The sequence below is a fragment of the Aulostomus chinensis genome, chromosome 5, assembly GCF_037954235.1.
Source record: "Aulostomus chinensis isolate RoL2024-O1b breed Wild chromosome 5, RoL_Achi_v1.0, whole genome shotgun sequence".
Classification (NCBI taxonomy): Eukaryota; Metazoa; Chordata; class Actinopteri; order Syngnathiformes; family Aulostomidae; genus Aulostomus; species Aulostomus chinensis.
In genome coordinates this window covers 25258853-25399655 of record NC_141324.1, presented here as the reverse complement: position 1 = coordinate 25399655, position 140803 = coordinate 25258853, and the positions used below count along the sequence as shown (strand labels likewise).

The 140803-nt window shown below is 41.8% G+C and overlaps 8 protein-coding genes, 2 long non-coding RNA genes, 1 other non-coding gene and 1 pseudogene across 24 annotated transcripts; 6 read left to right on the top strand and 6 right to left on the bottom strand.

The window, feature by feature from the left end:
* The first annotated feature begins 36004 nt into the window (after positions 1-36004).
* Positions 36005-38515, top strand: klf2b (Kruppel like factor 2b). The gene is made up of 3 exons (XM_086205040.1): positions 36005-36372; positions 36661-37567; positions 37698-38515. Exons 1-3 carry the CDS (start codon positions 36301-36303, stop codon positions 37871-37873), a joined length of 1155 nt encoding a protein of 384 aa, XP_086061166.1. The 5' UTR covers positions 36005-36300; the 3' UTR covers positions 37874-38515.
* Positions 38516-39868: 1353 nt separating this feature from the next.
* On the bottom strand, positions 39869-56241 carry LOC147261904 (epidermal growth factor receptor substrate 15-like 1). 5 transcript variants are annotated; one of them, XM_086204181.1, is made up of 25 exons: positions 56181-56241; positions 55639-55680; positions 55440-55529; positions 55314-55361; positions 55125-55220; positions 54940-55005; positions 54714-54839; positions 54538-54597; positions 53744-54010; positions 51682-51839; positions 50547-50712; positions 50239-50301; positions 49047-49132; positions 48369-48441; positions 47993-48154; positions 47611-47808; positions 47146-47310; positions 46735-46843; positions 46390-46529; positions 46072-46132; positions 44310-44392; positions 44021-44081; positions 42401-42525; positions 41701-41717; positions 39869-41202 (listed from the first exon to the last, which is right to left on the bottom strand). In XM_086204181.1, the coding sequence occupies exons 1-25, from the start codon at positions 56205-56207 to the stop codon at positions 41133-41135; spliced, it is 2559 nt and encodes an 852-aa protein (XP_086060307.1). In that variant the 5' UTR covers positions 56208-56241; the 3' UTR covers positions 39869-41132. The 5 variants fall into 5 exon arrangements, with proteins under 5 accessions (XP_086060307.1, XP_086060306.1, XP_086060309.1 ...); XM_086204180.1 differs by lacking the exon at positions 41701-41717; XM_086204183.1 differs by lacking the exon at positions 42401-42525.
* Positions 56242-56410: 169 nt separating this feature from the next.
* trnae-cuc (transfer RNA glutamic acid (anticodon CUC)) lies at positions 56411-56482 on the bottom strand. The gene has a single exon. It is a non-coding gene; the product is annotated as a tRNA-Glu (tRNA).
* Positions 56483-56644: 162 nt separating this feature from the next.
* Positions 56645-60030, bottom strand: calr3b (calreticulin 3b). Its single transcript, XM_086204190.1, has 9 exons — positions 59847-60030; positions 59265-59366; positions 58862-59065; positions 58675-58769; positions 58378-58587; positions 58132-58245; positions 57892-58035; positions 57712-57804; positions 56645-57630 (listed from the first exon to the last, which is right to left on the bottom strand). Exons 1-9 carry the CDS (start codon positions 59932-59934, stop codon positions 57433-57435), a joined length of 1248 nt encoding a protein of 415 aa, XP_086060316.1. The 5' UTR covers positions 59935-60030; the 3' UTR covers positions 56645-57432.
* On the top strand, positions 59690-87770 carry LOC147261900 (excitatory amino acid transporter 1-like). 3 transcript variants are annotated; one of them, XM_086204189.1, is made up of 14 exons: positions 59690-60031; positions 61085-61150; positions 61276-61373; positions 82460-82643; positions 82752-82889; positions 83256-83463; positions 83572-83614; positions 83694-83769; positions 83873-84047; positions 84360-84590; positions 84676-84870; positions 85274-85408; positions 85499-86998; positions 87634-87770. In XM_086204189.1, exons 4-13 carry the CDS (start codon positions 82484-82486, stop codon positions 85614-85616), a joined length of 1479 nt encoding a protein of 492 aa, XP_086060315.1. In that variant the 5' UTR covers positions 59690-60031; positions 61085-61150; positions 61276-61373; positions 82460-82483; the 3' UTR covers positions 85617-86998; positions 87634-87770. The 3 variants fall into 3 exon arrangements, with proteins under 3 accessions (XP_086060315.1, XP_086060313.1, XP_086060314.1); XM_086204187.1 differs by lacking the exons at positions 59690-60031; positions 87634-87770 and adding exons at positions 60757-60839; positions 87238-87336; XM_086204188.1 differs by lacking the exons at positions 59690-60031; positions 61085-61150; positions 61276-61373; positions 87634-87770 and adding an exon at positions 87238-87336 and having other exon boundaries at positions 81844-82643.
* Positions 63595-72013, bottom strand: LOC147261901 (retinal homeobox protein Rx2-like). 2 transcript variants are annotated; one of them, XM_086204179.1, is made up of 4 exons: positions 71880-72013; positions 69987-70503; positions 66612-66868; positions 63595-65916 (listed from the first exon to the last, which is right to left on the bottom strand). In XM_086204179.1, exons 2-4 carry the CDS (start codon positions 70267-70269, stop codon positions 65479-65481), a joined length of 978 nt encoding a protein of 325 aa, XP_086060305.1. In that variant the 5' UTR covers positions 70270-70503; positions 71880-72013; the 3' UTR covers positions 63595-65478. The 2 variants fall into 2 exon arrangements, with proteins under 2 accessions (XP_086060305.1, XP_086060304.1); XM_086204178.1 differs by lacking the exon at positions 71880-72013 and adding an exon at positions 71070-71301.
* LOC147261899 (caytaxin-like) lies at positions 87659-98777 on the top strand. Of its 3 annotated transcripts, none has more exons than XR_015115892.1 (13): positions 87659-87801; positions 89536-89642; positions 92819-92877; positions 92958-93185; positions 93817-93975; positions 95038-95140; positions 95295-95426; positions 95507-95593; positions 96090-96188; positions 96609-96644; positions 96728-96846; positions 97114-97160; positions 98151-98777. XR_015115892.1 is itself a non-coding variant. In XM_086204191.1 (13 exons), exons 2-12 carry the CDS (start codon positions 89566-89568, stop codon positions 97151-97153), a joined length of 1068 nt encoding a protein of 355 aa, XP_086060317.1. In that variant the 5' UTR covers positions 87659-87801; positions 89536-89565; the 3' UTR covers positions 97154-97160; positions 98151-98777. The 3 variants fall into 3 exon arrangements, 2 of the variants coding, with proteins under 2 accessions (XP_086060317.1, XP_086060318.1); XM_086204191.1 differs by having other exon boundaries at positions 96728-96775; XM_086204192.1 differs by lacking the exon at positions 87659-87801 and adding an exon at positions 89324-89422 and having other exon boundaries at positions 96728-96775.
* LOC147261897 (uncharacterized) lies at positions 91646-111031 on the bottom strand. 2 transcript variants are annotated; one of them, XR_015115894.1, is made up of 9 exons: positions 108635-111031; positions 106378-108531; positions 105947-106134; positions 104973-105007; positions 95544-95653; positions 95350-95405; positions 93806-93953; positions 93503-93610; positions 91646-93291 (listed from the first exon to the last, which is right to left on the bottom strand). It is a non-coding gene; the product is annotated as an uncharacterized LOC147261897 (long non-coding RNA). The 2 variants fall into 2 exon arrangements; XR_015115893.1 differs by having other exon boundaries at positions 106378-111031.
* Positions 100485-102940, top strand: LOC147261898 (nicotinamide riboside kinase 2-like). 2 transcript variants are annotated; one of them, XM_086204194.1, is made up of 8 exons: positions 100485-100663; positions 100750-100840; positions 101571-101619; positions 101853-102024; positions 102136-102207; positions 102288-102394; positions 102476-102561; positions 102647-102940. In XM_086204194.1, the coding sequence occupies exons 1-7, from the start codon at positions 100638-100640 to the stop codon at positions 102559-102561; spliced, it is 603 nt and encodes a 200-aa protein (XP_086060320.1). In that variant the 5' UTR covers positions 100485-100637; the 3' UTR covers positions 102647-102940. The 2 variants fall into 2 exon arrangements, with proteins under 2 accessions (XP_086060320.1, XP_086060319.1); XM_086204193.1 differs by having other exon boundaries at positions 102644-102940.
* On the top strand, positions 107799-113798 carry LOC147261896 (protein-lysine 6-oxidase-like). 2 transcript variants are annotated; one of them, XM_086204185.1, is made up of 7 exons: positions 107799-108972; positions 109317-109500; positions 109819-109956; positions 110127-110283; positions 111719-111814; positions 111900-112015; positions 112162-113798. In XM_086204185.1, exons 1-7 carry the CDS (start codon positions 108096-108098, stop codon positions 112166-112168), a joined length of 1575 nt encoding a protein of 524 aa, XP_086060311.1. In that variant the 5' UTR covers positions 107799-108095; the 3' UTR covers positions 112169-113798. The 2 variants fall into 2 exon arrangements, with proteins under 2 accessions (XP_086060311.1, XP_086060312.1); XM_086204186.1 differs by having other exon boundaries at positions 107802-108972; positions 109317-109425.
* Positions 113799-121991: 8193 nt separating this feature from the next.
* On the bottom strand, positions 121992-130800 carry LOC147261895 (uncharacterized; annotated as a pseudogene). The gene is made up of 3 exons (XR_015115888.1): positions 129488-130800; positions 126971-127611; positions 121992-123646 (listed from the first exon to the last, which is right to left on the bottom strand). The product of XR_015115888.1 is annotated as an uncharacterized LOC147261895 (transcript).
* Positions 124943-138827, top strand: LOC147261894 (uncharacterized). Its single transcript, XR_015115889.1, has 3 exons — positions 124943-125312; positions 128362-128463; positions 138585-138827. It is a non-coding gene; the product is annotated as an uncharacterized LOC147261894 (long non-coding RNA).
* Positions 138828-140803: the final 1976 nt, after the last annotated feature.

The window sequence follows — 140803 nt, the reverse complement described above, 5'->3', positions numbered from 1 at the left end:
TTATGATGTGACATTAAAGGTCTAGTTTGGTCATAAAAGCTTGGATATGAAAATATTGTGGTTCAATAGCGGCCACTCGATAAAGAGTTTGGTATTTACTCATATAGAGAGGAAGATGATCTCATGTTTTGCTCTTGTTAGACATGTTGATATGAAATGTAATTTGGTTCAGAGATGACTGGGCCGTTTTCATCACTGTCAAATCCAAATGAAAACAAAGACGCATTGCTGTGTCGTCAAATCAAGTACCTTGAAACTCCAACGCTATATTCTTTGTCAACTTTGAGCGAACTTCAAGTGGTTATTGCAGCCTGTCTTCCACTGTCAACAACTCTCTTGAAAACACCGAAACCAAAAATGTTTTAGTGCAACTCTAATTGAGCCGTAAATATGCAGTGACATTTTCAAAAATGAACTAACCCTCCAAAACACCTGGGCACAGCAAACATGACTCACTCATGAGTAAATGGTGCGTTTGTTGAGGACTATTTTCAGCTGTGGAATTAAAATGCATTTGGTGCGCTAGACGAAGGTGCGTGTGTGTGTGTGTATGCATTTCTGATGGAAGAGCAAAATTAAAGTTATGCATGTTTGTTCATCTTCAATGTCCTTTGGATGAAGCGTGTTTAGTCACATCTGGTCGGGCTGCACGGTTTGAATAAGAGGGGCACTAAGAGGAGACTGGCTTAGAACACAAGCTCTCCTGGAACCCTACCTCTGACCCACTGACTCATGATTCAGACCCAGATGGCATCGTATCTGGTTCCTTATCTATAACCAATAAATTATTGTAAATTATTACATTTTCATGGAATGTTTTTATTACAAGTGCTGCAGCTTTGCCAGCCTTTAGCTTGGAGCATTTCAAACACAAAGACTAATGTCAAACTTGGTGAATCTTCTCAGGTGATGCTACCCGGCAAATCAAATTTATGCAGATTGCAACACTGCAAATCGCAGGGCTACTACGGGACAAAACACAAACTTTTGAGCCATTGTGCTGAAAGCATTCAAACTAAAATCACTGACAATAACCACACTGATACACACGTCCATGTGCGATTGCATATGACAGTAGCTGTGCCCATCAGAAAATAGGGCTCCTCCCAAAGGTCACTCCCAAACCTGCTGGTGAATCAAACTCTGGTGGATTTTCCTTCTTGGTGTGGTTCCTTTGGGCTGGTGTGAAACTACCAGTTGTGTGCTGACAATATAAACGGGCCCAAGACCTTGGTGAAGACGTTGCAAACACACTCTGGTGTTTGTTCGTTGCGTGACCACTGGGTGACCATGGAATTTGCATGAAATTACACACACACACAGAATATTTCTGCAGGAGTAGAAACATGCACTGGTCCAGAGCACAGGTCCCTCTTCCTACCTTTTAGGTCTTTTAGATCAGACCAATATGCAGAGTGAACATTCTCTCGTGTTTCTAATGACTCACTTTGTTTCACTTGGATTTTCTTTGTGTGTAAACAAGTGAAACCAAGGAGAAATGGATAAATCATTTTTGGGGCTACACGCACCTTCTTAAGATCCTATTTCTGCTTGTTGAATGTGACTCAAAATACTGTAACAGTATTTCTTTTTATCACTGGAGTTTATTTTCTGTACTGTACCTGCTACATATTGCTCTGCTCATCACTGCAAGCAAAACAACAAGACTGCACATGCTTGTCTCATTATGTATTACTCATCGTAACATTCATCATAAAGGTATTTAAATGGAAACCGTACAAAGAGTACAAAAAGGTTATTTCTGATACGGATGATCTGCTGGGACTTGTCGGGCTAACAACTAGCTGTCCATTATGTCTGATGAGAGCAGGACTGAGTCTTCCCGACTCATTGTTTGCAATTAGGTCTGATGACCACGATGTTAGTGTACAGCTATTAGCAGGTTCTTACCTGTAAAGGTCACGTGTAGACTGAGGAAGAAAGTGAATGTAGAGGAGATATTTGGGCTGTTGCCACCTTGGTTTATCTGACTACAGCTGCAGAACAGGATGGAGGGGTAGAATAATTTCAGATTCAGCGCCACTGGGGTGATGATTTATCAGTCTTTAAATAGCCACACCCTGAGTAGAACACCTTGTTTTAACATAGATTTTACTGTAAACTGGCCATTATTTGGTAATGAACTCCATGCTGCAAGAAAAGACTTGAAACTAACAACTGAGACCATTCAGTCATTATTTTAAAGGTAGTAGGAGGGTTGTTTTGTCTTTAAAATTTCTTTGCAGTCATAGGTAGCCACCCCATGCTGGCAATTAGCCATTAACATTCAAACAAATCTGCACGCCATGTTTGTTCCAAGTCTCAGAATCACCCAAAGCTGATTATTTGTGACGGTCCGGGCCTTATCTTAGAGTTTAGAATAAATAGAACATTTTCTGTAGAATATAGATAGTTACTGAAGTTTGTAATGTGCTGGAGTTTAATCTAATCTGCAGAAGGAGGAGATCTGAACTCATGCCAAAGAATTGTACAACACAGCCGGGAAAGGCCTCCATGTGCAGTTTATCTTATCAAACATTATCGACAAGTATCAAAAAGAGTGAAGTCATGTTTTTATCCTGTTCCTTCACATGTTTACTGATTATGTAATAACCCATTCTCTAAAGATTTATTTTATATCTATTTTTTTTTAGAAAAGCACATTACAGTGTGTGAAAAGTATCATTTCATCAACCAGTAACTTAAAAAATAACATACAGCGAAAACCAGACTTATTCATCTCGCCTTTCACATGAATCCAAAATCCTATCTTTACCAAATCTGCTCTTTGCTCTCCGCTGAATGGAGTTTGATGGGGGACAATTCATGGCACACCCACGGTTGCAGTTACAGTGACTCACGCTCAAAAATCAAGCTGCTGGCACCTCAGCACGGCATATGCACACTCACTTCTTCTCACGACGTTGAATTGCACGCAACAGAGTTTTATTTGCTTCTCTGCGTCTTGTGTACTCTGGTTCAAAAATCTCAAATCAGAACATGATTTGCAAGTTTGGTGATGTCATTGCTGGTTCGCTTGTTGATTCTGGGAGGGAGCATCAGATTTTGAAGCGACTTCCTTGTTTATCCTCTTCGAAGGGGAAAGACCAAAGGTGACCTGCCTCTGGAGACCTCCTTACACCCACTCGCAAACTATCATAAAGCTGTACCTCTTTATCTGAACTTGTTTTATTGTTTTTCATGGCAGGCTGAGGACGATGAAGCCGTTTTGAATCTACAGAGTGAATCAATACTTGGAAATACCTCTGAAATCACAGATATTTTTTTTGGGGGAGTAAACACAGTTCCATCTCTGTTGTAATCCGGAAGCCAAGCAACAACATTTCGTTGCCAAAATCTCACTGCTATGTTTTTCCGTGCAATGACAGTAAAGAAAGTCTAAGTCTAAGTCTGAGTCCAAGTCTAAATGTGTTTTGGTTAAATGGATATGTCTGTATATATATATATATATATATATCTGTATAAGCTGATCACCGGTGAATCAAAGCTCCTGCTTTAATTACCTCTCTGTTTCATATTGCAAGTTTTTTTTTTTTTCCAACAATGCAAATGAGCTGCCATTGTCATTCTTGATTAGTTTGCAGGCCGAGGGACCTCAGGGCTGCAACTTCGTTACCTACACTTAATGTTTGGTGTTGACAGGAGGAGAAGAAGAAGAGGGGGGGGGGTACTTTACCAGAGATGCTATCAGATGACGGAGTATTTACCTCCATTGGTGTTTTCTGTAATTAAAGAGCTTGTCTTTACCAAAAGCTGCGACCACTAATCACTTCAACATCTATTGTCCCTCATGGTCCCGTGGATCCACGTCTCCTCTGGCTGAGAATAACAGGTTTAAATGCTCATTAAACATGATGCAGTTTCAATGAAACTGTCATTTGAATATTCATTTCTCTTCAGCTATTTATGAGCTGAATCAGTCGCCTGTCTCTAATGTGTTTTTGAGGCCCGTCTCATCTTTGAAATATGACTCCGCCGACACAAAATCATTAGCCTATGGGAACTCCATGCCTGAAGGAAACCGCTGAGAAGCCTTGACTGACTGTGTTAAGCTGGACAGATTATCTACAACACATCTCCAGGGCTGCTTAAAAAGTCTGCAATTATAGGTTGTCATGAAGAGAGAGATGAGGAGTTAAGCTGCGAGAGGACGGGTGCATTGTAAAGGTTACAATTTAAATCAAACATCACTGAATGAGAGTTTATTTTTCTATATGCAGAACAATGTGTTCTATGTTTGTAGAGTGCAACAATGATGAAGCTCTCCAGCTTCTTATGTTGTAAACAGAGAGTAATCAGAACTGCAACTATTGGAGAGCCAGTCTGTTATATGATTTTATCTGTTTGCTGTTTTGTGGCTGCTGACTCTATATTTTCATGCAAATACACAGAGGAGTGACAGCTTAAAGACCATCCACAGGGCTACCATGAGCTGCCAGAACAGCTTCAAAGCACCTTGGCTTTGATTCTACAAGTTTCTTGAGCTCTGAGAGGCTGGAACATCATCCTTCGAAAGATATTCCCTCCATCATTTAGTGTTCTGGGGAAGAAATCTGTCTAACGGCTGGTTTGAACTTGTGTTTCTGAGCAAGAAGCAGGCTACATCACGGAGCATTTATACTTGTGTACTGTTGTGGCGGCAGGGCTTGTTGAGGTGCTTTATAGTGCTGGTAACTGAGATAATTTTTTTGCAAATCTTTTTGCAGTTCGAGCACAATGGTTATTGAAATAAAAATAACTCAGAAAAGAGCTCAGGCCACAGGAGGAGATGGCGTGGAATTTGTAGAAGAAAATGTGATATTACGGATAAATGGATTTCCATTTCTTGAGAAGTGCACACGTAGTCACATTCTGTACGTTGTAGCCAACAGTACAATACCCCTCCAGTGCAGAAAACTCTAGTCCACACTCATTTTGTTGCGTGTAACCAGACGTCTGTACTGGCACAGGAGAAACACCTGCCTCAACCTGTGATCATTCCATGAGCCAATCATCGTGGGCGGCGCATGATTCATCTATGGTGCCCTTGCAAAATAATGTCCATGCAGAAAATGTGTTTATATATTCATACGCGTTGTACAGTTTTACAACTATTCACAGAAAGAACCGAGAAGGCCCGCTTTATGTTGCACGATCCAAATCTTTGTCAAAACTTGGCATTTTCAGAGTGGAGGTTGCTGCCTTCTAGCTTGGAGTTTGTTGACGTAGTCAGGGAGACTTTGAAAAGGTGGCGCACCAAAAACGACAACAAAAAAAAACCAGAGAGGGTAGAGAATGCCAACAGAAATAAACGACGGTGCACTCAGACACACAACGTTGCTCTGGTATACTTGACAAGTTTTCATACAAATCATTCATTGAACCTTCCGCTTTTGGAGTCACACACAGTAACTGAATGGAAATAATATTTTCAGGTTCAATAAAATTTTCCCTCCGGGCCTAAATACTAAAATTAAAGTTTGATTATCATTTTGAAAACTGTGATCATCATGCAGAAACACTTTTTATGTGTTTGACAACATTATATTCAACGTAATTTGATAGTGGACCACTTCTTCTCCATTATCAGCTCAGATTAGCAACATAATACCGCCGAGAAGCTGATCGGTGAGAAGGTCCAAACATCAAGAAACAAGACCTCTGTCATGCGGGGGACAACAATATTTGGGGCAGCTATGAATTTATATTATGCAATGTGATACAGCTGGATGTGATGTCATTACCCGGGAGTGTTGCGGGGAGCAGAAGTTCTTCCTCTCTGTCAGCAAAGCGCCGAGTTCTTCTAATCTGACATTTTCTGTGTGTAGAGACTGAAGCCTTTGAAGTGAAGCCTTGAAGCTCTCCTGCAAAATGATGTGTGTTTTCCGGTAAACGTTGCAGTTTTGGTGTGATAGTTCAAAAATAAGAGTTCAACAAAGGGTAGGTTTCCTGCTGTCCTCATTCCCATGTAACACAATGCAGGTGGACAATAGGAGCAGGCTCAGTCACCGTCATTGTCCACCGAGATTCAGTGTGAGCTTCAGTTACACGAGCCCAGCACACATCCCTGCAGGAGCGCTAACCTTGGGTTTATCTGCATGACCGTCAGTGTACGGTTTCATATGATAGCTTGTGTTTCCGATGCTACTATATATGTTTTTCCTACATTTGGAAGAAAAATGTCCCATTAAGGCTTTTCTCATTCACTACTTACACCTATGAAACTACGACAGTAATTTGTATGTAGCTGATGTAATACAACATATTCTCTTGAGGCGTTCTTGTGAAAGACAAAATAGTTGATCATAAAAATCCTACAAATGTCTTTTTTTCTCCTTAATTGTCCATTGACAATTTGCCCTGGTCATTGCTCCGCCCCCTCTGCCCTTCCGGTGAGCAGCGCAGACTACATATCACATTAGTGTCATCAGCCATGGTGTGTGGGAGACTCCAAACAGTTCCCCTCCACCCGAACAGGCATCACGACCAACCAGAGGAAGTGTTATTGCAGTGACTAGGACATCCAACCAAGCCACCTGATGTGGTTGTTAGGCAGCAAATGTCCTCAAATTTCGCTAATAATGCCTGGTTTGTAGCTAAACAACACGGCATCATACAAAGTGTTCATGTGTTTTACAACCATTATATATGTAACATAATACAAAGTTATTCGTAGTATTTCAAAAACCTCACATGATATTGAGTTTACTGGGTTTAGGCATTTTTAAAACTAAAAAATAATTCCAAACTGTTTGTTTCCCAACAGACCTGAGATGTTCAAGATTGACAGCAAGATCTGATAAAAACTGACTCATTTATGATTGTTTTATATTAGTACAAAGATCAACTTTGGAGATTGAATTATTTGTCTGAACAAACCTTGAGGTTACTACATATTTGGCACAACAAGAAACGCGTTTTCTAAGGATACCGTTTCCTCTCTGTTGCATCAGATTCGCTCCGTCAGGATTATCTTATGTGCTGAGAGAGATTCTGCTAGCCCATTTGCCAGTTTGCTGATTGACGTTAAAACATTCCCTCTGAAAGCCGCCCAGTCTTTGATTAAGTAAGAGAAACATTGGCCTTCCAACAAGTGCAAGAGAATTCCAGAGAAAGAGCCACAAAGAGGGAGAGAGAGTGTTGAGTCAGATATGGATTTGAGGGTTTAATTACAGCATCCTGCAGAGACAACATATGATTCCAAACACAAATATTCCTTTATCCAGAATGAGCTGAAAGCCTATAGACCAGCTATGTGTGTACATTTCAGAATTCTGTCTTTCTGTGTGCAGATTTATTTTGAGAGACATGAAGCTTAAGATTTGTTTTTGTTATTACAGTAACGGTAGATCGGATGACAGAATGAATTCACTCCACCTTCAGTACTAGACGTTTGACTATTGTAGCATGGTAGGAGTTGCTCCCATCCAATTCATTTAAATACTGGCAGTTTGTTGGTGTGGTGCTAACATGAGGGTATGGTGGTCATCACCCATGCAGAACCATGTTAATGCTGCATTTCTCATGTTCATTGCAGCTGGCACAAGTTTCCAGAATCAAATTCGGTCTTGTTTTCATTAAAAACGCATTCATTTGTTGCTCCAGTTGGATCTTCGGGATCAAATTTCATTGTGTTTCTTGGATTGTATATCATTTTCATTATGTAATTTAATTGCCCAGTGTTGTTTTCCACAACTGGTGACATTACAGTATAACCTTATCACGGGTATAGAGGGGTGTAGGAATGAGTCCTGGTAAGTGTGGTAGACACAAACTAAAGATATTTGTAGGGTTTTGATGGCATAAAATATGTAAGTTCTGTACAAGTAGCTACACAAGACATAGGTCAAAGGTCATCATCACCAAAAACAAGAAGAAGCACAAAGGCGGTGATGTTGAAATCACGCAGGCGTGGTGGAGTTTGTTCGCAGCATTACATTAGTTTTGTTATTGTAACAAATATATTTACACTTGGGGCACAACCGAAGGGTCGCTGGTTCAATCCTCACTTCCCCCGGTGACCATGTCCAAGTGTCCTTGAGCAAGATACTGAGCCCCTAATTGCTCCTGATGGCGACCTGTCCAGGGTGAACCCCACCTCTCGGCCAATGTCAGCTCGCCCAAAGGCTCCAGCCCCCCCGTCCCTGTGAACCCTTACGGATAAGCAATGAAGAAAATGGATGGCTATTCATGCTTCAAAAGTCATAAAACTGGTGTTTATTTGTAAATGATAAGATAAAAATAAGATAAGGTCAAGACCAAAGACTAGACTTCCCCCTCAATATGGAAATTCACATACAACAGCAGCTCAGAACGTTAAGTTGGTAAAGGAAGTGAACGTAAGGAAGCGTAGTGTGAGTGTTTGATGTGAACTGCTGGTGTAAAGAAGGCACATAACTACAGAATATTTCAGTTTTGACATTTTATGCGGAAAAGCCACATAGGAGACTTGTGCACCATATTTTGTACATCGTTCTGCTTTCATATCAGGAGGTCAGCACTGCCGTTCACCTGTACTCTCAGGGTTTCTGTTACCTCTGTCACGTCTCCATGCAACTGTGTGCTAATACTTGGTGACTGTTGAAATTCCATTAACTCTTGTCCCATTGCATCGAGCCTCCCTGTTCATCAAGGCGGCAGCAGTTCTCCCACATTCTTCCGTCCTATTGGGGCTTTCTGGTGCCCTGATGGACTCTCAGGTGGCTCCATTCAACGTGTCAACAGGACCTCACAGGGGCGGCTGGCAGCTCGGTGCCCACACAGCCGATTCTTCTGCACTCCGAGAGAGACAATAATACAAGAAACCCCTCACAATGCAGGGCCCCAATTAACAATGAGGGGGACTAAAGCAGCAATCAATGCAGGACTCCCGATGGGGGAGACCTGCAGACGTCTGGGCTGGGGATTTAACCAGAGGCCTCACGCGATAATACCTGACTGTGGGCAACCTGAGACGCCTGCTGGAGGGAAGGGGGGTTGGGGACACTCAGAGGAAGGAATGACTGGTGGGTAAATCTGAATAGTTGTTTCAAAGAGGTATTAGTGATTTACCATGCATGATTTCAAGCTTGCTACATGTCTGAAACAACTATCATATCCAGACATGACTACAGTGGAGTTTCACAGCCGAATATGAATGAATGTCGGGGGTGCGGGGGTGTGGGGGTGGGGCAGTATAACCTGATTTCCTCCTTGGAACTTTGGAGCAACTTTTTTGAAAGCACCAGTGTTTTCTCCCGTTTCGCAATGATTTGCATTTTTTTTCTCATTGGAAGATCTTCAGTCAGAGCTAATCATGTTTAAGCTTGTGATTGAAATTATTTCATTCAATGTTTTTTTTTTTCTTTCAGTCAGTTATATGGTAGAACTGGACGGTGTGGTTTGATATCAAACTGCAAAAAAAAAAAGAGAAAAAGAGTTAAAACAAAATGAAATAAATCCAGTCTTTATAGAAATATTTGTATCAGTGTAAGAGCTGTACAGACTACAAGGAAACGCATGCAATAAAAATAACTGAACGGAGTGAAAACATGTTTCAATAAAGAAACTAGTGTTCATAATGTTCATCTAATCTGGTTCAATTTCAACAATATGAAATAATATTGAATGACTGGCACTTTTCAGCGTGCATGAATTTGTGCAAATGCAATAGCTGTCATTTTAAATCAAGTGATATCGTTGTCTCCAAAAAAGTTCTCTGACAGCAAAGCACACGTACACAGCACTGAGAAGAGCTCGTCATCCTTCTGTACAGTCATGAGTCAATCCAGAATCACTGCGTGTGAAAACAAAGAACCAGGTAACTAAAAGATGTTGTCAGGCAAAACAAAAGAACACTTTTCTAGCTGTCAGAAGACGTATAAAAACTCATGAATCCTGCAAACACAACCAATGAAATCATTCCAGCTTGAACAGAAGAAAATGTGAACAAATGGAGAGAAGAGAATGCGCCTGAACGTGTGTACGTGTGTGTGTGTGTGTGTGTGCGCGCGTGTGTTTTTTTTGTGACATGCTGCATAAATATTTACCATCTCTAACCAAATGAGTGTGCTGATGTGGATTTAAGAGCTAACATTACGAAGGATGAAATAATGAGCTTGTGGTTTCTGGGAGCTGGAGGGAAACACTCTTGGACAAATAAGGATGGCGGGTAAATGGGGCCTTTGTTGAGCGCTGTGATACTTCTCGCTCTGCACAAACAGAGAGGAGGTGTTGGAGGTGATTAGGAAAACAAATGTCAAGTTCTTTCACTCTGCTATCAGTTCTTTTCAGTGTAGTCCTGCACAGGTGCATGGTGTGTGTGTGTGTGTGTGTGTGTGTGTGTGTGTGTGTGTGTGTGTGTGTGTGTGTGTTTAAGGGAGTGTGTGTGGAAGCACGCCCAATTTCCTGCTGCTGGATGTCGGGGTTTGACTTGATGATACCTTTTTTTTCATGGAAAGCTACACTCTTCTCACCTCTAAAGAACATTTGCCGGAATTGCTCTTTCTGAACAATCCTTTTTGAAGATGCTACAAGGTGTGCAGGCTGATGTGAGACACAGAAAGCTCCCAAGAAGAGTCCCTTACTGGAAAAAAGCACGAGATGAAAGAGCGTTCAGCTGCAGACTGTTTGCCTTTTTTTGCAGCGAACAAACATCTTAAGGATCAGTTTACTCCACAAACATCTTGAGCCAGGACTCACATAAACCCGAACATAGGAATCACATGAAGCGCTAGAGGATTGTTAGGAATTTCAAATGTTTGCCTTTGAGATTGCCAAACTTATAACAAACCTTTCCTACGTTGATGATGCTCCTCTTAAATGGTAAATTACAAAGTACATCCCATTTTACTGTACAAAAAGAAAGAGCCTTATTTTTCTTGCATATTTTGTTTATGATGTCCTCATTAAAGTACGTGCGGAGTCTCAGGTAACATTTTTCTGGGAAGCTGCACTGAATGAGCTGCTCTGTCGATCCTTTTACAACAGTTTCACTGGGTATTTACAAAGCAGGAAAAGGAACATGCTAGAATTGTTAGCAGGAGTTGTCTCTTGTTGTTTTCATCTGCTGGGTTTACCTCCAGGGTGGAATTCAGATGCTGATTCCACAATTCAGATTTGCTGAAATATCAATAAAAGTGATATGAAACTGACAGTTTGATTTCCAGCATTCAAACTTTTCTCGAATTTGAGGTGCTGTCGTGTTGCCATTGATAATTAGAAGTCTAAAGCAAGAAACAAAATACAAAATGATATCAAAATGCAGATATGAACTTAAATTGGTTGCAAAACTGAGATGTCACCCAAAAGGTGTTTTGTGTCTATTAAGTATTCAGTAATAGATTCATTGAGCTCACAAAGATGTTTTTCATCTCTTGTATACTTCTTTATGACTCCAGAGTACAGAAAAAGCCAACCATGTATATTTAGCATGAAGCTAATAGCGCCGTACGGATAACAACAGCTACAGCAAAATACAAAAACAAAAAAAAACAACAACAGCAAAACTTTCCAAAAGTATCTGTCTACAAACTCTCGGTCGCATCGTCTGGTATAATCCATGTCTTCTTGATCCAGCTGTGTGCTCAGTAAAGTTTATAGATTACTTTTTGGGGCAGTATTGTTACTAAAGCTGTGGTTAGGTATCAGTTGCTGTTAGCTTAAAGCTAAATACATCTGGCTGGCTTCCCTATGCACTCTGGAGTCACTTAGTAGTGATGCAGGGGGAAAAAAAAACATCTTATGAACTCAGGACTTCTATTTGAGTACTTGAAACACACACAAAAAAAATTGGGGGGTGAGATATTGCTTTAAATCTTATTTTAGTAAAAGCTTCTCAGTTCTATGGTTAACAAACCAGGGTGTAATCCACACATCAGACTGGAGAGACTTAAATCTCTTCAGGACCCATTGGCTGTAAAAACAAAAACAGATTTAGGGTGTGTTCGAAGATGAGACCTGAATGGACAGGTAAACACACACGTGGAATGCAGTAATAGTTTTATAAGCCTGTTCAACACCAAACACACCTACACACAGTTACATGACAACATGCCCGATGTTGATTTATGGGCATTAACTAAACATAAATCTGAGATAGAAACCTCACAATCATCCGGGCCCTGCATGTACAATGTATAGTTTTGGCATTAGTCACTTTAAATTATTCAAACTGATCTGATCGGGCTGCAGGTTAAAGCACCCTTGACACTGATGAATCAGCTTCGCCTTATCAATAGAAATAAAGATAAGCAAGAAATGAAAAAGCAAATGGCTGCAAAGCCAATGTTAACGCCCTATGCTTTGCAAACAGTTTTGACATCTTGAACCCTTGAATGATAGCAGGGACATTTTTAGTTGCAAAATTGATTTTCCTACGAACAGCCATTTGATAGTGACCTTAAAGGGATCACAAAGCAATTATAGATGGAATTTACGTCAGATTCTCTCTCAGTTTCTTTCTCCTTTGCTATTTCTTTCTTCCTTAACTTCTTCTGCTCCGTGGCGCACAAACAAGAAGTAGTAAAATCAACGAAAATAGAATGAAATTTTTCAGATGTACAAAGCGGGCACTGCCATTTTCACCCCACTTCTAACAAACCAACTCGGGACATACAACAGACCCAGAAAATTTTCCAGTTACATTGCGATCCAAAGGACAATATTTAAATCCTGTGTTTTGAAACTGGAGATCAATTTTGAAGCCGTGTTTAAAAGAGGCTTTCATTTCTTCCCTGCATCTTTCTTGCTTATTTCCACATCTCTCCGTCTCGGTGGTATCCATTGATTCTGTCATCACCCTCTGGGGTCAGGCCCGGGGCGCTGCCTTGACTCCAGGTGAGACACTCATGTTTATCACTCCAGCACTGAGGAGCTGCTGAGTGAGGTCAATGTAAACCGGGATTAACCCTTTCCACTTCTTGGTTGACCAGAGGGTCAGGGGACCTCTCCTGCCTCTCAATCAGCTCCCTTGTTTTGACTTCTTTTGTCTGCAGGAGCATCTGAAATATTTCAATAATTTAAAGAGCTTTTCTTCTTGGAGAGACTGCCACGTGTTGGTGGAGATGAGAGCTCATTGGTTCGCTGGTTCTTGAGCAGGGGATTCATTCCTGAAGTGCCAGAGGATTGTATGATTGTATGAGGCTTCCTTTATTTATTTATTTTTTTACTCTCATGTTTTGCAAACACAAATTTCAATGAAACAATCTAAGATTGCCAAAATTAATAAGAGAATTAGCTGGATTTGATATTTTTACATTCAACAAATAAGCTTCATTCTCAAATGGCGGATTAGTCATACAAAAACAACATTGCTTTAGCTATTATCATCATTTACACTACATTCTTTTGGATTTTTTCATATAAATGTTGTGACAGGAGCTGAGTTAATAGCCGCCCCGTGCCATTTGGATATAGCTGGAGACTATCCTATTCTATCCTAGAATCCTATAACATTGTTGAGTGAACCATTTTCCTTTGGCCAACACTTCGCTAACACTCTCTCACATCTGTTTTTTGTCTGCAATGGCAACAGGTCAAGTTATCCTACAGTAGAAAATGGACATTTATCGGCTGTAGATGTGATAGCGGTAATTTCTGGCCCACTTCCAGTGCGATACTCTGTCATGTGTCTGCAACAAATTCAAGCCGTCAAGCAACGTCGCTCGGCTGTTGTCAAGTTAAATAAAAGAAATAAAGAATATCTCCAAAAAAAAAAATTTTAAAAAAGAAAGGGTACAATTCTTCTACGCTGATGCATCTCCAGCAGGGTATAGACAGGGGACAGGCGCTTCTACCAATAAACAAAACTGATTTTAACATCAAGATTGGGTAAATGTTGAGATGCTGGCCTTGCTTTCTTCATGGTTTTCCTGCTGCTTTAATTCTCAGTGGGTTTTTAGATCAATTTATTCAGTTTTATGTCTTCCCCCAAGAACTAGTCCCAGCACCAGTGGTAACATTTCTGTTGCTGCGATTCCAGCCGCAGGTGAAATCGACTCCTAAAGGAGGTGTGGGTGGAGGATTTAGGTCGGCCATTCATGACAGAAGCATGCAGCGTGCAATCCAGTAAACAACGCGGCCACTGAATAATAATTTTGCTTTAAATAGTCCCTTCGTTAAAGTCATTATTTGGTTCTCATGCCTCTAATAGGCTCCTGGTGTACTTTGATGTGATGTGTCTGATTTGCATGTTCACTCTGCATCATCATCAGTATGTTCTGTTGTAACCTTTGTTCTTGGTATTGTGCCGCATTTTAATCACTATTTGTACTGTTTTGTTTCCTTGTTTTTGTTTTTAATTGCTTCATGACTGAAATTGATTGGATCGTTCATATATGATTTGCAGCAAGACAAACACTACGGATGAAAACGACATCAACCTGAGAACGCAGCGTAGTGTTGGGCATGCGGGTTTTGTCCAGTGGTTGGTTATAACTACTTCAAACTGGAGTTTTTGAAAAAGTAAAACTAACTACGTACTCAAAGCAGCAGATGGAATGAACCGCATATTATCTTTGTTTTGCCATTCAATTTTGAAACTGTCTTATGACTGTACTTCATGAAACTTCCAATAAAGTGCCCTGAACCCGGTCTGAGGACAGTCCAGTGCTCACTGCAGCCGCCGTGACCTCCCAGGCAGCGTCTGCTCTCCAGCACAGCACGAGTGTGTTTTCACTGTGGATCCTGGGCTCATAAAACACACTAATTAGAGGGCATCCTTCAGCCAAGTGCAGCTATCAGTCACTCATTTTATGTTTATGGCCATTTTTTTCTGTCGCTATAAAACTTGCAGAAGCGGTGTATAGCTGACTTGAGGAGCCCTGAGCAAAGATAAGACCTATAATTTTTCAGTATCAGCAGTGAGGTTAACACTGTCTCCATCGAGCTGTAACCCTTGGTCAGGCACCAATACACGGCTTTCATGGTCGCCCACGTATGTTTCCAGACTCAAGGACTGTGTGTGCGCTCGTGAGGAAGTGCGCTGTGTTGAAAGTCTTCTTGCAGTCTTTAAAGATGAAGAAAGGGCATCGCCACCTCGCATGTGTTTTGACAATAAAGAGCCAAAAAGCAGTCTTGAGTGACGGGCAAGTTGCAGACGTGAAGAGAAGAAATAAGCAGACATAGATGCTCTTTTGTTCTCGAGGTGGATTTTAGCAGATTAGCATGCTAAAAATGCAGATGGGAATACCTCACAAAAGCTCAGTTCAAACAGTCAAAGCATGAGAAAAGATCGACAGTGCGGGTCCCATCCAGCAGGCATGCGATGAGTCATGGCAGCTTGTCTGGTGTGACTCATACGCACTGGTGCATGGGTATCCAGAGCACGTGGATAGGTGCACACCAGGCAAGTTCAGGCAAACGGCCGCATCCAAGCTGACAGCCATTCACACCTGGTTGATTCCTCAGTACACTCTAGCTTTATGAGCGAGCATGTACATCTCTCATATTTTTTTCTCTCTCTCTCTCTCTTGTGAGATTGTGGAAATGTCCCGGTACCTGCAGCAGGATCCAACTCCTCCACCCGCTCACATGGCCGTTCACTCTTGTGAGTAACAACCCTGTGCAAACAGTAACAACCCTGCCGTGAGTCACTGAGTCAACATGCTCGCTGTCTTCTGATCGATGGCTCTTAACACCATTCCCATCACATTGTCCAACTCTGTCTCCAGTACATAAGACAAAGGGGGGCAGTTATTGGTGCATGCATAAGATAACATACGTCTACATATAATAATATTGTTTTGGAACCCTTCAGTGGAAAACACCCAAAGTCTTGCCAAGCAGACAGACAGAATCACTCAACATGTAGAATCTCAGAAAGATGGAGGAGCTTGTTTTGAAGACAATATAATTTTATTTCATGAAATCACGAGCCGGTTTTCATTTCGGTCATATAAACCACTCAGTTGAGACTTTTTGGCGACATTTTCCCGGTGTAACCACTATGTCTCTTTGATAACTGTGCCTTTATCTTTTCATATGTGCTAAATATATGTTTCAGAAATCCCTGTCGTTTCTCGACATGTGAGAAACATTCAAGTGTTTGATCTTACACTCAGGGGGTGTGTACCAATTTTGCACCCATTTTGGATTTTTATGACACTCACTCATCTGTCATGTGATGCACTGTGGCACCAAAAGAATTTTTCCCACAGCGACGTTTGAAACGAGCGTCAGTGAAACAGTTGAAACTTTGTTTTTAGCATCACACATCCTCCAAAAAATGATTCATTTCACCATCAGAATTTGATTCATGTTGTCTGATAACATTTTGAAAGTCTAGAAATGTCACATAATCTACACGAGTTAGCAGAGAGCTAACCGAGAGTTGCCAGTTTGGCTGACGTAAGTCACTTATTTGCATGCTCTTGTGCTTATTCTTGTCTTTGGTGTTTTCCGGCGTGTTTGTTTGTTTGTTTGTTTGACCTCTCCAGGTTCTGCACAATTTAGCGAGCACACACACCTGTCAACCTGGCAGTTGTGGCTTTGCATATCCTGCAGTCCTTTTTTTCAAACAGGATTTAGAGATTCATCATTCAGGGAACGAGGCAAACGCTGCTGCTAACAAGGTTCTCTGAGTTCATATAACCTGGTGCAACTCGCATGTTTTATTCGCCCATTTCCAAAACCAAGAAGTGAAGACATGAATGCAGCCGTGACACAGTTCCCACCAATTATTTGTACGTTTCCAGTTAGGTTGGGCTGGTTGATTGGACATCGTGTCAAACCATGAATTATTCAAGAACATTCAGTACACCTGGCTGAAACTTGCTTACAAAAGCTGGTGAATTCATCTGGTGGAATGTGACAATTCCTGCTGATGCTCTGAAGGAAATAAAGAGGAAACACCTGACTGGTTCACAATGGCAGCGTAGTTCAAACGTGCCAAGTGTACCTGTCTCATATCTCGTTACAACTACAATAACACGCAACTAACTAATAGCAAGTACAGCCTCATCCCACTGAGTTTAAGAGGCCTGCTTTTGTAGATGGTACAATCTGATATTGACAAATTGAAATTTGCTTGTCGAAGCCACAGATCATCACTTATTACAAGCAAAAAAAATCCTAATAAGGTCTTTTTACTCTTAATAAGTAAGCAATCTGCTGGTACTATAATTTAGATAGTGATAGAGTTTAACTACGTGCCTCTGCACCACAAGCACTGATTTCACTTTCAATATCAAGCAATTGTTACCCAGCAGAGGTACTGTTAGCCAACAATTTGCTCTCTCTCTCTCTCTTTCTCTTTCTCTCTCCTGTTCAGTGCTTCATCCGACATTCAGCCAGGTCATTCTACTTCTTTTATGAATTCGATATTCTTTCTTTATCTCTGAATACCTTTTCTCAGTCCCTGCATGGCTGAATTCCTTTTTTTCTTGAAAGCAGAATAATGTGACTTACTTGTTTTAGGAGCTTTTGCTGGCTGCTGCATGTGCATCGTTTTAGATTAACGTGCTAAAAATGTGTCTGGCGTGAGAAAGTGGCAACAGGAGTTGAACTGGTATCCCTAAAACCAGCGGCACTCATGGAAAGATACGTCACTCAGTGTGAATGGAAGATTTATGACCTTCTTCGGGGTGTAATATGTCCGATACAATGCTTTAATGATTGTATCCCACTGAATTAAAGGCCTTTTAGATTTTTATTTTCTACTAAGGAACCTGGATCTGGATTATTTATGACCTTTTTTGATCCTACTTATTGTTCATGTTCTCTTTAGGATCTTCTCTTCTAGAATCCCAGCTAGAATTGAAAATAAAATGTCTGTTTACTTTTTTCCTGCATTTTTTTTTAAGGCAAAAGTATCTTTAGTGTATCCCAGTCAGAGGGGTCAGTCACATTCGTCATGCCTGACCCTTCTTAGGTGTATCCTTAACAAAGTTAAACCGATAATTAACAGAAGTCAAAATTGTGCTTTTACAGCTAAACCTGTGTGTCTCCACTCCAATCTCCACTGCAGATTTTTCCATTTTGAGAAAAACACATTGCGAGACTGAATAAGTGGAGTCTCAAACTTAGGAAATATGTGAAGTATAAAGTTTCAAGACGGAAAAGAACTTGTCGAGTTGTCAATTTTATGCAGGTTACAGTGAAGGCACACAAATGCAGCAAGTTACAAAACTCAACACAGCTGGTCCATGTCAAAGCCACACTGGAAATTAAATATCTGGTGCGTAGCGCCAAAAAGCTGTTGCAGTTTAGTTATGAATTTATGGCACTGATAAAGGGAAATCCTAATAGAGAACACATGTTATACTACAGATGAACTCTAGGAAACCATCTGCCACTGACATCTGCATGGTGAACTGGTAATCCAAAGGAATCTAACACACTGAATGGAAATGTTTCCCTCGTAACCTTCTGCTAGTCAACAGCTGACATTCAGCTATTGTACTTTCCAAAGAAAACCCACCCTGCCGTGACTCCAATGTCCGGCCGTGACCTCCCTGCGGTCGCTCGGGGTCTGAGGAGAAGACGAGGTCACCGGGGTCCTGATGTGGCCCCAGTCCACAACTCAGAGGTCTTTTCAGAGAATGGGATATGCTTTTTCCTTTTTTTCTTCTCCCCGGGGTTGCGTAAACAGCAACGCCAGACCTGAGTGGGATCAAAGTGCTCATTAAAGAAGCCCACAACCCTGAGAAATGGCAGACCAAATAGCAGCCCATGGTGGCAGGCAAAAACTAAATTTAGAACAAGGGCACGCATTCATTTCCAAGGAACGGGGTGTCTTAGGCAATTGCCATTGAGCAACGACAGTGATTTAACAGTAGTTTTTTTAAAAGCAACAATAACAAACAGCAGAGTTTTGATGCTGCAAACAAAGGGGCGGGTTTTTCTTGATAGACAGCTGAACACTTCAACGTCTCTTTGGTAGCGATGATCCTGAGCTTCGATTCTGCGGCAAAAAAAGTGCTTCTCCCATGTCAAATTTTATTTTAACATATTCAGAAAAATTACAAGAACATCTGGCTTTTACAATTGTTTTTGGTTGTGTGTGTTTGTGCGCTTCGGAACAGGATTATGCAAAAATTCACGGGGCCGATCTTCACCACACATGGTGGAGGGACGTAGTACAGGTCAAGGAAAAAGCCATGAACTTATGGGGAAATCGGTCACAGCACCACCTTCATGCAAAATACAAACATCACAATTCTCTCTCTAAAAAAAAACAAAAACAGAAGTTGTATTGTGTCATTAAAAATGTAAATGGACAAAATGAAGAAAGTACCCTGCCAGCCAATGCAGGTCAGCGCAGCTCGCGCACGGCCAACAACTCTATAAACTGGTGAACAAACCTCCAGTTGAAATAACATACAATTATCCTGGGGGAAAAAAAATGCACTACATCTTATTTTCATACCACAGAGGTGTCATAGTTTCTGCTCATTTAACGGTTTCCGCCAGCTGGTCTGAAATTGTAGAAATGCAGTGTTTGTGTGTCTAACAGTAACACACTGAGGCGTGTGTTGTGAGCGGCTGAATACAAGTAATTCATAGGTTGCCACTGTTATGATCAGAATGAAACAGCCTTTTCTACTGGCCAGAGAGACGCAAACAACTTTGATGTGGCTACTGAATGCGAGCGAAAACGCAAAAACACAATCACAGCTCACCGCTTAGACTTTTCTTAAAGGGTCAAATCAAAGAGATGTTAACATTTGTTGGAGAGACAATAGGTAAATGAAAACAGCCTTGTGTAAACAGACGGAGCGGAACAATCTGGAATCATCTGTTGATTCAGAATTCTATTTGAGTCTCTTTGTGATTATGGCTCTCTCCCGCCATCGCTCTGTAATTATAGGCCCGCTCCTCTCTGCAGTAAGGTTCACATTACAAGTGTGGTTATCAACATGTGTGTGAGAGCGAGTGAGAATGTGTGAGCGTACGTGACGGATGGCGGATGATTCTCAGCGCAGGCATGTGGTTGACATGACGCTCATAACGTCCCTGGCGGAGGCTGGGTTATCAGAGACGAGGCCTCGCGGGAGATGGTGATGCACGGCTGATAGAACAGTCGTGCTGTTTGTTATTGCTGGAAGGAACTCAATACATGTTACTTAATCTTGCACGAACACTTTGTTTGAGCATTTCTTTTCTCCATGCCTATTTAGATCATCTCATATGATGTATTTCTACCGATTAATACCAGAAAGTGTATAAACCAGGTAGTACTTGAGTAAGTATGTGAAAGTTTGTTCATGTAACACCTGTAACTGCCTAGGTAGCAGCTATACAACATAAAAGTAACCATATAACGGACTGAAAAAACTCCTTATTTGAAGAAAAAAAATTACCAGAGTACAAGTAGAGAAACAAAATAGTCCTAGTAATAATCTTCAAGTAAAAGTATTCAGTATGCAGAATAACTCTGCTTTTCTTATAGAATGTTATATGATTGCATTTTTATCAGTTAAATCTGAGTTCTAATGTTTAAATTCTTTTTTTTTTTGGGACGATAGCGCGGTGCTGTAACCCAATACAACATCAGTATCACATGAACACGGCAGAGCGGCGCTAACCACCATTAACATGCATCTTAAACGCGTAAATGTGTCAACGATTTGATTGACTGATTCTACACGAGTCACAATGACGTGAGTCTGCATAGCACGTATTGAATTGCAGGTAAAAAAATATACAAGGTAGGTATTTCTACTTTATCCGAAAGGTACTTGTGTTTTCAGGTCTGGTCAGTTTGGAGATGTGTGTTTGGTTATTGGTGGAGGCAGCGAGCGCATTTCAATCATGTAAACATTTAAATATTCCATTTGAAATGACACGTGAATGCAGTAAACGCAAAGCTACTCTGTCAACGGGATCTTATGTTTAGCAGCTGTATACGTTTACGGTGATTTTATTTGAACCCCGCTAGAGAAAGATGGATGGACTCTTCCAGTAACAGTGAAAACTTAGAAGCAGTTACAGCATTGAAAAAGGCCATAAACTACATCACAAATTAGGTTTTACATTAAAAGCATATAGAAGACTTTCGGCTGAGGTTACTGACTGACTTTATACCTTTAATGCAGGACAGATGTTCTTCCTCTCAGGCAAGTGACAACCCGCGCAGGAGGGGACGTTCTTGGGGCCCAGTGTTCTCTATCGGTTCTTTTGAAGGCGACAAATATGTCACAAACCTTTTCAGAATATTGGGAAATATGTTGAAAACATCTTCTGATGAAGTTCAAAGTTCTCTATATGATCTAAGGAAAATGTTCCATCTTGGCAGATGACGCTCCCATTGCAACATCACCAAGAGGACTTTTGGGATGTTAAGAAAACGTTCCCCATGTTGTGTTCTACAGGTCATGTGATAATTCAGACACTTTTAAGAGGAATTCTCATTCCCAGGGTGCTCTGAGAACGTCCGCGCTGGTGTAAAGGCATCTCCTCGTCATGTTCCCACCGTTCTTTCAAGAGTTGGGAGACATTAGTTGGTGAAATAAGGGCGGAACATCAGAACATTCTGAAAATGTTTAGGGGACCATTATTATGGGACACTCCCTCAAGGGGATCCTTAAAGTGTTGTTATTTCGAGGACGTTCAGAAACTTTCTGGGAACATGAAGGAGGTAATTGAGGAGAACGTACATAGGAGGGTCCCTCTGGGTCTTTACACTACGTTCCCACAATTTGCATTCTTTGGACAGTTATTCAATGGACATTTAGGAAGTTCTGGGATCATATAGTTGTTGATCATATAGATGTCCTAACCCTAACCCTAACCCTGAGGTTTCAACCCTACGTTCTCAGAATATTTAGCAGAACCAATAGAGAAGTTCTCAGGATGTTCTATGATGGAAACCACATGACTGCAGAATGAAACAGAGAAACATGTCCTCTAAAATACTGGCGTCCAACATTAGAACTCAGTTCTCCTTTTTGGTGTCACCTTGGAGTGTCTCACACTTGTAATTAAGTATTCTGAGCATTTTTTTTCTAAATAAAGGATATGAATTCTTTCGCACCACTGAAAATCAGTTGGTTTACTTTTTATGAATGTCACACAAGAAATGACAGGATTAGGAAAAATGCTGCTTCCTCTGTCAAAGCTTTGAGTAGAAACACAGCCTTACTACACCTTTTAGGCAAAACCACATTTCAACTGGAATTCTGACTCTCCAGAGAAGTCATCAGTCAAGCAGAGGACAAGACTGAGTTGTAGTTACTTTAAGCTCAAGAGACAGCGCCAACAGTCCCACTTTTCAAGTGTAGATAGCAATATTCCCAGATGAGGCTCAGACAGGCCAAACCCCGAATGATGAATTAGGCTATTCACCTCGCCTGAATCCATACAGACCTCTGTGTGTTTTGTCACATGAAAACACAAGGTTGCCTCTTTACCCCGGGCCCAAGTATGTAAAAACAGAGGAAATAGCTGAAAGAAAAGGTGTAATTTTTCTTCATCTGAAAGAGTGTGTGTGCATGTAGAGCTGAGAGAGGTGGAGAACGCGCCAGCGTGCGTGACAAGCGCATGGAGAGAAAGTGTGAAAGTAGAAAAAGTAACCGGCCTCCAATTCGCTGATCTCAGCTGATTACATTTTCCCGTCCAGACGGTAGACATTCCTCCAACCTGTGGCCGCAACCATCGGGCCTCAACAGAAACAGGTGGGCGTACGGGGGTAGACTGGTCACTGATAGAGGTCAAGAAGAAAAATACAAAACTTAGAAGAGATATTTAAGGATTTTTAACCGTTTTTTTTTAACAGATTTTCTCGTGGGAAAAAAAACACGTTCCCTTGTGGTTTCTCTCTGTTTAGATGGTAGTGAAAACACAACATCTGAAGAGTTAAACGTCATCTGTTTGCTGCTCTAAGTACAGCCTTGGATGTGATTTGATCAGAGTGAATCTGTCATTCCCACAGGAAGCGAATCCTTTGCATCTCTATATTGGCACCGGCATGTGAAGCAGCAGCCAGCCGGTGACATGGAGAAGCCAGCAGAACTGAGTCAGATTCACACCACATCCATGTTTGGTGTACACGCTTCTACGGCCAGGCCTGTGGGTCACCCTCAAACACATACACACACACCTCACTCCAGCGACAGCGTCAGTTTTTCCGCCACGAAGGTCACATAGGTCAGGGAAACACTGGCAGCGTTTCAACAAACTCTCCCCCCTTTGCTCCTGAGCAGGCCACACGTTTACTATCAACAGGAAACATCTTTCTCAGTAAAGGAAGTGTTACTCTCTAATTGGCCTGACGTGATTCAATGTCCAGACTATTCCCAGCCAATGGGAGGGGGCTTATTTTAAGAGGAGGTATAAAAGGGAACAGAGGCCCATCAAGAAGGCTTAGACAGCACAAAGTTCTCACACTGACTACATGGTGTGCTCTCAGCTCAACTTCTGTACATAGTCGCATTACTAAGCACATCTGGTTTCATTGTTGTTTCATGGATCCTATAACACATCACGAAACCACAGTCTAAGCAAAAGAAGATGGGGGAAACCCAGAGTGCAGAAAAAAAAAAAGAACTGACCTCATTATAATTCTCCGGTCTTGGCAAATGCATTCCTCTTCACACATTTATGAACAGAGAGAAATGCTCTGTATATCCAGTAGCGTGGAATATATCAAATCATAAATCACAATGGAGCTGAAATGCACACGACAATGAGAGGAAGACCCCATTGAGAAGGATTATTTTAGAGGTATGACGCTGCCACTTTTTAATCTGCACATTCCTAAATGTGACTGCCAACTTTTTCATTTTTTACAAGGTTTTTTTTTCTTTTTTTCTTGCTTCATTGGATTTCATGAGCGCACAAGCCAAAAATATCATAATAGAGAGGGTGACATTAGGGGGAGCACGGCCTAGCGACGGGGAGCTATGACGGAGTTCCCTGATTAGTGAGTTACCACGCAGAGACAAAGGGCCTCTGAAATCACAGGAAGCAGAACAATCAAAGAGCCAGCGCACATTCCAAGAAAAGCAGCATGCCACAGAAACACAACATGATCCAGGACGTTGCTCTGTCTGAACATCTGATGAAAGCTTGAGCTGAGTAAGTGCACTGAATTATTGAGAAAGAAGGATAGCAAGGACGAACCAAATAACTCGGAGTTTTTGTATAACTTAAACACCGAATTTAGTTGCTGTTCTTCACATTTTCCTGCCGAGAGAAGGAAAATCAAAATGTATCTGAGCCATGTTTGGATAAGAACTGACCAGTTTCAGTTTGTTTTCCAACCTCAATGACAGGTATTTTCTCACACTTTCAAATACAAAAAGTGTGAGGTCCCCCTCCCCAACACCACATAGCTTCCCCAGTAGATCTCAACAGGAAATAACCAGCTCTCTTTCTCCAAAATGGCAGTTCTGTTTCCACAGCACTGGTTTGCTGGATTAGAACAATTCCCCACCAGCCCATAATTTGTGGGATTCTCATAACACGCCACACCCAGCCATACATCTCTATTATAACCCCTGTTTTGTCCTCATGATGAGGATATTTCAGGATGAAGGACAACATCCCATCCAGTATTTGCTGAAGGACCCTTTGGGGGCTGCTTTGGGTTCAGGCTTTCACGGATGAGCATCTAGCCGCTAAATGTCTCAGATTTCTCCTCAATTGTTCAGCAGCAGGTAACAACAGGGTTGGGTGAAAAGCCCTCAATGTGGTCGTGCAAATTCTTGGTCAAGCAGAGAGGAAGGAGATCTATTTTGAGCCAAATGTGCTGTTTATCTCAGTGTGTAAAACCAAGTGGGAACCTCTTCCCCCACAAGTCAGACCCACTTCTCTAACTTGTGGTGTATGTGGCGACCTTTGTGATGCAGTTGCCAGATGATCTGTTTTCTCTTTCTTTTTTTGTTAAATGGTGAGCAGATTAATACAGAGTTAAATCTAGACACGATGAAGAGGCTCTCTGGTATTTCCACATTTTCAGATCCCTCATCAGAGTATCAAATGCAGAGACCAGAACAAGCTGGGAATCTTTCCCTGTGTTTCCAGGCCAACAGTGTATCAGTCAGGCTTGTGCAACACAATGGAGCCACGGTGAAAAATGCCAAATGAGTATAAATCTTCAAGTCGAGTTCAGAGTCTGCAAAAACAAATTACGGTTTCTTGGCTCACTCACTCACACACACACACACACACACACACACACACTACATACATACACAAAACTGCCGTACATGTGTTCCCGTTAATCCTTGATTTGAGAGACAACATTCAACATGGACCTCGGCACCAACAAGAATGTGGCATATCTGTGCTGAGCCTGTGTGAGGTCCACGTCGTCGAGCTAATCGCAGACAGAAGAGATGTAGCGATCAAGAGACAATGTGAATGCACATGTTTCTGTTTAGAATGGTTATAACGCCAAAACGGTGAATGATGCATCAGTTTCCTGATAAAGAACATCTCACACGCGTCACTCTGATTTTATTCCATCGCTCACAAATAAAACACACATGAAGCTGCGCACATTTGCATAGCCGCTCATCCACACACTCACAATATTAAAAAAAAAAAAAAACTTAAATGAGAATGCATTTGCAGCCCAAACAGGTGCACCATATTGAGTAGAGAGGATCTGTGATTGTTCATAGCAAACCTGCATACTATCTTCATTTGCGTTAACCCGCAACACACAAGTGAACACGTACAGGCACACACTTCAGGAAATTCTGGCCAAACTGTGAGAAGATTCACTGTTCGAAAAACAGGAAGTGGTTACCAGCTGCAGAAAACCAGAGTACACCTCTGTAGTACTATTACTCAAAATACAATGACAGCCGACAATATCTGAACGTTTTAAACTCATTTTTAAACCGTTCTTCTTCAAAGGAAGTTTTTAATCTAACAGAAGACACAGATGCATGATCAAACAAGCATATTATGCAAGGACTTTCTTCTGTGCTCAACTGAGTAAAGAAGCAGTCTCTTGTCATTGGAAAGTTGCACTTCGCATGTATGCAAGCCTTTGTCAAAGAGCATCTTTATCCTTTTAACAAAAGAATGTCTGAATTGCATAAAATGCTAAGCAGGCAGATTAGCAATGGCTTATTCTCCTGCACCGTGTCTGTGCTGTTGATTGCTGAGCCTCAGGTTAAACAGAGCAGCTGCATTTGAGAATGTCACCCAGAGCTGCAGGGCTCTGCTTCCAAATGAGTGCACATCCATTTATGGATCAAGTGTGTTTATCCCCTCGGCCTGACACAGGTTGAAGTACATGGCCTGTCCTGCTGCGGAGAAGTGCCCAGGCATGCTGACAATTGCAGCAGCTTAGATGGGAATGAAAACAAGAAGGGAATAAATCGAGCCAAGAGTCATTATCCGAGCAGTTATTGTCAGTGGCTCAGAGGACGACGCGGGCCGGTGTGAGAACAGGTTCTGACAATTGAGCTGAGCTGCAAAGAAGACGGGTCTAAGAAGTGCTTAAGGGAGAGCTCAGGTGAGTTTAAAGTGGTCAGTCAAGGTTGAAAGGGCAGAAGACCTCACGCTCTTAAGAGGTCAAGGATTCAGAGACACCTCAGCGGAGCAGGCACTTTGACCTTTGACTCTCAAAGTCACCAGAGACGTGGTCACAGGGTCAGAAATGTTGCGGCTGTGTTGTCTTTTCCCCGCTGTTGCTAAGCACCAGATTTGTGTATGTGTGACAGCGTGTGTGTCACTGTGACAGAGGGATCAGTTAAGTGATGAATAAGGCTCAGTCATAAAACACCATGATGAAATTGCGTCAAGAGCCCTTCCTTGTAATCGCATTGACATATTAGAAAAATATGCACTGATCCCTGATTTTGCCTTTCACGTCAATCACACTACTTTCACCGTCATTCTGATGCCCGATAATGTCACCTTCTTAAATTTCCACTTCGCTTTTGACTTAGTCTTCAGTCAACCTCTCTGCTATGACAAGAACCAGACCCGTCTCTATACACTCCACATAAAGCCCATAAATTACAGCCTGATCAATGGAGGGCCCCATTCAGGAAGTGAGTGAAGAGACACAGATGATACAAGAGATACAGGTTATTAAAGAGCAGCGGGGAGAGAGGGAGTTTGAAGTAAACCAGTCGGGTGAGGCCCCTGAGTCATTACAGTAGGTTAATTATACCTTAGTTGAAGTGTTAAATAGACCAGTAACCTGTGCTTTGGAGTCCTTTATTGAAGCCAGGTGTAGTAAATAAATCAATTAGGTATGCAGCTTCAGGAGTAATTTGACTCATTTTACTCCTTGAGGGAGTTTTAAAGGCTTTCCTTAACTTTAGATTAGTGTGGACACTCAGGTTTTCTACAGGAGTAAAACCGTATTGAAATAGCTGAATCGTCATGAACGTGTATGACTTTTCAACAATTTTTAAATCAGGTTACATCTGTGGATTGCACATAGCCACAAAAGAAACTGCTGAAAGTTGAAGAGGAAACCGACATGCGGCTCAGCAAACCACTCTCTCTGTTGAGGTGGAACACTTCACAAAATGAACTGACAATTTTGCATGAGTCCAGATTAACTTTGAGCATTACGGACCCACCTGGTTACTTCGCAAAACCACATTAAAAACTGTAATTCCTGTCAGACGGCTAAGAATGAAAGAAAGACACATCAAAATCTGAACTCTGCGCGTGGCAAACTGACAGCACGCACCGGATCTCGTTTACTTATCAACCGCAAGTTGTTATATACTCTGCCTTTTTGTAACCGAACCCAAAATTCTAAATTACTCAGTAACAGATACACCCTCCGCACCTGAACACTCCCTTTAACTGTTTTAACTGTCCAAAGTAGACGCTAGAGAAGCGCTTACTGCACCATTAGTCAGCTCTGGTTCTCTCAGACATTAATACAGTCTCTGCTTCTGAAGCCAACAATGATACTGCACTGGATACCACCCGTCAGCATCCCCCTCACCCCTCACCCGCTCCAAAAACAGGGGTGTTTTATAGCTATTTGACTCTGAGTTAATGCGCCCGTGCTCCTTTGAGATAGCATCTGTAATGTGTTGAGGAACCTGTCTGACCCTCCAATGCCACAGCCCGATGAGTTATTGGCTGGCTGAGAGCAGGACAGCCTGAAGGCAAACTCATGATGCTTCCTGGCCTTGAGATATGGGAGAGAACAGATTTCACCTGTGTGGATTTGATTTTAATTACTCGCAACAAAGTCTGACACATTTGGAAGATATATACTTGAAACGGCGCATAAAGAAGCGCATATGCATCACATATGTCCTCGCTATCGGCTTCATGAAACTCTCAGCAATTAGAGGCCTGCTGCAAACTTCAATTTGTCATGATGATATATTTCACGCCTGCAGTGACCCTGAGAGCTCAACACACTGCAGCTTACGCGTCTAAATAGACAAAACACACGCTAATGAAGAAAGCGTCTTCATCAGTTTGACGGCGCAGAAGAGCTTAGGAAAAAAACAAAAAAACAAAACTTAACACCTAAGAGAACTGTCGTAAACTGTCAAAGTTACAGACAAGCACTTTAAACTCACCCACCATATGACGATAATGCTCAGGACACATCATCGATAGCAAGCGCCATTTAACAACAGGAGAAGACATTTTCCTTGGAGATCTCAGTGTTACAATAAAGAAAACACTTTGTTTTAGTTTGTTTATCCAAGCGGATGTCTGAGGGTCAACTAGACTGATGAGACAAGCTCTGGTACTAACTGGAGCAAAAATGTATCAAGAAAACAAACAAAAAATGTATATCAAGATGTGTCTATCCAGTTCAAGTATCCTCTGGACACACTTCCAGTGATTTTTACTGGAATTTGCAGCTTTTCTGTAAGGTATTTTGTGATATTGATGAGGTTTTCTTACATTACGCAAATGTAATGTCGGAAATATCAACACATCTTTTGAGCAATCTGATCCTGAGATTCAGAAACATTCTTACTTAGTCATACTATTACTGTAAAGTTCTCATGAAAAATAGCCTTTACTCACTGTCACACACACACACACACATATCATGACCGTCTGACTCCTGTCATGACAATTCAGCTGAAAACCTGCTGCTGCTTCCCACTTGATATTTTTAACTTTGTCCAACATTCTTTTTTTTTTTCCTGCGATTTCACCATCAGATTGTAACTTGTACTCTCAAGCAACTCTCCAGTAAGCTCCTGACAGTTCCAGGTGAAATGGCGTCAAACTTTGGCCTTTTAAGGGTCCTGTGTTTTCAATGTCATCCATTTAGTAAAACACAACACCATTCAGGGGTACAGGATCAGTATCCCCTCACTGACAGAGCGCGGTTCTGTGAAAACAGACGAGTGCACTCAAGGAATCGTAACCAGGTGTAGGAGAGGAAATACCTGGAGCATTCCTTGCTGCAGGAATGTTTTTATTAGCGTTTTTACAAATGTCACCATTTCGAGGTGTGTACACTATAAAGTGCACTGCAGGCTGGATCACTCAATCAAGCGGAGCGTGGCTTCAATGGAGAACCTGTGTTGAGGCCGGGGTTATGCTATTTGAACAGCTGGCACAGTTTAGTTCGGCATGTTCAAATGTGCACACGTCTGAGGCTGTTGTACCACACGGAGGGAAAAAAACACAGGCCTTCCCGGGCTTTCACCGAGATACTTTCTACCGTGTCATCATGTGGAACGTGTTGACTGAACTGTAGGCTGAAGATGGGCCATAGATCAGTGCCTAGAGAGTGAATGGAGACACTGTTTCACTGTACATCAGTGTGTTACAAGTGCCCAGCTTTCTATTTTTCTTGGTGTAGAAAACTTCTGGGACGCAGACTCGTCATAAATGAAACCTTTATGTGCTAAAGTTGCATATGAGATACAGATAAAGGGTTCGAGTACCAAAGTTTTGACTAAACTAAAGTTAAATCTAGACAGTCAGACAGGCGAAGGCAGAAAACAAGGACAAATGCAAGGACTTTTTTGACAGCAATTCTGTAATGGAGCCATTTAAATCGCCCCGCTACTATTACCCTTTGCTCTTTACGATTAACCAACCAAAACCAGTGTAATGCCACTTTAGATGAATTTACATAGCATTTTAGCATTCCCCAGAGGGGCCCTCTGTGTTTTGAATGAGCTGCTCCATCGTTTTGGCAATACAGTTGAAGCATTTAGCGCTTTGTGGACCTCGGCCGCTGGCTCAGAGGCGGAATGCATCTGTTCTCCTGTTCCATCTCCGTGTACTTTTATAAGTACAGTGAGACATAGCAGCGGTGCAAAATTCCCACAGTGAAAAGGCTGCTTTGACATTTCCCAAATGGAAATTACTTATTTTACTGTTCTACAATAGAAAAAAAACTTCTATGTCATAATGTCCAAAAATGCTCCAGTGGCTTAAGAGTGGCCCAGTTTGAGCCCCTGAGAGTCTGCCCATTCTCGTTTATCAAATAAAAAGCACCTTTCTTCGCACTCCAGAGAGAAAAAAACAACATTTTCACAGCCAGAGAAGCCGTGTGTGTGTGTGTGTGTGTGTGTGTGTGTGTGTGTGTGTGTGTGTGTGTGTGTGTGTGTGTGTGTGTGTGTGGTGTGACGAGTGGGGCCGGTAAGATTCCTGGTGTTAACAGCTAATAAATTGGGACCCATCCCCCTCTTGTACTCTCCTGGCTCAATTATATCCACATGTAGCCATTATTCCTGCGATGTTAGCCAGAGTGAGCTGCATATTTTTAAAAGGTGGGTTTCCATAACACTTGCTGAAAACGGTGTTGGTTGTCGAGACACATGTTTGGGTTCTGTGGAAGCCAGACGCTGGCTGCTTTAATGCCGAGGTGCTGTGGAGCACAGCGGGGGCCAGTATGCGCCCGTTGTTTTCAAACGTCTCACCTCAGTAATGCGTGTAGAGACGATAAAAGGTTTATTGCCTGGAAAGGGTAGCAAAAAAAAAATTCGGAACATTTGAACTTTCTTCAATTGATGCAAAACACGAGTCCTTTCTCAGGTATTTTATCACCCCCCCCCCCCCCCCCAAATTTTCCAACAATACACACCTAAAAATGGAGGTATGAGACTTTGAAGAATGCCCCTTCATTTGTTACCTTAAAAGTACAACATCAATCTTCAGGAGGCTGCACCTCCTGACCCATGGACGTGGTACAACGTGCACCGCAGCAGGACGGGCAGAACCCACTGGTACCTTCATGGTTTAGGGTGCATAACTGACGGTTTAGTGATGAGCACTAAAATCATTGCAGTATGATACAACAACCGTGCATTAATCCTACAGTAGTGAGGGTTACGATGTTCAATTTTGGTTGAAAACAATCCACAGCAACACCTCTGAGTAGTTTATCCAGCTGTATTCAAGAACCCCATCATTACCATGAAACTATAAATGGATTGGAAGACATCAAATATCATTTTTAAGTTTCCTATCAAAAGATTTTTTTTCCATAAAAAGATATCCCAATCGCAAAATTGTTGAACTGTTGCAGTTATGTTGGTCTGAGGTGTAAAGACTTCACCCCAAACGTCTGCTGTTAGCATCTTTCATCTTAACTTTGTGAACAACTGCAGCACATTATTCAAACGAGAGTGATGTCATCACCTCTGGTCACTGGCTGCTCTGTTTGGTGACAGTTAATCTCTAACAGTGAAACTCAACTGTCCCTTAGTTATGCTAATTGAGCCAAAGAAACCACGTTGAAAGCTCCCCAGCAGGTACAAATGTGTGTTCGAGGCCGTCCTTAACCGTGTCGGAGGAATTGTGAAATTGGAGCAGAGCTGGAATGTCACACCGTTGGCACGTGCCAATCTTTTCTGCTGAACATTTCTCTCTACCGCTTTCCCACCCTTTTTTTTTTCCAATGGGATGGGGGGAGGGGGGGTTGGAGGGCCTCAATGCTATCATTCTTTGATTCTTGTTTGAATCTGGCCGCGTGTGAGCAGGAAAAGGAGCCAAACGTGCTTCCTGAGTGGTCCGAGGGGGAAACGCTGTAATGAGCGAGGGGTGGGTGGTTAAAAATAACTGGGCTATATAAGCGCAGTGCAGGATCCCACTCACTCTCAAACTCTCACTGACTCTCGCTCAGTCAGGACGTCCCGTGTGTGCAGGCCACCTCTCACACTTACACTCCGTTTTTCCATGGAAGTTAGTGCCGTGTGCCACATGATGCAGCGCTGATGTGTCCAAATCCTCACCGCGGTGACGGAACACTTACAGACCTGACACAGACATGATGAATGCCTGTATCCATGTCACTTGACCGTCCAATAGCCAGTGACAAGGTGGGGTTTTATCATGGAGAATGTGACGATGAGCCCAACGTTTGGAGCATAAAAGCCTCTTGACTAAGAACTGACGTGAATGCCTGAGATTCCCGACACTCAAAGTTATTCAGGGGAACCTTTTCATGAGAACCAAGTGTGTTAAGAAAACAGACCGTCTTAAAGAATTCCTCTCTGTGTCGCTGCTGTGAGGACATGTCAGCAACTGCAGGACTTGATAACAACCTGACAACCTCTTGGTTGCTCAGCGGTGTAAATATACCTGCACATATCAGGGACTGTGAAATTAAACAGCTATTGTGCAAATCTCAATGTGAGAAATTGTTGGTTTTTTTCGGCCTCTGTGGAAATGATTCTCCCCCACACTTAATTTTATTAATAGTTCTGATTTCCATGCAGCTGATAGGGAGCTGCACAGCCAGACTTTTGCTTTAAGTGAAAGGTGTGATGACACTCACTCCCTACCAGCTCCAGGGTGTCCTATTTTTGACCTCTGACCTCACCGTGAAGGGGAAAATTCCCCTACAGGGAACAATTAAACACCACTTCATAAACTTCGAACCAGTCTCTTTAACTGAAAGCTCCACTGAGATGTGTTTTTATGAGCTGCAGACCGTCCCACCCAACGTATCTGAGGTACTTTTGCCCAACTGAAATTCTCTCTTTAGGTACGTACAGTTCTCCACAGGAAGTGACGGCTAAGAGTGAAATACAAACCTGTCTCTGAAACGTCATTAGTGCACGCACTCTCTTCAGGAAAACACCAGACTTGCCAACTACAGGCTTTCTCATCTCTTTGCTGCACTACGCAGTGCAGAGCAGAGCAGAGCAGAGCAGTTTCACATGGCAAAACTTTCAATACCATCTGTCTTGCCGTTTTGCTTTGACAGGTGCAAAGGCTTTTTACAGTTCTTGCGTTAATCTCCTGTTAACCAGGTTTGGTTACATCAGAACAATGTGCTGCAGGAGGAGAGTATGCAAGCTAAAAAAAACAAAACAAAACGTGACATTAGAGTTTGAGTAAAAGCCAGCGATGTTTGTTTAGTTTTTTTTTCTCTTGTGAGTATGAATGAATGAATGAACGAATGAGCGTGACACGATGAGTGACACGATAATTGGTCTGACAAAGTAGCTTCGCTCAGGCGAAACTAAACTTTCTGAAGTGTTTAGAATTTTGTCCTGATCTTCACAAACCTCAAGAGATTGTCTGAATATGAAATAATAATACTGATCTAATCCAAGCGTTGTTCATGGAAGTGTTCTAAATCTGGTGAATTTTGTCAACTGCAGCTTAGTGACTGATCCGTCCAAGAATCAGTCAGCTCATACGGTTTTGCATATTTAATAAACTGTTATATTTCATAGTGTAGGGTGAACATTCCTCCTTTAGCGCCGCCAAAAAAAATGTCGCCTCTCCACTTTTCTGCTGCTTTGTGCAGATTGAACGCACAATACACGAGTTGCTTTGTCACATTTGGAGTCTTTCCTGCTGCCTCTTATCGTTCTTCTTTTTGAGCAAAGCTAACGATCTCCTGGCTCCCTCACACCAAACAGGTATCAACGATACATCGATACATCAGTCAGAAAGCAAATAGGTGTTTACCCCCCCCCCCCCACACACACACACACACACACACACAACACAGAAAGAAGAAGGTTGTAAAATGCTCAGTGGCAGAGCTGCAATATCCTGTTGGGATAATAAACACGCGCAATTAGATGTTGTCCGGTAGGCGCAATGACTGCTGAACAGTTTTCCCAATTCATTTTTTTTCATTTTCTTTATTAGTCAAAAACAAACAAACAAACAAAAAAGTTTAGCATGACAAAGCGTTAAAGGTGCCTGAGTAACAACGGAAGCGGTAGCTGAGGTCAGAATCGGCAGCCAAGGGTTCAAACATCAGGGCAGCCGCTTTGCTGCTGGCTGCTGCTTCACTTCCTCTCTGGCCTTCTCTGGATCCATGCAGTGTGACGCACTTTCCAGTGAAGACGGAACGCCGATCAGGGGGTGAGGATGTGGAAACCTCACAGCTGAAACGACATGACAGCTTAATGAGCAGCGATATGTCTGTCAGTTGATCTGTGTTTGCTCAGATACCTGGCTGCTGCAGGAGAGGGAGGGTTCCCTCTGGGGTTCTTGAATAAATGATACGATAAGTTCCGCTGCTGAAACACATAATGCGTCACGTGCTGCAGTGGAGAAACAAGTTTTAGCACATTGAAGTACTGAAGTTTTTTACTTCAAAATCGGCGTTATTGGCTGAGTACTTGCACACATATAAGGAGGGGTTTTCTCAGTGCTTCTGCAGAGATTTATATGCATATCTACTTTTATAAGTAATAAAAAAACAGAGTATGTGACAAGGACAATAGTGGGATGAGTGCAAAAATAAGGATCAGTGTGTTATTATTGCAGATATTCATTATTCAGACTTCATGAAGGTGGTCCATATTGCAAAATTCTTGAATAAATATGGTATTTTTTAACGATAAAATATGCAGCTGTCACTTCATTACATTTCTGTCAGAAATGTCCAGATTAAGAGGAATAAAACAGATTATGCAGTATTATTTTTCAAAAACTCCACAACTAGAAGACAGGTGAATAATCCAGTCATCTGATGTACTGAAGCACTGTAGTATGAGTACTGCAGATACTTGAACTACACCTATCTGACCGGCTCGTTGTACTTTCACATAAATGAATATATAATGAATTTTGAATATAACAATTTGACTTGTGTTTACATGTTTTTTTACACTTTCCCTTTTTCTGTTGGATTCATTTTTACTTTTGTTTTATGCACTCTTCTCCATAGAAACATGACATTGTGTTTTCCGAGAGAAAAAAACTGTGAAATTCAACAAATGGCAATAAAATGCAAAGGCCAATTTGATGTACTTATGTGTCTCTTTACATAAATATGAAAAAACATGAAAAAAAGAGATGCTGTGGTTCAAAAATCTCACAATCCGTGCGAAGGTGCAGGGTTCAGTTGGCCTGATGACCTCTGGAACCTGCTGAGAAACCGTCTGGGCGTCTTCATGTCAGAAACCAGATCTCAGGCAGGGAGTTGTGATGTAAATTTGACCCCAATCGACACCGTCGTTTACACCTGAATGGGATGTTACCTTAAATCGTGTTTACATCAGGGGTGGTTAGAGCGTTAAACCTCCGTGAAAGCTAGTTGGAGACGAGCCTGGCGCCTGTTTGGACAAGCCTGCTGTGAAAGAACAAAAAAGAAAAAGAAAAAAAAAAACCCATCCTCCATTAATGATAATGAGCCGAAAGCGGGGGGACGCGCCGAGCAGGTGGAGGCAGCTGGGCGCACGCAGGTAAGAAGGCTCCTGACGTCACTGGCATCCCTGGCTGACCTGAACACGCGAGTTTTTCCACAAAACAACCTTTTTTTGGATGTTTTTTTTCTTCATAAATGACTTCATAACAGGCCGCTTTTTTTTTTGTTTTTTGTTCTAATGATGTTCCTGGCGTGTTTCTTAGGAGTTTTAATTACCGTTTGAATATATATGCTAATCGTAAAGTCGTGTAGCTTCCGTGTTGTGATTGGCTGGAGTCGTGACAGACTTTATGAAGCTCCGGAGCCTCCAGCAGTTTCTGTCATTAAACTTGTTCGTTGAACTGTTTTTTTTTTCTCTCCAGCTCATTACGTAAGTATCTATGGTTGCTATATTGCTCGTATGTTTGTAATTTGACTGCTACTTTTTTCCAAGCTCAGGTGGGCCGGTCCTGTCGTGCGTTTGCGTCACCCAGAAAGGAGAGGAGGGGGGGAGGTCCTGCGCTTTATAGGCTCCGTTGAGCTTCCCTGCCTGTCATAGAGCGCACTGAGTCCCGCTGCCTGCAGGAGGTGCTTTATAAAGAGCTAAATTTACCAAATTTTACGTTGTTTCCTGAGCTCTCACAATTGGCCAGGCGCGCTCGGGTTAGAGGGTTATAAGGTTTCGAGGACCTCCTACCACTTCAACTGGTTCATGTCTCTGGAGCGCGGCGTTGGAGAGGCGACAGTGACACAGACGCACGGACTGTAGTGCGGCTGCCGCTCGACTCAACAACGCTACTTTGACAAGAGATTATTATTTCTAATTATTGTTGTTATTATTATCATCATTATTTCACCAAACGATGGCCTTATCCGGAGTGATGCTACCGTCATTTGCGACATTCACAAACCAAAGAGAGAAAACCTGGGAAAACGTGAGTTGAACAGAAATCAGATTATGTTTTTTGTTGTTGTTTTGTTTTGGTTTTTTTGGTTTTTTTTAAAAAGTGAGTTGCAATGGAGATGCGACCGATCTTTGATTAAGATGATTCAATACAGCACCGACAATGAATGTATTCGCTTTTGGAAAGCAAGAAAAGCAATGAAAAAGCATTTAACTTGGTTGAAGAAAATTAAAAACAATGTCAACTTCCATGTAGCAGCTTCGTGATGCATCTTACCGCTTTTATTTATCGTATAATCATGTGTGTTTCTTCTTCCAGAGGTGGAAGGGAGAGATGGACAAGATCCCCACCAGCTGCTCCATGCTTGAAATGGTACACAGCCTGGACAATCACAGCAAAAAGGACGACGAGGATCTGAGTGATTATCTGGATCTGGATTTTATTCTCGCCAACACAACTTGTTCAGACGGCGCAGCGGTGTTCGTGGGTCCAGCTGATAACAACATGTACACCACGGACAACTCTGTGCCACCCTTCCCAGGCGATGACCACCGCTCCCCGCCTCCCCCGTATGGCGCCAGCCTCATGACAGAGCTGCTGCGCTCCGAGGGAACCAACAACTATGGCGTTACGCGCAACTCCGGCGTTCAGGGGAGGTTTTATGTCAACACGACTCATTTCCCCCGCCAGGACATCAAAGTGGAGTCACCCATTGACAGTTACGGCCCTGTTTTGGGCATGGTGCCCCAGAGCTGCAGTAAAATCAAGCAAGAAGGGAACGTTTCGTGCATGATGTCCTTCGAACAGCCGCGAGTGGCCATTTCCCCCCGGGCAGCAAGCAGCATGACCCCGCCTCTCAGCCCCGATGACCAGGGGGCTTCGGACTGCCAGGCACCGATGTGCCAGCCCATGAACTTCCCACATAAGTATCACTCCACAGCGGCTTTCCCCCACCACCCCCAGGCTCCTCAGATGCAGATGCCATACCACGCACCGCACGGTGCTTTTGGCATGTACGATGAAGGTCTCAACATGCAGCCAGGCGCGCAGAGGGTGATGCTCACACCGCCTTCATCCCCCCTGGAGCTGCTCGAATCCAAACCCAAGAGAGGGCGACGCACCTGGCCGCGGAAGCGCACAGCGACGCACACTTGCACCTTCGCTGGCTGCGGGAAGACCTACACCAAGAGCTCACACTTGAAGGCACATCTCAGAACTCACACCGGTAAGTGTAAGCTACTACTATCACAAAGAATTAAGCCCTTTTATGACCACAGCAGCGCGCAGAGCTGCACAACTCAAAACTTTCCCTTTTCAGCAAAAGCTCATCATGTTCCATTCCTCTGTCCACGTAGGTGAGAAGCCGTACCACTGCAGCTGGGAAGGTTGTGGATGGAAATTCGCCCGCTCGGATGAGCTGACCCGTCATTTCCGCAAACACACCGGACACAGACCTTTCCAGTGCCACCTGTGCGAGCGTGCCTTTTCCAGGTCTGACCATCTGGCCCTTCACATGAAGAGACACATGTGAAAGAACCCAGAAATGGACTTTGGGGAGGGATCATGGGTCGGTTGTGTTGTTTATGTTCTGATTTAGCTGATGTGTTTTTATTTAAATTGTTCTCCACATGACCAAAGTCTTTTTTTTATATATATATATATATAATATTGAATTAAAAAAAAGTTTGTGTTATTATTTTCTAATAACGTAGCTGGTACTACTTTGGTTATATAAAAGCTTTAGAAAAGCTTTGTTTGCTTTGCAGCAGGCAGACCAAGAAGGGGCTGGCCCTGTATATACTACTCTTCATTGACAAAACTGGAATGCTGTGTTTGACACAAAAGTGCCTTTCTATGACTCTGCTACTGTAAAACTCTTGGTGACAGACCTACATGGCCGCCACATAGTACATGTTCTTGTTGACAGGAGTGAAGTGCACATACAGTTGCCTAACATGTGCAAAGACAATGTTTTTACTTTGAACTGCGTCAATGTTTGAATGGTGAGCTGTTTATTCGAATGCCGTCTCCTTTTTTTGGGTGATATCGTCTCCTCCTGGATCCAGCCCCTCTGTACACTATCAGGGCTTGATGTCCTGTGCATTATTTTCTACTTAAATTTATATAAATATGTACATGGATTTTATACTGTAAAATGTGTATTTATTGTAAATATTAAAAAAAAGAAAAGAAATTGAACATTTTGCTTCTTGCTTCAGTGAACCACATCCATCCACACAGTGCAGCCTTAAGTTACTTTCAGATGACCTGCAAAGCCTCACACCAGCCAGACTAAATCGCTCATACATGTTGCCATTGTGTAACCACTTGAATTTTAAAATATGGGCACCTGATTTCCACTGTGATGCATTGCAGCTGCAAGATAGAAGGGCAGCCACTTGTGGGCTTAGCCTATAAATACAAACACTCCATTTCCATAATTACAGAGTGAGCTGGGAGCTGTCTGGACAGAGGGGCCACAGCAAACCCTCATCAGGGAGCCCTTAGACTCCCTTTCTGATGGGTAGAAATTATAGAAGGACATCAAAGGCCCTTAATACTACAATTACACAGAGTCATTCTACACTAGTTTCAAAGTATCGGAGTCTATGCGTATTATGTCTATGGTGTCAGCGCGTATTCGTTTCACCCGGATCAAAAGCAGCATCGAGCAGATGTATCGTTTTCTGAAAAGAAGACATATTAAAACATTTATCTTCAAATACATCGTTGGTTATTAATAAATCTTCCTGTTGGTTAATGACAGGTTTACGACATAAAACGCAGCGAAGTAAAACCACATCTGACATCCAAAGTTGAGCCACTCAATTCCTGTTCCTTGCATGTAAGATTCTTCAGATGCACCAAAACATTTTTCCTATTTAAAAAATTAGGAACTAGACACCAGGTCAAAAATATCTATAGTGCTAGATGCAAATGTATCACTCTCATTTCACTTTTTTTGCTCCAATATTAATGCAGAACTCTCAGCGAAATGTCTTAAAAGTCATTCCAGCATAACATCACCGCGGGCGACTTACAAGACGCAGTTTAAGTTTTGAAGCACATTCAGATTTTTTGGGGGGGGATTTGTAAGAAAACAAAGATTTCTTGTTACCTTCTGGTCCTCGAGGACATGAATGTAACCTCCAAACGTACGACAGGTAGTTCGCAAACAATCAAAAGTGTGGTTTCACTTGACATATTACAGCTTCAATATTTTATAACACAACTTTTTATTTAAAATACAAGACTATCCTTCTGCCAGAATTATTAAAAATCATTTTTATTCAGTTAAACGTACAGTTTTAAGCGATTATTTTAATAATCACAAACATACTGTGCAATATTACATGTTATAATGATGATATGTTGATAAATAAGGCGCCGTCACTCTATAAATGTCCAGTAGATGCTCTGGAATATACAGTGAATACATTATGTGCCGAATACACCTGATTAGTGTTAAAAATATAACAGGAACGCAATATTTTTAAGGCATTTAAACAAATTTTCTCCAGTTGAGTAGAAAAATGTAATCTGCATTAAAAAAAAAAAAAAAACAACAACAAAAAAATCTGAACAAAGCCAAAACGATCCTCATGGTTGATCTGAGTGTTGAGAGAAGCAAAAATGGAAAGTGGAAGAAGAGCTCCCTTTGTGTCAGTGGTTGTGTAAAGGCATCCAGAAGTGAGAATGGCTAAGCTTACTGTAACAGCACCAGTATGAATCAGCAATGCAGCGTCAGGCCACCTGCAGCGTCACGGCGCAACAGCGCTCCGGGTGGACTGCATGTTCTTCATCAGAACGGAAGACCTCAGTGATTATCGTTAGCATCTTCATCTTTCTCACGACGTACTTGCCGACGAATGACGGTATGAGCCTCAGTCTCATTTCATCAGCAAGTTTAGGGGTTGAACGCCAAAGGTGTAGAGAAGATCGCATCTTGCCAGTACATACGTGTTGAGACAATTCATGTACTTTAAGGCCAGCAATAACAGATGTGCATGCATAAATAGCATCTTGTGTAACGCCTGAAATAAAAATGCAATGATCTGATAATTAAATTTCAGTTTTTTTAAGACAGATTTGTTTTAAAGAGACCGAGCTGCTTTAAAAACATCTAATAGTATTTACAGTACATGAAGAAGTTTCTCTAAAAAAAAAAACATTAGAAGTCGGACAAAGTGAAGGACAAAGTTAACATGCAATGTTTGACTTTCAGTATGAATCTTTCTGGGTAATTAAGGGTTATATAAAAGAGTTTAGTGCATCTTACAAGTACTTCATAGACCACAGATTCATTGCTTTTGTATATAAATAAATCATGAATATATTCTTAAAAGGTTATTTGTTTAACAACAAACCGACTTTCAGATGAAGCAGGATGATAAAGGTTAGAGAGGAGTACCCAGTTGGTTCAGGTTGTGTGACATCGCTGTGTTCTGGCTAGAGGAGGCCACGCTGAAGTCAAGCGGCTCCATACTGTCCCTCATTATAGTCGTCATGTAGTTTGGGAGCAACGAACCTTAACTAGTTGCTAAATGCAGAGTCATTTGACATGGGCCCAGTTGTGGCTGGCGACACGCCGGTCCCACAGACTGCTAACAGAGGCTGCTAGTGTCGGACCAGTGAAGGTGCTGCTGTCAGGAGTCTGAGGAGAGCTGGAAGGTAGAAGGAGGAGGACTGAAAGCTGCAGCAGGGCATGCCTGGTCACGCACTGGGAATGTCAGCCCTGCTGAGAGCAATGGCCAACTCCAGGTCTTGCTGTTCTTGGAGCTGCAGCCTCCTCAGCCTCTCCTGTTCCTCACGCTCACTCTCCCGCTTGGCCCACTCCAGCTGCTGGCTTTCACTTCCAAACTAGGGCAGAGAAACAAACATGAGACATAGAAGAAAAAAACGCACACACACACACACACACACAGAGGAACACTGTCAACACAAAGAGGGCGGGTCACAAGACAAAAGGAAGATTTTAGAACAGTGGTGGATGCAAATTCAAAAATTTCAATTAGAAAAGAGATGTCGCCGAACTGAAATTATTTTAGGTGTAACTAGACGTTGAGAGGCATTTAGATTCCACTTGGACAGAGATCAAAGAAAGATGAAGATAAAAGCATCATTAAGATGCCAATGCAACACAGAATGATGCACTTGTCATCAACGTCTGCCCAGATATGTCCCGATGGTATAGAAGTGCTTGGATCAGGGTGACTGATGGATATTTTATTGAACTAATCGTGCTGATAAATCCCCATAAATCAGATTATTCAGTGCAGACAGGTGTTTGGGTTGGGTTTTTTTTTTTTCTCGCATGCAGAGGATTGAAGTTCACCACCACACCTCGCACGGTCTTACCTTGACTTGATCAGATCCTGGCAGAAAAACAAAAATTACAATGCAGAGCTCTATATATTATATATAAAAACACCACTGTCATGCTAGCATGAGGGGAAAATTACGAACGTAAAATGATACAAACCAGACATACAAAGCTGCCATGCATCATCTAACAGTCGCGAGAACACTCAGTTACACACAATGGCAAAGCAGCGGAGGACAGAGGACGGTAACGGCAGACTCAAGTCTGTTGTGCGGTGCTTCCAGGCATATTATGACAGACAAATAAGCTGATGCTTCTCGAGTGCCACCTGACTTGCAAGTTCACCAACCTGCTAACTGTTCCTAAAATCCTGACTTCCTGTCAGAGGCTGAAGCCAAAGAAAACCGCAAGCATGCAAACCCCTTTACCACAAAGGTGACAATCGACTAGATAGCAGCGACAGGACTGCAAAAGTCAGTCATGCAAACGTTTTGTCCTTCAACAAGAAGCCCTTAAAAGCCCTCACATATTCTGTCAGTAGTTAGTCAACAGCCAGTAGACACGGCGGTCCTGTGATCAAGTGCTAAAGTCACTGCGTGAGGGAGAGTTAAGTATGAGTCCCAGTGACAGAGAGCTGACATCTCTGAGCCTTCAAGTTGTAAAATTTGACATCAGATCAGTGACTCATGCAGGCGAAGACACTTGAGGAGAAAACTGTAAGTAGACTGCACTTACAGCAGCAAAATCTGCAAAACCCACAGGGCAGTCTTGGGTTGCTTTACCCGAGTGTGTCGTAACAAAAGAATCTTTTCTGTCAGCGCTCTGGAGCGGCTCAGAAGCACTCAAACCGAGCGCACCTACTGGAGAAGGAAGACATGTTCAGACGCTCACAAGTGCTGGTAGCTTTCTGGGAAAATAAAATCTCACTTTGAAGCCTAATGTGTGATATTTGTGTGGCTACATTTGGACAAGAAGCTGCAGCAGCTATGAACTTATTGCACAGATAGTAGCGACATGGTTGAAAGCAATACTAGGCCAAAAAGAGTGTTAACCACATTTTTGAGTAAAGCTCACTCGAGCTCAACAAACGCAGTGATGTGTGGTTTTTTTTGTTTTTTTTTTAAACACACTTCTAAAAGACAGCCCCACCCTTGCTCACACCAGGAGTTAATGTCAGTTTCAGTTCATATATCGATTAACATGAACTGAGGTCAAAAGGTTTTGACTGTTAATGCAAATGTATGATTTGCATAAATATTAGAAAACCTGACTCAATTGTTTTACTTGCTGCAACACACTTGTAAGCAATTATCTAAATTTCCACTTCAAACTGGACCAAACTCAACACTGTTGTGCAATATTCCTGTGATGCAGTCCTTCAGTACAGTCATGGCTTTCGACAGCGGGCTTCTCACTTCCCCTCGTGTATGAGGCACGTCTCTGGCGCTATCAAGCTGGCTAACTGGATACACATCTCAACCCTGCTGTGTGGTAAAACAAAGGGGAACACCAACTTTCACACGCTGCAGCTTCCGCTGAAAGAACCAGAAGTGTACTCGAAGAGGGCAAACCTCCCTGGTACTACCTCAAGCAACATGTTTTTCCTTCTTGATGATTTCTTTCATAAACATCTCTGTAAATTTTCTGGAGAAGTTAATGAAGTTCTAAAAAAGAAGACCCCAAATCCACAACTAAAACCATGATAAAAGTGCCGGGTTCTTCCTGGGTCTGTGCTGAAGCCCTCCACCTAGTTTCATTTTAAATCAGCCAGATAATTTTAGCATGGTCCTGCTAACAGACGGACAATCAAACCGACAATCAGATCACCTTTTGGCCGAAGCAGTAGATGCAAGGTCACATCAGAAGGGCACATGCAGGGCACGGCCTGTGCCCTTCATTTCACAATCTCTCACACACACACACACACACACACACGCAAGATGAATGTAATGCAAAATAGTATTCAAATAGCAGAGGAGACTGTTTCTGAATCTTATCAACAAACACAAACCCCGGGTACTACAGTAGCACAACCAACAGGTTTCCTGTTGACAACTTCAAAAGAAGAAATTAGGTTCATTGCACCCTGACAGCTCAATGGGGAAGTAAATTTCCATCACAACAAAAAGAAAAAAAATATTGTTTATAAGGACGCTGATCAATCTTGATGAAAAGCCTGCAGGTTCCTGCCGTTTTTGTGACTGGTTGCGAAATAAAAATAGCTTTGCATGACAAATGGTATCGATTTGTCCGCACTAGTGTCACATGCTAATGAAGGACTCCTTTGAACCGCTCATATCAAGTTAAGCAGCAAACCCTGCCATGTTGAAGCACACACATGAACTCATAACTTACCGTATGGAGGCGCAGGCCGGTTAGGCACACTTTTCTTTGAAGGGAGAACAGTCTCTGACTTCTGTTAACGCACAAGTCACAAAAGACCAAATAAAACCCTTAACTGTCTCTCAACTTGATGACTCCAACAGAAATGTCAACCACAATAAAAAAGCCTCTGGCCTCATAGCGTGGGGATTGTTTTCATACATGTGATAAATGGGCAGAGTAAAGCCTGCAACAAGTTAAGTGGAAAATGATGTTTTATGGTGCATTAAATTCATATCTCTAAAGAGTCTGTGAGGTTTACCTTTGACATCTGACTAAAATCAGCGAATCCAGCCTGGCCTCCGAAAGAGTGGCTTCCAAAGGGGTCCGCTGTCCCAAACAAATCTGGAACAGTAGCACATTGAAACACATTTGGAACATTTGAATATGTTTATGGAAAATGCCACGACTATAATGAAGTTCAGTCCCAAACCACACATTCAGAATCATTTCAGCATATTGCTTATTCTGAAAGGGCCTCCCTGCTATTTTAAGTAGAGGGAATGTGGCATGACTGTTAAATTTTCCATGACATTTGGTAAAATCCTGAAAAGCAGGGGTTTTGTTTAACCTGACGTATGCATCTGATCAGCTAATTAGAGGCGTCAGTTGGAGCACTGTTAACCAGAACTGTGCTGGGGTTGTTTTGAAGCTCAGTGGTATGCCGCTTAATGAAAAAAAAACGGGGGCAAACTGCAGATGGTTACAGTGAAAAAACAAAACATTGTAATAGAATATGTTTGTTGTGAGTGTGCGACCACAAGAGACCCCATTCACGTGGTGGACGCAGTATTTTCTTTTACCCAGCTCAGGTCTACAGTTGCCTCTGTGTTCTTTTGATGGTGCGCAGCGCGGCAGAGCATTGGTCAACAGCAGCCACTAACTTAAAACAACTTCCGTACCGAATGAAGCGGAGCAGTTCAATGGCAGCAAATATAAAAGCAGGACAGAAGCAGCAGGAGTGAACTGGTTAAAGGAGTGGCAGTGTATTCTAGTTGAGCAGGACCAACAGTCACAGAGTTTCTGTTATGTTTGGCTCCAGCAGGCCTCCTGTTTTTCCAGGGTAGGGGGGAGTATTTTTAGTTTGCCAACAGTTAAATGCGTAGGTACTGGTCTAAAAATAGCCATTAACCACAGGAAACTTTGAAGCCACAGTGAGTAAAAATTGTTTGCCCCTGATACCCCCCAAAATAAAAGCTAAATCCAACACGTCACCCAGAGTGGCAAAGAACGACTCTTTGTATTGACCGTTCTCTCATATGCAAGTTAATAAAAATCACATTCATGGAAATTTGCTTGTATTTGGACAGGGATGACTCTGCATCTTTATTTTTAATGACAAAGTACATTATGTCCTCCTGCAGCGACATCACACTGCCTTCCTGTTTAAAGGAATCAGAATTTGATTGACAGAAATCTAAAATATTTATAATATCCATAAAGAATCCTACTCAATTTCTGAGCCTGTATGTGCAATAAAACAAATAGTAAAAGAATTAAAGATCGACCAAGTATCAGTCCAGTGATTTTCAAACTTTGTCACACACCCCCACTTCCTGCAAATTTTTTGGCCCACTGAAAGAATAATAAATTCCACTTTGGCTTTAAGTGTTTCAGATTTTGTTGAATAAGTGAACAGTCAAAGTCAACATGCGTACATCAGGCCTAAAAAAAAAAAACGGATAAAAAAAATATACATTCTCATATTATATTATTATATTATCATTTTTTCCCCCCATACTTTTCTGTTTTCAAGTGCACCTTCAATAAAATCTGTGACCTTTATATCAGTCTCATGGCATAGAACAGTTTCCAGACTGAACCTTTTATTTGCTTTTACACAAAACATTTTTGCGACCCCCCCTCACCCAGGTTGAGAACATCTGCGTTGAAGAATATGAAAGAAAGTCCATAATGAAGGACAAAAACCAACATGACTGCCAGTTGATCTTGACGCAAAACTAAAAACTCTCTCTTTCTTTCCACTTTTTGACATCCTGTGACAGTTGTGATGAGTAAAGTACCTGAATCTTTTGGTTTGGGGTTGTTTGATGAGAAGGGGTCACCACTGTTGAAGGCATTTGGCTGAGACAAACAAAGAGACACAAGTTCAGTAAGAGACGTGTTCAAAAGGCCCACAATGACCACCAGAAATCCCTCTTTGGAACTCCGGTTTACTTTTCCAGATATCTACAATGGAGACTGAGATCAGACCCTGTTTTATCAGCGCTACAGAACATGACCAACGTGTTTAACTCTGAATAAAAGAGCATCAGCGTTCTCATTTCTATTGAGTACAAAAGAACCACAATCAAAGCATCCAGCAAAAATCATCCGAGTACCTTAGCAGGCGGTGTGGGTTTTCTGTGGAACGGGTCTGAGGATCCAAACAGGTCTGACTTGTCTGTCCTCTTAAAAAAGTCTTCAGATGAGGTGCCTTTGAAGGGATCGCTCTCTTTAAAAGGATCTCCCCCAAATGGATCTATGAGAAGAATTAAAACAGTAGTGAGTGGATAACAACTGGTTCGACTAGCTGGAAACATCAGGAATCGGAGTGTCCTTTGATTTTTCCACTGCATGAATAAAGATTTCCACTGCGTCAAAACAACTGCACAAAGTTGGGATACATGCAGTCGGTGTATTGTAGGAATTTTGCAGTAATGCTCCTTCACAAAAGGTGTTCAGACCTTTCAAGAGGTTGGATTTGAAGGGGTCCTCTGTCTGGAAGGGGTCTGGCGGGCGCTCCTTGGCTGCACTGTTGTTGAACATGGCTATCCTGGACTTAATAGATTCATCCTGATGGGATAACACGCACAACAAAAACATCATCAACAACATTAGTAAACTACCACTGCCACAGTCCAGTATAATTCAGATATCATATCGTGTAAGTCAGGCTCTTTTACACCAAAAACTCTTTGAAAACTACAAAACTGTCAAGAGCACTTTTCTGTTTGGCATGTGAATAGAAGTAAGAGGAGAGGGCATAAAAATAGTTTTCCATTCTCCCTTTTAATTTCTAGGGATTAAGAACCAAAATGTGACCCAGGATCTTCAGGTGGAATGGCGACTAAAATCTGGACTCTTCATCTTCTCACCACACTTCTAAAACCTCCGTTCTCCTTCTCAGCAAATGATTCACTCAGGTCTGGCAGGTTGCTGAAGTTTCCTCCATTGATGTCGTTGAGGGCGCTGTTGTACTGCTCAATGGTTTTGGTCACTTCCTTTTGGTTGTCCTGGATCAGCGACAGCTTACTGCGAGCCTAAAAACATGAAAAAATACTCTGAATCCATGAGACTCCCTAAATCTAAGGACTGGATTTTCTTCTCTCAGTCTAATGGGTTCAACAGTGCAGCAGACATCTTCATCAAGTGGGAAATATTAGATTATCAAGACATACTGAAAATGCTAACACATTTCTTAAACAAGCGGTCAGATTAGGAATTCACTTGGTTTTTGGAAAAGCACATGAGTGCTCTTGAAAGCACCACAAGTACTTTGGCAGAGCCATCAGAACAGATAAAGGAGAACTTCTGGGATGGACTCCCTTGTCCATACTGACCTGGTTGATCTCTTCCTGTGTGGTTTTGAGTGACTTGATGATGCTGTCCAGCTGGACGCGACCAGAGAGCAGGCTCTGCTCCAGCTGGGCCTCCTCATCCTGCAGCCGGCTCAGGTCTGCCTTGGTGCGGCTGAGTTCATCCTCCTGGCTGCAGAGGTCAGTCTCCTTAGAGTGGATCTGGCCCTGCAGGGATGAAATCTGGAAGGTGGAGGGACAGTGAAAGATACCACATACATGGATTAATTCCTCTCACAGTTGAGGTGCTGTAGATTTATTAATAATGACTTTTGTCAACTTGTTAAGACTGAGCAGGGCATCCATGTTTTATAATTTATTCTCAGGGAGATGCATAAAAAGTGCATAATGGTGTGACATCTCGAACCATCTGGGACTCCTCCTGACACTTCTGCTTGACGTCATTGAGCATCCCCTCCAACTTGGAGCGCTGCTGGTCCATCTCCTCCAGACGCTCCTGGGCATCCTGCTTCTGAGACTCCAGGTCCTGCAAGCTACTGCTCTCCCTGTCCAAATCATTCTGCATGTCCTGATTCCAACACACACACACAGACACACACACACACACACACACACAGGTATCATCTTCATTCAGCAATTTGCTCCTTCAGTTCACCTCCAAATTGTGGTCCTTCATTATGAGTCAGCAGGAAATGAGTGTATGCACTATATATTTTCAAGCTGTCAGTCAGTCAAGTAAATGATACAAGAATGATATGTACAATGTTTCGGTTTAAACTTACTTGAACTTCTCTATTTTGTTTTCTGATGGTTTCCTCCTTCTCCCTAATCTCCTGTTCCAGGATAAACTTCTCTCTGGAGGAGAACGACATGGAAGCGGAGAAGATTATTATTTGTTATTAAGCTCCAAAAAAACAAATGGAGACAAAACAAAGAGCCTACAAGAATGACATGTGGAAAGAATTTGTTTTACTAAGATGCTTAAAAAAAAAGTGATGGGTTTCTCTGATTAAAAAAAAATATGATAAATTATATCTTATTTTGTGACAAATTAAATCAACCTTAAAGAAAAAAGGAGGTGTTTGTTAGTTTATGATGATCTGAAAAAGATTTGGAAAGCACCATTTGATAATCATAATCATAAAATAAATGTATAATTTAAATGTCATGCCAATAAAATCTGAAGAATTGTGACAGTTAAAACAGTTCAATCTGATATCAGAGGTAATGTACGATAACCAGATCATTAGTGTGCATCTTACATAAAAACTTCCTAAAGAATGGTGAGTGAAAATCTCTGGGGGGAGAAAGAATCCAATATCAGCACTGTGTTAAATTAACATAATAAAATTCAAATAAATGTTTGGAGTTTTACTTAGATCCCAGAGCAACTTCCCCTCTTTTTCTGAGAGGAAGAGAAACAAAGCTATCGTCCTGCTACTCGGGGTGCTGGGGGTCACCTCTGCAGCTGAGCTATTTCCTGGCTGAGGTCATCCAGCTCTTTGATGCCTGTCAGTTCTGCTGACGCTGTGGAGCTGGCGCTGTCCTGAGGCCGGAGAAGAGTGAGAAAGAAATGAACATCGGCGGGTAATCGACGGGTGCGAGCGGAGACCAGAAGAGATAACGGCAGGTAGGAGAGATAAATGGATGGAAAAAGATGTGAGGGGATGTAAGGAATGAGGAAACCAAAAAAATTAAAAAAAAAAAGGATGGAGACAGCTGAAGAGTGATGGGAGAGTATGCAGGGAGAGAGAGGAGCTCCCTGCTGATATGTCTAGCAAAACAAAAGACACAGGAAGGAAACACAAACACCTCACACTGCGAGCAAGTGAGCAAGAGTACCAGACAATACATGAATGAGGAGGAATACACACGGGCGAGACAATTTAACAGAATGCAACACTTTAAAAAGAATATCAGGCACATTACAGCTCCCTGAAGCTAAGTTATAAAGCTGGCTGTCCCAGAATCCTCTGCTCCTGGGAGCAAGCACTGGTCTGACTTTAGCTACACTTGTCAGACTTCAAATAGGCAAATTTGTGACAGCTGAATAGTATTTGTTGTTACATCTATTTTTACTGCATTTCTCGTAATTTTATCTTTAATTTTACTTCATTTGTAACCTCAATTATATATAATGCTCATACATGACTGAAGCGGGTTTGATGTGGCTTACAGAGGCTCAGAGAGAAGCTACTGGTTTGTTCTGTTGGTCAGAACCGAGACTGAATCATTTAATGCTAGGGACATGTCCAAGTAGGAAAAACTGATCCCGGAGCAACCTCTCCAAACAAACCCCTTGACTTCTGGTGCTTGCTGGTGATGAAAAGCTTGAAAGTGAATATCCTATATTACAAAAAATAAAACCCTTTTAAATGAAGTAGCACTACAAGTTTAAGAATATACACAGTACTAAGTAAATAAGTGAAAGGCTATTATTGCCCTTAGAACAACGGAAGTTCAGAATAGACAAATCTGGGGAAAAAAATGAAAACTGTAACACTGAAGAATTTATGCGGTTCCTTTTAACAACAACAACAAAAACTGGTATAAAACAAGGAGCAGGCTCATGTATACACCTTGCGCTCTACCAGGATAGAAGATTTGATGGAACAAAAGCGCCACCTTGTGACAGAAAGCTCAATTACTCACTCTGCGAATATTAGCAAACGCAGCATATTCAGGCTTCACAGCAGACATAAGCCCCGCATAGCTCTGTTAGACAGGACAGAGAAGAAGCAAAAACAAACAACAAAAAAGCAAAAGCATAACATAGTAAGTTTGCAAGAAAGGATTAGACAGCCAGAAAGCAGAGCTCACCGCTGAAAATGCATGGAGCAGCAGGAAAACATTGACTGTTGCGAATGGTAAAACCCTCACTTTGTATCATTCAGGACAGAGATCTTAATTATGATTGAAAGATCAAGTGGTGGCTGCTTTTGGCCAAAGTCAAGACTCACAGAGCCCACTGCTGAGGTTGCAGTCCTCTCTGAGGGGGGAATCATGTCTGGAGTGAGAGAGGATGGGGGGTCCATGCCCTTAGTGACCTTCTGCTGGATCAGATACATGGCCAGATAGAACTGCTCCCGCGTCAGCTTTCCCGTCTGTTTAGTGTCAGCCAGTCCCCTGCAGAGAGAAGAGACTTCCCTCTAAACATGACAAATATTCTTGGAAGCGATTACATAACAATCAGAGATAATGAGGCCTGTTTCCACAGCTGCAGTACAGAAAGCAGTCAGTTTCAAATGTCAGTTTAGCTTCAGAATTATTTAAACTTCCCACAAAATGATATTAATTTTCAGATGGTGGAACTTGGTATGATGATTCAGCCACATTCATTCACCCAGATGAAAAAGTCTAATGAGATTAGTTAGAAGACCTTTTTCTTTCTTTATTAAAAATAATTAATAAAAAAAAACCCCACTTAACATTGTAGAAGTTTTCCCACGTTTGAAAACAGCTCAAGAATGTAGCATTTTAACTTAGTTTCCCTCAGAATGTGGTTGAAAATTTTACACATGGTTAAAAAAAGCAAAATCCTTAGAACCAGAAGGAACACACAGGATGCTACTTTCATCAGGACACCACATCTCCATCTAAAATCTATCTATAAAAGCCAGCCACTCTTTTGCTGCCTCTTTAAATCATTTGTATCTTTTAGTGTGAAAGTCAACCTGGTAACAAGGCCGCGCCGTATCATAGCACCCATGACATATTGTTACAAACCCTCCTCATGATGAGGTTTTTTTTCATGCCATCAGTGTCCTGCTACTTTGAGTAAATTTGCACCATTTAAATATCATTAGCACTTTTAAAAGAAGAATCATATTTTTACAATATGTCCATGTGTTTTTCGGGGGAATACATTATGAATCTTGCGAATGTAACTCCTATTCTAAATTTTAGCGTGAGTGTTCTTTATTTGTGATGGTCTGGGTGGCTTTCCAATGTTAGCTTGCATGGCTCTCGAGTGTATGCTGACGCAACTTCTGACTAAAAATAATTGGGTGTTTTATGGTAATAAAATTTTTAAAAAAGGAACAGAATGAAAGATCATAAATAATAAATGTGATCTGAACTGAGCTGTTGCCTCACCATATTTGTGCCAACATGGTCTGGGACAGACTGGACTGCATGAAGATCTCTATGACCTCAGTTCCTGTGACGAGGCCATCGTTGTCAGTGTCCATTTTCTTGAAGATGTCGTCATATCTCTCCCTGTCAGCCACCGGTACAACCCAGGTCTCCACAGGCTGCAATGAACAAAAAAACAAAAACAAAAAAACCCTGATGTGTTGACAGATGAGAGAAACAATATCTCCTCCAACGTTACATTATACGGAGAAGGTACAGGTGGGATTTATACCTGTGCTAAGGGGGAAGTGTTTTTCGTGGTGTGCACTTGTCTGCTGGCAAACACTAGGAGTGTGAACAGGTGAACCATGAGCCAAGGAAGAAGCCACAAGAAACGTTGGAGGTAGATGCATTTAACATGGTGAAAATAGGAGTTTTAATTAGGTTTTGCTAGGTTTAAGTTGACTGAGGTGTAATCTCCCCAGGGCCTTCCAGGTAACTATTTATTTACTTTTTGTCCAAGTCAAAATCAAAAAGGGGACCAGATTGTTACCAGGCAGGAAAACACTTGGAAAAAAACAAAAAAAACAAACAAAAAACAGTAACTCTTGCCCAGCTTTTTCCATAAACGTCACCGAAAATGCAATAGTTTCCTTCATCAGTCAAACACAATAAATAGCTAATCGTGATGGTTTATCACTGAGCCAACTACCTCATGAGAAAACTATGCGAAATTGTACAATTCATGTTGAAATTCAACTTCACAAATCATAAATGACGAGCAAGGATAGTCTTTAGGGGGAAAAAAAACCCAGTAAATTAAAATGCAACTGACCAAACAAAAACGGAGATTAAAAAATAAAATTAAGAGGACACCACAGCCAGTGTCATGACAACTACACCAGGTGATCATGGATCAGGCCAAAGACTCACTTCTTTTCCCTTTCAAGGAAGGAAACCTGTTTGTCCAAAAGTCACAAGTCATCTCTCAAGCAGCAACAGAGTGAGGAGAAACTGGACTGTTTACAAAGCCTGGAACAATGTGGTCTAACAAGTTTACCTATTAACACCAGAATAGGATTAATGCGTGAAATGTAGATTTATTCCAGTAAGACTAGATGGTTTTTTTTTTTGTTTTTTACCTGAATGTGGTTCAATTACACCTACCAAAGATAGCACGCAAACAATCCTGTTTTTTCACCCCCATGAAAAACACCAACTTGTAAATAAAGGAAAAACCACTAGATGGATGTGGGCCACAGAGCTGTGGCCTGCAGGTCCTCACACAGCGCTGCAGTAAAACTGGCTTTCTAAAGAGAGTTTGGACTTGACCATAAACATGCAAGTTGGGTCAGAGATTCTAAATTGCCTGTAGGTGTGAATGGTTGTCAGTCTTTATGTGACGAGACCTGAGGAGGGTGGACCCTGCCTCTCAACTGTGATTGGCTCCGGCTCCCTGCAACTCCATAAAGGATAAGCTATTTAGATAATGAATATAGATAATGAATAAATATGGGCTTGACTAATGTCATAAAATGTTTGTGTCTGGAATTGTCAGAGGAGATTGAGGGAGTGACGATATTCTGGAATAAAGAACCTTGAGAATTGAGACGTTTCATTTTGAACTCAAGCTCAGGAGCGGAAGACAATAACTTGTCTCTGTAGTGAAAAAAAATGAGCCATGCTAGTCATGTATCAGCAAGTTTAAATAAATGGTTAAGATTATATGATGATGTTGTTGCTATTCCTATTTTACGTGTGAGTAAACACAACTGATGTAGTGCAGAAAAGCGTCTCAATCGCAGAGACAACAAACATTTATTTAATCTTTTTGTTTTTGGTGTGATCTTCCATGCCCTCCCAATTGCGCAGTTGATCTATGGAGGAAATATTTAGAGACAATGATATGATATTAATTCTAAGCATACGGGGAACAGAACTTCACATCTCAGTCTTTATGGACTCATCAACCCAATAATGCAGTCACTACCCAGGGAGCAATGAATGTTCAGCTCAAACGGGCCAGCTATCTGGGAATGCACGCATCAACACTTCCAAGAATCACGCAGGTGAAGCAACATACCTGTACAGTGGATTTAAAGGAGTGTTTAGGAGAGAGGTTGACTGTAGGGGTGTTGAGAGGAGAAGCGCTGGCCAGAGGAGGAGTGCTTCGTAGAGTGTCTTTAAGCAGAGCCGCACCAGCTGTGAGCCCGGAGAGATTAGGCAGGACAGCCACGGCACCTGGCAGGCCACTGGCAGACTTTTTCCTTTTGGAGGGGGGGATGAGGGAAGCTGGTAAAGAAGTAGGAACAGGCTCTTTCTCCATGGCTCGATACACGAGATGCATGGCCTAAAACAGGAGAAATCAATTAAAACAAGTTTTTGTTCTATAAGCATCCCAGAACTTAACTACAGAGAGGTGCAGAAATGAGAAATAAAAGCAGGAAGTGAGTTGGCATTGTTGAATGCTGGGTTGCCTCGTGTGAAAGTGAATGGGATTTTCTGAATGGGTATTGAGTTAGAAGCTTGAAATGAGGTCGGTGGTTAAAATTTAATACAATTCAACATTTTGTTTGATGGGAAAAAAAGTGAGAAAACACCGCACGAATTCTTTTCAAAGCATCTATGCGTCTTGAAAATGGCGCTTACTGAAAAATTGGTTATATAAGACCACAAACCTCATCACACCCAAGAAGAAGATGTGCCAATGTGGCTTTGGTGACAGGCCTCCGCTGCATAATTTACCAACTGCGTAACCTTGGCTTTGTACTTGTAAGGATTTCATTTGAGCTTTAAAAATTATAAAAGTTATGCTTTTAAAATGTTTCAGTCTCATAAACTTTTTTTTTTTTTTACCCACATCTGGCACAGGCTTACCACAGTGAATTCATCTTTGTCCAAGTATCCATCTTTGTCTACATCGGCCAAGTCCCAAATCTACCAAAACATGAAATGAACACCAAAGTGAAGAAGATTCATTTGCTGTAAACTGTAGTTTTTTTTTGCAAATTAAGACAAGATTGTGCATTACTGTTACGACATTACAATATCACCTTTCCTAACACATCCAGAGGTAGTTTGGAGTTTATCAAGATAGGCTTGACTTTATCGCCGGAGAGGAGACCTTTTAAAGGGGACAGACTCTCAAAAATGCCTTCAAATTTCCCTTTTTCATCCGGCTAGGAAAAAGAAGAGAGCAGAACAGTTTAAGGGAGAAAAAAAACAAAAGCTTGGTATTTTCATACTCTGATGTTTCCTGAACAAATGGTATCAGCTCACCCTAATTGCCCAGTGTGAGTCAGCTGATGTTGTTGAAACACTTAATAGAGGGCTGCTTGTATCATTCTGTAAAAAAAAAACAAAATAAACAACAAAAAATCAAATGTACATAAGATACTGGCACTACAGTACGACAAAGATTATCTTGATATCGCAACTGTCAGTATATTGACTTTAACACTCACAAATTTAGGAGCAGATAAATTTTGGTTGAGGTTGTTGAGGCTGATATCATTTCCACACTGTGCTGAGGCCACCAGTCTCAAAGCTATGAAGAAACCCTGCAAAAGAGGAAGAACGCAAGGCGAATCCGCTGTTTTGTGCACACATCAGCATCAACTATCACAGAACTTTTTCCAAAGAAATTCTGTTACCCGCTTGTCCAAATAGCCTTTTCGCTCAGAGTCTGCCAAATCCCAAATCTAAAAAAATAAAAATGTAAAAGTCAGGATGAAAGCAAACTATATGAATAAGCTTTTACGTTACTGGTGCACTCCCACCTTTCCCAGTGTACTGTCTGACAGCCCCGATTTCTTAAGAAACTGAGCTGCATCCCCTGCTGATATTTTGCCATTGTTCCCTGGATCCAGCTACGAAAAAAATGAGAAACATGAAGCAGGTGAAGCAGGGAAAGCTTAGCATGAACTGATTTGATATGACAGGTGACCAAACAGCAGAGGAAATTTAACATCGTAGCACCTGCTTGTAGTAGCTCTCGTAGGCTGGATTTCCGCTGGACAACTGGAGAGACAAACAGGAAAGACACATAACGTAAGCTACCGAGTCGGCGAATAAGTGTAAATAACTTTGTTAGATAGCTAGCAATAACTGTAACTTCAGCAGTGACGAATCCCTGAACTAGCCCGTGAGAGCGTCAATTAGCTGTCAGATGGTCCAAGTTAGCTAAATTTAGGTTCGTTATTCAGTTTATTCGTGCTCTTATTTTTATTGATGAAATCATAGCAGCTGACGTTACTAAGTTTACTCTCAAGAATGAGATGGCTTCTTTCTTCATCAAGTCGCACAGCCCCTTAGCTATCCAGACTTTTAACTAGCTAACCATGTTAACTTAACCTGGTTTAGAACGAAACATTTCTCGAACAGCCCGCAAGCTCACATTCATCACTGCTAACAAACTAGTCCGTACGTTATGTTGCGAGAGTGTAACATGGCTCTAACTGTCACTTGAAGATGTTCGGCATTAAAATATCGACTTTTCCTTTGGTACTGGAAGTTATTACCTGACTGAGAGTCATGAGCGCCGCCATATTTCCTGGTGTCTCGGGAGCGTGCACACGCCCCTTAAGCAAGCGGGCACGAGCGGCGACTGAGCGGACCCGCCTGCTTGCGAAATTCGAGGGCGCGCAAAAACAATGTTTAAGCCCAATAACTATTATTAAAAATAAATTAAATGTGCAAATAATATTTCGTCATACCTCCTTTATGGGTTTTCTCCGGTGTTAAAACAGTGTTCCCTGACCGGGAATCGAACCCGGGCCGCGGCGGTGAGAGCGCCGAATCCTAACCACTAGACCACCAGGGACGGTATAGAGGGGGTAATAATTTAAATATTTAAAGGAACAACTCCAATATTGCACTACTTTTTCAACTCTTAAAAGAGGAGGGATTTGTTATTGAGAAAATCTGGCACACCACCACCGCATCTCTCCATGTGTATGAAAAGTACAAAAACCTCAACACCAACTTGGTTATAATCTTTTAATAAAAACTTTGGCATCAATAACATTCTGTCCAATAAAAATAATGGTGTGTCCTTGGATGCTGGCAGGACTCACATCAGCTCCTGTTTCTCCAGATGTATGCAGGTTTTATCACATTACCAATGAATTCATACCATTTCAATGTAGTAAAATAATAGTGTACACACAGATGGTCTATTATTTATGCTTGAGGATTTGATTCATATGCTGAAAATAGAAATGTAATTCATACAACCAAAATAATTTACATTTCAGTCTGTATTTCGGTCGGTATGCTGTTTAGTCTTGCATTTTTATTTCATTTATAGGTTCAGTTTTATGTGCATGTACTTCATCCGCAACACAACTGTGATGTCAATGTATATTGCATTTATCAATGTTATTTACCACAGCCCCTATCAAATATTAAAAGTATTCTAGTGCGCGTGCCAAGATACTCTACTGTTGATGTAAATAAATCAGGGAAATCAAGACAACAATGGATACCAGTTCCTCTATTTTGGTTTTTGGAAAATGCTGAAAGAGCATATGAGGTATGAATGTGATGGCACTACATGGGGATTCTTAGCATCTATCCAGCAGTTCAGAGACAACAGGGATACGTCGTGACAAAATGAGAGACCCACTCCCTCTACCACTTCACTATATTTGTCCCCAAGGTGGGTTGTGTCCAAATTTCAGGGAAAGGATGCACAGCAGCCACAATACCCCTGGAATATACAGGACAGAGTTTCTCCCGAGGGACAGAAAAAAATTCTGTGACAAGAGCCCCTCAAAGCTCATCTTTAGGCTTTCCATCCACATCTTTTGAAAGTTCTTCCTCTACATCATCTTTTGTTTCTTCATCTTCGTCTTCCTCAATGTCTTCATCTTCGTCATCCTCACCTTCAGTGTCTTGGTCTTTGTTCTTCTCTTCCTCTTCTTTTTGTTTAAGATCATCCTGCTCTTGCTTCATTTTCCTCTCTGGTTCCTGGGGGAGAATCCAGATCAGTCAGACATGTCTTCTACTCTTATGTTTCGTGAGTACACAAGTGACACGACACCCTCATACCTTAGTGACACCCCATGTCTCATTTCCAACATCCTCTGCTTCCTTCACATCGTCAGTAATCAGGAAATTGTCAAAGATTGTACCAGACTTCACCTGAGATGAGTAAAAAAAAACAACAACAAGAGTCAGTGATGGCATCGAAACAATGTCATTTTCAAAAGGTGTCTGTTTCTTTCGTACCTGCCAAAGGTCGAGACCAATGACACCAATGTTGTCAAACTTGTAGATGTTTGAATCAGGGCTGTACTCAGGATTGTCAATCTCAGGGTGCACCCACTGTCCTTTGTAGTTGGGATTGTCAATCTGTTTGGGTTTCCACTCTCCCTGTAATAGGGCAAAGATTTATCAAGCCAGAGTGAATGCTGAGCGCTGGTAGTTACAGCAGGTCAAACAAAGCAAAGTGCCTATCCATAATCTTACCTTGTACTCGGGGTTGGGGATCATTGGAGGCTCCCACTCTCCATCCATATCTTCATCCCAGTCATCAGGCTTTTTGGCATCAGGGTCTGGAATGTTTTCAGGTTTGTCCCAGTCCTAAAATAAGACAACAACAACAACAAAAAAAACATGATTTCCAAATTCCAGAACAAGAAGAATGTTGGAAAATGTGGTGAGGTTGGTTACCTACAAGCTCGCAACAGGAGAATTATAGTGAGACTTATTCACCTCAGGCTTGGTGTCGTCAGCGTCGTCAATCTTGGCACGGTCATCCCAGTCCTCTGGCTTCTTTGCCTCGGGGTCTTTGATTTTCTTAGGGGGAAGGAAGTCCCAGTCTTCCTCAAGACTGCCAGATTCTACCTTCTGATTGTCAATCTTCACCTCATAGGTCTGATCCGGATTCAGGATCAGTGTGTACAAGTGGGTTAGCTCATCATCCTAGAAGGAACAAAAGGTGTTTGTGTTTTATAAAGGGAAACATTTGTGTGTTCATATAAGTTCTCACATCTAAAATACCAAAACTACCTTGCACTTAATCTCTTTCTTGATGAGGTGATTCTTGCCCTTGTAACTGAAAATGACGTGAACTTTTTTGGTGCTGTAGCCGCAAATATCTGGACCTGTGTGAAACCAACAACACCAATCATATTACTTGCGATTCCAATAATTGAAAAAAAAAAAAAAAAACTCTTCACCACATATTATCACTTACCAAACATGATGTAGTACGAGGATTCTCCATGCATTTTAGTCTGATCCAAGTCTGCAGGGAAGACCTTCACATAGCCTCCGCCGCAGTCAATCTTTTGCTCATGTTTGACTGTAAACTGGATGACCAATGGCTTGCCCTCGTTGCTGAAAGGTTTGAAACTGGCGGAGGTGGCATAGAAACGAGCATCCTGGCTGGTTTGCAGGCCTAAAAGAAAAAAAAAAGTCAGTGCAAAAGCCATTTCTAGCCAGACAATATCTAGCTTGCATGAGCATGTTTAAACAATTGATTTACCTCTTTATACATACAACTTATACACTATTGAGCAGGTAGTTCCAATATCAGAGCAGGGTTTAGTAAGCTTTATACCATATTCATCACCGTCACGTGATTAATCCATGTTCACCTTTGTCTTTCTCGGGATCTCCGTAGAACTGGCCAGCGGTTAGTTTCCACTCTCCGTAGTCAGACTTGTGTTTCGAGTCCACCCAGCGACTTCTCCATTCATCTGGGCACAAGAGGATCAAAGTTCAACGACATATCACATTTAGGTCACATAGATTATCTCCAAAATGACGCTAGTTAGCTCGCGACGATTCGAAAACTCTCCCATCTTTGAATTTGCCTCTTCTGTCACGAAACAAACCACAAAAGTACTTATAAAATAATAATTGCGAATTTATTTGATTTGATAGCAGCACGTTTAATGGAAGGTTTACTGCAGCCGCGGTCACGAGCGGACGTTATTCATTGAGTTGACAGCAGGGTTAGCATTGCTAGCTTTCAGGGCCTCGCCGGAGTTAGCCAGCTATGAGCCTAAAGGAAATTTCACTGACACAAATGATTATATATCAACAGTATTTGCTCGATGAGAACATCATTTCAAGAAGTCTTCAAGATGATTCATAGAGCAAAGTAGTGATTCGCATAAAAGAATTAAACTCCAGCTAATTCACCCTCTTGGAAAATCTCTGCCAAACTTACTTACCCCCGTCCAAGAACTCCTCCCGAAAGTAAACCGATGCATGTGCGCAGTATACGGCTAAAATGACACCAACTACGCCCAAGACCTGCATTTTCCCTATAATAGCGCACAACCGACTGATGCCAATTGCCCTTCTAGTGGGGTAAGAAGCCCGTGGAGATGGAGAACGAAGGCAGGAAGAAGGCAAGGTTAGTTTTTTAGAGTTGCTCCAGCGAACAGATGTCCGCATGTCATTGGACGACAAGTCGGCACGTCTGGACCAATGGGAGGACACCACGAAACATGTGGGCCTCTCCTCGGCTGATCCTGGATCAGACGACAGCTTCTTTTAAATGCATCCTCATCATATACGCGTCAATCCAGTGGAGGGTGCCATTTGTCAACTGAAAGCCCTACAGGGCGACAGCCAGCAAATTTGTGTAGGATGAAGATATCAGTAGTTTTTTTTATAAATAAAATACATATTCTTCTATTGCACGTCAATTTTTTTTCCCAATACCTTCCATGTAAAGAAATACAGGAGGATGTAAAATTTGGAGCTAGCAGGACGCAACTGAAAACATCACCAACATAACCCAATGCAATTTGTATCATAATGAATAAATGAAATATAAGAAGCAGTTAAATGCAGTAAAAACAGATATTTTGTCTAGTCCTGTATTTATTTTGGCTCAATGGGTCTCATGATATGGAAGGTATTGACCAAAAACAAAGTTATTTCCTTTTAAAAACAAATAGTTAAGTAAAATAAAACCCTACGCATATTCTTAATCAAAATAATCAAAATTAATGTGACAAAGTCAGTTGTTGTTTTTTTACAATGAACATTTACATTGACAAGGGCAAGTCAGCACGAAGGTCATGAAAAAACTGTTGTTGTTTTTAATAGTAAGTTATTGACGGTCCCTAAATGAAGTGTTCAAATGAAAGAAAGAAAAAAAGTAAGACGGTGTGGACAGCAAGCAGTTACAATATTTTTTGTATATTAACGTATTGGTAAGTTACCATTGAGTTTACCTTTAGCTTGACGTGACCGCTAAATTATATTCTTTTGTTTGACTGACTGGGATATTAGCGAAGTTAATTTAACCAAAACTACGCAGTTTCAAACGCAGTAGCATCGCAACACGCGCACAACCTCAGCCTACACGGAAGTTGCAGTAAACGCCAGTCAACGGTAGGGCAGGGAATATCGCCTTACAACAATTATGTCATAAAATATATGTTTTCTTCATTTTTAGAAAAATGAAGATTGGACCCGAGTTTTTCTGCCTTCATTGATGACGAATGCACAAAGGCCATTTCAGGTTGGTTTACAGATATTACAAAAAAAAGCTACTCTGTTTAATTGACTCAATGTGGGACACTGTATATTCAACAGGTAGTTTCCTCTAATGCTAACACCGTTAATTATTCATGTGTCACATAAAAGTCAGGCAAGAAGAGCCAAAGTATCCCCCTCACCCCTGCACACGAGTACATGGACCAATCCTTGGACCTGAAAGCACTAGAGGACTCTCCTCTTCACCTGTGAGTTCATCCTTTGGGTTTTGTTGAGGAGGTCTGGGTTTGTTTTGTTGGATCAACTCTTTAATCAAAATAAATGTGAGGGCCGCAGACATACCTGCTTTGTTAAATGCACGCTTTGAACAATTCCAAACAATACACAGGATTTTTTCCATGTTGGCAGAAATAGGAGAAGAATATCCTGTCCCCCTTCCCAACTGAATCGCTGCCTGCTTTTGATAATCTCATTGGCAAGAAAGGTTTTAAAGCTATTTCAATTTTTGTATCAAGAGTCTGAAGTCCCTGGAAAAGATGGAGGTAAATGTAGAAAGTTTGGTGTATGCGCCCACAGCCCTCATGACACTGTTGCAGCAACGTAACAGCAGGGGGCGTTCTCACTTCGGTGTCTTCTCCACTGCCTTCTTCCCTTACCCATAATGCAGCTACATAGTGATTAGAGTTACAGAATACGCTATGAGAGTCATTACCTCGCCACCTTGGTATAGAATTATCTCAGCAGCTGGGGCAGAACTCCTTGCATGTGTAATGTTTCTCTTCAAGATCATGATAATGACAAACTTTTGTCAGTCGGAGTGTAAAGTTCAGGCCTCCTTCTCTGAAGAATAGACAGTTAGTAGAATCATGATGGGTTGCATCATGCCAAAATGCATATCTTCCCACCACCGTTAGCGAGAGAGAGCTGAGGCAATGCAGCCGTGCCTTGACAAGTGTCTCAGTTTAAGGGCAGAGCTGGTGATTGTTCACTCAATGCATTGTTGATTTCAAATATAAACAGTCTTTTTTCCCCCACAAAACAGAAACCATCTTTGGAGCCATTAACATTCGTGCAGTGAATTTATAGACATTTGTGTCAGTAAGATAGCTGTTTGATTGACATGTCATTTTCCTAAAAGTGAGCACTGGAGCTAGGACAAGCAACTGGCGCCAGCCATCAAATCCTCCCACCCCCTGAGTGATCCCCAATTATGTCAAGAGAGGAAAATGGTGTCCCTTTGAAAGTGTTCTTAATCAAACCCAATTAATTCCGCTCCTTTCCCTTATTATTTCCACCGTGGACCATGTCTCACTACTCAGCCTGTTAACTAGAACCCAGGCCCCAGCTAAGATCACGCTTGACCAAGCAAATAACATAATAATGTGTGTAATTAATTTATATTCCTGAGTGCATCCCTACCAAACTCTGGGTGTTGCTACATTAAGTCTTTCTGACAAAGGTGTGGTGAGACTGAGGGATAGATATCTCTACATTTAGCATTGTCTATTTATCACATTTCCACTCCGAGGGATTCCAGATCAGGGTTTATACTAGTTAACCGTGAAGAATATTGGTTGTGCATGTCTCATCTAAGGGATAAAATGTGGACACATTTAATGTTCTAACTAACAGCACAAGGTAAGAAATAAACAAAGTTGTGCGACCATTTCATCCAGATAGGCAACAAAATCACATGTAAATTGTGTGGCGTTCTCTTCTGTCACACGCTGAACATGGATGGCTTGTAGCTAACGATCACATTGCTGATCGATATGCTGCCAATTAGTGGGGTAGAGAATGAGGGCTTTCAAAAAGCCCACACGTTATAACATCGAGAGCTAATGTGATTATTGCAAAACGCTACTAGGAGCTGAAGGATGAGTTAAGACGAGAGAGCTCTGACCGCCTGGGGGATGCCGTCCAGTTTGCTCGTCGCTTAGAGCCTCGATGTCCAAGGAGCATTTGGGGGGTGGCCCGGTTGTTAAATGCTTTTCACATTTGACAAAAGCGTTGCCAAATGATTGAATGGCAACTTAAAATAGATTGGTTTGGAATGTAGGGTGGTGAGTAAATAGAGTTGTCAAACCCACAAACGGCTCAGATTAAAGAAAAAAATATATATATACTGCTCTGCAAAACTTCATCTTAAGAAAAGTGGGGCAGCTGAGCCACAGAGGCTACTGAAGGGTAATTAGAGCTTGAGCCCTTATGGCCTCTGCATCCTAGCAGGCGGGGCCTCCTGACACCCCCTTGTTGCGCCTGATGGAGTGGAGTTTCATCTGCCTAACGGCCTGGCAAATATCCACAGGCCTGGATGAACACAACAGGCCTCCATCAGGCTGGCTCGCTCTGTCACAGTTTACATGGCCTATTGTACACCGGCGCTCATTAACGGCACTAAGTCAAGTCGGTGGCGCATGTGTGGGAAGAAAAACAAGATCCACAGTCAGACGTGTTCTACAGTGGTGCTAATGTAACTTTATTTTGTCTTTTGTACATGGAAAATGAAAGTCACAATTAGTATAGTCAAGCCTAAAACTGATGAAAAAATATTTTAAGAACCTTGCATATTTATATAATGTGTCATTCCGTTAATAAATGTTCCTTTTTTTTCTTTCTTTGGCTTTATTCTTCATTGTTGTCAATAGGGATTATATCTAAATATAGAACAAAATCTATACATCTGACAGTGAAGATCCTGCAGTGTCTAAAGGTCATAATATACAGGTGATGGTTGATAGTAATGTAGATGGTCACCATTGGCCAGTGACTGACAGTTTTGCCTCAGAGCTTCCCCAGTGTAACATTTATTTAGCTATCGCCTGCACCAGATTAATTGATATGGAATTGTTCTTCACAAAGGGTGTAAAGTATGGGCGGGTTGATTTGGATGTCACTGTTGATTCCCTTGATTCTCTGAGTTATTTTCTTTCAAGAGTCACTACCTGGCACCATTCTGCATCAGTTCTAAACAAACCTAGTAAATACAAAAGAAAAACACATGCACGTTATCTCACTAGCATCAGTGGATCATCTCCCTCTATTTAAGGACCAGCAGTTACATCAAACTGGGCCACTTCGAGAGACACAAGATGCTGCCAGGACCCATTAACTCTCACTCTTAATCCACCTGATTTAAGTGAATATTTTGTCAACAATGCAATGTGGAGCATTCTTTAACAGAGATGATGGTTAAAACTGATATGTTATGTTGATTCTGTAATTTATAGATAAGCTGGCAAATTTTAGGGGAGGGGCAAAGTTAACGAGGTCTTGAAAAGTGTTTTTCAGGGGCATCTCAGGGCATTCTGTCTATGCCTGAGAATCAGGGGTTAATCGCTTTAAAAGCAGTAATTAGGTGTTACGAGGTATGCTTGTCTGTTTAAATTAGCCTCCAATCCAGATTATGCTCTTTAACTCCCAACAACCTATCCCATCAGGCCTCAATGCAAAGGCAATTTTAATTATTTAAGTTAAAAAAAAAACAACACAAATATTACATTTAAATCCAAATCAAACATAAATATCCGTGGGAGAGATGGTTTTAAAACGCACATTTTTGCACACTTTCAAAGCAACTGACTATTGAAGGAATTGTCAACCATTGGTGCACATTTATATGCTCCACAAAAATGGACCAAGGGGGACAGAACTAAAACGGAAAAATTCTCAAGAAACACAACATGTACACCAAAACAATCTAGTTCTAAGAATTATGGTACCATCAAACAATATCAGAGGGAAGCAGTGGTCCTTGTTTCTAATGAAGATATTCAAGTGAGCAGCAAAAATGTGTGTGCAGTTAAGGTCAGTAATACTTTTTTTTTTTTTATAAAATACCGTACATTCACCAAAAAATGGTCAAAACATACCACATAAAGACAGAAAACTTGTAAATTGTGAAATCTGATCTTACATAAAACTCCATATAAAAGTCCTGCTACAACAAGTCAATCAAAATGTTCGTGTGGTGGAATCATCTTTGTAATCAAAGTGTTTCCACAGTGTAGAAGTTTGGGCTCATCCAAAATTCTTGAATATTTCTGGTAAAAGTCTTAGAGAAGTCACATGTAAGGCAGGAAAGTCTTTCCTGTCTACTTCTATTGAAAATGTCCTCAGATTGTTAGATCATTTCCCCAGAGTTTTTTTTTTTTTAATTTTATTATTCACAATTCAGTTATCAAATTATTATACATTTTCATTGTCATTTGGAAATAAATTGCAGAGACTTTCCTTCTCATAGGTATTTGTTTGTTTCAGGGAATTTTGACTCCTTGTTTTCAAGAGTTGTCTCCATAGTTGGAAAGCGGTATGTAAACATTCACTGGAGCAGGTCAAAAGTGCCTAATGAGATCACATGTGTTGCCAGGTTTTATCCATTGACTGAATGTGCTCTTTGGCCTTCATCCTGAGTGCTGCAATGCTGGAACTCCTGTCATCCTCCATGGGGTATTTGTCATTGAAGCTGGGTGGGCACTGGTAAGGGGGTGGGCCCATGGGCTGCATACCCTGGACCAAGCCAGGCGGGGTGTTGAGGAAGCTGTGACTTGGATAGGCTGGCTGCAGGCCTTGAGGTGAGCCCATGAACCCTGGGATGGTGTGCATGGGTGTGGCACTGGAGATTGGTGAGGTTAACCAGGGGTCGAGGGGCATTGGATTGGCCACTGGGCCCACACTGGGAGGGATTGGGGGACGGTTGAAAGTAAGCATCGGGGAATCATGCAGCTTCATGGTGCTGGTGTCCATCTTCTCTTGACGTCTCCATTTTGCTCTCCGGTTCTGGAACCACACCTGGACATACATAAATGTACCAGGATTAGATGGTGCAGCGTCATGGAGATGCTGAGCCTCAATGGCAAAAATCATGACAAAGATACAAAATCATGGAGTTGTTACAGATTTGATTATGGTTCTATGGTGTCTTCAACAGTGTCTTTTGTGACAGGAACAATTGAGGTGGACAAAAAAGAAAAACACCAATGCAGATAAATATTGAAATTTTTAGTATCTACAGTTATTAACTTTTTTTTTGTAGGGGCCAAAACTCAAATCAACTCTTATCCACTCTTATTCTGTGACAGACAGATGACCTGCTATTTTTACAAATGTTAATGATCTCCTCAGATTGGACGGGTCGCCAGTCCGTCGCAGGGCCATCAGGAGCAAGTAGGGGCTCAGTATTTTCGTATGGAGAGCTGTGAGGTTGTTTTTGTGGTTGCTACTTAATGTTTGTTGCCTGTTTTGCAGACTCAGCGCTCAGGTCAGAGTGCTGCTTGAACATAGCCGAATTCATGGCAGAAATCATTTTTTTAAAAAAAAGGAAAGATGGTTTGAGGCAATAAACTCTCATGGCCTCCGTGGCATATTTTTTTGATAGTTGAGTCTTGATGTGGGTTGTGGGGATTTAGTGCATTCACCTGGGAGGGTCATGATATAAATTACGAGATAACTAAATGTGGTAAACTGGAACTGAGTTCAGTTTTTACCTGAACGCGAACCTCAGGCAAGTTGACCTTCATTGCCAGCTCCTCTCGGCTGTAGACATCTGGATAGTGGGATTTCTCAAATGCGCGCTCCAGCTCATGGAGCTGATAGGTTGTGAAGGTGGTACGGTTCCTTCTGTGTTTCTTCTTAGTGTGCTCCTCCTCTTTGATGGACTTGGGGGAACCCTCAGAAGCATCTAGCTCCTTTTGCATGTTGCTCATTTCTCCCTCACACTTGTCACTGGAGAAAAGGTCAGATTCTGAAATGATGGAGACAGCAGATGTAGTCAGACTTGTTAAACGTCCTGAACTACTTCTTGTTAATTTTCTCACCAAAGCAAAGACCTTTACAGAGACCAAGGAGGTCATGTTTAGCTGTTATTGTGTCAAAAGGATAACTTCAAAAGTTGGGAGTAGTATTTTGAAGAGATTTTTAAGGATGGTAGAATTTGCTGTTTTCAGTATTATGTGTTTACCACTTCATTAGAATACTTATCAGTACATGTGTTCATATGTTGGGAATCCACACTGTTAGAAAGGAATTGTATGTTCATTACTGAAGTTGGAGCTTGGTGTGGTGTTAAACTGGATTCATGTATTATTATACTATATTGAGGGGCCTCTTCATTTACATACAGAATGGGGAAGAATAATAGAAATACCTTCAAATTAGGGCTTGTCAATCTATAATTAAGTTCTGTCATCCAATTCATGACTTGTTGGAAACGAATTACCCTAAATTAATTGCATATGTCAATTTTGCCTCATTTCAATTTAAAATAATTAATAAATGGGTGAATTGGGGGAAGTGATTGTTTGTAGAGGCTGAAATCTTGTAAATTGTGGCAGAAAAGATGCAACCAAAGCATATTGCTGCCCTCCACTGGTTACTCGCAGCTTTCTATTTACAAACAACTTAATACATGTGGTCCGGGGGAAAGGGTGTGATAAATCCCTTTCATTTGTTTTAAAGTGATATTTTTCTATAATCAATTAATCAAAGTTAATCAGTTATTTTGCCAGCACTACCTATAATACACTTTAAAACAACAACCCCACTATCTATCACATCTCCAGGTATTCAAACATATTGGAACAACAGTCCTTCTGACATTGTCACCAAAAATTGAAAAATTAAATGCTTGCAAAGTTCATGGCAAAGTTCTACTAGATTGAATTGCATCGTACAGGTCTAAGTGGCCAGTGTCTGTGGAACTATTTCTGCTTCATAAGATACAGTACATTCAAAAATATACGTATCATGGCCTTCTTAAAATAATCGCTTCGGTGATTTTTCAAGTTTTTTTAGAAAACACAAAGAACTGGAGACAAAATATCATAAGGTTGATTTAAGCGAGAAAAATGTCAAAAAATGACTTAGGGCAATTATTTTAAGAAGGTGACGATATTAAACTTTGATTTGTAGTCAGTGCGATCACATTTATATTCATTTCCAAGAACTGGGTTGCTTCTCTCTAAATAGCTCTTAAATTCAGAACACTATCATAACATTGGAACATTAAACTGTGTATTCACAAGCATATGATTTTACTGCCCTTTTTTCTTTCTCTATTAAAATTAGATTGATCACAAATACTTAATCTACTATACTACAACTCTTTAAACCAGACAACCTTTTTTTTTTTGGCAAATGACTTTCAGAGTTTTTCCGGGATGATTGTAGATTTTACAGTGCAGAGAACAGAGTTTGACTGTGAGTGGAATCTCTGAGATCTCATCCTCAAAATAAAACAGATTAATGACCGATGCCCTTTATATCAAGGTTAGTGAACACCGGGGGCTTGGCAAGCCCAAATAACATCACATCTTTCACTGAATTCTTCCCTTGCATTAATCCCACAGCAGCAGATGCTACCAGTTAAACCTACAAGTCCCCGCCTCTTCTAAGCTAACAAGGGACTTTAGTTGGCCTCTGCACATGCCGAGTAAACAATCACTGTCCAGATTTTGTCTTCCAAGAAATGGATGTAGAGCAAGTGAGCCATGTGTGTGATGTACCAAAGCTCGTTAATCATACCAAATCGTTTTACGTGGATGGTCAACAGATCATTAGTTTGGAATAATGAAGCCAAGCCTCTCAAGCATGATCAGTTAAAAGGTACCATTTACAGCATGAAAGAGGACCGAGTTGCTATACAGAGATGGAAAGAAGGCAGCTTGGTTTGTTTACATCAGAAAAAAGCATGAAAAATGCCATTAAAACACAAATCATTTTCATTATATAGTACACCTCCCCACTGTCGAGCCTTCCTGCTCCTCCAGTGGTCAGGATAGCTTTCGGTCTTTTACCTTGAAAGCATGAATAAATGTAGAGTTTGCATTTCTAAAGTCTGCAAACCCCTGCAACTCCCTCACCAGTAACTTAGAACTGGTGAACCCTCTTGGATGAGAGGCGAAACATCTTCAAGAAACTGAAAGAGTACAGTTGACTTTGACACAACATTTGAGGGATTTACAAAGTTGTGCATTATTACTCCTAAATATTGTGTATTCTATAAAGGGCGCCCCGTGTTACCTCTGGCATCTCTCAACTGATGAACAGATGTTTAAATTGAGACAGTCAGCAAAAATCTGCTTTAAGTTTCTGTGGTCTGGTGATACATTTTTGTATTTACCCAAAGGTAGCGACAATTCTGTGACTAATTCCTCCTAACAGCTGGACACCAGTGGCTCCATTCCCATAAGGCTGTGTTGACAAACAGCTCTAATGTGCATAATGTGAATTTTGTTTTTGCTCAACATTCCCAAGTTACCTTGGAAAACAAGTAAATCGAACCTGAATTGGTTTGTCTTGCAGTGAACGTTGTAGAGCACAAATTAACTAATAACTGGGCTCTGGTCCATTTAGCTGTGCTAGTGGGCCAGGAAAGCCAATACCAGGACCCTGGGTGATAAAAAGTCCAAATCTTCTCTGAAATACAGACATGGGACATTTACAGTATGGTTTAGTAATTTATACTTGAAATGAAAACCACAGTTTTGACAATTATTCTTATTTCAAACCTCGTATGGTTTCAGTGAACTCAGGATTAAATCCATATTCAGACTGATCACTTACTTTTTTCACCTATAATATTAAGACTACCATCATAAAGTCTTGTTTTAGTGGCTTTTTTATTTTGCCCTTCTATCAATAACAACATTGAAGTACATAATGGAGGAGCACATTGTGGGCATTTTGTGTTACTGGCCTAACACTAAGAGACACTAAATTTAAATTTATTAAACTTAAAAAAAAACATGTCACATTTTGCACAAAAAACAAAAAAATCCCTGAACTTCACATCATGAAGTGGTAATTAAGTGTGTCGGAGGGTGTTTGTGCCAAACAACAGCTTATTTTCTGCAAAGACTCACCATTGTAGGAAGAATGTTGGGAGCTGTCTCCCAGCTCTGCAAGATGCCCGTAAGGATCCAGTGGAACCTGCTTCTCAGTGTGCTGGGAGTTTGCTCTGTTGGCTTTTTGGCTCTCATCTTCTCCCACCGTGTGGAGTAAAGGGTCCTGGTCCTTAGTGAATCCCAGTATGACATCAATGCTGTGGACCCTGCCTCCAGAGCTCGACCCAGCACCTTTTGCCATGTCATAGTTGTCCAGGCAACTATCGTCCACAATCCCAAGAGTATCCATTGACAAATGCATGAGAGCCTTTGGAGAAACTGTCTCTTTTCCTTGTCAGAAAAAAAATCTACTTCTGCCAAGTGAGACAAGGCTGAGCAGTTGTACTGCACAGAGGTGTTGCTGCGCTTTACATGCAACGTGCAGCCTTACGTGAAGCGTTGGAGCTGAATCCTTCAAGGATGACTTCAGAAAGGTTTTTTTGTTTTGTTTTTTGTTTTGGTTTTTCACAAAAGTAGAACCATCTCACGTCTTTGCCTTCAAAGGAGTAAATGAGAGAAAATGAAAAAAAATTAGAGGACACATTCTTGAAACTATTCCCTTGAAAAATCATTGAATAGCTTGGCTGCTTTTATGGGATGTTTGTGTTGTAGAAATGAAATCTGATCAGGGAGTGAGTTCTTTTGTTTTGTATTAAGATTAAGTACTTAGCATCTAGTATGTTTGAAGTCTGTCTTCGGATTTTATGCTCAAAACAGTTAGGAACAATTATAGAATGCTCTGTCCACCGTGTGTGTGTGTGTGTGTGTGTGTGTGTGTGTGTGTGTGTGTGTGTGTGGCACACGATTACAGACAGAGATCCAAGGAAAAAGAATCTTATTGTGATCTGAATCTGAAGTCTATTTTCCTCAATACATTTTCAGTGTCAGCACATTTTCGTACAAGTACATATATAATTTGGTTTAGCATCTATAGACGTTTGACGGCACCAAAAGCGAACATAAACAATGTACATTACATTACACGAATACAAATTAACCCGCATCAGTGTCTGCTGTAAACAAAAGAATGAACAACAAATGATGCACATAAAACAACCTTACCGACATGCAGGGTCCTATCAGAGCCTACAGTATACACATGGTGTATTTGTGTTTCCTAAGTACACAACTGACACACTGTCTTCAGCCGGCACTTGTTACTCCCAGTTAAGTCCCTGAAATCCCCTGCACACAAGTGAGCAAAGGATGTACCGTTGCAGTTTTGTGTTGCAAGCACATGTAATGTCTTTTTCTCCTGACAAAACTCTCCTTAACCTCTCTGGACACCAGAGCTTGTGGGGGAATGGTAGTAAAACCAAAGGGATTAGGAGGTTTATTAATTGGGATCCTTCCCCTTTAAGAATGACTGACAGTTGTTTTCTGGTCAAGTAATTGCTCCAAATGTGTCCTGCATTCAGACCGCAGAGGGAGGCCATTGCTAATGAAGCCTCGACAAAACTTTCTTTCAAAAAATCTATTGTTTGAAAGATAAAGGCTTGTACTGAGAGTTTCCACTAATCCCTTCATTATAGACAGCGCAAAGGAGTAGAGACACAGAGATGGACTTTTAACTTGAATGGCTACACACTGTAAAAACTTGTGTTCGTATTATTTCTTCAAAGATGGCACTGTTGAATTGGGAATAGTAGACCTAAATATTAACACAGAAAGAAACAAAAGAAAGGAATCATTGTGATTCAAAGCTAAATTGTAAGGGTTTTATTTCGTTGGTTTTTCTACTTTTACTGAATTACTATTGTTAATACACAGCTAATAAGATGCATTGTGCAATAATAATCATAACATAGGTCTGATATGCTTTCTGTTTCATAAAAGCAGGTCTGGAAATGAAAGGAATGACGTTCTACTTACCTGAAAGACTAACAGGTGGCATACGGTATAGGTTTAATGGTGAACAGTGCTTTTATTTCAGTGACATGCAAACATGGTTACTTATGCTGAATAATCTTCTTGCTGTAAGGTTTCACAGTGGAACTGGGTTGGGGGCATCTGGGGTGTTTTATCCTGCAGCCTGTAAGATTCTCTTCTGCTAGCTGGCAAACCCAAAGCTGTAGCAGCTACAGTAGGTGTTGCAGAGATCAATCCCATCCTTAATGAGCCTAAAGACTTCTCCAGAGATTTCCTCTGACCTCACTCCTCCCACCTGAAGATATAAATAGGAATTCTGTGGACAACATGGAAGAGTTGCACTCAAAGTACGTTTTCCTATGAAATGCTACTATGCAGTTTTATTGAAAAATAAATTAAATGAATACTGATTTTTCTCAGCGATATCGTTATAAACAGAGGGAGTAACAGCCAGGCCAAAATACTCACCACCTACTAAATCTTTTACGAATATGTTTTACCCTTTTTTTAAATTCCCTTCAAATACTATTTTTGATATTTAGAAACTTATTACATGCTATATTTCATTTCCACCACTGTTTTACTGTTTTCCACTGTTCTCTCTGTTTACTGTCAGCAAACTTTCAAATCAGGGTATATATTTTGGGTTGTGTCCAACAGGCAGCATTGGCTTAAACATATGAATGAGGTATAAATACATTGTGGTACTTAACGAATACCACAAAAGAGGGCTTTTCATTGATGGATATGACAGAGTAATCCACTCACTGCAAAGTAGTGATGCATTCCTAAACAGATAAGGAATTTTGAATGCTAACACGTTTAAAACCATCTGTCAACAGGCTGATTTGCCAATGCTCCTATTTATTTCAGTGGCTATGGCTTAAGTGGCTTTGGCTAAACACCTTTTAAGTGTTAAGGTTGTTTTCCAAGAAAACACAGACTGCAAAGCCCATTACTTGTGGCTGTCAGAGAAAGACAGAACATGGAGGTGCAGCTGTTGTAAGAATTGGCCATGAAATAAGTTTCATATAATAAAATAGCTTATGATACAATGACTGTAGAGAGTAACAGATATAGGGGGGGGGTTTCTGTCTGTATCGTAAGCTGTTTTATTTATATGAAACTTATTTCATGGCCAATTTCTAGGCCCAAGAAAATTCACTATTTCAGAAGGGTTAAACTAAATTAATTTAGGTTTTCTGATGTTTTCTGTCATATGAGACATTCTGTTTGTGGTTTTCCAAATATCTACTTTGTAAAAATATTGAAAACAAGCATTAATTGCCTTAGTAAGGTGATATCATTTGACAGTCTGTTGAGTTAGAGGATGATATTTAGGATAATTAGTATCATCACTGAAGTGACAAGATTGTGTGGGATCAAATTAGCCAACTTTTCAGGTAGTAGGATTTACATAATATATATCTAAACATTGTGAGGTGCTCATATATATATATATATATACATGTATATAAACTTCTGTGTCTGTGATATTTTAATCATGCAATACCAATGATAATATTAGTAACAGTGGAGAGAAAATAACTTAGGAGGGTTTTTTTTAAATGTAGTCAAGTCGAGTCAATTTAATTTGTATTGCGCCAAACGACAACAAAAGTTATCTCACGACACTTTACAAGTAGAGCAGGTCCAGTGCCACACCCCTCAATGAATTTACACCCAACAACTCTCCATGAGCAAGCACATCCTGCAACAGCTGAGACGAAAACCTTCCTTTAACAGGCAGGAACGTGGAGCAGATCCAGGCTCAATGGGGACGGCCTTCTGCTTGGACTGGTAGGAGAAAAGAGAGCAGGAGCGCAGGGCAGAGACAAAGACTGGTAATGGAGAAATGTCGTCCCTTAAAGCCAGTTTACACCAACAATTTGATGAAACTTGCAAATACTTGAAATGCGCCAATCAATCCTGCGACTTTACATTGCAGCAACGAGAAGAGACAGTTCTTTTCTTTACAGTGTATCATTTATCAGCAGGGACTTGACAAGCTGAGATGCAGGCAGCTTGATTTGAGTTCATGGATATTTGGTGTAAACTGACCTAAAGAGTTTTTGGACAAGTTTGTCCCCCAGGTTGAGTTCTTCTGACTCGTGTGATCGCTCCACATACCGCACCTAGGAAGGGTGCACATTTTTGGCCCTGGCACTGGTCTGGCGTGGTGTTTTTTAGTGAGGTACAGCTGCACGGCATGGAGCACAGGCAGTAGCTCAGTACAGCGAGCAATCGAATTTTCAAGGAGCGAAAAAAATTGTCTAGATATACGAGTGATGTTGCAGCTTGACAATGGTTATCTTGTGCTCTGTCTTTAGCCTGTTGCTCAGGTGAGGGAAGGCTCAGTGCAGTTTGAGCGTAGGTGAGCAGGCAAGTGGGGAACTTCTACATAGTGATTTTCAAAGCCATGAGTGAGTTAATAGTTTCAGACAAAACCGTTATCTCCCTGACGTGAATCCTTGCTCCTCCTTCCATTTCTGCAGAACTGTAGACCAAACATGAATGTTGCGTGAACACAAACGAACGAACAGACAAATGCAACGAGTTTCTAATTTTCTTTTTCTTTGTAAACAGATCTTTTATTTGAACTTTTAACAGATGTATCATTGTAGCTCCTCAAAAAATACACGCAACAAGCTCTGTGTGTGAATCCCCCAAATTTTTCTACAGAAGAACTCAGGCACTCATCAGCTTGTCAGAAGGTAATCATTGATTTCAAGTAAATCACAAGTCAACAAACTGTTCCTGTGGTCATGCACAAGATTAATTGTCCAGTACTTTTTCTCGCTGGCACTTAAGATGTTGAGTGAATGAAATGTTTTCTTTGCTTTCTGAAGTTAGTGAAATTCATTGGACACCAACCACTGTCCTATCAAATTAATACATCCAAGTCTCAGAAGCAAATTGCATCAATATGGCTTCTCTTTTCTTAGTTGTTCAGTTTTCAGTCGTATGCTCTCTGCACCGGTTCATGCATTTCTCAATCATTTCAAATTCTGTGTTTCATCCCACAGCCAACATGTAGGTATTTCACTGATTTTTATTTATTCTGACAAAATCTCTATAAAACTGGACCAGATGATGAAGATGAAATGCTAACACGTTTAAAGCCATCTGTCATCACTACTTTGCCAATTCTCTCCATGAACAGGATTGCGGGAGGTTAAGTGGCTTTGACTGAACACCTTTTCTTGGTGTCAAAGCTTTTTTCCAAGAGAGTGGACAGAAAGCCCATTACACTATTTTAAGAAAATTTGGACTGTGAAATAGATGGGTTACATATCTGTGATCGAAGATGTGTTTGGGATGTAACATAGACACAAGTCTGACTGCAGGTAATATTAATAGAAAAATGATGATTTATGTTTTCATTACAATTAGATATGCATATTTTCATTCACAGATGCTGTGCACCTCCTGAAAGGTATTGTTTGATATAGCATACTCGTATAATCTAATGTTTGGCCAAAAATTGGTGGATAATATTGGTAAATCACCTACAACAAACTCCTAATACCACCCAAGTTGTTAGCAAGGGAAATTGATAATCATTTTATCACATTAATATATTAAACCTGTCCCTCTTTGCTTGTTTTCCCATTATCCTAATTGAGTACAAATTGGTTAAGAGGGTGCAGCATAGCTATCAAGCTTCTTAGTTTTATCAGATGACAATTTAAGCCTTTGCGATCCTATTAGAAAGAAAGCGGCTAATGTTTAAAGGCGCTGTGTCAGCTTACAGGGGGAAAGGGGGATGGGGAACAGCAGGGGGATGACAGGAAGATGATGAAAAGGGAGGGTAAAAGCTGAGAGACTGACCGTGTGATCAGATGGGCTGAAATGTGAGGGAAATATTGTCTATGTCACAGTGCCACTATGACTTTTAAGTCTACAGACTCAGATCTTCAAGTTGATTATCCTGCCATTTTAGCTACTTGTTTAAAAAAAAAAAAAAAAAAAAAAAGATCTCCGGTTACCTCATTCAGCTGAAAGTTCAATGTCATGATTTTAACAGTGTTGTTTCGGAATATTAATATTTGCGGTGAAAGTGAAACATACATCCAGATTTCACATTTCTAATGTAGTAGACGATCAAGGAGTTATTAGGGCAATAAGTGTAATCCCAGATTAAACTGTATGTGGCCTTATGTTTGTCAAAATAATCGAGGCAGTTCACCCTCTCTCCTCTCATCCAGATTAGGGTGTCTGTCAACCCCGGGGCCACAAAAGGACCCTGAAGAAATGAAGTCATAGTGCATTTCATGTTCCACTGATTCAGTGGTTGATTTGAGTGTATTTTTTTTTTCCTGTTGAATATAATATGATAATATTAAAATGGACTAAAAAGCCAAGCGCAACACTTGGCATCATAGTGAACATGAATTAAGGATTATTGTAGTCTTCCATAGCCAGACATGACTGCATCATGGTGTCCTCATCCTCAGAATATTGTTCTGGTGAAACAGACTAGTTCTGTTTAAACCTCCAGAACCACTTCCTGGACTAAATTATGCATTTTGCAATGATGTCGTGCTCATCTAGGACAAGCTACTCTAAAATATTATATGTTAAAAGTAATCTAGAATTTGTTAAAAATGAAACCCAGGTTTGGCTCCGGGGAATTAACTCACAAGCAGTAATCTCAAAGCAAGTGTTAGAGCGTGTAACTTTCTTTCTAAAAGCTCAGAGTGAAACCCACTAGGTGCAGTGTCGCTGATGCCAAACCTGTTTTCAGGACCATGGATTAAAATGTCTAAAGCTGCATTCAGGTCTAGAATATATAATCTGCATATAAGGATCATCTAACCCTCCGTTTAGCCTGAAGTTACTTCACCTCTATTCCAGTTTTGTGACAAAAGGCATAATTCACACGGAGCACCCAGAATAAAATCTGAAACACGAGGCATAACAGAACAACAAACAAACTAAACTGAGTTTCCACATATTTATTGACTCAGTTTATGTGAGCTAAACCAGCTAGCGTGTGCTCATATTAATTTGGAAAAGCTATATGTTACCAAATTTTAAGACATATTTAGATTTACCTTAAGGTTGCGTGGTGCTAAAGAGTAAAAATCAGTGTGTACAGAAAATATTAATTATCTCCCTGGTTTGTCTCTGGTGTTGTTTGCCCACAGTGGCTGCACCTGCAATAGTTTGGTCGTGAGTACCGTTGGACCATCTTTACTTTAGAACCTGACTTCTTTCATATCAACGTAAAGTTGTCGGGTGAAGCCCTGACCCTCTCTTTACAAGATTAACTGCAGCTTGACACATATCCTGGGTTTCTTGATCTCTTGACCAGAGTTGCACTACTTCCCCTTATGGTCTTTCTCTGTAAGATCTGTACATGAAGACGATACCGGCCGTCTGTGTGAGGGCTTTGTTAGCGCATCAGACAGCCACCCACTTATATGCTTCAACTAGAATAATGGGGCCTTTTTTCTATGTTGGGAGCAGACATTTTTGGAACCCCTGATCTACCTATGTGAACGACTTTTGAACTACGTAAACGAATTTTGGTTGATAAAGGTTTTTTTTTTTTTTTAAATTCTGCATATCCTTGCATATCTTTGTTCTTTGCATTTGGGTCCTGCCGTCACTGATCAGAGCAATACATGTCCACACACTCACACTTTGCCTTCAACAAAGACAAGTTCCTGCTCAATTAAAACGATAGACAAGCCTATGAAAATGTAAATCCTCAACATAAATGTCACGGTCCCATTTGGGCTACGTGAACTTTCAGTTGTGGACATCAAGTGTTGGACTCTTAGTTGTGTCCCTTCTTTTTCCTTATTGTGTTTCGAGTTTGTGTTTCTAGCGTTAGTTCACTCTAGTCAGTTCCTGTTTTATTTTGAAAGTTCCTCTTCTGTCTTTGTTCACTGATGGCTTCCTGTCTTTGTCAATGTCCTGCCGTCTTTAAGTAATCACCTGTCTTGTCAGTTCATCACTGCTCTTTAGCAACAGTCCTGCTCCCAGTGTTTCTTCCCTGCCCTGGTGTCCCATCTGTTTCTCACTGAGCGGGTATTTGAGTTTGGTTGTCAGTCAGTTCTTTGTCAGTTCCTCATATCACTCTACTTGTGTCCTTTCTCAGTCCACCTTGCTCGTTCCCCATTATGTTTTTTAGCCTGCCTTGTATTTTTTTAAAATTCTGCATATCCTGTTTCATCTTCGTTCTCTCCATTAGGGTCCTGCCGTCACCACCATTACACATGACGTTAAATCCGTTTCACCGCTGATTAGACTGGGATGATTTACTGGTTGCCGGACTCAGACCTACATACCATCTCTTACGTAGATAAAACAAAATCAGGACTGTTGCAGCTTATCCTTAATAGTTTAATCAGGTCGTCTAAGTAATATCCAGTCAGTCGTTTTTACATCAGTTTAATTAGTTAAGGCAGAAAAAGGTCTACTGAAATTTTTGTAGTACTGGAAATGAGGACAAGTGTAATCATGTTGTGATGAATGAGAACTTGGTATAACTAGCAGCAAATGAAATAGAGCAACTGTCTGATTGCAAATATTGCACTACTTGAGTCCCAAGAATTAAGTTCCAGACTTCCACATGCACAATGAGAACCTAAGTTCATTACATGCACCTCCTTTGCTTCTGCAATTCTACAATTTCATTTGGCAGACGCTTTAGTCCAAAGCGACGTACAACACCAGCCTAATTGAAGACACCTACTACATTAACATCACCTGAGATTGTAAGTTAATTAAATAATTATTGTTTTAAAGCGCACTGGCTAAGAGACGTGTTTAAGGGTTGCCTCTTGAAATCGAGCCCTGACTCGTAATGGCACAGGGAGTGTAATCTTCTTCTCTGGCTAATTTGAGCCTAAAGGAAATAAACCCCCACCTCCAGCTACCTTTTAAGCCCTGCTCACATCCGTTGATGTCACACATGCTGCATCTCACGTAACACCAAGGAAGTTCAAACTGTCCAATACACACCAACACACACCAAAAAGACATTTGAATAGTTGTAATGTGACACACATAACAAATAAGTACATATTGCAGTTTGTTATGTAATGCTTTGTTTTAGTTGTAGTTTCTGGTATTTGTGTTGAATTAAAAACAATATTTATAATGAAGTATGTTAATTGGACCATTAAACAGTGAGGATACTTCATTTGTCTCTTTGACAAAACAAATCTGTGTGGCTAAAAGTCCCCTTGTTCATCTGGAAAAAAAACACTGGGAAGGATGGAGGGAGGGACAACGCACTGTATCTGACCTTTCGTTGTCTACAGCCACTGAACATAGACACAATACAATGAAACTTGGTTTTAATTTCCAAAAAACACTGTGGTTTTTAAAAAAAATCATTTTCTCATTGCACCACTACCATACCACCTCCTGAAAGCCCAGCATGCTCTGATTGGTCAGTCACCGCTCTGGTGTAATGTCAGGTAGTAAGAGGTTAATGTTGCATGTGATGTGTGCTAATCAAAATGGAACTGGAGGAAGAGGTGAATGTGTTGTGATCAAGGTAATTAAATAAGCTGGGGCCCTCATTTACTCAGTTGCTGTGGTTTCCTGTTGTCTTTTCCTATTCTTCCTTTTTGGCTCTCGAGTCAGGAAGCTGAACCTACAAATGTCGCTGGCAGAGACGTCACAATAGGCAATGCAATTAGGCCTTCCTTTGTGTCACTTACTTTGTTGCACTTTTGCCAGTGAGTGGGATATGTGACTCAAGTCTGGGCTATTAAGGCCATAGATAGGATTGAGCTGCTTTATATTTGAAGATGTTACCAACCTCTCTTAACTCCTTTTCTTCTATTTCAGTGTACTACAGCGCAGAGAGGTTGGCAGTTTTGTCTCGATGTTTGTATAGGCTGTTCAGCGGAAGGAGTCAATGTCTAGACTTGAGAGCCAAGCCAGCTCTGACATTCCTGCAAGTGTGGCAAATACCTCTTTGCTGTTCTTCTTGTTCCTTTAGCCACTGATCAGCTTTGAAGTGCTCCAACTGATGGAGCTCCTCATCCTGCTGATCCACTCTTGCGCAGCTGATGGAGGTACTTGCTCGTTCCAGCTGAGGGCCTTTTTTCTGTGCAGCCATTGAAGAGTCTTACACAACACGCTGCTTTGCCCCTGGATGCCCCTGTAGGTTAGGATCCCCATGTTCTTTGATCCCCAACTGCCTAGCAAAGCTTGCTGTTTTACATAACCTCAGAGGACACCAAAGATATGAATTTATGATATCAGAGCGAAGACACCGTGCTCTGTATGACAGGTGTAACCGAGATGAGAGAACTACAACGAGGTGGTTTTAGTGCTTATTTTTTCAATCAAAGAACAGTTGTTTTGTGCATTGTGCTTTCACTCTCTGAGTGTGACATCTAAGTGATGTGGGAGCCTACTGTAAGAAATACTTAACACACCTACTAATCCCTGCTTAATGGACATGTAGGTCATATTTTCTCTTTACAACAGCTTTCCCTGCTATTCAACTATTCAGCAGCATGAAACACTCTTACACGATGCTGACTTTATGCATAAAATCTCATAACTCAGCGTTTAGTGTGAAATTCAGTGACACCGACTGGAGCATTTTAGCATGTTCATATGACATTAACGTTCTGTATAGGAATATATTCCATGCCCACATTGAGTCAACCATTGATAAACGGGACTGCGTCAGTCATGAGCTATATATTTATTGTTGTTATTAGGGCCCGAGCACTGGACAGTGTGAGAGCCCTCTCGTTAGTCTTGCTATGGAGATATCATATAAACATGTCTGTACTTAGTCTCCTCAGACTCTTCCCTGCATAGACATTGGGCTTCTGTGTCGAGTGTCATCAGGAATAAACTCTTCAAAACATAAATAATTAAATCATATGGAATAGATGGGAGTTACACATTTGTCCAGGGAAATTGGAGGGAGAAGGCCACGGAGGGCAGAAATATTATTTTTGAATCCAGTCTTACATCTGTAAGAGTAAATCTAAGGATTAGCAGAAAAGCTTCTATGCAAACTTACCAAATCAACGTAGTGGTTGTTGTCTGTCAATGTGATTAGACTGTATCAATAAAGTGGGACTGGAGTAAAACCCATAAAGAGCTTAGCTCATAATTGGCAGTTTACAGACAGTTACCTACAAGATGGAGTGGGACAGACCCTCAGGATACAGCCATGTCTGTAACTGCTAGCTTACGTTCTACATGAGGCTGAAAGGTCCCAATTCAAGAGACACTACAACTAAAATTTTTATGATGTAATAGTTTACAAATTCATATTTTTCAGAAATGGCAGTTAGTTGAGAGGTATTTACTACTTACAAGTGACTTAACTAGAAATACAACCAGTGCAGGAAACAGGAATTGCAGTGTTTATGAAATGTTTGTTATTTAGAATAAATGTCTCCGGCATGGCAAGTACCAACAAGAACTGAGAGGAGGCATCCAGTGAGGTGTGGGTTGAATTAATGTCTATGAATTCAACAAAATAACGGATACTGCCATCAAAATTAGTAAACCCTAAAACAGTTTTTTTTGTTGTTTTTGAATAAATATTCATTTATTTTTTTTGTTGTTGGAATTTTCAAACAGTTACAATTCAGCAGAGGCACCTTCTAGGAATGCAGGGGCTGAAATTGTAGTTGGTTAAAATATTTAACACACTTTTATACTTGATATGATGAGAAATTCAGAGACATTTTTGTCCGTAGGAAAAATCTGTAAATTGGTCATTTGAGCAGACTTGAAAAACTGGCAGATAGTTAGATTCTCCGCTTCTCAGCTCTTCCTCCTTGCTAATACTCTGTAATTATGGAGCACCTCTGTGACCTCAATCTCTGCCCCCTAGAGAACGAAGACTCGTGACTTTGGGCGTGTCCAAGTTAAAGAAGATTTATGGACATAAATCAAACCAGGACAAAACCTCCGCCGGCCAACTTGTTTGATAAAAACAGTTTTGGTAAAACACTTAGTTGTTTTTCTGATTGCTGAAACTTAAAAACAGCTCAGGTAAAAATATGTTATGTTTGTAGACATTTAACATTTTTCATATTGATGGTAGAGAGCCTGCTATTATACCTTTTTTCAGAGTAGGTGGTTTAACTTAAAGTCTTGCTGTCCATCATTAAACAATGGCCCGTTTGAATTTGAAATGAATACAAAAAGCGAAGGCCATTTCTGTCCTGCCAGTGTTTTTCTGAATTATCATTTCTGCCCCATCACAACTTGAATTTGACACCCCTGTCTAAAGGAGCACGTACAAAGTTGATGATTGGTGAACTGCTGCCAATATAATGAAACACTGCTCTCTACCAATTTTGGACTTTGGCGCCATTTCTGATTTGCCTGAAGTTCATGCAGGGTTGTCCGTCATGACCTGATACATGTTAAAAAGGATTATACCGGGTGTTCTTCATCTATACCCCTAAGCTGAGGAAAAAGTGAGAGGAATTTTTTTTAATAATTTCTGTTTATATTGTATCTTAACATCTTTAGTCATGTCGATGTTGTCTTTCTCTCGATTTGAAAACTGGGCTCAGTGTTTCCCGTCATTAATGCTATGCCTCATCCCGTATATAAAAACACTTGTTTCACAGTTTTTGTGAGTGAACACGAAAGCAATGCTGCACGGCTCCACAGACGAGACTGAGTTGGATTCAGTAGAGGTTACAGAACCACATTCTTCTGAAGGTTTACCTTCCTCTGAGAATCGATCAAATATTACGGCCTTCCTCCGGAGAAACGTTTTTGTCCTTCTCACAATGGCTGCTGTTGCATTCGGTAAGTGTGTCAAACTTATTTCAACCTGTTGATTTGTTTTAGCACATAGTAACTTCTGGCTCTAGCTTTAGCTGAAAATCTTCATCTTTCTGTGTTTATGTCTCGGAGGTGTGGGCCTGGGCTTTGCTCTGAGACACTGTAGCATGACAGCTAGTGACATTAAATATCTGAGTTTCCCTGGTGAGCTGCTGATGAGAGTCTTGCAGATGTTGGTGCTTCCCCTCATCAGTTCCAGTCTGATCACAGGTTAGATCCACACTTACAATTTTCTAAACCGTATTTCCAGGCATAATTTTCTATCAGCTCCATGTGGTCACTGCACAAATCTACAGTAGAGATAGTTTTGTTTTTTAACAGTAGGGGAGCAGGAGGTACAAATGAAGGCAAGTCTCACAGCATAGAGCTTGGACTTGAAAGTTAATTTTGGATGTCCCTAAACACCCTGTAGATTAGTAGATTATTTTCCTCTCGCTATCAACACGGCCTCTATTTGAATTGATGTGTTAGACCTGAATCTATTGTTCAAGGAGAGCATTATTGAGCGTAAAAATTGATTATACTCTGCATGAAAGGCCTCAAAAACCTCCCTCATGTTGAAATTTATAATTCCAGGTATTTCATCAGTGGACATGAGGGCTAATGGGAAAATTGGGCTCAGGGCCTTCATCTATTACATGGTCACCACGGTGATTGCTGCATTCACTGGCATTGGCCTCGTCCTTGTAATCCAGCCGGGGAAATCATCTACTCACTCCCCAGCGTCCTCTGGTGGTAATGCGCAATCGGTGCAAACTGTGGATGCTTTTCTGGATCTCATCAGGTTCGAAGCGCGTGTTCACACTCTTTCCAACATTACCGGGAATTTAATTTAGACATGTGCACGATTCATGAGCGCAGCCAAGTCAGAGGATGTGTTTTGGATTTGCAGGAATATGATCCCATCAAATCTGGTGGAAGCTTGTTTTAGAAAGGTAGAATCTGCAGTTGTTCTTAGTTTTTACACTGCCACAATTCGACCAACTTTAACATTTGCTTCTACTTCTTCCCCAGTATAAAACCACTTATTCCCAGAGTGATACAAAACAGAACTTTGATGTCAGCAATCTGACTGCTGAAAAAGAGACCAGTGAGATTCCTTTTCTGTTGTCTTGCTCTGATGGGAACCTCTTGTTTGTAATGACATTATCAATATACAGCCCATTTCTCAAGTGTCGTTTGGATCCCTACAGATGTCACCATGCCGATTCCAGGCACCTCAGACGGAGTCAATATTTTGGGTGTCTTGGTCTTCTCGGTTGCCTTTGGTGTGATCCTGGGCAGGATGGAGAATGAAGGAAAACCTCTGAGGGACTTCTTTGACTGCCTGAACAAAGCCATCATGCACCTCGTTAACGTCATTATCTGGTAAATACAAGAAAGCCAGCATGAGTTAAAAAAAACAAAAAAACAACTTTTACTGTCAATTCGTTGTTATTGCTACGACGACAAGTCATATCTAGCTCTCATCCGCCACTCTCTGTATGCATTTCAAATTTGGTGTAGAAGTTTTTCACCGTTACATGTTCAGGACATTCATCACTCATGGTCTACCCTTCATCACCAGTTCTGTGAAATCTTGTGAGAACGTGTTGTATATGATGATTATGTCAGTGGTCCGGTCCACAGGGCTCCTGGTTTATTACATTTCCTCTGCTGTGTGTCTGTTCTGTATCTCAGGTATTCTCCCGTAGGAATCCTCTTCCTTGTGGCCGGACAAATTGTGATGAGAGACCCTGGAGAGATTGGTTCTAAAGTTACCATGTATACTCTGACCGTCATCACTGGCCTGTTGATCCACAGCTTCTTCACACTTCCGCTCATCTACTTCATTGTCACAGGAAAGAATCCCTTCCGGTTTGTAGTTGGTGTACTCCTGGTTCTCATCACCGCCTTTGGCACAGCCTCAAGGTGAGCCACTATCTTCATTTTCAGCTCATTCCAGGGGCTTGTTGGAGGCACATCATGTATTTTGTGTTTTGTTTTGAATTCACAGCTCTGCAACTCTACCTGTAACCCTCCACTGTATGGAGGAGAATCACAGCATGGACAAACAAGTGACACGCTTCATGTTACCTGTAGGGGCCACCATGAACATGGATGGTGTAGCGCTCTATGAAGCTGTAGCTGCTCTGTTCGTAGCCCAGGTTAATGATATGGAGTTTAGCCTGGGTCAAGTCATTGTTCTCAGGTACAAGGAAAATGCAAAAAAAGTAATTCATTGATTTTTATTTTTTTTTTAAATCGTATTCATGTTTCACCTTACCTGCTTTCTTTGGTTGAGGGTAAATACTCTCTTGCATCTCAAAACTGAAGACATCCTGTTAGAAACCCAAGTCAAATAAAATTCTTAGTTTTACACAAGCAGAGGACGAGATGCACATGTCTGTCTTACCATCAGTCAAGAAGACTAAAGGGAAAACCATGTCACTACGTGTGGCCAGTTCCCATAGGGTTTTGCTCACTGGTTGAACAAGCATATCCAGATTTTATTGGGTGGATCTCCAAACATGATCTGTCAAGTATGATAACTACTAATGAGCTCTTGTAAAACTTCCGTTTAACTAAAAACCAACTCTGTCTCACATATTCAGCTTGATTGTCACAGCTGCAAGTACTGGAGCACCAGGGATCCCAGAGGCTGGCATGGTATCCATGGTGATTGTGTTTACATCCGCTGGGCTGCCCACTGAGGACATATCATTGCTCTTGATTGTTGATTGGATTCTGTATGTATCTGCACTTGTGCATTCGTGCTTGCACATTACGGCCACCTGAAGCTCTTCATTATTTCCTCACAGAGCTTTGTGTTTGTTCAGGGATCGTCTGAGGACGGCCACTAACGTGCTGGGCGACTGTATCGGCGTGGGTGTCGTGCAGCATCTGTCCAGACACGAGCTGCAGGCCAGCAGAAGACTTAACAATGTCATCGGCTAAGATTTCTCAATCCATTTTGTTAAACAGAGCATTGTTGAATTTACTTTTTTTTTGAAGTATCAAGAGGACCAGCCATTGTATTTTAAATGACAAAAACTACATGCACCAGTGCACAGCTTCATGTCCTGGAGGTTTCTGCAGATCTATCAGTCATAGTGAGCTCTTTACTGCCATCTGTTGGAAGGACAGCCAACATACGGCATATAAAAAGATGCCGTGGATTTCAGTGACCCAGTTAAGCAGAGGCTGTGCATGTCAATACACATATGAATATTTAATGTTGTTGGCCTTTGTTGAAGTAAGCATAACACAATGTGTGCCTGCAACTGAAACCTGTAGTGTGAAATGTCCTGCATACAAAACTATAGATTTAAGGTGGAAAATTTAATTGAGGAATATAGATTGGAAATAAAATTTTAATTTTACTGTAAAAAATTCACTTCTGCTGATGACACACTGTTAAAATGCTTGGCCTTTGTCTTTTATGATGAAACTGACTCTGGTGTTTCTCCTCGTTTTGAACTAAACTGGTTTTAGATGAGAACTCCAGACCCCCCCCCCCATATACACACCAAAAAAAAGCCAAACTCAAACAGTGAAAGCTGAGCAGATGTTTGAGGAAATCAGACCTTGGATAACAATTACAATTAATAACTTCTTTACATGTTTGTCAGGGTGGGGGTCACCAATGACAAAATATTCCTAATTATTACAAATTAATATTATCACTACCCATTGCCCATGATAACATTAACATTCCTATAGAGCGATTCTCTTGCAAAGTAATCTGTACCTCATCACAATATCTGTATAACCCTATTTCTGTGTGTCGCATTTTTGTATCTGTCGAACAGAATTTGAAAACTGAGATTTACAACAAAAAGTGTAGTCTCAATTTAGAGCCTCCCACATGTACAATGAGCAACTTGTCAAAATGGCAAAACCAGTTGCCACAGGGAATTCTTAACACCAGCATTTTTACATAATGAAATTAAAGATATTTCACACCAGTGTGTCAATACAGTATTGCAAGAGTAAAAATTGCAATATATTGCATTGTTAATGTTTTGCTCCACCCTTAATGTGTATTCTGATGACTTAAAATACCTAAATTTGACTAATTTCTGTTCAATCTATATTCTGAAATAACCATTCTGGCCCTGCAGTGTTTGATGTGTGTGGGAAAACATGTGCTTTAACAACAACAAGTCTGGTAACAAGTATTGATTTATTTCAGTTCACCGTCACGTTCCTAATCGAAGGCTATGAACTCACCCCAAAAAAATCACCCTCCAGGCGGCCTCAGGAGAATCGAAATCTGTCTTCCCCCACCGGGTGATGACGTCAGAGCATACTGCCACTCATATCCCAGGGCTCAGTGTGTGAGTCTGTGTGTGTGTGTGTGTGTGTGTGTGGGGGGGGGGGGGGTCACAGTGAGTGCGTCAGGGAAGAGAGGGGAATTTATGTGGAGGAGGAGTTTCATTTAGAGTGAGAGAGCTGGAAACGGATGGTGAGAAAAACCGAGAGAGAGAGATTGTGTGTGTGTGTGTGTGTGTGAGGGAGGATGATGCTGTTGCCTGGGAACAGCAAAGTAGAAACGTCCATCTTTTCCCGCTCGTAGGAAGATTAAAAAAAAAACCCACAATGGATGGGAAATGGACTGAAGATGAGGGAAAGGAAAACAGCTGATCCTGACTGGAGGCTTTGCACTCTGCTGAAGACAATCAAAGAGAAGGAAGGCTAGTTTGATTACATAACTATCATCACACAGCTCCCATACGGGTGACATCATCACAGCAGGATTAGAGCCTGGGGTGGAGGCATTAGTGTTAGTGGAGGGAGGGAGAGAATCAGCAGAGGTAAACGGGAGGAAGAGCGAGAGAGCGTGATCATCATGAGACAGGCTGAAAGCGCAGGCTGAGGATTATCTTTTGTCCAAAAAAGCAGCATGGAATCTGACTGGCAGAGGAGATGAGAGAGGATGGTGTTTGCTGTTTAACCATTCTCATCCGTACAGGAGGTCACTATTGCTCCTTGGGCCTCTGTTGGCAGCATCCGCCAACGGAAAGAGTCGTCCTGCAGCCCAAATCCTGAGCACAGGTGTCCCACTTAACTCACCTCATTCCGCTCAGGCAGGAGCATCTGAAAGGGAGGAGCTCTGATAAAGTCATCTTAATTACAGATCGTGAGTATCCTGCCTTTGCATTCGACTGTGATTTTTTTTTTTTCTGGGTAAAACCGTTTTAAATGTTTTTACCGACGTTTGTTTTCCTGTTCTACTCAAATTCCTGAGACAATTTCCATTTGTCAGATAAAGAGACACACACGCTTCATAGCCCTGGAAATGTACATTCTCAGTGAGATTCCTGATGTGGAATCGTGAACAGAATCACGTCAAGACGACAGTGAGAACCAATTTTGCTATTTTTTTTGTCTCACAGAGCTTTTCTTTTTGCATTGAAACAAAGGTCAAGATATCATGGTCTTCTGTCAGAATTCATCAATATTAAATTGAGAACAGAACATGGTGTGAAACTCCTGTTTGTCCAATTGCTTTTTCTAATATTCATCATTGCTCAGGTAATATTCAAGGTCTTAAACTTTCTCTCGTTTTCAGTGTCCTCTGACTGAAATCAAAAAGGTTTCGTTATCGCTGTTCATCCTTCAAGCTGCAAGCCACGCTATTGATTTGAAAGGAGTGATGCACTTGAATGTCATGTTAGAGGGTAAACACGGAACTGAGCAAATGCAGCTATTTAGTTACCATCTCTCAGATGGACTATTAGGAGTATGAAGGTGTTTGTTTTGTTCGACAGGCACATTCATGTGAGCTCACTGTAGAGATAGTGTTTGAGAAATGAAGGCTACTCTTCCATCTGGGCTCAAATCCTCCAGCAAGCACGTGCTACTGCAACATTGCTGTGCGTCTGTCAGTCAGCACGTCACAATGAGCGTTTGAGCTTTGACACCAACAGAAGCTCTCCACATGCACTCAGCCGCCGTTTCTGCGTGGATTTCCCTGTGGTGTTATTGTCTTCTCAGCTGGTCAAATTCCTCCTTTCATTCTTATTTTAGAAGTGAAAATGATCAATCAGTTCCAGGATGTGTTTTTACAGATGTAAGCGTGAAAGGAAGGCAATGTGAAGTGCGGTGTCGTTAGATCTGTATCAAAGTGGCGTTAAGGAATTCCCCATCAAACCTACATCAAAGCCTTTAACTTTCTCATGGGACTGATACGCGCCTCGCCACTCTTCCAACACCATTCTCAATCCAATCAGGGCACAAGCAGCGTTTAGCCCCAGGCCCTGGGCCTTTTAGCCCACTTTTGTTGTTGTGGTGGTGTTTTTTTCCCCTCCCATATGGGCTCTGATGTGTCTCGCTATAGCACATCATTGCCATACCAGTGGACAAATGGACTGCAGTAACGTCTGCTGCAGCATGAACCCCCCCCCCCCCCCTCCCCTTGTGTATGCATGTTTCTGACACAAACACGATGTTTGCTCTGTGCATGTCTGACCCAAACACGAGACCCTTGAAGTTTTCACATAGCAAGAAAAGGACATGTAGTGTGGGATGGAGACTGTCATTTAGATTTCTCTATCAGAGGTTGGAAGATATTATTTGTTTTTCATCACCCTGGTGGGCTGAGTGAGTAATTTGGTGTTTTATTTTTATCCCCCTGCCCGCAGATGCAAGGGAAGAAAACCCACTCGGAAAGACTTTTTCATTTAAAATGACTTCACTGTACAATATTTCCCCTGTGGCAAACTGGCATTACAGACTTCGTCATGTCTGATTGTCCTCGTGTAAGTCAGAAGGCTAAAAATTGCAGACGTGACCAGACTTGTCAGACTTGTCTATGTAAATCTTGAGAACGGGTATGATCCTCCTTAACGTCTTACTTGTTTGTCCACTATAGTGAGCTGAATCCCGTCCTCCCCCAGAGAGGATGGGTACAGCAGAAGCCACCTTACGCATGGATAGCATGGAGGTGAAGGACGAGTGGCAGGATGAAGACTTCCCCAGGTATCCTCATGCGTTTTTGTAGTTCTCTTTTTCTTGTTTATTTGTTGCACAGCCTTCAGCAATGATGGGAAGCCAGTCACATGTGTTAAAAGCTGAAAAGCAGCAGGTGTGTTCTCTTCATGACATGGTTGTTATGTGATTTGTGGTGAGATTGTGCCATGTCAGTGAACAAATATTAGCAAGCGCAGAGAAAAGGAGAGGAGGAAGCACACATCAGAGCTATGGAACAGTAGTCAGCCTACACTCTTTTACTGGCATTTATCAAGCAGAGGAAATGTGCTCGTGACAAAAAAAATCAACACAATATCGTCATTGTTGCTTCCACATAATTAATGTCACATATATCAGAGTTATCCATCACCAGAGGTTTTCCTGGTAAATGGCAAGATGGTGCATTTAAACACACTCCAGAATCATTGCTGCACCTCATCACCACCTGTGTTCTAGCCTGCAATGTCAGAAATAGATTCAAGATTCAAGTTTTATTTGTCACATGCCTAAATGTACAGGTACAGTGACAGTGAAATGAAAGGTGACTTCTGTGCTCGCGAAACTGAATATAAATATAACACTAGTATGTAAGAGGAAAAAAATAAATAAATAAAGTTTAAGAAAATGCTATATGGTGAAGAGAAAAATAAAAATAGAATTATATAAATAAATACTCCAATAAAAAGACTCCTGTGTGCAAGTAAACAGTTAGCAGAGGCTATGTGCAACATATGTAAACATATGTAAACAGGTACAGTGACCAGTGAAATTGTCCGAAGCTGCACAGTCGGAGGGTGTTGTGCAGTCAGTTAAGGGGGTGTGTGGAATGAAGAGTTCAGGATCCGAGTGGCTTGGGGGAAGAAGCTCCTTTTCAGCCTCTCCGTCCTGGCTCTGATGGAGCGAAGCCTCTTGCCTGAGGGCAGCCACTCTAGCAGTCTATGGTTGGGATGGTGAGTGTCTTTGATGATCCGTCTTGCCCTGGACTTGCACCGATGGGTGTAGATGTCCTGGAGGCCGGGCAGTGCAGTGCGGGTGATGCGTTCAGCACAACGGATGACTCGGTGTAGAGCCTTCCTATCCTGAGAGCTGCAGCTGCCGTACCAGGCAGTGATGCTCGCAGAAAGTACAGACCCCACTGTGGCGGTGTAGAAGGTACACAGCAGCTTACTGGAGCCCTTACATTTCCTGAGCCTCCTGAGATGGAATAAACACTGCCTTGCCTTCTTCACCAGGTTGGAGGTGTGTGTAGTCCAAGACAGGTCCTCGGAGATGAGTACCCCAAGATACTTGTAGCTGCTCACTCTCTCCACCGGATTCCCGTAGATCTTGAGCGGTGCATACTGGATCCCCTGCCGCCCTCTCCTGAAGTCAACCACCACCTCCTTGGTTTTGGTGACGTTCAAGTCCAGGTTGTTGTCCTGACACCATGAGGACAGTAGCTCCACCTCTTCTAGATAGGCCGTCTCGTTGTTATTGGAGATCAGGCCTACCACCACTGTGTCATCCGCGAATTAGATGAAGAACAGTCATGGGTGTGCATACAATACGGATTTAGAATTCAGTTTTTGGGAGGATGCTGAATGTAAAATTCATAAATCTACATTGTATAACGTTATATATATCACAGTTTGCAAGGACCATAAAGTGTTTTCCCCGTGCCGTTAACTTCTTTCATTTACTCACAGTGCACTTATATCCCAATAATGCAGTTATTCTCTCAGTGAAATTATACCAAGTACATGTTTCAGTGTCCTTATTGTGAATAGATTACCATCTTTACAGTCCTGGTTTCCTATCTCTTGGCTTCTACTGCTGCAATAATACCCACATTGTCCTCTTGGAATAATAGCGAGTAATCATCTGAAATGAAGAATCACGTTTTCATTCGCTTCGATCGAGCTCTTCGCTACGTAGGAACTCAAAGAAGCACAAACATGACACGAAAGTGAAACAAAATCAGGCCACCCGGTGGTGTAACCCAAATGATGCTTTTATTTTTAAAAAAAAGGGTCACAAACAGAAAAATATCATTGATCTGTGTGTACACACTGATGAGAGGCGGATGGCCAGAATAAAGAGATCAAATCAATGTCATTTGTAACCTTGTTTTTGTAAAAGCACCATGTACATGTAGGACAACACACCAGGTGCTCGCAGCAGAGACGGTTGGTTTTTCCCATATAGAAATCGCTGATGAGTCACAAATGTTCAGATCAGTGTTGCACCTGTTTTCTGGCAGAGAGGTCATTTAGACCACCACGGGAGGGTTCTCCTGCATCCTGGTGTTCTCTGAGTTGCAGTCTATAAATTTCCAGCTAGATGCAACTAACTCCCACACACCTTAAAACCAACACATGTCTTAATAAGCAGGAGAAAATAGTCCAAAATGGCCAGAAATTCAAACCATGTCAAGGGTGTTCTTTGTAGTCTTCTATTAAAAACATAAAAAGCATTTATTCAGATGGCTATATCATGAAAATTCTAAAATAAACCTTCTTGATCAAGGCCTGGCTCCATCCATCCACCGGAATGTTCTCAATGTGCCTTGGCAGAGATTCTACAAGTTTAGAACTCCACAGGAGGGATGAACATCAGACTACCACTCTTCCACATTTGCTGTTTTGATGATAGCGGTGGAGAGTGTGTTTGTCCAAAATTTCTCATAGATGTTCAGCTGGGTTGAGATCTGGTGACAAGATAGCTTTTACACTGCAAACTGATTTTCTCTTCCTCGCTGTTTATGTTGTACTGCTGTTTACCTTTGCAGAGCCACCGACAACATAATAACAGCAATTATAGCAGCAGCTCCATCGCTTAGACCCTACTTAAGGCTGTTCAAGCTGTGTTTCTGTGTTTGTCCATGCATACACGCGTGCGTGCGCATGCGTGCGCGTGTGTGTGTGTGTGTGTGTGTGCGCGCGTGCGCGCACTGAGGCTTCACCCGTCTTATTATAATGTCAGAGGGGAGTTTATGATTATGGGTGTTGCTTTCTCACCGACATGCTGTTTTAAAGGCCATACTGTTATTAAATAACAATGAGCCTCTCACAAAAGGGTAAAAAATGTTAAAAAGTACTTCACTCTGTGTGTAGCAGTATTATGTTTGTTACATTAAGGGTTAGAACTGGCAGACCAAAGCAACATATGAATTTGCTTTCATTTCCATGCATTTATCTTTTTTCCAGGCCTCTACCAGAGGAGGGAGAGGTTGATTCTTCATGTGGCCTCACAGACAACAGAACCAGTATGTGAAATAAGTATTCCGCATTAAACATCTTTCTTAACAAAGACTGTTACATAAAGCTCCCCAATTTGCTTTTTTAGATCCCCCCTCCAGTCTGAATGTGGGAGAGTCCATGAGCCAGCGTAAACGTCGCACCCTGGTTGCCCCCGACATGAACCTGTCCCTGGATCAGAGCGAGGGGTCGGTGCTTTCTGATGACGTCCTTGAGACACCCGATGACCTGGACATCAACGTGGATGACATCGAGACCCCTGATGACACAGATTCGCTGGAGTTCATCAATAATGGCAACGAACTGGAGTGGGAAGGTCAGACAGAAGTCAAAGGATGCCAAAATGTAACTGCTCAGGATTGAAGGCACTGAATCTTCTTACATGCGCTGTCATTCCTCTAAAGCTTTCCTCAGACGCTCAACTGTCAAAAATTCAAAATGGAAGACGCTTAATTCTCTCAGAAGACAGGCAAGATAAGAAAGTGAGGCTGTTTTCCATAATCCCCCAAATTCTGTCAAGTCTTCCGCTGTGGATTACCTGCATATCTTTAATTCTCAAGGATTCATTTGGTTTTCTTGTACAACAATGCAGTCTCAGAATCTACCATAGAGGTGAATAAATAGCTGACTCACATGGTCCGTACAGAAACACTATTTCAGGCTTCAGCAAATGTAGGATTTATCGTTAAGCTGTTGTGTCTTGTCGTGCTGTTATTTCCTCTGAGTGCCACCGACACACATCTGTGATGATATAAAAGTCTTTAAATATGAGAATAATGATGTGAAAGTTGCGAAAAACACAGGTTTCTGTATGTGTCAGGAATCAAAGTAACAATTTCTCAATATTTGCGTGTGTAATTAAATATTTCATTTCAAAGACCAAAAACGTATTCGTATAAAGTGTCCGAAGCTGTCTAACCAACTCAAAAATGGTACCCTGTTTGCAGATGATACCCCTGTCGCCACGGCTAAACGTCTCCCTGGTGAAAGTGAAGAGGAAAGAGACTCATCTGGTCGTCTCTGGCGAACGGTGATCATCGGTGACCAGGAGCAGCGGATTGATATGCAGGTCATCAGACCGTACCTGAGGGTGGTCACACATGGCGGTAAGTGAGGCTCGCAAATGTGTATATATGTACTTTTATTCTCACTGATTCGCATGCACATTGATGCCATCAAAAACGAGTATTAAAAGACCAGAACTGATAAAGATAAAAGCTGCCGACAGTTACGTTTTTTGCAAATATTGTAAGGTTCAAAAAATTCTCCATGCACTACTGGACATGGACACTTTCCCAGGATTAAATCACCTGGAGCAGCTTCCAGGCGAGTAGTCACCAACCTGTCAATCATGACTAACTGGTTAAACTTTGAGACATTAAAAAGAGCTCATTCACACTTCACACTTCATGATGTCAAATGCACCTCTAAGATACTGAACTGAAGAACTTTTTCTTTGTGCTGTTTTTTTTAACCAGTGACTGCAATAAACACATTAAGAGGATGTAGTCTGAGGAAAGTATAATCCAGAAGAAGTTAGATGGATGAAAATTATGTGAGTGTCGTTTTAGAGTGAGCGGCACCTGAGACTACTCACAGGCCAGGGAGTCTCATAGCCGTCTCCGGGGCGGTTCAAATGATTTCTAGCTTCTACGGTGATTTTATTGCAATAAACTTCTGAAAATGATGGTGAAATTACTACATGTACATCAGGATGCCAGTTGGTACAAAGTATAGCATTCTTGTATTGTCATATCTTTCCATGAGATGAAATGCGAACGTTTAAATTTTTTTTTTTTTTTATTTAAATGGAGTTTGGACTTGACCGGTGAGCGATATGATGGAGCTTTTGCTGCATACGCCCCAACGGTTGCAGGTTTTTATTGTCAGGAGGAAAACTCGGGTGCTGTGGAAAAACACACATTAGCTTCAGAGCATTAAACCTCAGCAATCAACCCAAACAGGTTCACACACCCATTTCAATTAGGTCACACATTTACGAAATCATGTCATAGAGCAGCTTCAAGATTGCTTTAAAGGTGTATAAATCATTTGCTGATAAGGAAGTTGATGCTATGACTGTGTGACCTCACTATTGGTCACCAGTCTGATAGCACTACTCTCTCTCTCTCTCTCTCTCTCTCTCTCTCTCTCTCTCTCTCTCTCAGGTTATTATGGCGAGGGTCTGAACGCCATCATCGTGTTTGCAGCCTGCTACCTTCCTGACAGCAGCTGTGAAGACTACTCATACATCATGGAGAATCTCTTCCTGTAAGATTCTCATCATGCTATTATCGATTTACTTTAGATATTTCAAGATACTTCCTTTTGAAAAGCACGTATCCAGATTGGATCTACGTCTTGTTACTTTTGAACAAGCGGCTGGATCCTCCCTAAGACCTGAGCTGGTTTGTTCTGTCATCAGCTACGTGGTGAGCAGTCTGGAGCTGCTGGTGGCAGAAGATTACATGATAGTTTACCTGAACGGAGCGACTCCTCGCAGGAAGATGCCGGGCATTAGCTGGCTGAAGAGATGCTACCAGATGATTGACAGGAAGTAAGACAGATGAGAAACTAAGCCAGAATTTGATTAAAGTGAAGATGATGCAACATTTTAATTTTGAATGTCGTCTGCAGACTCAGGAAGAATCTCAAGTGTCTGATCATTGCTCACCCAACGTGGTTCATCCGGACGGTCCTGGCCATCTCAAGACCTTTCATCAGGTGAGGACACGTTTACTAGCCATCATTTCATCCTTTTAGGGATTCGCTGGCTGAGAAATTCTATGCACATATAAGAAAAAGAAGCGACAGCATAGTGGATTAATCACTTCATACCAGTGGTTTGTTGATTTTTAAGTTATTCAGGGTAGAGAATCAAAAATCTCTCCATGTAATTCTAATGTCACGGGTTTAGTGTCTCCTGGAATCACTGCCGACTGCGCTCCTGTGAGCATCCAGGCCTCTCTGCTCCCTCTCTAACTCCTCTCTAGGTGCCTGTGTGCGTTTGTATTTGGGTGCGTTGTTCTGTTTTACACATCGTCACCTTCTCAAAATCAGCTACCTAAGTCATTTTTCAGATTTTTCAGAAAACACACAAAAAAAGCTGGAGACAAAACACCCCAAGGGGTTGCTTTAGGCAAAAAAAAAAAAAAAAGTAAAAAATGACTCAGGCAGTTGTTTTAAGAAGGTGACGACTGTTTTTCGCGTTTCTCTGCAGTGTGAAGTTCATGGATAAGATCCGTTATGTTCAAACCCTGCACGAACTGGGCCAGATCATCCCCATGGAGCACGTGCAGATCCCTGAGTGTGTGCTGCAGTAAGTACTCTGAGCCACCAGGGGTCACCACTGAGACACTACGTGCATTATGTCCGTCACACAGCAGTTAGGTAATGTTTGCATGTTCAGAGTAACAGTAAAGTACTTAACGGTTAATTCACTTTATAGGCGTTTGAAATGTAACTCAGTAGTTGAAAGAGCAGATGATCAAGTCAGGGGCAGATCACCTGTATCTAACTGTACCAGTCCTGATTGGCATACATTTGGTTTATTTGCTATTTCAAAATCAAAAAAATAGTAAATAAACCCTCAGACAAGCCTTATACAGCATTCGGTACAGCAAGATTTCTAAAAACAGATACTCATCATGGCATTCGTGTTGCTCTTTAAACAAAAACTTTTGGTGTCTGAGAGTTTTTGCTGCAGTGTTCCCGTGTAAACCTCTTCTCACTCTTACAGGTATGATGACGATAAAATAAGAACCCAGAGGGAAAGGTGAGAATCATATTTTCGGGTTGTTTTTCAGGTCGAGTCTACATGTCTTAAAATGATCACGTTGATGTTTGTCTGGTTTACAGACTGGAGCAAGAGCAGCAACACACCAACTCAGCTCTGCCTAAAGAGAGGTGACCTCACTTCACAGCACATTCTGTCCACGGCCACATTTGGATGAAGCAAGTGTTTGCTGCAATAAAATGTACAGTGTGGAACATTTTATTCGGAGGCATTTTTACTTTGTATCCAGTGCAACTTGAATCGTTAAATTATTGCAGTTAATTCATTAGGAAACTGGAGATAATGATGCTTCTTTCAGTAACTGTAAGGAATCAAAAAGTTCATCGGTGTTATTCTGCTGATGGATTTTTGGCAACACAAGTCAGTAACAGGGTCTCCATAGCATGTTTCATCCAAACTGAAAAGCATAATTTTATTTTTACAAACGTCAGTAATCTGTCTCTTGCAGGCCGAAGTCAATGATAGCGGAGGTTGGCCGTGACATCTGACGTTAAGGTAAGGGTAAACTACCCCTCCCACAACTTTCTAGGCTGCCCCGCTACATCACACCACTGTACGCAATCTCTCCACCTACAAGGAAATCTGTCTTCTCTGCACACAGACAGTAAATCACGGAAACACAGAACCGTAGCCTGTCAAGAGTTTTGGGTCACAAAGATCAGACAGAGGGGTCAGCTCCCGGCTCAGTAGCTCAAAGATCCCAGTGAAAGTATCACATCACACTCACAGACGGCAGCTGATGGGGATCTTGAATGAATCTTCAGTTTTAGAATTCAAAGTTTGTGTGTGGTTGAGGCCCTGAAAGAAACTCAACCCAGCTACTGTTTGTGGTTCACTCGTAAAATGTTCATTGCTTCAAATTTCCTGGGCCCCAGGTCTCGATCGCTCTCAGGCAGCGTGACTATCATTCTTCAAGTTTTCTTCGTTTGCAAAGTCATGTTTCAGTTCACTATACGGGAGGGTCCATGACATGTTAAATGATCCTCAAACACTATATACCCTCGGTACCCCATGTTACATAAAGCACAGCTGCTTGTCTCTTTAAGTCTGCTCACATACAGAAGTTCAGTTCTATTTTTAATGGACTGTACAAGTGAACTCCATCAATGTAACCCACACCATAAAGTCTGGCCTGAAATCAGGGGAAATACGCCCTGCAGCAGGCAGCGGGGGGTTGGTGTTGGCTAATGTGGGTTATTTTAAAAGAAATCTGCCCCCTTGGATGTCCTGTACTTCTGACCATCCCAATCAGCCTCCATGTATCAGCTGGCCCACATCCCAGGAATGGACAGAGGCACCATCTCCACAGCATTGGACATAGCAGGAGAAAACAAATAGGTCAAGCTGATATGTGTCATTTAGTATTGCAAAATAGACTCTGCCCACTGACACACTTCTGCCGCCAGCAAGAACGTTACATTGAATTCACTCATCACTATCTTGTCAGGACAGGGGAAAACTAACCGTTCTCTATTTGTGTTGCAGAGCTTTACAGGGGGTTCCCACTTAGCCCAGACCTCGGAGCGCCTGACTGGATCTAGAAAAGACCATCATCTCTCAACAATATCACTTTCTATAAGCTAAAAGTTCATTTGCACGGTTACATAAATCAAAAAGCATTTGCTCCCTAAATGTCGAGCTTTATCTATAGCATGAATTCAACCATTGGAGTAAGAATGGACTTCTATGAACTCTGATACTACTTCTTAAGGAGTCAGGAACTTTTCAACCTGTACATATACAGTATACTTGTAATATATTTTTGAGAAAGGTGTATATATTTGATATGAGTGGCATGGATATTCTTTGATTTCATGGCCTGAAATAAATGTGCAATGATCTTCTTCCTCTTAGTTGTTGGATAGATGTTTCTGATGCAAAAAAAAAGAAGTGCATTTCAGTTTTCCAGTTCGATCTGCAGGTGGCATGCTTGTTGATTTCTGTCAGTTACATTTGGTTTAGGTTTTATGACATCTGCCATCATGTTTTAAGAAGAACTTAGATGCAAAGCGTACATTGTTACAAATGAAATATTTGAAGTCATATCATTAAAGATGTTATTTCTCAAAATGTGCCATTTAATGTTTGTAAAAAATAAATGATGATCCAAGAAAAGCTATAACTTTGCTCCTTGTATCCAACTTTGACCCTGCAACAGCATGGGTGACAATCTTGTCTTTGCACTTTCATTGCTGTTAAAAGTGTTTCATACAGAATGTTCTGGACATTTTGAGGGGACATGATGCTCCTCGTGTCCTGACAGTCCTGCGCTGCTCTGCACACGGGTCACTAAGGTGACCCTCTTTATTTTTAAATGCAAGGTGACAGTGATCACAAAGGTTCAGGACTGATGTGTAATTTATATTAAACTGCCTGTGTCGTCTGCCGGCGCCAGCGCCAGAATAGATTTTCACGTTTACATTTCTTCACAGCTCTGTTGATTATGCTAAACCAGTCAAATGATTGATGAATGATTTTAATCTAGACATAAAAAGACAAATAATTTACATAATTCAAGGTATTTGTGGGATATTTGAACCTTGGGAAGTTCTAGGTTAGCCGTTCTGCTCTGCTTCCAGTCCTAATGCTAAGCTAACCTAAGCTAGGCTAAGCTTGGCTCAACGCCAAGCACATATTTTTTAAAATGTCAAACCATTTCAATGAAAAATTGTCTCTTTGTTCTTGAGCCAGGGTGATGAAACACAATGTGTTACTGAGAAGGGCTTTTATTGAATATCAAAGTCATACTTTGATGACACAACAAAATAATGCAGTTCTGTGCTGTGTCCTCTGAGGAACAAGTATTTGCACCACATGCTTCACACCATGTACCACATTGTTCACTGCCCTTTGTGGAAGTGGAGCCACGTGGTGCGCTTTAGCAGCCGCGCACTTTCTGTGCCAGTATAACATTTTCTGGTCAGTAACATCAGCATGACAACAATATATACGTCAATAGTTTTGATATAAGAAATGCAATAACCACAGTGTCAACAAACATCCTATTGAGACCACTATACAAGCAACCACGTTCCAAAGCTCAAAGTCTCTTTCACACCGCTACAGAGATAAGATTAGGTGTGTGTGTGTGTGTGTGTGTGTGTGTGTGTGCGTGTGTGTGTTGGAAGGGGGGCTCCAGAACTCCCTCGAGGGTCATCGAGGATGACGAGTACCTGGTACCTCAAATAAGTTAAGAACCAGACATGTAAGATCTGCGCGACAGCCGTGACTCAAGACACGCTGGTCACACGGCCTTCAGCTGGTTGCATCAGAAATATGCATGACGCAGTAGACAGACACACAACAGCCAACTAAATATAGTTCCTCCGCTTCACACTCACTCTGACTTGTTTAAGCATGGAAAGTTTTATCTCTTAAAACCTAGATAATGACGAATAATAATTATGAACTGACAGACAGGGTGAAACTTTTAAACTACAACAGGCTTATTTGAATAACTTAACCATTTTTACTCTTCATTGTGTCATTTTAGCGACAAAAACTCACAGCAGACCAAATGAAACAAGTCTGAGCTTGTTCAATATCAAATATCGGCACCAGCAGTCGACAGCAGCTTCCTGTGTGCTGCAGCTTTGCTGCCTCACACCTCACAAGAAGTCTGTTCAGGCTGGTATTTGCCGGCCGGCGGCCCCTGAGAACAGGTGGAAAATTTGAGATCTACTTTCATGCAAATGTGAAAAACCCATCTCCTCCTCTCATTGACACGGAGCGGAAGCTCATTGGCTGCAGGGAAAGGTGACGGATTGGCTCGTGAGGGTGTGACGCTGCAGCGAAATCCTTTATATGCCAGCAGAGGAGATTGTCTATCAATGAAGTAGTAAAAGAGGGGAACGTTTGTGAGTGGGAAGAGGGAAAGGTTCTTGGTAGAAGCCTTTGACCGACTGTTAGTTTTGGCTGGGTTCCCTTCTTTTATTTACTGAATTCCAGAGGTGACCAACATCAAGAAAAAAAATGAAGTTCATCATTGGCATTGGAGGGTAAGTCTCCATTTTATTTAACCGTCATCTGTTTGTCAAAGGAAACTACACAAGATAGTCAACTATGTTTGTGAATTTTGCTTCAGAGTGACCAACGGTGGCAAGACCACTTTGACAAATAGACTCCTAAAGACGTTACCTAACTGTTGCGTGGTGCATCAGGATGACTTCTTCAAGGTAAGAAAAATCAAAATTGAGATTTTTAATGTCACTACAATAAGTTTAAAGATAACAATAACTTTGATTTCATGTATTATTAATTCATAAATATGTCCTTGAGGACGTTTAAACTCAGTTGTAACCCTCCAGTTTGACCTGCAGATGTCCTGTCTTCGCAGTAGCCTAGTAATACATCTGGCTGATTGTGTCCTGGACAGCCAATGAAAAGGTTGAGCGTCCCCACTTAAAGTCTTAACTTAATGGCCAAACAAGTTGCAAATTCTGCAGCACACTTTTTTTTTTTTTTTTACACGATTATCTACCCTAGTTTGGCTGAAAAGAAGCCAAATCGTTCTTTCGTGTCACATTCAGGGTCAGCAAAGTTTGATTGACCACAAAAAAAAAAAAAAAAATCAAGTCACATCAGGAGTGTAAAGTTAAAATCACCAGACACTCTTGATTGCAAGCCTGTGGATTTTTTTCTTAGAAAGCGGAAAGTTTCTGGAAGCATCCCTCCTCTCGTCCAAGTGAGACAGCAGCGAGCGTTTAAAGGTCCAGTATGTTTTGTAGAGAAAAGCTGCGTCCCATCGGGGGAAACAAACAAACAAACCATTTAACTGGCACCAAACAAATGCCACCGTGTGCTACTTTTGGTGGAGACGAGTCCTTGACTTGTCCTGTCCAGGTGTGATCAGCTCCGACTGGTTACTAGGTTGCAGCAATGTTTTATTGGTGACTGTTATTTCAGAAACCCGATCAAATAGAAGTCGGGGAGGACGGCTTTAGACAATGGGATGGTAAGAATGGATTTCGCGTAGGAAAACCTTGCAGTAATGTACTTTTCCTTTTCTGCACATTTTTTCCAATTTGGTAACCAATCAATCCTAAACTTTGTGCTATTTTCCCAACTATTCTGTGAATGCTACAGCCATTCACTAACCGTGACTAATGTGTGTTGAAGCACATTGGTGAGGGGCGTCAGCTGCATGTGTGCTGAAGCCTGCTGTTCTCTCTCTCCTCTCTCTATCAGTGATCACAGCCCTGGACATGGAGGCTATGGTTAACACGGTGAAAGGCTGGCAGGAGAACCCGGCTAAGTTCGCCCGCTCCCACGGAGTCAGCCTGTCACCCGAAGCTGAGGAATGTGACACGGAGGGGATCCATATTCTCATCGTTGAGGGCTTCCTCATCTACAACTACAAGTGGGTCACTCGCTGTTTTTTGTTTTTTTTCTACACAAGCAAAAAAATGTCACCTCCAGCCCCGCTGAGCGTCAGAGCTTTTCACTAATGGCTTTTCCCCTCCCTCTGCAGGCCTCTCCTTGACGTCTACGACAAGTGTTTGTACGTTTCACTTCCTTATGAGGAGTGCAAGAGGAGGAGGAGGTAAGCAGCTCGTGGAGAGGAAGATTACTCAGTATTACTCGGTATACTGCAGTATGACTAGACTGAATCTGTCTCTGCAGTACAAGGACGTACACAGTCCCTGACCCGCCTGGTCTGTTTGACGGCCACGTCTGGCCCATGTACTTGAAGCACAGGAAAGAGATGGAGAGCCAGTGTGACAGAATAGGTGAGACCTTCTCTCGTTCCCCCGTAGAACAACCTTAATAGAACCAAAATAAAGACGTTCACAACGGATTTTTCTGGACAGAGTACCTGGACGGGATGACATCAAAAGACGATATCTACAACAGCGCATATGAGAGCATCCAGAACTCCCTACTCAACAAATTATAGGTACATTAAATGTTCAATTTTAATGAACTTAAACATTTTCTGTATTTATTCAGCGACTAACCGCCTGATTTTCTCTCCACAGCAGGACGGGGTTGACAGCGGATTTGTGTACAGACTTGTAAATAATGTTGACACCGATTCTGTACCTCTTGCCTATTTGATCTGGGATTTGTAAATAGTTCATTATGTAACTTATTAAGAACTAAAGTCAGAAGAGTTTTGTATAATCAAGTGTAACTTTTTTTTCTAAAAGATAAGCCACCTCTGGTTTTTCCCAGTGTTCAACATCAGGGACGGATTCCAACTCGGATCTTGTTGTAATTTTATCGAGGCTCACTGGGAGGAAGGATTCGTGTCACACAACATAAAGAAATGAGTGAATCCATTGAATGTTTCCTGTTGTTATTGCTCACACACACACACACACACACACACACACACACATCCATTAACACCCTCATGTTTCATCTTTCTGTTTATTCAGGATGATTCATAACATCCTGCAGCCATGAGCCTCCTTATAATCCAGATTAGATTTAGTGCTGCAATAAAAGCATGAACATAATCAAAGAGAACGTTTGAGAATATTCGAGTCTGCGGGAAGTAGCGAGAACAAAAGTAATTAGAGATAACTGCCACCTTTTATTATCCTCAAGCCGATTACTTCTTTTCTTTTAAGTGTTACTCTCTGGTGTTTTTATGGACCTTGGAATTGATTTACTCGTTCAGTTTTGTTGCTCCACATTTCTCGCTGGCAGACAATGAATGAATGTTTGTTGCGCTCAGTTCAGTGACATCACAGAATTTTTCAACTTCTGCATACAAAAGCAGGTGGAGGTTTTTCACATTTTAACTGTGAGGCTAATTCTGATATAAAATTGGGAAAATGGTTTCTGTTGTCATCCATCCATTCATTTTCTATACTGCCTATAAGGGTTGCGGGGTGGGGTGAAGGGGAACAGTGACCCTTTGGTTACTAGATAGCCACTCTACCTCCGAGCTATGCCGGCCCTTGTATTATTCTGTTCTATTGTATTCTATTCTAGTTTTCAAAAATGATATTAAACATATTTGGGCGTTTATGAGAAAAGCCTGTAACTGAACCTTTATTCCTGTTTGTCGTGATGTCAGATTCAGGTTTAACAGCGGCTGAAAACGCTAAAGATTAATAGAGAACACATATGAGGGCATGGTGGGAATCTCAAAATAACTGAATCCCAGTAACTTCTTTCACACCTGCATTGGCTTGTTTATCCCTGCTTGCAGCCGTGTGTCACAAATGTGCCACCGCTCAGTTAGCTTTATCCAGACCAACAGACAGCGAGGGAAAGTGGCGGTCGCCCTCCTACAGCGCTGCTCCACCCTCAGCCAACACCATCGCAGACAGGAGGAATCACAGAGCCACCAACTCCACTTTTATTGCTTTGTTCAGCGTCAAACTAACAAATGTCCCACACCCTGCAGCTGCTGACAATAAAGCAAATACAGCACATGTCTGAGAGGTGTTGAACATATCAGACATTATAATCTGAACAGACAGATTAAGCCTATGGAGAGACGTATCTGCCGTCTAACTCCCCATAAAGACTCCAGCTAAATCATCTGATCGCGCGTCACCTCACACTGTACATTATTTTAAGCCTGCTCAGCTCTGTCCCAGGACCTGGCAGAGCCTCAGAGGGTGTGTGTGAGGCTAGTGGGGGTTTCAGGGTCGTGTGATGTACCTCTGGGAGTCTTTGCATGCCAACAGTTGGTTTGGAGCAGAGGCTCTGTCAGTTTATATTTAGGCTAAGTGCCTGAGGTGTCAGGGGAATATATTTAAGGAGTGTACCACCAATTACTTATTGCAACACACACCCCGTGGAGCAGAAGCAGCCTGGTTTGACTCAGGCCATTCACCACATGCCACCGAGGGATGGGTAAGGTGAGAACTTGTGGGGTAGCATGAGTTTCCACGTCAGCGCCGCCCAGCGCCATAGCAACCCCAAAATACAGCCAGGGCCTCCATATTTGGAGATGAGCGGCTGTGTCATGTTCAGAGTGAACAGTTGGGGTTCTGCCACTGAATGGCAGGAATATTTGTCCACTGCCTGAAACAGGAAACAGCAGCGCTTCCCTGCAGTTTTGAGAGGATTTTCTGACATTTTAATGAACGCGGCGTTCGTTTCTTTGCATTTATAACAAGTTCATTTTTTTTTTTGGAATATTTGAATTTAGGTCCAAACAAGTATAAAACCTGCACAATGATGCTAATTTGAAGAGATTCAGACCAACATCTGAGGATAACACTCACAATTTAAATGGCAAAAATTAAAAATGATATATGATTCACAAAGTCGTCCAGCAAAAAATAATTTAGTTTTAATTTTTCATTTATGCAAGTGTGTGTGTGTGTGTGTGTGTGTGTGCACCTTAAATGTTGTTTTAGCTGCTTTCTGACATCAACCTGAGTGAGACAGAAGTTTAAATAAAATAGATGAATAAAAACTGTACAGCATTCCTTCATATTGTTTGAACAATAATGAATACATTTATTTAAAATATTTTTGATTTATCTAAGTTTCATGTATGAGTCATTTATTTCATTTTATTTTATACTTTAATAAATATGTTAATGATGTCAATTATTATCATAGGAGTCCACAATAAATGGCTTAAACTATTGCACGACAACAGAATGAATTCTTCATTAATAATTAGTCAAAGAGTTTTTTTTCAAGTGGTGATTTCGGAGGTGTAATTGTACTAAATAGTGGTACGACAAAATATTCTGTCAACCTTTTTTCATAAAATCAGAACGGACAAAATATTAGGAACACCTCAAAAGCTCAGGAGTAAAACCTACAGCCAAATGACCATTAAAATAATTCAAAATCTCTTAAAACTGAGCATCAATTTTTGCAGGGTTATTTGTATTATACTGCATCAGTCCTATGTATCTGTTAAATTGGCAATTTAATCAACATCATATCCTAAACGTGAACCGCCTCCTGTTACATCCTTCAGCTTAGTATCCAGCAGTTTTAGCATTTCACATAATAAGCACCTGGTAAAAGCTCTCAGCACTCATTAGTCACATGTAGATCAACCCAAACGCGCTGAAAAAAACGTGCTGCTCAAAGCTGAAACATGAGGAGAGCTGACTGAGTTTGATATTGGCAAAGGATAATAAAAGACAAGCAAGACGTGTGACGGGACACCTGATGATGAGAGATCACCTGTGGTTCAACTCGCTATTTTCATTCATGTTAAATATCAAAAGCCAGATTAGTGTGATGAGACAACATCTGAAGCAACTCAATCTCCACGTGACGGGAGATTTATCCACAACAAACATTGGGTTTATGGGTTGTTGGTTGTTGTTTTTTTTTTTCCAGCATCTCACCTGTTTTGTCTCCCCCATGATCTGTGAACCCTCTGGATCTATCATTTAGTTGTACCCTCCTCAGAATGGTAGAGTGAGGCCTCATATTCCTTGAGTGGGAAGTGTCTTGGTAAATGGTAAAAACCATTTTAAGACCATCGTCCTCGTTAAAGCTCACAAGAAGCAAAGCTGTGAGCAGCCCTGGGAACCTAGATTCGTGGGATAAGATATATTCAAAAGCGTAAAAGAATTAGTCTCTCACAGGGGGAAAGTCTGCTACTGCCGCTGCTGCTGAGCGACCATGAAAACAATCGTTTATTTCATTTTTCAAGCATTCCTAAGGTTAGTTTCTTTCTTTTTTTTTTTCTTTTTTTTGTTGGTAACACTTGTTGTGATTTGTTTACTTTCAGGTCAGACACACAAGAAAGACTCAATTCAACATTAATACTTACTGGCTACATTTTGAGGGTTACATGTCCTGCTCAGGAAGTCTTGTGCCAAACCAGTGCCGAGGATCCGTCTGTCTTATAAAGCTGGAGGACGGCGTGGCGTTGGGTGGACCCGGTCTTTGGGGCAGCAGCTAAAAATAGAAAGACACCCACACTCGCCTTCCCAACGCCCTATTTGGCCAAGGAAATGCACCCTCACATCATCTGAGAGGCAACAAACGCGCTGAGACTTCTCTGACGATCGCTGGCCGCCTGCGACCAGAATATTCAATAAGATTCCAATTTATTGGCAGTCTAACGAGACAAAGTCTGGATGAACGAGTTAATTGGGATTTACATCCAGAGTCTGCTGAAACCCTCTATTGACACCTGCATTTTCCACCAGTGTTTCAATGGCTGTAAAACTGAAAACAAATATTTTCCCCTGTCTATTAAAAAATATGTGGTGCCAATTTGAATCTCTGGGTCCCCATACAAGGAGAAAACATTTTCAAATATTTGCACAAAATATAGAAGAAAGGAAATAAAATACAAAGAAGTGTGTCTTATGTTTCTTGCTGAATTGTAATATCCAGTACTATTTGGAGTCCCTAGGTCACATGGTCCACATGTTGGAGATCAAGTGAAATATATTATGACTTTGCCCTTTAATGTTCATTATACGAGGCAACGAAATGGGGGGGGGGGGGGGGGAGCTGTGCTCTGCTATTGATTTGGAGTGCCAAGGTTACATAACCCAGAAGTTTTTGGGGTTTTTTTTGGGGGGGGGGGGGTCAATTTTGCATTAAAAAATCATATAAACTACAGATTAATGGGACAAGCGGTGTTTTTCATTTATCAAAGGTGCCTTGCTGAGCCATTTCTTGCTCTTTATGTAAATTTTGTAAACACACAAAAACGTATACGACAACTCAAACATCAAAGCCCAGATCAGAGCTGGCCGACTGACTACTAAACACTGGTGCATTTATACATGAAAGAGGAAGAACACAGACGCGGTTCTTTAATCTGAATTGACAGAATCCTGTGGGTGATTGAAAGCTCAGCGTGGCAACACACTGAGGATGAAGACTGCCCCCTTGTGGCGGAGCTTCACAACTGAACGAGCCAATTATGTTCAGCCTTTAATCAAAAATTGTGGCACGTTGATTTGATGGATCAACCGCCGTTATTTCCCCCTCAATCTTTGATCAATTTGTTGTGTAAAACATTTAAACGAAATAGGATACAGTTAAAAGAAAATGTGTTCGTCAGATCCTCAGGATTTGTTTAAGGCACCGACCAAAGTTTAATGAACACGTTCTCCTGTAATGTAATTACACTTGCAGAGACCTTTATTCCCCAAAATGTCGTATTCTTTACATGTACTGAGCGAAGTGGTCCTGGAAAATAACCAGATTGATTTAGATGACTTCACTTAACACCCGTGCGTAAAGTTTACTCGGCAAACGCCCTTGTGTAACTCTTGTGTAACAGACCGTAACCACGGCGAGTAAGGGGTTAAGTTTTCTTAGAAGAAAGTTTGACTTTCTGGGCTGAATTGGATAAATGACCAGAAAAAAAGGCTGAAGCCCTCCTCTCCTCCCCAGTTGTGAGTCCACTTGAGAACTGATATGTTGTGCTGCTTCAGAGCTGGACCCGAGAAAGCGCGCCTGCTTTAGCCATAAATTCACGTACCGTTGATTTACAAGAGGGATTTAATACTCTTGAGTTTTATTGCCATGGCAAAATGGTCACTTTTATTTGTATACCTTTCCCAAGGACTTCTCCCCCTGATTATTGGGCAGCAGCTGCAGCGCACTGGCCCCTGGCGGCATCGGATCCAGTGGGAAAACAACGGGCAGGTATACAGCTTAATGAGCACTGGATCAGAGTTCCAGGCTCCGGTCCGGACCAGAAGCCAATCAAGGGTTTATATGAGCAGTAGGGATGGTATGAGAAGCCAGGTACCGGGAGCGCACAGAGGAGCGACTCTAATAAGAACTGGGCCGGTTGAGTCCAGCCGGTTCAGGACTGTAGAAGCAGGATCTACTGTACCGGTGCAGAGCGGCAGGCAGCATGTGCCCGTTACTGGACGTGCGTCAGGCGCTAGGCAGCAGCCTGAGCGCTCTCCCCGCGCAGGAGCTCCAGGTTACCAGGGCGCACGGCGCGTAAACCCTGAATACAGCAACACCATCAACGCCACTGCAGTGGGGAATTCTGCGGGTTTCCAGGATAGAAGAGGAGACGTTGCTAGTGTGGATGCTGCAGCATTACTCACCAGAGGAGGAGACCCAGGGTCGGCCATACACTACCAACAATTACGCGCGGTGCCAGAGGCCGTATCTGTCTCCAGGCAACCCGCGAGGGTGGATCATCCCAACCCGGGACATGCAGCATCACTGGAAAGGGAAACGGAAGCCCCAGCACCAGTCCCTGCTCGGGAGGATGTTTCCAACGAGGCAACTATTAACGGAGAGGACATGCTTAACGACGACCCTCGAAACCCGTTTAAACACCACAGGAATTCAGTCTTCTACAACATGTATCCCCCCCGGGGGAGGTCAGTGGGTCGCCGTCCGCCCGATGCAGGATATGGAACAAGATATTTCCAAAATGGTAAATGAAGCGTGTAAGAATTGTGTGGAGATCTCAGCTAAGTAGCAGGGATTTAAAACATTGGAGGGTTCAAATCAGTTGGACATTTCAAAGACAGCGTGCACAGCCTCAGATCTCCTCTCCCTCACTGGGGGGGGGGGGGAGAACCTGACAAAGGGGGAAAATATCTCTTTTGGGCCATGAATCCCTGGCTGACTGTGTAAGAATGTAAAACATGTAGAATTATGCCAACAAACACAAACAGCTGCTCTCTTTGCAGCCTGGATACCATTTCAGAATACCTTCCCTAAAAACAGTAACAGTAATATAAAAAGATGTATTGTTTCTTTAATCTTCTCTCCCAGGGCTGCCAGACTTGGTGCCAGACCCGTACGCCATCCAAGCAGGTGCTTATATCCAACGCGTGCAGATGTATGCACTCCGCTGTGCGGCTGAGGAGAACTGTCTGTCCAGGTACGGAGCCAAGAGTGACTCATTTCTTCAGAGTCCAGCATGTAGACACCGAGGCAGGCAGACGCTCTCCTACAGGTGTTTCCTTGTTAATTGCACATGTTTGAGCAGAGCTTTTGTTTGCGTTCGTCCTTTTTCAGTTTAATAATTCAGTGTGTTACAGTAACTGTTCGGTTGACACATTCACAATAACAGTTGGAGCTTATTATGGAGCATTGAGTCTCCAACATGATGTCCTGCCAAGATGTTCTGGGTTGGTTTTCCTAAAAGCGTTAAGCACAATGGAACAAACCTTTTGCGCTCTGTTACTATTACTTTTAAACTTCAGTCCCCGGGAGGCCAGCCACAAGCACTTTCAAACTCACTTTATGCCCATTTCACTCTGATCCATCCGAGGTCGGCGTACGGCCTGGCTGTGCGAGACATCGACTTCAGGGTCCTTCTGAGATTCCCGCAGAAAGTAAAGAATCAAGGCACCACTGACTTCCTTCCTGTCAAGCCAAGATATCAGTGGGACTGGCACAGCTGTCACCAGTGAGTTTTTTCGGCCTGAGATGAGATGAAGTGGCTGAAATATTGTTTTGAAGCAGCCAGACACTCACCACACCCTCCACATTCACTTGACTTTGTGGTTTCTACAGGCTGAATAATGTTTGAGTCATGCCACAAGTAAAAATCCCCAATCTCCTGTTCTCCGTCCTCAGGCACTACCACAGCATGGACGCCTTCAGCAACTACGACCTGCTGGACTCCATCACCGGCCGTAAGGTCGCTGAAGGACACAAGGCCAGTTTCTGTCTGGAGGACACGGGCTGTGACCCTGGGTTCAGGCGGCGCTACGCTTGTACATCTCATACACAGGTGATATAATGTTAGGTGCTACGTTACACACGCAAGTGTAACTAGGGAAGTGTTTGAAATTGATTCTTTCATGACTTCATTTCAGGATCAAGGGTTAATTACAGCGATATCATGAGCTCATTACCGGGAGGAAACGACCTTTTCCTCGTGAGAATTAACAAAATCCGACGTGTTTAATGGCTAAACACAAGTTTCTGATGAACTGCCTGGAAATGGAACTCAGTATAGTTACACAGGTGACAGAATAAAAGGAAAGACAACATCATCCACCTCCCAGCACCACACACACGTTCAACTTACCCGCAGTTTCAACTCTCACATTAAGAGGAGGAAAGAGGAGCGTAAAGTAAAACTAACGTCATTACAAGTACAGCGGTTCTTGGCTTGTGTGTAACTCCCCAACATTACCATGCAAGTTACTATTTAAACTTCTTTTTATAGATCCATATAAATAAAGATACTTACCAGTTCCTACTAGAAGTTGAAGTGGAGAGTCGAAACATTACGTCATACATGTAAGACGCACTCACGCAATTCTTACAGTATATTTGTTACTCTAAGGTACACCCCAGTGCTTACAAAATACATATAATTTGTTTTATTGTAATTTCCAGTGATGACTCCTTTATAGAAGAATCGTAGGAAACTTGATGGGAAACAAAAAGTCACAAAATCTTTCCCCCAGTACATCGTGTTGATATTGAGAAGAGTTCATTTCTTTGTTTTGTCCACTAACATATAAATCAAAAATAATGTTGCACAGAACCACACAAGGAGGCACGGACTGTTCTACGCTCATGTAGCGCAGTGACTGTTAGTCCTGACATCTGGTTTAGCTGAGAGGACGTTTAAGAGACTGAGTCTGCTCCAGTAGGAGACATTCAGACTGAAACAGGCTCAAATGATCCCAAATGGTGGGAGACAAATCTCCAGTCATTCAAGGAGGATAAGCCTTGATGGAAAATGTTAAAAGTTTGGTATGAATTTGAAAAGGAAAAAAAACAAAGGATAAACATTGAAGTTGTGGTGCTTGTCAGAAGTCCAGGGTTTCATCGTGTTATAAACGATAGATGAGTATAGCCCACATTCTAGTTTAATTTCCCTGCGAATTCGCATTTCTGTTGGTTTTAATTCAGGCAGCAAAAAGTGGAAACCTTTTTTTTTTTTCCCCTTGGAAATCTGTCAGGTCCACTTCTGAGAAATGTTTTCATTTATTAAAACTCCAGTGTATGCCAGTGAAAAAGAAAATATCCCAAGGAAATTTGGAAGATTTATTTTATCTGTCGTCTGGGCTGTGTGATCCTGGCTTTGTGCTCCTTTCAAGCTCTGTTCAAATAACTAAAACTGCTGTATTTGCAACACTTGTTGAAAAATAGCACTCAAAGTCATCCAAAGAGCCAGAATCAAAGCTTTTGGTGTTGGCTTGTGTTTTCAGGGGCTGAGCCCAGGATGTCACGACATCTACGCTGCTAACATCGACTGTCAGTGGATCGACATTACTGATGTTCCTCCAGGAAACTACATTCTGAAGGTAAAATGTATCCTGTTAAATTTAGATCAGCTGTTTTTGTGGTTTAAAGCTGCTCATATTGTTTCATTTGTGATTTATTTCTTAGGTTACTGTCAATCCAAACTTCCACGTCATGGAGTTGGACTTCACTAATAATGTAGTGAGATGTGACGTCACTTACACAGGAACCTACATTCAGACACGCAACTGTCGTATAACAAGGTACTGTAAGGGTGTATTTTTACCTTTTATCATTACTAACAAAGATGAATATATTCTCTATGAAATGGCGAAACAGTTGACTAAGACAATGAAGGTACATATTAAGATATTTGTGTGTTAATACCTCTCTTCCTTCTCATTTTCAGGGGTTGAAATCTTCATTTATTGTATCACCTACCAGAGTTTTCCAGCAAACATCTCTGTGTGTACGATTCAGCAACAACTGACTAACAAATAGCGCAGTAACAGTTATGTCATTTTGAGCTACATTCCTGCCTAATAATTATATATTGCATTTATTTTTGTAATAAATGCAAAACCAGTTTACACCAGTTTTGTAAGTGAAGGTAGTGTGGTTGTCTTATTTACTTGACTTTGTATTTTTTTATTAATGTTCCGAGGATCTTACTTAAAAAAAAAAATGTCTTAACAAATACAGACTTTAAATGCTTTGTTCCTTGAATACTGGTTAATTGCTTGAGAATTTAGGTTGTTTTTTTATCTGATCTGCTTTGTGTTTTTGTTATGTGCAAATGAATAAGTTGTTAGTTTTATTTAGAGGAAAATATTTGTTTAAGTCAACAAATCTCATGAAAAGATCAAAACTTACAAGTCTTGATTTCGCCACACTTTATAACCTTGTGGTTGTGCTCAGTCCAGGTTAGCTGATTTGTAATGGTCAACAATTAAAACAAATCCCAGATGGTTTATCATTTTTTATGAATGCTAAATTATTTACATAAAAAAGCAATTTATTGCTGTTTTTAGCAAACAAAGTAAAGTTGTTGTTTTTTTCCACGCATTAGCAGCACTAGGATTTGTTTATGAGACACAGGAGGCTATGCTAATAGTGCAGCTAACGGTCGCTATCGAGCTGCTAGCACCCACAAACTGCTTTGTTGCTCTCAATATTGTCATGAACTCATAAATGTGTCTCCTAAAGCAAACTCTTGATTTCTTTGTTTTTGTATATCTTTATCTCTTAATGTAATTTTTCATTTTTTCCTTTTCATCTGAAACAGATTGATAGCTCACGACTTAACACTGAGACACAAGGACATATCTAATTGGGTATGAGGCACAAGCAGGGATCCAATTGGGAACATATTAGCTGGATATTAAATTCTTAATATGTCCACAGTTTACTGAAGTGTTGAGCTCAAAATGTCACAGTGGTGTAATGAATATGTTAAGAATGGAGCCCTGCAATTTTGAGCTGTTCCATGTGATACTTCCAGGGGCTAAACTGGTGCTTTACGACTGGTTAGATAGTTGTAATTCCCCTCGCAGTTTATGTAGAGCCAAGCCTAGTTTTATGGACTCTTTTTCTTTTTTACATTTGGATGCGGACGAGGATTTTTACAGCAGTAGGTGGGAACGACTCTTAACTGTTCGACAACCATAGTGTTACACATGTCAGCTTATGGACACCAATTGTACTGAATTTGGTTCGACTGGCCAAACTTTTTATGTCACCTTTGATAATTGCTGCTTTGTGATTTTGATGAGATTTGTTGACAGTTGAGAAAAAAAAAAACATCCAGATCATCAGATGACTTACTGTAGCCTTAAAAACTGCTTAGTTTACCAACCAAATTGCATTTTACAGTACTCGTAAAAGGGAGTATGTCGTGTGTTGTGTGTGTTTAACTGAGTGAATGGAAAATGTGAAGAGTAAAACTGTTAATATTGCTTAAGAATGAATGTTGATAACGTCATCACCAATTGTCGGATTTAATGCAATAAAGATAGAGGAGTGAAGAGTTTATTATATACCAGTTTCTTCATTTTCTTTTGGAAAAAAACAAAATAACCGACCCCAACAGTTTCATTAGTCAAATGTTAGAACATTGCTCCACTTTAAACAGTGATTTCTGAAGGTTTGTCTGAATTGGAGCTGCATGTCAATGTTAAGTATGAAAATGTCAAGGAAATTAATGCAATAGTTTTTTTGTTGTTGGTTTTTTTCCCCGGTATATTCAAATGCAGGTGAAAGTAGAGGGGTGCTTCATGACTTTGCAGTAGTGAATAAGTATTCCGTTCTTTTGCATGAAGGAGCTTTACTGTGAGTGATGGTTGCGGGCTGTGGCCTCAGAGACAAACAGGCCCGCAGGCCGACACTGGCGGCATGTTTGCTGACAGGCTTCTGTGAAGACACAAGCCGCAGGATCTTATACCGCCGTGCCATATCTACTAAAACGCAGCCAGGGCAGGATGAATGGGGGCCTTCTCTCACTCCCTCCTCCTTGTTTTTTTTTTTAAGTCTCTTAGCTGCATTAAAAGACCTGCTACCCACCCAGAAATCAATGCATCTGGACTGACTGAATCACAACAAAGCACAGTATGTTTGAGTTGAACACCTCAGCAGTGCAGAGAAGTCGTCTAAAAATACTCGGGTATATATTCTTCTTAAAGGTAGAGTAACACTTTCTACGATATTCTAAAAAAAGAATTTGGTGAGAGTTGGACATCTGATGAGATTGCGGCAATGGTCTGGTGACACTTGCCGCCACCTCCTACAATGCCCATCATCCTTCGCACTCTCCCCACAGGTCAGTTGCTGACCTTTTCCATCTTCCTCTCCTTGCGTCGTTACCTCGCCGTGGTGGGGAGGCTGGGATGCTTCTGTGCTTCCGAAGGCTCTGCAGACCAGGGGTTCACACCCTCCAGCAGGTTCAGCGAGCTGACCAGACCACAGGGAGCACCTGGCCATCCCGGTTGGGGGTTAAGCCTGGGGCTGGTAACCCCATTCCGTAAAAAACACTACCGTCGGTGTGGTACGTTACTTACCGCCACTAGCAACAGAGTAGCAGACTGGTGGGAGAAGAGGGTCAGCTGAACAGGTCCAGGTGAACCTAGCGAGAACCAAGTGTGGTTAAGGGAGTAGATCCTAGCCGGCAGTTGGGTCATTTTCTGTCAACAGCAGTCAAAACAAGTGAGAGATCTTCTGAATTATCATTTCACCTTACAAAAACATGCCGTTAAAAAAAAAAACACTTTATTAAATGCATCATTAGAACTTGTCAGGGAACTTGTAGTCATTTTTGTTGGAATGTTCCTTGCAAGCTTGGTCTTTTCCCAGTCTTTGTTATAGCTGTATTTCCTTGTGTTTCTGGCAGTTTCCATCATATTTAACAAAAATCTACATGGCTATCAACTTTGTTATTTTCCTTGTTAGACGTAGTCAAGCCAGCAAAGGCAGCGACTGGCTAACCTGCACTTGACCCGCGTGTGTGCCGTTTGATTGACATCCACCATAGCGATGACGGCCTTTCAGCTTTCTTGTGAGCCATCAAATAAAAGCCAGATTTTAGAAAAGTCCTGCCGCGGTTCGACTTAAAAAAAAAACAAAAATTAAAGCTGCAAGCAGCGTTGTTAGGGCCTGAGCCCCCGCCTAACCGCGGCCGGATCGCCGGCCCCAATCCAACGGTGTAATCGGCAAATCCCTAGGCCTTGTAGTTTAGGAGATACGAGCCTCAGTGCACTGCACAGTGTGACTGCAGAGCTGAGAGCCGGCCCTTTAAGAGCCCCTCCCTTCTCTGCTCGCTCTCTGCCATCTGTGTCAGAGCTGAGAGCAGAGCTGAGAGCAGAGCTGCCAGCTGGCCCTTTAAGAACCGCTCCCCCGCTGCACTGTGTCTGATCTGTGCTGGAGTGGAGAGAGTGGAGGATTCAGAGAAATGTAGTGTGTAAAAGCTGAATAAGTCGGCATACGTTGGTCAAAAGTCACACAAAATACCATATTTTTTTAGGGATTTTTGTCAGGAATACAGTGGTGTGTTTTTAAAAGCTGTGGAATGTATGGTGTAGATGTGAGAAGCATTTGTTTGAGAGTATGTACCCTGAGAGGACACGCTCTCCCCATAGACTTCCATTGTAAGGCGAAAAGTGTCTCCCCCACTTTGACGGCTCATAAAATCCAAACCGAGCGCGTAGTATATTAACCTTGAACAACTTTTAATCAGCACAGTTGGGAGAGTAATGTGTGAAAGTTTGGAAGCCCTGGCATTTACGGTTCAGGAGGAGATAGATTTTGTTCGGGGCGCAAAATTGTCCAAAATTAGACATTCGTGTCCAAATTGTGGACATCCTGTTACAGTTAGGTCAGGGGTGTGAGTGTATGATTTATCCGTCTTGATGAGACGAGTTCAATGGTGTTTGTCCCATGTCTGTAGGACATTCCTACAGTCTGTGGCGTGGTTTTTTGTGTATGTAGGTGGCGCTATTGAGTAGAGCGCCTCTTTTTTTTTTAATTATCGAATTTTTCGCCGCACCTGATGTGCTTACCAAATTTGGTGAGTTTTCATGCATGTTTAGGGGGTCAAATTTACTTTTGAAGTGGCGAGTGTGACTTCGAAACATAATAGGGTCTTCGCCAGGGACTGGCTCAGGCCCTAAAAACAGCCAATCAAACTCTGTGCAGATTCACATAAAGTGACATCGTGGCTTCACTCCTGTTTGTCAAGGATGGTCTGGGCTGACAGGTATTTAATAGCACAGGAATGTTTGATCTGAGCGGGAGGATTGACACATCTCACCAGAGAATAACTCCAGCGAGTCACTCCGCTTTCACCAAGGACGAATGTGTTTTCACAGCAAGCGCTAGACTGTTTCAAACAGCAAAAGAATGGCAGGGAAAACACCCAGCTCATGTAGAGGACTCACTCCGGAGCGGTTCACCTGACTCAAAGATGTTTGACAATCATTCAGTCAGACATGTATTACGTCTCGTGAGGCCGTCTTGAAGGATGGACTGGAAAACATGCAGGCTGCAGACAATGTATGCACTGTTAAATGCACAGATGTTGCAGGTTTAAATCTGAGCGCAAGCTCATCTTAAGAAACCAGGAGATTAAGCCCGATTGAAATGGTTTATGTTGGAAGGTGCCAAGGTGTTTCCCTGCCAGAATAGATTGTCTGTGTTATTGAAAGTGTCTGGAAAATTCCCAAAACCCCTTTTTAGTCTACTCCATTCCTGTCTGCCTCAGAACGTCCAGCACACTATTTACAGATAGGGACCGTTTTCAGCAAACAATCTCCAAAATGGAGTGTTACAGGGATAGTTCACCCAAAAATGAAAATTTAGTCATTATTGTGTCGATAGAAGGTTGGGTGTAACGTTTCAGTCCTCAAAACACTGCTGGAGTATCACAGGAGAAGGTGTTGCTGTAATCTCCCAAACAACGGAAGTGACGGGTGACCAATTTTCAAAGGTAACGCCGGACGTTCAGTCACACGCAAACAAAGGTTAATAGGGATTACACTTTTTGTTAATAATGATATAGTTCATGAGTTTTGATGCATAAATTGCAGTCATCAGAGGTGGACCGTGGACTTCAACGTCAGCATGACTAGCGTCACGCTTCCGTTTTCGGAGCGATGATGTTTCCGCAGCGACCGCTGTGGTCCCCTTTAGCCACCTGTTAGCAACCGCCATTTTAAGGACACTTAAAAAAGCTTTGAAATTCTCAAGCTGGGACACCAACTTTGGTAAGAACTCCTCAAGAACTTAGTAATGGGTTAATGTGAAGACTTGTTGTTGAAAGGATGTCATAACCAATTTTGAAATTTCGCAACGGAACACAAAACTGATCTTAAGTTGACACGAGTCCCAGCCTGAAGAAAAGCTGTGAGTTTCAGTCACTTCAAATCAGAATGGAGCATCTTTTTTTTTCTTGCTAACATATGAAGTTAATATTTGTTTTGTTTTTTTGGTTCTTTTTTTTTTTTAAGTTACTTTACACCCTCTTGACATTCTTTCAGCGTGGCTAAAAAATTACACCCAAAAAGGTTCTGAAAATTTACCCTGACGTAACAAAGCCATGGGATATGCTCCTTCCATCTCAGCTGGTCTGCTTCTTTTTGGGCCAGCATGTCATTTTAAACATGTCACGCTGTAGAGAAAACAATGACTGTTTGGTCAGCTGCTCAGCTTCACACCAACATCTGGACAGAGACTCTTGTTAGCCTCACACAAGCATTGAACAACACTGGCACACGAAAAAAAAAAAGAAAAAGAAAAAGTCAGCTTGGCACTTTCCAGCAGAAACACAGCCCAGCATACAGGTAGGTGAGGAGGATTCGCCATCTGCCTGCTGCCGACACTGAAAATACTGTGGCGAGGAGAGACATTTTCCGGATGCATCGGCACGTAGGTGGGCAGTGTTTAGAGAGGTTACTAAGGCCAGGTTTTGGTATTTGCAGGTCATATTTCAACAAAAGCAGGGCCACGTGAGAGTCAGCAAGAACGTAACAGCGGAACGTGCTCGGCCAAAAGAGAGCGTCTTGACAGGTTGGTTTAGGCACGGAGTGGAGAAATTCCTCAGCAGCGCTGTCATCCTGCTGGGATTAAGAGCAGCCGTCGACCAGCGAGGGCGTGTGGGGCAGAAACACTGGGGAGCTTCCTCACCTGGGGTCGCTTACACAACCGGCCGACGCAGATGCAGCGTAAAGTGTACATTCAGAGCGTACATCGTCCACGGAGACAAAACAGAGCAGCCATCTCTGAGTGGGACTAATGATGCAATGTTTTTCTTTCAATCTGGGTGGTATTGTGACTTGGGTGGTATTTGGAGGGTTGGCTCCAAGGATTTACTGCTCTTTGATTGTTGCTCCACTGTACTGAGTCTGTAAGCTCCTCATCTCTGACTTCAATCTGTTTTGTGCACTTTGAATCACCCAGAGGAAGCCCAAAGGAGATGGTTCAAACTCTGTTTTTCAATGGTGAGCTTCTCGCTCTGAGACTTCAAACGCTGGGAGACTGGAGAATTATTAGGGAGTGTATTCCTTTTGTGATTTCTTTTGAAAGTTTTGTCAACTTCATAAAGAAAACTGGAAATCCCTGTAAAGGCCACTGAGTGCACTCAGAGGTTTTAAATCCTGTGGTTTCCACAATAATGATAAGATCATAGGCAACTTATTCAGGCTTGTGGATAAACACAAATTTATGTATAATATATCATATATATATGTATATGTGTGTGTGTGTGTGTGTGTTTCTACCAAAAACAAACAATTGAGCTTTATCATGTTTTAATTCCTATTTTTTATGATCTATGTTATTATTTTAAGTATGTAAACTCTATTTTGAGGTCCTACCTCACTCCTAAATCTAAAATATAATTTGATGGTGGATTTTTCTCAATCGAATCTTTCCACTGACCTAAAAATATTTTTGGATATAATGTACCAAATTTTGAATACGTCTCATTTAAAACAATATATTAGGTTGGGCTATTTTCTCTGAACAATTAAAAAAAAAAAAGGATTATAGAGCTAAATATATACGTCACTAAAACTTTATCTACTTTCCTATTTCTGTTTTTGGCCTCAAAATCCCAAAGAAAATGGTTTCCAGTGACTTAGATACACTACAATAATCAGTTTTCAGCCGGAATCGCATGTTTTTATCTCGAAGCTGTAATCTCCTCCTCTGTTTCGGAGGATGGATCTTTTAGCAGCTGTTGTTTAGCCTCTCAGGAAAACACTGCAGTTGTTCTGTGCACTGTGGTTTTCTGCAGAGACTAGAAACAATACTCCGCTGGGAGAGCATTGTACACCTGGGGTATTAACAGCATCCTATTCATGTATTATTTTTGGGTGGATGAGGTAAACCGGGGTGGCAGGGCTGAGTGTTGTTCTTGGTTTGAATCTTTGTCTGAAATTCCAGAGTAAGACCAGTATTTAGAAAAAGGCTACATGGTTACGTCCCTCTGTCTAACAAGATTCAGTAACAGGGTGTGTGGAAAGGAGAGAATTTGGAGAGCAGACCAAAGCACGGCCGTCTTCAAAGCCCCTCTTAGCCCCTCTTAGCCCTCCTGCCGCAGATGTGATCTGAGGTCCAGGCCAGCAGCCCCTGAAGTGACAGCACTCCACACAGTGGATGTCATTTATCAGGTTCCATTTACAGCCCGTCTGGTTATAAAATATTTTAGGCGTACGAATTGAGCAAAGCAGAATAGTTGCAAGATAAAAACCATATGTTTATCTCTCAGCCAAAACAGACCTCATGCGGAGCGGTGTTGTATTTGGAACATGAATCACAGTCTGAGACGGTTCAAATATTTCGTCTGTTGTCTTTCCAGTTAATACCAAAGTTTGGTGTCAGTGCATGAAAGAGTTGCTGAGTTTAGGTCCAAAATGTTTTGCCAGGAACACCCCCCCCCCCCCCAAAAAAAAACAAAAAACAAAAAAAAACTTGTACTAAATGTACCACCAGAACCACTGGACCCATCTATTAATTGAAGGCTGGGACCTGGACCAAGTTGTCAAAACTTTTTGTGTCTTTCCCAACGAGACATGAGCAGCCCGGTGCCCGGCAGTGACACAGATAATCCCCCCCCCCCCCCCCCCCGCCAAGAGAGTTGTCTGGTATTCCTTTCACGATGATTGAAACGACATCGCTAATCCACTGATTGCAACTTAAAACTCACTCGCTGTCACAGTGACAAATGACAAACTCATTCAGAAAAAGATATGCAGTTTGTTGTTTTTTTTTAATCCGCTATTATTTAAAAAAAAAAAAAAAAAAGAAACTTCCACTGTTCGCCTGTTAAAGTGCAGCGATGGTTCATTCATTGCCATCGTTGCTAAATTTAGCAGGGTTGTCTGACCTCTGCACTCCCTCAGCAGGTTCAGGTTCCTCTTTGATTCATGATAAAAATTAAAAAAAAAAAAACCAGACCAAAGATCTGGATCTGTCTGACCATACAAAGCATGGATTTGAATCCCTACCAGTCTTTGGCCTCACTTCTTTTTTTTCTTGCGGCTTCGCGGATGAAGCAGGTGGCTCGTCCCTCTCACTCCAGTATCCCATCGAGGTTTCTTCCTCATCGCGTCCATCGTGAACTTGCCCTCACGGGAATCGTTGAGTATCTATAAACTTGTAAAGGGTGTGGTCTACACTTGCCCCATTGATGTCATTTATAAATCATTGAATAAAACGTTTTTTTGTGCGGCTTGGTCTGTGGTTAACTAAACTAGAGTCCGCTGGGCGGGGATGGATAAAATGTGTGCCTGCTTAACATGGAATAAAATCAAATATGATGGCATGAGGTACGTTGCCTTGATCCAGGACATCTTGCTGACAGCACATATGGGCTTGCAGTCCAAATGCTGCATGCATAAACGCACCCCTAGGTTTGACCTGTCAGGGGAGCAAGAGTCCTGGAGGCAGAGAGGGGACTGTCACTCAGTGTAACAAGCTTCACTGCTTTTTACAGTGTGGTTCCAGAGGGCAGCAATAAACACCCCGCTGGAAGAAGATGACAAGAGCAAACACAATGTGGCGACTGCGCTGCTTCGCTGCTTTGACCCCAATCAGTAATGCATCCGTCGTCTCTTATCAAACCGTAACACAAAAGGATGCTTGAGCAATCAAAAAAAAAAAACTATACATTTTTCATTCTGATTGGTTTCTTGACAAGTCATAATCCCCTCTGGACCATGATCTCGCCCGTCATTGCAACCTTCGGTCAGTGACTCACTGACTCCTTCCACTCTCCCTCTTTCTCCCGCTCCCTCGCTCTCTCTCTCTCTCTCTCTCTCTCACTCTCTACATCATGACACAATAACTCTAACTGCTGTACACACGGGCGGTTGGTTAACAGTTTGAATGTGCCATCCTCACTCCACCACAACTTGCCATCGGTGAAACAGTGATGATGTTTGGTGGGGTGGATGGATTGTACTTGTTCGGAGGCGGTGAGCTCTGATTGCGGCAGCAGCAGCAGCCTGTGAGAGCAGCGTGGTGAAATTCTCAGACAAGATTTAAACAAACAGAGACACAGACGCTGGCCTGACTGGCCCGGGACGCAGCAGCCCTGACAGAATAAGGCCAGGAGAGATCACACACTGCCATCTCCAGATCAGCTTGAGAAGTATTCTTACAACTCCCACGTCCATTTGGAGCGCTATCAGCCTCTCTGAACGCATAAATCATTTGTCAGAGTCAAGGGGAATTATATGCTGGCATGACTTCTTTTTATTTTGTAGTTAACATTCAACAAAGTGCAGAAGAATCCACTGTATTGCAATTTAATCTTCAGTCTGCATATCCAATTTTCCCGTCTACTCCTTTTTTCCATTAAAGCAGCCTCATAAAACTCTTTATTTGTGAAATATCTGTTAATACTTTACTTTAAATTATATAGATCTAAATACAGCATACATTCGGTTAGGTATTATCCAGACTGGTGTAAGCTGCCTGAAAAAAAAAAAAAAATATATATATATATATATATATTTAAAATAATAAATAAATACTGCCATAAAAAGATACCTTTATGGTTCTGTGGAGGGTATGCATGTGACGTCACGGAAGGAAGGTGGAAGTCTTGGCAGTCGAAATAAAAACCACACCAATAATTGAGAAGAACGGTAATGTGATTGACTTAAATACAGAGGCTGTAATAACATCATGGATGAAGGAAAAGAACTGGATACGGCGTCTGGTCCCATTAATTCTTTTTACAGTTGTTGAGTTGTATTTCCTGGTCTAGTCTTCTGTGCCGGTCCAGTATAGAACTCCACCCTCGGCTCACTTCAGTGGGGATACGATGATTTAGTCTGGCGGCTCTTACAGACTTTAATTTAGGATTTAACCGTGAGTTGTTATCCTCGAAAAAAAAAATGTATCTACAGTTTTATAGCTGCCTGTTTTTTATTTTCAAATACTTGCAATTCACTTTTTTATGCCATTTATTTTGTGATAAAGAAAAATACCACCCCCCCCCCACCCCCGTCATGGAATAACAAGCTCAACTTGTGATAATGGGGTAAATTACTTCCTCCCAATAACGAGCTGCATTATGTAGAGTTATTATTTTGTTATCATAGAATAATCTGACGGTCTGAAAATCTGATTGCAATCATGGCCTTTTTTTTAGTGCTTTTGTATGTTTGTGAGCTTGTCCCTTGACAGACGTCCTTCTTTTTAATTCAGTTTTTGGAACTGTAAGCGAGAAACCTGAAGGGGGATGTAGGGCTACTTTTCAATCACCGGTCAAAACAGTTGTATACCCTGATCCCTGTACACTCCGAGTTGGCTTTCTTGCTTCCGATATAAACTGATGGAGCAGGTCTTCAGATCGTGACAGCCTGAGAGGGAGGGCTTTTTCTTTGTTTCACAGGAGTGCTAGCGATTAGCATATGGATGAATCTGCGTAACATTCAGGCTTTGCTTTGTGTCCCCAGCATCACATTGAGGTATACATATCAGGAAACTCGATTCCTGGCCCCACGTCACTGTCCATGGATCACTGATCCTTTAGTAGCTGTTGAGGATTACTGTGGGATCCAGCTGCCTTTAATTTAAGGAGATTATGTTTTACTCCTGGTTACGCAGTTTTCATGCTGGATCATGTTTTGCCCCTCAATCCGAATGAGGGGGCGTTTACCAGTGGGAAAGTGACGTCAGTGCATACCCTCCAGACCCTTTACAGTTGCTCTTTGTCACAACATCTCCAGGAACAGTAACAGAATAAATTATCCGAGAGGTCTGACTGCCGTTCAGATCCGCAAGCGTCTGTGTAGCGGGTTGACTCTGGGGGGAGTTTTCCCTTAGAAATATCCCCACCTTCAGGCCGTGCTCTGTTTCCACCGTCTGACAGCTTGTCTCAGTGGCATCAGCTCCTGCTGGAAACATCATAACAAAGAAGACAAAAGAGGGAAAAAGCATTTAAATTCAGACCTCAGCACCTCAGTGAGCTCAGACTCAATTCCCCAATCAAATACTGCATATAATATGTGTTTCTTCTCAAGGATTTTCTCGTTAAGTAATTCATTGGCAGATGCCCAGAAAAACACAGTACAAATCTCTACTGTACTGAAAGTGCGGCACAGCAGTGTGTCCTTGAGTGTCATGTTCCCTGCAAACCAGGTTTCATCAAAGTAGCATGAAGACTTCACCATTTTTTTATGGATGAACGTAAGTATGAGACCTTGAGAGTCTGCAGATTCTCAGCAGCTTCTAGAAAGATCCTCTCCGCATGCCGTGAGACCTTTAAAAAACAATTCCGGAGGAGCGAATAGCCTGTTGTGCCAACACAATGATGTCACCATCGAATTTGAACTTGTTAGCACCTCCAGCAGTTACGGAACAATATTATTTATCATATGGAGCCACATTTCTGCCACTTTGGAGGACTCGAGTCCAAATTTCACTCTTAGCTTCGTTTTGGGTTTTATCAACTCTTTCCTTCTCTGTCTTTTCTAAATCTTTGTACTTTTTTTTTCTAGACTGTTGTGAGCACTGAGAGTGAAAACAATAAAGTTGAAACGAGATGACGAAATTCTCTGTAAGGCTCGGTAAAGATGAGGAGAGCTGCAGGTTGGCTGCTAATCTATCAGTTCATCACTATGAGTGAGATCAGTGACACTGTGATGCAATTTGTTTTATAAAATATTGATTATAATCTCCTCAGAATTAAAAATTATTCATCTTTCCTGTTTTTTTCCTCAGCTGATGTACCGTCCTACATTTCATGGAGGTTCTTTATCAATTTTTCACAATGTAAACTGGGTAGCAGAGATTTTAAAGTGTGTGTGTGCGTGTGTGCGTTTTACGTAATTCATTTATTGAATTTTCTTTGCACTGCCATATCTACATGCCTAGAATTTTAAATAAATAACACAGAATCAAAAATTCTCTCTCTAACTCTAATCTAATACTATGCGCGCCATTTTAAGCGTTTAACCGCTGGACACAGAAGCTTTTAAATCACTCGTAATTTACGGACGATAACTGGCACAGACGTTCTTGTGATGCCATAAATTATGATCCTCAACTCAGATTGAAGGTGAGCAAAGAGAAACTTCCAGTTGATTAATGGGAAAGCTTCTTTCTAGTGTCTAAATCTACACCGCCGCGCACAGTGAAGGTCAGGAACAAAGTGAAGTCATATTAAGCTCAAAGCATTTTGGAGCACAGAGAGACTTCAATAATGTAGATATACGTTCGAAAATATCTCTTAACCTGGTAGGGAGCTGATAGGCAGGGTAAACACAGGCGTCATTGATATTCCACTGAACCAGCATGTATAATACCAGAGCCCCTACCAGAGCTAAATGGATCGAGGCCATAGTTAAGGTTATTAATTACACCTGTGTTGACTAAATAGCAGCTGCAACAAAGGCCAACTGACGCATCAGTTCTTCCTGCTGTCTGCATTCCCGTCGACCACAGACCACGTCGGAGATGACGTCTAACTAGAGGCTCATTTTGTCACATTTTCATCATATAGTCACACGGCATTGAGAATCTTCTGCTTATATTTCACGCTTCCTCATTCTTGGGGCTCAGGTAAGGCAGACAGTTTCAGACAAACTACTTCTGTGACTAATTTCCTGTTATTTTGTATTTTTTGAATTCCTGATTGAATTTTTTTGCATGTGTTTGTGTACATTTGCATGAATGAAATCAATTTTTTTTTTTTTTCCTTTCGAAACCTTGAATTTCAAATGGATTGATTGAATCGATTTATCACCCGCCGCGACTGTGGGCGTGTGGCTTGAGCATAAAATCTGTTGTGCTTGCCATTTTAACATTGGTCCTGCTTCGGGTGACTAATTCAGATGATTCAGGCCTTTAAAATGTCAACAGCAATAGTCTTTTGAAAGACTCTGCAAGTAGAAAAGAAGGACGACACTAAACAGAGGAGCTGCATTACACTTATAACTAATTAAACTCTCATCTCACTAAATAAATTAAAGTGCCACTACATTTTGGACCAGTTTCTCTGGCTGAGTGCCTCGACCTTAAGTTGCACTCTTGTGAGCTCGGCTCTCCCTGCTGCAGCATTATAATGTGTAGAGCTGCTTTACTGCACAGTGGTGTTTATACGGACGTCACAAAATATACCAAGAGTTTGCCTCACTCCATCTGGCGTGTGGCCAGGGGGTTTTATGATTAAAACCAGATTGTACTTGCCCAATGTAGAGGGGCTGGAAAAATAGAGTGCAGTTACGCATACTCTGCACAAGAGGGAAGTACAGAAACATGCATCTCTGACTGCAAGAAGTGGACTGTTGAGGAATATTTAACTATATTTAATTTTCCTTTACAGCTAAAGGGACTTTTTCACAGATGTCGTCTTGTCGGATTCATGTAATTCAGACAGTAATCATACATCTGACAATGGCATGAGAAGAAAGCCTCGGTTAATCTCCAAGCAACAGTAAATTATGCCAATTCTGACTCAGAGCTATGATCATCCTGTGTGTGTGTGTGTGTGTGTGTGTATATATAATGACGCCTCCGTCTTGTCACATGATTTGAGGCGAGGGGCTGGGGGAGAGCGGGGTCTTAATTTGCCAAAGTGACTGAGCTGCTGCCAAATCTCAGTTCCCTTGAAGTTATGACTAAGTTACACTGCAAAAAAGTCTGTCTTAACCTTCTTTTCTGCCTTTTGTAACTGACAAACCATTAATATGAGGATTTTTTGTTGTTGTTGTTGTTGTTGCAGAGCCAATGCTTTCGAAGAAGCTTAGAAATATGTATCAGCAAGGGTAATGTTTAAAACTAGACCTTTTTAAATCTATTTAAAAAAAAGTAGAATTCTACTTCCTGTGATGCTGTTGCACCCTGATGGCTTGTTGTGACCACATTTGTAATCAAACGGAAGATTTTAAGAATCTACAGAAATACAAATGTCTCATGACTTCCAAAGAGAGACACATTTTACAGTGTAGTGAAGACTGGGAAGTCATGTGACATCAACAAAAGCAGACACACTACCCTCCACCCTGCCCACACACAGACGCTTACACACACTCACATCAAACACACATAAAACCCTGTGTTTTGTTTTTTTGTAACGAGGAGGAACTCTGCGATTCATTTAGTGACTTTGAAAACGAAGCTGCCAGTAAACATGGTAAACGTCATCAGCAGGGAGCGCTGACGGAAACATAAACACTGTTAAGGAAGAGACAAAAAAGTCCTCTTTTATCTGAGCTTACCATGAGTTGTTCCCCTGCCTGGTCCCACTCTGACCTCCACTCGCTGTAGCAGGGTCTCATGTTTCAGGCCCCCATGGCACTGGGGCAGACCACCCCCTCCTTCACACCATGCTGGTGCTTTGGCGGCCTCTCCCAGAGTACACAGGGGTCCTCAAAGGCTTGGGAGCTGGATACGACCCCTTCCCACACCGCCCATTTTGAGGGTATGGTGGAGGCTTTTGAGTTCTTGAATTGGAGGTACTGTTGCCGATGATGACCTTAGGGTCCAGGCTCTGTGGGTGGGGCTCTGGATGCCCGATGTGATTGGAGTCTCTGTGGGGGTACAGGTGAGGGGGGTGCCCGTTTGCACCTAACTTCTCGTGGTTGGAGTCCTTACTGTAGCTGGGTGGAATAAAGCAACTAGTCTTGACAACTGATGCCATGTGGACAGGGGAGGGAGAGTTTGTTCTTAAGATGATGCGATCTTCATCAAAATGCTGCGACCCCTGGACCAGAGCAGGCTTGTGATCGGGCAGCGAGACCACCCTGAGGTCACCCAGAGGAGCTGAACCGTGAATGTTATTGGATGACCCCTGAGTGATGCTGAGCGCCTCCTCGCTGAGGTCGATATTGGCTGTGAGACGATCAATCTGCTCGACTACCTGAGGGAGAGTAGAAATGATATTCTACAAAACTGCAAGAGCTCAGTACATTTTCCCAAGAACATTGATTAACTGCCTTTACCTTGTATGTTGCTCCATACTTTTACATATATTATGCTTTTTTATTCCATAGTGACAGTGGGTTTCTTCCTTTTGAGAGCAAGATTTTATACAAATATACTCATAATATACATTGCATTAAGATTAACTTCCCAACCTGTTAGGCTTGTCACACTTTACCGTGCAAAAAGTAAAAGCAAAGAGACATTTCTCCTCTCGACTTTCCTGTGGTGTCATTAAAACATCTTTCACAAAATGAAAAGATAAAAGAAAACAAAAACCACATTATATAAAATGCCCTATTTGTGCCAAAAAACGTTCCTGACTTCTCTTCTTTCTCTCTCCTACCCAATTAACCATCTAATGACCTCATACTTTCGTCAGTGAAGAAAAAAAAAACCACATCGCAAAATGTATCGCACAAGTACGTTATCTGGCCCAGCAGTGACCCGGTTCTACAGCTCAAGTCTGGCTCACATCCTGCTTGATTTTAAGATCAAACATAAAGGATCTGGCCCAGTAAACTTATGGTCCAGGTTCTGTGGCCCAGTAACAAATGTACTACCATATTATTGGTATGCCACTTCCACATCTGGAAGTAGCCCGACACATGCCGAAGACAGCCAGAATTGGCCCAGAACTGACTGCTATCTGGGATATGGTATGACTGTGGTTCTTTTTACTAAACAGTTGCATGTGCACCCATGACGGGCAAAGAAGGAGGGGTAACACATCGCGGTTGCAGCAACGGTGCTGATTGTCTGTCATGCATCTGGTTTATCGGTGGATTTGGTGAGTTCCTTTTCAGTGATAATTCTCACAAATACCTCACTGGGTGTTTCATGTAAGATATGAAAATGTGCTTGTTGGTATCCTGGTTGTTATTAAACCTTTTTTTTTTTTCAAACTTGCAGCTTTAAGGTTCAAATTTCTTTCCCACACGACACCTGATATTCACGCTATTAAACCACTAGCATGCAGTTAAATTAAGTAGCTACAATCTGTCTCAACAAAATGTTACTTCAGTTTATAGATACTGCAGCATCAGATAATAATATAATATGTAATAGAATGTCTGTCTGTTGTAGGAGTCACATTCTAAGGACTACACTTTAATTTGATTCCTACCTGGAGTTTTACATTTGTACCTTGTACTTTGTGTATGCTTACATTTGGGGAGGAATTTCTGTCACTGCCAAACTGCATTTATAATCACAAGTTTGACTGATTTTGATGCCATGACCAATCAGTCAAATAATCATCCAAAGCTGCTGCATTAAGGTGTAGTTTGACCACAATCATTTCATTTCACAACCTTGGTTATTTGTAATTTCAATGCTAGATCCTCCACAGATGCATTCAGCCATGAATCAGTTCTGTTTTATGGCTGCATGCAAAATGGATACTGTAAGGCATAATTTTCTAACAGACTCCAGCCAAGCTTTTTAATGTGCTGGCTGGAACACTGACTCTTTTGGCAGTGTTCTGCGAAAGGTCAGAGCAAATCATTCTCAATCACCCCTTTGGTAAGAGACGATGCGTGAGTCACAAACAATGCAGTCAGCACACATACACACGGCGATATGCTCCCATGACCATGCATAGACACAAACACAGGAGCACGCACGATGCAACAGTAACGTGTGTCAAACTGAAACACACCGTGACTCATTTTGTCAGCATCCGAGCAGTGCGTTAATCGTTTTAAATGTCACAATAGCCATGCAAGCATGGATGAAAGGCTGGGACATCTGCACCTGACGCAAACACCTGATGCGCACGAACAATGAGCATCCGTAATAACAGACCATCCTACCTCTTTCATCTCCACGTGAACTTGCTTCAAACCTCCTAAGACGTCCTCCAGATCTGTCACCACTTGTCGGATTTGATCCCTCACTGAATCCTGCCTCCTCTTCTGCTTCACCACTTCCAAAGACTGATGGTCGCTGATTGATTTTGAAGGTTCTGGACTGATGATGCCAGAGAGTGGGACAAAAGGCCCCCTTGCTCTGCTTTGGTTCAAGCGTTTTTGTGGGACTTCTGTAGGGAAGAAACCTTTGTGAGAACCACTGCATCCATTACAGTCATCCTCTGATCCACCCTTCAGTTTACCCCAGTCCTGATGGATATCTCCTTCCTCTCCCTCCTCAAAGTCTACGGACCTCAGCCCACAGTGGCCATTTGGCATCAAGGAATGATCAGGCCGGGAAGTGGGCAGCTCCACGTTGCAGTTCTCGGGAGCTGATCTAGAGCCTTCCTCTTCTTTGTCGAGGGATGTATACCTGACAGTCCTTCTATACCTGTACGCTTGACCTTTGACCTGAAGATGAGGGAGTGGATGTGGTATCCCAGTATTGAAGGGGTGTGTCCTGGTTTCGCCGCGTACCACACAGCCACACTGTTCTCTGACAGACGGGTAGTGTCTCACCCCAGACTCCGGTGGGTAGCTCCACTGGGCAGGGTTCAACTCCCAGGAGCAAACTTGGCTCAAGTCATCAGGCTGGCTGTAAGGGCCGGGCCCTGCGAACACAGGCCTTCTCTGTGGGCTCCGATGGCCACTTCTCTCCACTCTGTCCACTAAGAAGCCTCTCCCTCCTACGTCTTTAACCCGAGGAGCCTGAATGTCTCTCCGGCAGTCCAGCAATGGGTGGTCTGTCTGGCTTGCTGATGATGATTGGTATCCCAGCCCACCATGATGGCTGTATGGCTGCTCATGGTGGACGCAGTGCTGGCAGGGGCACGGGGTGGGGGTGTTGTTGTGCTGAAGAAATCGGTGGTGTCCCGTTGTTTGTGCGCCTTCTGTGTACATGTCCAAAGAAGTCCAGATGCTTGCGTGGAAAACGCCTTAGAAAACAACTGGTTTCCTCCTTTCTCTGCTCTCTCCAGCCCAGTCATTCACTCATTCTGTTTTCCTCATCTGCGCCTTCCCACAAGAAAACTTTTCTTCAGCTTTTTTCCCTCTACCCAAGACGTCTCCCTCCCTTTCCTTCCTGTCTGTTGTTTCCCTTCTTCTTTGCTAGACTTGTTAATCTGTACCCGTTCTCTTCTTTCCCTGGACCTCTTTCTCTTACTTCTCCTAACTTTTTCCTACTCCTTCTTCTTCTTCTTCCTCACCCTGTAGCCCTCTCTCCTGAACAGGGCCCCTCTCCTCCCTCCCTCCCTCTCCGTCTCTCTTTCTACCTCTCCCGCCTCGTTGTTCTGTCTCATTTGCTGCTGCAGGCTTGCAGTCTCTCTCTCTCTCTCACCCTCTCTCTCTCTCTCTCTAGCAGTGTATTTCCAGTTTCCTCCCCTCCCCTCTCCTGCTCTCCTCTCTTTCCCCACCTCTCACTCCGTCCCTTGCCTCTGGTATACTCTCTCACGTACTCGGCTGTACCTGAATTTGTGAAATCCTTCTTTCCTCTCCACATGAAATCCAGACGCCCTGTGAGGCTCCTTCGGTAAAGGACTGCATCTGGATTTCGGTCTCTCAGAGAGTGTTTGAAATGGTCCCAGGTCCAGTGCTGAGCTCATTAGCCCAACTAAAGCCTTTGCACTGTGCAATTAAATGCTGCCTGGGATTCCTTGGCCAGAGACTGAGAGACGAGGGGAGGGGAGAAGCACTGGGGGAGGTGGGGTTTCCAGGCGAGGGAGTCGACAGCACTCAAGGAGACACTGCCTACAAGGGAAACATTTTTTTCACCATAGATCCTTTACGTTTCTCTTTTCTTAACATCACCCTCAACCAGTTCCTTCCTCTCTTTGTGCTTTGCCATCCCGGTCACTCGATCACTGTCTCAGCTGAAGCAATTTCCCCTCAACAGTTGAGCAAAACTTCTCTGTGCTGAGGCTACACAGAAACTATGGTTCTGTATAAAAAAAAAGAAAGAAGTATACACCCCTTTTTTCTCAGAGGAGCATATATAATAGCAGTTAGAAATCGCCATGTGTTCACGCCATATCCAATAAACTGTCCTATTCATTCTCCACGCTAAACCCAAAATCTGCAAATGAATGAAACAAAAAAAAAACCTCCCTCATGCAGAATGTGCAAAGCAGGATGAGCAATCAAGATCTCTCTCCTCTCAAAATAGCATAACGTGCCTGTGTTGTGGCTCAGCTGAGGACAGCGAAGCTTCTATTTTCAAAGAAAATAACTGGCGCTTTGAAAACAATGGGTTGTAGAAAAGCAGTGGTGAGAATAACAGCAGAGGAGGATGAAGGGGACTCATCCGTCCCAACAGGAGGATGAAGAGTCCAGTCCTGCTGAGAAACAGATGAAACACAGCTGGAGGGACTTTACCTTAAACTTGGAAAATGATTTCGCAGGAGAGCAAGGGGTAACCATATCTCAGAATCATGTTTGGCAGGTGGAGTTTACTGCACATTGGCTCCTCCTTTTTTATTCAGTAGGAATTTTCAAATGTTAATTGATCAATTGCTCTCATTTTGTCACGTCTTGCTCTGCTCGTGCTTTCTTTTCCATTCAGTATACACATATTTCCTGTATTTTTTGCTGTTTTATAGAGCGTTTGTGAGCAACTGGGAAGTGGGAAAGTACTGACCTTCGAAGAGGGAATGCCCTCTGAACACCTTTCACATTCAGAACAACACACTGGGAAAGTGGGAAGGTTTTTTTAGTTTTTTGTTTTATTTTAGAGTTCAGAGAATTACATCATTCGACACGGCAGCATCTGTGATGGAATGTCCGAGCGTAAAGTCTCTTCATCGTTCATTTAGGTGCTACGTATCAGTGCAGGTGGTTGTGATGTCAAACAATATTTCAGTTTATTTTCAGAGCTCTTTCTTTCTTTCTTTCTTTCTTTCTTTCTTACGTAGCTGACTTTATCAAGCTTATGTAACGTTAGCCATCTGCCCAGCTTGATAATGCCAATACTGTAACTGACAGAAATCAGTGGAGACGTGGAGCTCCTGAGCCTCATTTCAAGTTGTTCAAGAACAGTAAGGTTGTTTACCTTTTTTTCTGTATCCTGACAGCAGCAATAAAGGAATGCAAGCAGCGTTTTGTCCTTGTTATGTGAATGACCTTTACTGGCAGGTGGGACTTTTCCAAAAGGGAGCTTCCCCACTTCCCAGCAGCGTGAGCACATTGTAACTGTCCGCTCTTTTTAAAACCACTTCCTGCCCTTGTGCTTTGCGCTCCTGGGATTGTCTGCTCCACCCTGATTACCCCCCCCCCTTTTTTTTCACAGGGCCATTTTGACGTTGCAGTGTAAACACAGTGAAGTGAACTGCAGATTGTGCAACACAGATCCAATCTTGGGTACGACCATTAATCTGATGCAACTGCACTGTATGATGAATCGTAGAGGCGAGTCCTTACGCAGCATCATCAGCGTCATCATTAAACATCCTCGTGCATCAGGCAGCTACAGTGGTGGTAAACGGCAATGACGCTAAGTTAGAGGAGCTTTTATGTGTACAGAAAAAGCTTGGAAAGAGGAGCATAAAAGATGACACAGTCGTTTAGGTTTAGCCTCTGTTGCATTTGAGTTTAGTGCCTATGCTGTCGATTGGTTGTCAGATTTTAGTCCTCGATTACGCCGCCACCACAGATACTGCCGTGTTTCGTCATCTCCCATACGGGACAGCTCAACATAACCAAGTTCATCCATCCATCCATCCATCCATTTTCTTCCGCTTATTCCTGTTAAGGGTTGCGGGGGCCTAGAGGCTATCCCAGCAGCTACGGGTCACCAGTCTATCACAGGGCCAACACATACAAACAACCATTCACACTCACATTCATACTGTACCTACGGTCAGTTTAGAGTATCGAATTAGCATCACCACATCTTGATGGTTAAATGGGACAAGGCCATAATTACTGCAATTAATTCCACCTGTGTTTGCCCTGCAATGACTTGTTGAGATGGCTGCTGTGAAATCTGCCTGCTCCTGAGTGACTGCCTCTGTACCGAACTGGCTCCTCAACAAAAGACTTCGGGAATAAGCAATTTTTCCTTTTTGTATTCCCTCTCAGTACATTTTGTCAGTGACCATAATACTGGTGCTTATTCAATAAGCACAGAAGCATAAACTGGCTCACTGTAAATTTGCCAGATGAGCCACACACAATGGGCAAGCGAAAGAGGAGCGCAATCTGGCTCTGTGTTTTTTTTTTTTCATCCTTTTAATTGAAAACAAATGCAGTAGATGTATTCTTCCCTGCTCATCATGAATTCTCAAAGTAACAATAGTTCCACCAGATATTTTGGTACAGTCTCCTCAAGGAATGTATACGCGCCAGCTGCATCTGTCTCATATGTGTACATAAAGCTGCATGATTCATAAAGACTTCGAGGTTGATATAAGAAACCCACTAACACCTCACCAGAAGGAATTTCAAAAACTGTCATTGTCTTACTGCCTACGCTCATATATGTATAAAGATTTGGTGTGTGTGTGTGTGTGTGTGTGTGTGTGTGTGTTGCCTGTGAAAGTTCCTTAGCTTGTGCTGCTCTTACATCACACTGCTTTGTGTCGGCCTGCACCTCCCGCTTGGCTGCATGACTGCGGGGCAGCTGTGAGGTAGCGGATGGGAGACGCATTTCGCCACTCGTGGCCTTACAGGGGTCAAGATGACCTAATTAGCACATATGGATACTTCTAAGTGAGCGTAGCAAGAGCACAATCTGGTGCCGGGGATGTTTCAGATGGCGCGTGGCTGAATTAGCCTGCAGCAGATGCACGGGACCAGATGTTTACTGATGCGCACTCACATCACACAATGGCTTGATTGTTAGTCGGGTGTTCATGTGAAAGAGAAACTGATATGATCGGTCTGTAATATCACCTACAGGCCTGGTTCTGCTTACTCACTATCTGGTCTTGGTTTGAAACATTCTGAATGCGTTAAAGATGCGTTGCTGAATCTATTGTCCAGATGTGGAGACTTCAGTCACAAATTTGATGACTTCAGACTTGCGGCTCGACTGCACCATCGGTGACTCATTACTTCACTTATGACACATAAGGCTGAAGTTAATCCAAGATGACTAAAATTTGTGTCAGCGTCTGTATTCCAGGAAACAAAAAAAGTCAAATATTCATGATTTTTTTTTCTGCAAATGTTATATACGACTTATTGTCTGTTGGCTTTAAAACATTTGAATGGACTCGTTTATGGCTCGAATCAAAGTTTAAGACTTGAAACTAGCAAAACAATGACTCGGTCCCCCTCTGATATCATCTCTGCGGTCGTTGCACCATTGAGGTCTTCAGGGTCGAACGAGGAAGCTTTTGCAGGTTTACCTGCTAAACCGTGCTGGTGTTTGGACCAATTTTCTTCAATCATACTAAAAAGGATCCCTGTGCATCATTTAATACTGAGCCATATTTGATATCTACTCTATCGATTTCATTATGTTCATCATTATTTTAATTTCAAAATCAAGGAATGTTCTATGTGTGCATTTTTCTTTTTTGTTTTACTTCTTATAGTGACTCCCCCCAAGGTCTCACATGATAAAAAGTAACAGGAAAGTAGGAAAATGCACTTGTGCTACAGAAATGTAGACTTCTTTTTCACTCATTTTATAAATATAATTTTTCTGTGCTTGTGAATTAATGAATATTGATTTTTACATCACCAGGCCCCTAAAGACTATTCAAATTAAACAGGACGGGCTGCTACACAAATCCATATTCAACAAGCCGATAAAATCTCTTGGTCATATGCCAACAATGTTGGGAACCACTGCTGTTAGGGTATTGGCATGCTAATGTTCTATATAATCACAGGGGCATTTATAAATCTTACATAGCCGTGCTTCAGTATTCGTGGGTCCTTCTGTAACTAAAAGTTCTTTCTATCTTGTGAGGTCGCACATGTTTTTTTTCCAGCAAGGCCTTTTTTTAAATGTAAGAAAAATGTCTGCAGAGCTTAAATGTAGCAGGTCACACAATAACTTGGATTCGTGTGGTTTGAGAGTGAGTCCCGTATCACACTGACAACGACCCCGGGTCTCTGACATTGTGTGTTTATCTCTCCGTGACGCAGATACCAGTGGGTTTTTTTTTTCCCAACGAACACTGTGTCCTAAAAGCCATCAAAAGCTTTCTGATGATTTTTGATCACACACTCTTTCTTAATTGCGGGAGTTTGTAACATGATGTACTCATAAGTATTTAAAACACTCCATCACGCACATTATCTGTGTTTAATTAAACTAAAAAGCCCAGCTGACAACAGTGAACCCCCCCCACACACACACACACACGAGCCTGTTCTTCACTGTCATCCTCTCCTGAGTAATTGCAGTAAATGTGATAAAGAAATCAAGGACAGCAAATTTCTCCATTATTTGTCAAGTAAGAATGATAAATGGGCTCCATTGATTACGCAGCACCTTTCCTCCATTACAAGTGTTTTACAATGTGGCTGCATTCACACACTGACGGTGAGGGCTGCCGTGCAAGGTGCCAACCGGCTCATCAGGAACAATTATGGGTTCCAAATCTCCCTCAAGGACACTTCCTTGGGTTCTCAGGAGGAAGCGAGGATCAAACCAACAGCCCCTCCGATCACAAGACAAAGACACAGACACAAATACTCATCATCGCTCAGAGTGAATACTACACTGTCTATTCAGATTCAGAAAACTTTATTTATCTCCGTGGGGAGTAATTAAGGATCTGACATGATGTTGTGGAAGAATGAAGGAAATTATCTCACCCACCCACTCTGTCTGCTTCCCATTTGGCCACAAACAGTGGTAGGATGTTGATATTTGCTAGTGACAATCGGACCAAAACTCAGTGTCAAAATGTCAATGCCGGCATCAGTCTGACAGAGAATACTGACAATGGCTGACCTGCTTTGAATACAGCCAAGACTGGAATGCCCTGCATATGTCAACACTATTCTTGCTTCTTCTAAAAGTGAGTGTATTTAAGCTAGGTTGTTAAAGTACTGTTTCCATGGCAGCGTCTTAATCGGGTTAATATCAGACTATTGCTGTCAAATTTCAGCTTCTTTTAAAACTTTTTGGGGGATTTTGACATCAACCTGACTTTTAATTTCCAACTAAAATTAGTGGTCTGTCTGCTATCAAATCCATCATCCTTTATTTGAAAAAAAAAATCCCATGATATTTTAATTCACACATTTTCATTATTTATTTCAATGAATGTTTTACGATTTTTAATTACTAGATAAGCAAAGTCCATTCTCAGTGTTTATGCACCGTAAGCTTCATTTTTGATTGGGCAAAGATTGACCCAAATAATAGTCGGCGGCCTTTTAAAATCAGATTTCCGGGAGAAAGTTTGACGAAAACAACTTCTATCCTGCACATACGTCACTCTTCACAGTAAAGCAGCTCCAACATTCAACTGTAGGAAGCAGAAAACACCAGAGGGAGACTTGAAGTATCGCTTCTGTTTAGCACATTCAGTGCACGCTGAGAGCTTTAATGAGGATGAACAGTTCCAGCATCTCTCGATGAGGTCAATCTAATTTCACTCCTAAATGATCTCCTATTGTGAGTAGATTACTTCCAGGGGAGCCGTCACCATCTTGAAAGAGCAAGCGACGTTTTCCTCTTGAAACAAGGTTATCTGTTGTTTACTGTAAGAAATAAGATATCCCTGACCCACAGTGTAATTAAGATTAAAAAAAATTAAAAAAAACCTGCATAAAACATGGTATTTTCACCCAGTACTTCTTGAAGATATTAGAATGTACAAGTTGCAACTGTGAGGGGGAAAAAAAAACAAAACTGCAGCAGAATTGATTTCTCCACCGTGGGAGAGTGAATAATAGCAGCTATCACAAACAAGAGTCGTGGTCATTTCTTATAGCAGTGCTGAGTGTGTCATTCAATGTCCGGCTTTTAGAAAAACAATGGTTACGTTGTTCCAAAGAGGATTATTAAACAAATCCTTGTTCAAGCCAGGAAACCCGGTTGCATCACGGTTCAACTGTGCCACAAAAACGCTGTGTCATTCAAATCGTGAGATATGCTTTGAGTTTTTGTGAGTTTGTTTTGTTTATTTAAATGAAATGTGGAAATGTGCATACTTGAAAGACACTTTTCATGCTGTAAAAGACAGAAACATTTAAAGAGATCGGTCGTAAAGACACTCAAATGTTCATTTTGACATCGTTGGGACATAAATGAAACCTACAGTCCCATAGTCTTACACTCATTTTCAAGTCATTATCAAATAGAAATCTTCTCACGGACAGTGAATGAAAGACCTCAGGGAGCTGGAGCTAATTTGTTTTTTATGAGGCATCAAGGACACCACACATGAGTCAACTGTTAAAAAGGACTGAAATCCACATGACAACAGCAGAAAGCTCTAAATGACAAGATAATGAGGGGGAGAATCGGCATTACCTTGAGATTGCTCACAGACAGCTGTTGCCATGGCCAATGTACAGTAAGAAAATTGGAGCGAAATGATTCATTTTGTCCTGCTGGCTTTAGATTGCACTCTCTCTGGTGATACGGGGACAAAGCGCAGAGAAGAGGGAGGAAAAGAGTACTCTTGTTTACCTAGTTTGGCTTCTGACTGATGACAAGGGAAAGGAAAGATAGATGGCGGGCTCAGGAGGGGATTTTATCTGTGCTGCACTGACAGCACAAAAGGACATGTCAGAGTGAAACCAATGGACTTTTTGGAGTTTAGACCAGCTTAAGCTGCAGTCAGACACAAATTCACCCCCTGAAATTTACTTGTCTGGTGAGGCCAGAAGTAGGGGGGATGCAATCAGAGAGCTTTTACTGTCGTTCTCATCTAACGGTGCGGACAGACCAGAGTTAGCTCCCAATCCTTTTCAATCAGGAACCGGTGAGATGTTTTCCTTGGTGACATTCAGTGAGAATGAATTAAAGATGCCTTCACACCTTTCTTCTTCAGTTTCGGCTAACTTGAACTCGGTGCTGTTTCCCCTCTTAATGCAGTTTGTTGGGGCCAAGTGTGAAGACGACAGTAACGCAGTAATAAAACAACCGGGCCAAGATCCTGCTGAAGGGGTGGGCTCATTCCGGTTCCTGGTGCAGTGTAAACAGACTCTGGTACAGTGAATATATAGTTAGAATGTGGCCCAGACTAGTTTTTAGTTTGAGCTTCACCACATCTGGAAGTGGCTAGAAGAAGAAGAAAGAGATATATTGTGGAAAAAAATAAATAAAACTTGGGCTGATACGGGACAAAAACATATTTGATTATGTTTTCTTTTCTACTTCATGTTCCCTAAAATGTGGTTAACAACACTTTCTCAAATTACAGTTGCGCAGTTTCCGGTGGACATCAGTGCCACTGCAGCAGCAGCACTTCTAGATCTTATCCCAATACTGGATTTTTGGGGCTGATGCTGAAACCAATATTAGTAGTAAATATTAAATGTCAAAATTTTCTGACAAAGGTATGGAATAGAGGCATGATATTTTACATCTTACTAATAAACTTTTTTTTTTTTTAATTACATCAGTGCAAATAAAGAATCTATTTTGGAATCATACTCCGTTTTAAATGTCTGCATGTAATGCACAACATGCAAGCCAATGTATCTGTGAAAGTTTGATATCAGTCACTCCGTTATATCGGTCGGGATCATTTAGAATTGTAGTGGAAATGTGCGATACTCCAGAACACGGTAGTACATTTACTATCTTTCTTTCGCCTTGGCAGCATCTGACCAATAAACACAATAAACGGTCCCATGCCGTTTGCAGAGATACATTTCAGTTCGCTTAGATTTTTTTTTTCTCCGTGAGCAAACAAACCGAAACCAAAGGGGAAAATCCTCCAAAATAACAAAGTCATCAACAGATCACAGCAAACGACTGAAGGTGTGAGAACGCCCTCATTCACAAAATCACAAGGTTCCCCGATGTGGTTTGGTTGTGGGCGGTTTTAGAGAGGGATTAGCTTCTCTTTCAGAAAATATGATTTGTTTATAATCTTATTTTGTGGCAAAAGAAATAAGCAGTAGAGTAAAGATGCTGTTTTGGTTGTAGCAAGGACAGTGACATGGGTTAATGAATCAAATGTATGATTAGAGGCTGCGTATAGTTTACAACTCTGTGGACGGCTGCTGTCAGCCATTCTGGCTCCCACAACTGATGTTTCCAAGGCTCCTCACGCTATTTCCTGTCTCATCTGCTTTTGGCCCAAACACAGAAGTAAATGTCACCACCAAGCAAGTCCCGCTCTGACTACAGCTTGAGGCGATTCTAGTGTGATTCTAATCATATCCAATGATGGATTTTGGCTGATGTGACATATGCATATCCAAGTTGAACATCGGAGCTTTCATTTGAGAGTTTATGTCATAACTGTGACATGGATTGTGATGTGGATGCCATTTAAAGGACAAATGTGTAGGATTTGGAGGGATCTGTAGGGAGAAATTTAATATAATATTCAAAAAATATTTTCACCCGTGTGTAAACGCTTAAAAGAAGAATTGTCGTATTTATGTTAGCTTAGAATGAGCCCTTTTTATCTACATAGCTAGTGGGTCTTACCATAGGCCGGAACTGACAAGCCAGTACCTTCCACCTGCTTGTCTCCTTATTTCTTTTCTCATATTTTTCTTAATCTGTACCAGTGGTAATTAATTTAATCTTCACAACTTCCAAACAGTGGGCAGACCGGTGGTGCAGTGGTCTGCACTGTTGCCTCACAGCAAGAAGGTTCCAGGTTCAACACGGGATCTTTCTGTGTGGAGTCTCCATGTTCTCCCTGTGCCTGTCTGGGTTCTCTCTGGGTACTCAGGCTTCTTCCCACCGTCCAAAGACATGAAGAGGGGACGAGGCTGATTGATACTCTAAATTGACCGTAGGTGTGGAATGGTTGTCTGTCTATATGTGTTGGCCCTGTGATGGACTGGTGACCTGTCCAGGGTGAACCTTGCCTCCACAGGCAGCTGGGATAGGCTCCAGCCCCCCCTCCCCCCTCCCCCATTCCTTGATGCTGTTTACACATAGGCTCAGGCTATCATTTAAGGGGGACAGTTGGCACGGCAACCAAGTAATGGACTTGCTTGTGGAAAGAGTACACGCAGAGATTACAGATGCTGAGCAAAGTGATGGAGGATGAGAACTTAAGAATCAACCACAACAGATTATTATATTTGAAATTCATAAGTATGCTACTTCTTTGGAATGAAATGGGA

Bases quoted from the DNA above. Each gene is read 5' to 3' on its own strand.
- klf2b (XM_086205040.1), top strand. From the start codon at position 36,301: ATGGCCTTATCCGGAGTGATGCTACCGTCATTTGCGACATTCACAAAC. The intron at 36,373-36,660 runs GTGAGTTGAACA...TTCTTCTTCCAG, and splicing joins GAGAGAAAACCTGGGAAAAC to AGGTGGAAGGGAGAGATGGA. The intron at 37,568-37,697 runs GTAAGTGTAAGC...CTGTCCACGTAG, and splicing joins ACATCTCAGAACTCACACCG to GTGAGAAGCCGTACCACTGC.
- LOC147261904 (XM_086204180.1), bottom strand. From the start codon at position 56,207: ATGGCGGCGCTCATGACTCTCAGTCAG. The intron at 55,362-55,439 runs GTGGGAGTGCAC...TTATTTTTTTAG, and splicing joins CAGACAGTACACTGGGAAAG to ATTTGGGATTTGGCAGACTC. The intron at 48,442-49,046 runs GTGACCCCCAGC...GTTCTCCTCCAG, and splicing joins GAAATAGCTCAGCTGCAGAG to AGAGAAGTTTATCCTGGAAC.
- calr3b (XM_086204190.1), bottom strand. From the start codon at position 59,934: ATGCAGGTCTTGGGCGTAGTTGGTGTCATTTTAGCCGTATACTGCGCA. The intron at 59,367-59,846 runs GTAAGTAAGTTT...TCTTGTGCCCAG, and splicing joins GGAGGAGTTCTTGGACGGGG to ATGAATGGAGAAGTCGCTGG. The intron at 57,631-57,711 runs GTATGAGGGTGT...ATTCTCCCCCAG, and splicing joins AGACATGGGGTGTCACTAAG to GAACCAGAGAGGAAAATGAA.
- LOC147261901 (XM_086204179.1), bottom strand. From the start codon at position 70,269: ATGCATTTGTCAATGGATACTCTTGGGATTGTGGACGATAGTTGCCTG. The intron at 66,869-69,986 runs GTGAGTCTTTGC...CCATCATTTCAG, and splicing joins CCAACATTCTTCCTACAATG to AATCTGACCTTTTCTCCAGT. The intron at 65,917-66,611 runs GTAAAAACTGAA...ATGTATGTCCAG, and splicing joins TGCCTGAGGTTCGCGTTCAG to GTGTGGTTCCAGAACCGGAG.
- LOC147261900 (XM_086204189.1), top strand. From the start codon at position 82,484: ATGCTGCACGGCTCCACAGACGAGACTGAGTTGGATTCAGTAGAGGTT. The intron at 84,591-84,675 runs GTGAGCCACTAT...TTGAATTCACAG, and splicing joins GCCTTTGGCACAGCCTCAAG to CTCTGCAACTCTACCTGTAA. The intron at 84,871-85,273 runs GTACAAGGAAAA...TCACATATTCAG, and splicing joins GGTCAAGTCATTGTTCTCAG to CTTGATTGTCACAGCTGCAA.
- LOC147261899 (XM_086204191.1), top strand. From the start codon at position 89,566: ATGGGTACAGCAGAAGCCACCTTACGCATGGATAGCATGGAGGTGAAG. The intron at 92,878-92,957 runs GTATGTGAAATA...TTGCTTTTTTAG, and splicing joins CCTCACAGACAACAGAACCA to ATCCCCCCTCCAGTCTGAAT. The intron at 95,427-95,506 runs GTAAGACAGATG...TGTCGTCTGCAG, and splicing joins TACCAGATGATTGACAGGAA to ACTCAGGAAGAATCTCAAGT.
- LOC147261898 (XM_086204194.1), top strand. From the start codon at position 100,638: ATGAAGTTCATCATTGGCATTGGAGG. The intron at 101,620-101,852 runs GTAAGAATGGAT...TCTCTCTATCAG, and splicing joins CGGCTTTAGACAATGGGATG to TGATCACAGCCCTGGACATG. The intron at 102,208-102,287 runs GTAAGCAGCTCG...CTGTCTCTGCAG, and splicing joins GAGTGCAAGAGGAGGAGGAG to TACAAGGACGTACACAGTCC.
- LOC147261896 (XM_086204185.1), top strand. From the start codon at position 108,096: ATGGCAAAATGGTCACTTTTATTTGTATACCTTTCCCAAGGACTTCTC. The intron at 109,957-110,126 runs GTGAGTTTTTTC...CTCCGTCCTCAG, and splicing joins GACTGGCACAGCTGTCACCA to GCACTACCACAGCATGGACG. The intron at 110,284-111,718 runs GTGATATAATGT...TTGTGTTTTCAG, and splicing joins CTTGTACATCTCATACACAG to GGGCTGAGCCCAGGATGTCA.